General features: G+C 48.7%; 2 protein-coding genes across 3 annotated transcripts; both read right to left on the reverse strand.

Moving 5' to 3' along the window:
* Positions 1–12871: 12871 nt before the first annotated feature.
* On the reverse strand, positions 12872–47598 carry LOC119860470 (alpha-2-macroglobulin-like protein 1). The gene is made up of 35 exons (XM_038414239.2): positions 47316–47598; positions 46158–46320; positions 45025–45077; positions 44227–44247; positions 43317–43476; positions 42128–42212; positions 40988–41102; positions 39896–40010; positions 39287–39396; positions 38567–38734; positions 37859–38089; positions 37147–37210; positions 36564–36709; positions 35162–35311; positions 34242–34358; positions 33351–33486; positions 29087–29210; positions 26156–26381; positions 25884–26010; positions 25458–25579; positions 24806–24860; positions 23695–23778; positions 22385–22561; positions 22073–22154; positions 21471–21627; positions 21183–21257; positions 20464–20626; positions 18740–18954; positions 18211–18426; positions 16873–16997; positions 16228–16318; positions 15710–15778; positions 15230–15332; positions 15098–15139; positions 12872–13417 (listed from the first exon to the last, which is right to left on the reverse strand). The coding sequence occupies exons 1-34, from the start codon at positions 47490–47492 to the stop codon at positions 15099–15101; spliced, it is 4263 nt and encodes a 1420-aa protein (XP_038270167.2). The 5' UTR covers positions 47493–47598; the 3' UTR covers positions 12872–13417; position 15098.
* A 12832-nt stretch (positions 47599–60430) lies between these two features.
* Positions 60431–101963, reverse strand: A2ML1 (alpha-2-macroglobulin like 1). Of its 2 annotated transcripts, XM_043513919.1 has the most exons (32): positions 101795–101963; positions 97798–97960; positions 96215–96267; positions 92548–92568; positions 91503–91662; positions 91137–91221; positions 90473–90596; positions 89982–90096; positions 89289–89398; positions 88805–88972; positions 81125–81355; positions 80213–80276; positions 79887–80032; positions 79466–79615; positions 79088–79273; positions 77444–77528; positions 77096–77240; positions 76441–76669; positions 75804–75930; positions 75232–75353; positions 74095–74146; positions 73470–73553; positions 72765–72941; positions 72446–72527; positions 71819–71975; positions 69969–70043; positions 69578–69740; positions 68187–68401; positions 67647–67862; positions 67022–67149; positions 66786–66876; positions 66314–66438 (listed from the first exon to the last, which is right to left on the reverse strand). In XM_043513919.1, exons 1-32 carry the CDS (start codon positions 101891–101893, stop codon positions 66418–66420), a joined length of 4044 nt encoding a protein of 1347 aa, XP_043369854.1. In that variant the 5' UTR covers positions 101894–101963; the 3' UTR covers positions 66314–66417. The 2 variants fall into 2 exon arrangements, with proteins under 2 accessions (XP_038270152.2, XP_043369854.1); XM_038414224.2 differs by lacking the exons at positions 91137–91221; positions 91503–91662; positions 92548–92568; ... (1 more) ...; positions 97798–97960; positions 101795–101963 and adding exons at positions 60431–61008; positions 61882–61923; positions 63138–63240 and having other exon boundaries at positions 66300–66368; positions 90473–90680.
* Positions 101964–140317: the final 38354 nt, after the last annotated feature.

Here is a 140317-nt window from a genome sequence, read left to right on the forward strand (position 1 = left end):
TCCCACCCATGTGCTCCCATCACATGCATGAGCCCCCCAAATATTCCCCATTGCCAATCACAGGGGCTGACCACACAGCTGATGCTTCGTGGCCAGAGCCCCCAGCAGAGGGTGGAGCAGCTCAGGCATGGATTGAGGAAGGACCGGCAAGCTCAGGCCTCCCATCCACCTGCTCCCCACTTTTGCTTCTTCCAGCAAGCAATACGTACAGCAGCTGCCTCAGGCCTGTGGGGACAAATGTGGGGCAGCCCTGACCAAGCCTGGAGAGCTGGCAGGTGAGATATGCTCACAGCTCTCACCTTTCTGCCCCGGCGTGTAAATGGGTTTGTCCGTCTGGACGAAGGTGCTGCTGTCACCCTTGCGGATCAGGACCTTCTTCTCCTCCTTCACACTGAAGTAGCGGCCGTTGGAGATGGTCAGCTGGACGGTGCAAACCTCCTCCCGGCCCCCAGCGGGAGACGGGACCTGCACATGGAGAGAGGGAGCCATCGTTTGCTCGCTGGGGGATGGGAAAGGAGTGCAGCGCATTCTCCCCTGCCCCAATGGCATCAAAGCAGACACTCTTCTCCCCTGCTCCCTGGCATATTGCGTCCAACTAATTCCCTCCCTGCTGGGAAGGACACCTGCCACCGATGCAGTCTGTTCTCTCAGCGGCCAGGCAGCTCCGTCTGCTGGAACAATGAATGATTTCTTTGTTCTGCTCTTGGGTTTGGGCTGTGGAGCCCTGGCAGGTATGTGAACGGCAGAGATGTTAGCAATAGGGGGGAAGGTGTTTGCCCTAGTGCAGGAGCAGCCTGTATGGTGGCCTGTGCACTGCCTGGTTTCACCAGTGTAATGAGTTGGGCGGGGCTCACTCCAATCCTTAGCAGGGCATCACAAATCAGCACTAAGTGGTGCCCCTCACTGGCCATCTCTGCGTGGAGGTCAGTGACTGAATGGCTCATAGGGCTGAAATCCCCCCTCACTCGTAGAGAAGGTTTAGGACAGAGGCACATGGGTGGTATACATGATATGTAGGAAGCACCATGCTGTGTCTACTCAGTGATAACCAGAGGACACCACTCCCCAGGGCTGCCGATTCAGCACCTTTTAAGGCCAATAAATTCCCATCAAGGGAGAAATCAGGGACAGACAAGAACATAAGGCAAGACATTTGGAGAGGGAAATGAAAAAACACAGTGGGGAAAAGTCAAGATGACCAGAGCTTCCCTACTAGGCAGGTTTCAGAGTAGCAGCCATGTTTGTCTGTATTCGCAAAAAGAAAACGAGTACTTGTGGCACCTTAGAGACTAACAAGTTTATTTGAGCATAAGCTTTCGTGAGCTACAGCTCACTTCATCGGATGCATTCAGTGGCATGCCAGGGGAATGCTGCTGTTTCCAGGTCATGTATCTGGTACTTAGGGCAGCATGTCAGACACATTTTACCTCACCAGACAGGAGCTTTACGATGAAGCCACGCAGATAAATGCAGAAAAAGAGAAGAGACTATGCAGGCTGCCATTTACCTGTTTTTTTTCTGCCTCACTTTCCCTCCTCCTCCATTCTTACCCTCCCGCATCAGTCTCATTTTTCTCATTCTCTATATCTTTTCCTTTCTCTCTCTCTGGTGAGCGAACCTATGATGTGACACAGCAGCCTGGGAGCCGTCAGCAATGGGAGCCTGGTTCGTCCCCGGGAGAGCTGCTCACCCAAAACTTGGAGCATTCCAAGATCCTGTTGTTCCGGATGACCCTTTGGAAGAGGACAAGACTCCTGGATGCATGCACAAGAATCAAGGCCACTCGAATGGGCTTCTCCACCCCTCTCAGGTCCAAGCACACCCTCTGGACAGATGGGAAGGTCAGTTCGGCTGGGATGACAATCAGGTATCTCCTGCAGGGGGCACAAAGAACAGAAGAACAATGCAGTTTATATTAGGAGGCTCACCCTCATGGGAACAAATGGGACTAAGGCTATAGGATCCATGTGACAACTTTTATAGGGATGGGGGAATAGGGGTGACAATATCTATCAGATTGGCTGGGAGAGAGTATAACAATGTCTATAGGACCAGGGAGTGGATTTGACAAATTCTGTAAGACTGTGAGGGGAACATGTGATAAATTCAATAATTTCAATGGGGAGCAAAAGCTGCCAGTGGAAAGGCAACAGGATCTTGCTCTAATCTCTGCATCCATAGGTACCGTTTTTATGAATTTCCGGGGGGTACTCAACCCCTATTCTGCCCCAGGCCCTGCTCCCATTCGACCCCTCCCCCTAAGCTCCCAACCCTGCCCCGTCTCTTCCCACCCGCCCCTGCCCTGATCCACCCACAAGTGTGCCCCACCCTCACTCCTCCCCCTCCCCCCAGTACTTCCTGAATGAGGATGAACAGCTGATCCATAGCAGGCAGGAGCGCTGGGAGGGAGTGGGAGGTGCTGATCACCAGCTCTCTCCAGATTCCCAGGCTATGTGTTAACCACAAACCCACAGGCTGAAGTCCTGTGTTTATCCCTCAGGAAAGGCAACTCCACCACCCTGGGACTTGATTCTGCCCTGGGGGCAGAGGGGAGTCTCCAGGCCCCATGCAGTCATGGCCTCTCTGCTGAGACTGCCACCCAGGGCACCAATCAGTTCCAGCAGTATTGCAGGATTTGCAATGCAGATATCTCCCCTGCTCAGAGCAAGACTGAGAGCCACCAGTGCATGTCACACAGGGGCTACTGCAGTATCCCTTTGGGGCACAGTACAGTAGCACAGGTGAGGGCCCTGCATAGCTCTCCTGGCACAGAGAAAAATAACCTCCACCTGGGACAAGCGAACCATCGCCAGTGGGGTCCCTCTCCCTGGTGGACTGCTAGAAATCAGAGCTGGGGACAGCCCTGCTGGGCCTGACTGCAATGTTCAGGTCTGCATCTATTCCACACCAGCCAAAGTTCAGGGGACACTTAGACCTGGGGCCTTGGCTCTGCCCTTATAGAGATAAGGACCAGTTGTGTACTTCCAATCCAAACCAGTCCCAGAGCTCTGGGTCTTTCCAATCTCAGGTCTGATTAGGACCCATCTCTAACATCTGGACCATTCCCCCAGGAGCCAGCTCGGGATTGTTCGGTCTATTCTCCAAGGCTTTGTCTAGTCCTAGTTCCCAATGTCCCAAGTTGCAATGAAGCTTCCATCCCTTCCCTGGAGAGATTCTTTCACAGTCTCACAGGCCCTGCTGCTGGGCAGTATCTTCTGGTCTGCCAAACCAAATCCTCCATCCCGCTTCCTTTGTTCAATGTCATCCTCTTTACTCCTTGATCCTCCCACCTCAAGCTGCCAACCCCTCACTCCTTGGTGTTGCAACTTACCATATACCCAGATGATCATCACATTTCTCGGATATATTTTAGTGGGACTTTCTCAGGTTGATAGGATTTAGTCCTATAAGATGGGGCTTGTAGGATTTTGCAAACCACCTCCAAGTCTGTCCCTTCAGAGAACTGACAGATATGGTTGCTGCCTCCCTCCTGTGACATCCTGGTCCCATTGAACCCCTCAATGTTACCTCTACTGATCAAGTATTTCAACATCTCTTACGGTTGTGCCACTGTCACCATGGTGTAGAACACGCAGCTAAGGATGATGGGAGCCCACATCTTCATGGGAGACCCGTGCGGAGCACAGGGAGGTGGAGTGTCTCAGGATGGAGGCCAGGAGAGAAGGGAGGCTGGTGATGAAGTTTGTTCTCTCACTCAGAGAACTCCAGCTCTCCCGTGTTCTGCTGTTTCTCCCTGGGGACGGGCAAGTGGAACAAGAGTCCAAGGGATCACCTGTCTCTCACTTGCTCCAGTATTTATAATCCCCCAGATCCAGGGGTGTATCATACAGGATGCTCCCCAACCAATCCAAGCCTTCCTGGACTCTGTCCATTAGTCACTGGCCCCATCTGCTTCCCATGCCCCCCCATCAATTAGTGTCAGTCAGACAAATTGGCTTTTCACCCCATTGAGCAGCTGCAGACTTCACGTTTGCTAAGCTGACCCCACTCGCTGTTCCGCTTGCAACTTCTGTCCCATTGTTTTGCCTTGAGATGGATCATCATGAGTCCCCTCTTGCATGCACACTTGGCTGGATTTCATAGTGAATGCTTCTGACCATATCACCCTCAAATCCTGTGATCCCATCAGCTCTCACGTGCCTGCTCAGGATTTGTATGGGTGACCAGGTGTTGCAGAAAATGGGCAGCCAAGTCCCTAGGTGCTCCCTGAGTCCTGGAACAGGAAGTTACCCGTTTTCCCAATTTTGCACCATTCTGGGGGATGAGACTGGAACACAGAGCAGAGCCCTCCCTTGAAGATCACCCTATCTTCTAAGGGCACAGTGTAGAGTCCGTGAGCTCACCTTTCACTTCGTCTACTCAGCGCTTCTAACACTTCTGCACACATCAGACTTGATTATGGAGCAAAGCTCCATCTCTCTCCCAAGAAACAGGCATTCAATGGATAAAGTAACTCCTAGCAGAGTTGAGTACAGAATCCTGGGCTCTAATACAACAAAGCTCAGCCATGCTGCCTTTTCCAAAGAAACGGCCAAATCCATCACTTGTGCTTTTCTAGCCTGTCTAGCATCGCTACTCAACACTCCCCTCTGAAAGCTAGGAACAGAACCCAAGAACCCTGATCCCCAACATTCCCCTGCTGTATAACAAGGCATCTAACCCGCTGGCAAAATGGGTCACACTCTTCTCTAGTGGCTGGTTGCCACAGAGGCATCTATTTGGGAACTGAAGCCCAAGTCCTCAAAGGTATTTAGATGCCTAACTTCCATTCCACAGATGCCTAAATACCCATGGGGCCTGAGTGTTTTAGGACATAATTAATGGCCTTTCAGCTATAAGTCACCAGTTTGAATCCAGCCCAACAACTGATGGGTGTTCCCATGGATGCTTAATGGCCACTTTATGAGATGAGTTTGGTGGGTCTCAGTTCCAGTTCCCACACTGGACACTCAGCACCACACGGCACTGATTGTCTGACTCAGCAGAGAGATTGACCTACCTGTTACCCGTTGGGCAGACTCCTGCTGTCAGATCCGAGGAGAGCTGGCAGGGTGGTGTGCGTGGGAAGCTTGCCTTGTAGACAAACAGAGGGCTTTCTTTGCCAAGGCTGCCCATTTGCTGCCTCCATCAGTATTTAATCTACATCATTTTTAAATGGAGATTATTACATGCAATTTATGTCCCTGTATGCAAATTAGCTTATTACATAATTTTTCACTCAATAACAGCATCCTGAATTTTTTCCCCAAAAGGTGACAACACTGTTTGGTATCCTTCAGCATGAAAATTTGGTGACAGAGCTGGACCAGGACCAAATTCCCAGCCCAACCACTCCCAAATTTTAGGATGCCAGAAATTCCAACCCCAGCTGTAGGATTTGGGGCCGTCTCTGCTTTATGTGTCTGACTTGCCTTGTGAACAGCTTCCAAAATACTCTTGTTATATAAATTCCTAAGCATCAGGCAAAACTCTTACAGTGTGCAGGGATTAGAATACCTAATGGTCACAAAATCTTCATCCATAAACTTCTTCACTGGGCAGCTGTTAAGTCTAATCTTGTATATTAGCCTAACAGCAATTTAATTTTGAAATGTATCACAAAACTATCCCAAGCCACCAATTGAGCTCTTGAGTGTAACAGCCACTGGGAACATTTTTTTTCCTTTTGAATATAGGATAGGGGAGACTGCCACATGACAAAGGAAATTGGCACATTTTTGCCCTGCTGCCTAATTCGGGTAAAAGCAAGATAGACAGGAGTCCTGTCTAGCTGCATATCACTTTGCCCAGCTGAAACTCTGGCTTTGATAACTGAGGAAAAAGGAGTGAAGATGCAACTGGATAAACAAAGAGCAGAAACAGGAGCAGGAACAGAATTTTTCTCCCTGGCGCTGACCCAAACTTAAGGTACTATACATGGTCCTCACCCAGCACTGGCAGTTTCTGCCGAATTTCCCCAGCTGGCATTTAGGGGTGGTTTTTTTGCAACAGATCCACACCAACAGTTTCCATGGGAAAAGCCTGGATCACTCACAAAGATACTAGCTACAATGATACTAGATGCCCTAGAAATATTGTGGAGAGAGAGAGAGAGATGTTCTCAAGAGCTGACCAGATAATGTGCATTCTGAGATCACTACCCATCATGATGACCAATATTGTCTCATTGTTTTCTTGTGCTCCCCCGTTGGCCTGTCAGCCTGTACCCATCTGTTGGCAGCACAGAGCATATATTTGAGCAGCTCTGCTTTCATCTATTTGAGGCCAGGGAGAATATATAAATTAAAATACTGCATTGTCACAGACAGAAGCAATGTTAGCTGGGTGGTTTTGCAGGAAAAGCTGTGAAATATTTTTTAAGTGTAAGCAAAAAGCAGAAGAAGAGAATCCCAGAGTGCTGGACTTGCCTCTGCATTGCTCAGAGACTGGCTCTGGGGCTGAGTCAAAAGGGGAGAACACACCTGAGTAAACAAAGAAGCAGGAACAGGATCAGAAAGAGAGCTCCCTCTGGACCTGAGCCAATCTTCTGCCTTTCCCTTCCTGGGCTTTATGGGGCACTTACCCCAGGACTGGCTGCCCCCAGCTGTTGTTTATTTGCATGAGGGTGGAATCCTAGGCTTAGTGGCTTGTGTCTGAAAGAATAGGAAGATTTTCAATAGCTGCTCCAACAGTGTATCCTGCCAGTGGATCTCTCCACTACATTACAAACAGCAAAGCTAAAACTTACCTCTGTCTACAGGATTTTGCAATCCCTCTTCATTTGCTTCATGATGGGGAAAGTTGGAACTGGAATTTGACTCTGAAACTTTCCACCCAAAACTGGATTTTAACACAGAACTGAAATCCTAACCCAAAACTCCAGCCCAGGACCTTTAGCTCAAAACTAGACCTTGGAGCCCCAGATTTTTAATCCAAGGCTGGACCCCAGAACTTTCAACACAAAATTCAAATCCCAACTCTGAGCCTTTGAACCAACCCTCCAATCCAAAGCCTGATCCCAGACTTCACACCCTTTCAACCAGCACTCATGTTTGGGGGCAGGTGGTTGGGGAAAGGGAAACAGAGAAGCTCTGAGGTACAGGGACTGTGTCTTCACAGCCAGCACAGTGGGCCCCCAATCCTGACTGGGTCTGTGGATGTTACTGCAATACACATAATTGGCTGAGAGAAGTGAAGCTCAACACTCAACTCAGTGGCATTTCTCAGTCTGTCTGTAACCTGATTTCCACTAAAATCACCCTTTAGCCACTCTGGATACAGAGGTCAGCAGTGACTGCAGGGTTAGGATTCTGGAAGAGGGTTAGGCTAGAATTAGTAGGCTGCTGCATGGCTTGTTAGTTCTGTCATTAAAAAACAAAGTGTCCCTTACACCCCACTGCCGTGTGTGCAAGTGCCCCAGCCAGCCCGTGTCACCGTTCCTGACAGATCAGTCATCCCTTATTCCACCCCTCCAATCTGCCCCACCCACCCAAATAACAAAATTTAAAAAGGAAGTGAAAAGAGACAGTTACTGCCCTGGACTGTAGCTGTTGTTCTTTGAGATGTGGGTACAGACATATGTATCACTCAGGTGTGTGCATGCCCAGGGCACCAAAGCCAGAAACTGTCGGTGGGCAGTACTTTGCTTGTGCCCTGTGGCCCTTAGCCCCTCTCCGGGCTATTGAAAGGCAGCGCCGCTGTGACTGAACATGAAGAGTAGAGACTCTGATGCAGAGGGTGGGTCGTGGAATACACGTCTGCACCCACATCTTAAAGGACAACAGTTACAATACAGGGAAGTGTGACCCTAAGAGCAACCCAGTGCCAGATGGCAAGGGACTCCCTGGGTAAGTACCAGTGAGTTTCAGCTGGCCTGACAAGCCCAGTGTACCCCCACTCACTCTTGTCATAATCAGTGTCTAAAATGAGTTACGTAAGGTGCCATATGTGAACTGGTGACACACTGGTGATTATCATTGTGAAATGTCTGTATTAACACTATAGGACACATTATGGATACTCAGTTTTACGCTTTAAAGTCAGCGAACAAACAAAAGGAGGGAAATCTGTTTTCTCCCAGACTAGAGGGAAGGCAGTTATCTACCTGCCTCCCATGTAAATTAAGCATGGTGGAATCAAAACAACAGAAGCCTCGTTTACATAGAAATCAGCAGTGGGATGGAAAGGCCACAGGAGGGGAAGAACATCATGATGTCACCCTGCCTCTTGCAAGAGCTACAGTGAACTTTGAGAGATAAAAGCAGAGACAGAAAGCCATCTTGGCATCTTTCACCTAAGATGACAAAGGAATTGAGCACCCAAGGGGGTGGTCAGCCATTCTGCTGGGAGGAAGTGTGGTAAGAATCTAATCTTGAAGCAAAACTGTAATTTTGTTAAGTCTTAGTCACAAACCACAGGGGTCCACTCATCACTAGGGCACCACCTCCTGGCTGTACAGGGGATTAGCTCTGCCCAGTTCTGACCCCACCCCTTCCATTGTTTGCTCTTTTGGGATTTAGTGTTGCTAACTGTCTAAGCACACAAATCCAAACACCATTGCCCTGCCCCTTCCCCAAGGCCTCACCCCTTCTCTGCTCCCCGCCCTGCTCACTCAATTCCCCCCTCCCTCCATCACTCGCTCTCCCCCACCCTCACTCACTTTCATCAGGCTGGGGCAGGGGGTTGGGGTGTGGGGGGAGACAGATGCGGGCTCTGGCCAGGTGGCACTTATCTCGGGTGGCTCCCGGCCAGCAGCGCAGTGGTGCTAAGGCAGGCTCGCTGACTGCCCTGGTCCTGCGTCTCTCCTGCAAGTGGCCGGCCTGTCCCTGTAGCCTCTGGGGAGGGGGCCCAGGGGTCTCTGCACGCTGCCCACACCCGAGAGCTGACTCTGCAGCTCCAACTGGCCGGAAATTGTGGCCAATGGGAGCTACAGGGGCAGAGCCTGCCTTCGACCTGCTGCATCGCTGACTGGGAGCCTCCTGAGGTACACGATGCAAGGGGGCTCCGTACACTGCCCCCTCCATGCACCGCTCCCAGAAGTGGCTAGCACGGCCCTGTGGCCCTGGGGGGGGGGGCAGGCAGCTCTGCGTGCTGCCCCTGTCTGCGGGAACTGACCCCTGCATCTCCCATTGGCTGCAGTTCCTGGCCAATAGGAGTTGCAGAGTCAGCACTCGGGGGGGGGGGGGGGGCAGGGAGCCTGCCTTAGGCCTGCTGCGCCCCCGGACTTTTAGAGCCTGAAATCTCCCAGGTTGGCTTCAGTAGCCTCCGTCAGATAGAGCCCGATTCCAGGAGACTCCCAGCGACCCTACTGGGATGCCGTGTGCTCCCTCTTCATGACTTGGCCTTTTGGTCAGGTCACTGTAGCAAGATGGAGTGGTCTCCCTCTGATGCTGACATGGAGAATCCACCCCCTAACCCCTGGTGGGCAGTGCCAAGCTGGGCCTGCCCCTCACCCCAGAAGCAGAGGGGCAGAACAGGAAATATAAGAGGCAGGGCCTCCAGCTCAGTTGAGAGGGAATCAGGGAAGAAGTTGGATGCTGCTGGCCCCTGAACAAGTGACAGAGCTGTATCAAGCCCTACCGCTGGAGGAATACTCCGAGATGCTGCTGGAACTGCCGGCTGCCGAGTACCCTGAGGGCCCGTGAGTGACAAACCCCTATGAACAGGTAGGGATAGAAAGTAGCCCAAGGAAACCAGACATTAGTCTGGTTGCGGTTGCTGAAGCTACGGTCAGCGTGTTTCAGCAGGATCCATGATGACTCAATGGTAGGATTCCCTGCCACTGGGACCCAGTGGAGTAATGTGGGCCAGGTCCCCCTACCCCCTGTTGCCAATCCCACCCCTGGGGTGGCAGCCTCCCCACCTTACACTGGACGGCCTGCATTTTCCTGCTTCTGCTCTGCTCCACCCAGAGGGCTTGAACCTGACTGTTTGTTGTCTGCCCAGCCAGGGACCTGGGCCACAGACTGCTTTTGCTCTGCCCCACCCTGAGGACTGAGCCTGACCATGCTAATTCCTTGTTGATCGGCTCTCAGCTGCTAGGTGGCACAGCAAGATGGAGTGGCTCCTTTCTGATGCTGACAGGAAGGAAAGACTCCAAGCCACTATTGTCACTATATGTGTTTCCCCTTCTAGGCATATCCAGGTCTTTCCGGATTGACTGTCCAGTTGCCTTTCCAGGCCATTCTCTAATTCACGACAATGCCACTTTTCTCAGTGATGGCTAGGGGAACCTAGGCCCGCCCACTACTCCGACTTCCAGCACAGGGACCCTCTGTTCAGCAACCACAATCTGCTTACTCCTAGACCCCATTGCTCTTTCCCTATGCTCCAGCCTACTTTTCTCCTGTACTCCCTCCCCGGGTTACCAGTCAGATACCATCTGCACCCTGTGGCTATTTCACCCTTTTTTCCAGGTTCTTGCCAGAGTCTTTATTGCAAACACCTCCTGTCTCCCAGGCAGTGATTGCAGATTACTTCCTCTGCAGCCCTTTTCTGCTGCCAACTTCCTGGCTTTATACCAACCCTGCCTGTTCCTTCTCAGGTGAGCTCCATTTTCAATCAACCATTCAATTCCTAGCTCTCCAGTAGGTGCAGCTATCCAGTTAATTAAGCTAATTTAACCTGCTTTGCCTTGTGTGGGGCGAACACCCCACCACACACTAGAAACGTTTTTCACTTTTATTTGCTTGTAACCGTTTCTGTCTTTATCCCTTATATATGAACTCTCTTAAAACCTCCCAATGTATATCTTGTATGGTCCAGCCCCTCCTGGACAACACAAGCTCACATAAAGTCCGGCATTTTATTCATAGAAAATGATATGCACAAATCCTGTTATCCCAAATGCAGTATCCCAAACACTTCAATCCAAACACACATTGGTTAAGATAAAAAAATAAAACAAGTTTATTAACTAACTAAAGATAGATTTGAAGTGAATACAAGTAATGAGGCATAAATGTCAGAACTGGTTACAAAGAAATAGGTAAAATAGGGAAGAATAGCAGCCTTCCCTCTCCACTATTCAGATAATCAGTCGGGACTTCCCTGCTCCCTTCTCACTGTCCAGTGATTTCTCCTTGTCAGGCCTTGCCCACAGTCCAGGCCCTTCCTCTGTGGATTTCTCTGTCTCAGATTATACTAACTGGCTTCCTTTCTGCAGAGAACCTCTCCTTCACTCTCCCACGGCTCGATTGCCAATGTTCCATTTTAAGCAGGCCCTCCACTGGAGCATGCTCTGCAGCTGCTGTGGGATGCAGCGTTCTTGGCCCAAGTTTGCTCCATCCCCTGACCCCTTTAGTCTTAATGCTGTTAACCCCAGCACCCAATATTTATCAGTTACATTTTTACTGTTACTGCTGGACTTCTGAAATGACTTTTTATTGCTCAATATAACCAAACATCCTAGGTGAAGATTTGCAGTTTTGTTTTGTAAGCCATTTATGAATCTTAACATTTAATAAAATGTCAGGCTATCTGGTATGTTGCTAGAGATAAGGGTTTAATTACATTTAAGCAATCTTTATGATTTATTAATTATTTTCTCATAAAACTGGGGCTAGAATAAATTATATCATTTAAATAGTGGTACAAACAGCAGCAATAGGAGGAATCTTTCAGTTACAATCTCATTTTTTTTAAAGCAGTGCACTGAGTAATAAGCAGTGAAAGAGTGACTTTTTTACCATTTTGTTTCAGGGTCCATCTTAGACATAAGGGGTTATGAATGTCCCTCATCAGAAATGTCTACAACTTCAGAGCCCCCTGCTGGTACCAACAGCAGTGCTGCAACTTAATATATGTCAAACAGTAAATTAGCTGTATATATTTTGACTTCTATAAGGCATTTGACTTGGTATTGCATGATATTTTGATTAAAATACTAGAACAATATAAAATTAACATGGCAAACGTTAAATGGATTAAAAACTGGCTAACGGATAGTCTCAAAATGTGATTGTAAACAGGAAATAATCATCAAGCAGGTGTGTTTCTAGTGGGGTCCTGCATGGACTGGTTCTTGGCCCTATGCTATTTAGCCTTTTTATCAATGATCTGGAAAAAAACATAAAATCATCACTGATAAAGTTGGCAGATGACATAAATTGGGGGAGTGGTAAATAATGAAGAGGCGAGGTCACTGGCTCAGAGCTATCTGGATTGCTTGGTAAACTGAATGCAAACAAATAATATGCGTTTTAGCACAGCTAAATGTAAATGTGTACATATAGGAAGAAAGAATGTAGGCCCTACTTAGAGGATGGGGGACTCTATACTGGGAAACAGCGACTGAAAAAGATCTGGGGGTTGTGATGGATAATCAACTGAACATGCACTCCAAGTGTGGTGGCAAAAAAAGCTGACGTGATCCTGGAATGCATAAACAGGGAAATCTCGAGTAGGAGTAAAAAGGTTATTTTACCTCCATATTTGGGGCTGGTGAGATCGCTGCTGGAATACTGTGTCCAGTTCTGGTGCCCAAATTCAAGATGGTTGCTGATAAATTGAAGGGGGTTCAGAGAAGAGCTACAAGAATGACTAAAGGATCAGAAAATAGACTCAAAAACTTCAATCTATTAAAACTTAAAGAGAAAATTAAGGGATAACTCAATTACAGCCTATAAATATCGACACGGTGAACAAATATTTAATAATGGACTCTTCAGCCTCGCACAGAAAGGTATAACATGCTCCAATGGCTATAAATTGAAGCTCGACAAATTCAGACTGGAAATAAGGCGTACATTTTTAACAGTGGGATTAATGAACCATTGGAACAATTTACCGAGGATTGTGGTGGGTTCTCCATCACTGACAATTGTTAAATCAAGATTGAATGTTTTTTTTCTAAAAGATCTGCTCTAGGAATTATTTCTGGGAAGTTCTATGGCTTGAGTTATGCCCTAGGTCAGACTAGATGATCACAATGGTTCCCTTCTGGCCTATGAATCTATGAAATTATCATTGGGAGAACAGAAGTGAATGTCAGGGACACACCAGTAGCGTCAGCCTCACAAATTACCCACAAATTTCCTCTGGGATGACTGTTGTTATGGAGCCCAATCAAATACCGCAGTGTCTGGGGTATATGATTTCCATTTTATTTTTATTCTTTTCAGACTCAAGAAAATTCCCAGATTCAAATGATCAAAAATAATCGGACAGATAAAAAATTCACCAGGAAATGGCTACTGGGGCGAGGAACATTAGCCTGAGCCTAGTCCTGCAATCCAATATGAAGCCCATTGAGATCCCCCACCCACCCAGTGCCAATGTCCCAGCCCCTTGCAGGTAGGGCTGTCAGGGCATCCCTTGTCCCCTCAACCCAGCAAGGACAGCTCAGGAATCCTGCTGAACGGGGGCAGGGCCTGCTACTGGGAGCACGACTTCCATCTGACATCTTCCTCCCTGTGTGCTGGAACAGAGAGGGGGAGATCACCCAGGAGACAATTAGGAAGGGAAGTGGATCATACATAAAATGAGAATAAAGGAGACTGAGATGGTGAGACTGAAGAGATGATACTGAGCATAGAGAGAGAGACAGAGAGCAAGGAATTATAATACCACCCAAATCACCATCCACTCTCTTCCATCTCCATGTAGGAACCCTCTATGAGCTGGTACGAAAAAGGGGCGTGGGATTTGGAGTGTGTCTGGAAGGTGAATTCAGCTGTTCAGACTCGCGGGTGGGAAGTGAATTCCAGAGCTGTGGGCTCACAATGAGAATACCCCTCTCATTTAATTGGAAGGAGTTCCAGCTCTAATGACTGTGCTCTCTCAGCTGCAGCAGAATGGCCCAGAAAGAGAAATGGGGCTCTCTGGGAGCCAGGTACTAAACCATTTAGCGCTTTCTTCACCATGATCCAGCACAGGGGCGGGCAAACTTTTTGGCCTGAGGGCCACATCGGGTTTTGCAAATTGTATGGAGGGCCAGTTAGGGGAGGCTGTGCCAGGCTGTGCCCCCCCCCTTTGCCCCCCCTTGCTTCTTGCCCACCTGATGGCCCCCCCCGGACTCCTGCCCCATCCAACCCCCCTGTTCCCTGACAGCCCCTCCCAGGTCCCCTGCCCCCATCCACCCCCACCCCCGCTCCCTGTCCCCTGATTGCCCCTGGAATCCCTTCCCCTGACTGCCCTCCACCACCTCATCCAACCCTCCCCCTCCTCCCTGACTGCCCCCCCGGGACCTCTGCCCCCATTCAGCCCCCCCTGTTCCCCACCCTGACCCCATCCACCCCCCCGCAACTCCCCTGCCCTCTATTCACCCCCCCCCCGCTCCCTGCCCCCTTACCGCGTAGCACAGAGCACTGGTGGCTGGCAGCGCTACAGCTGCGCCACCCAGAGCGTTGCCCGGCCGCACAGAGCATTGCGCTGGTGTAGTGTAGTAAATTGCTCTCCGTAACTGCGACCAGTAGCACATTCCTACGTGGAGCAGTTTAATACACTATACCAGCAGCATGGCGCGCTGAGGCTGCAGGGGAGGGGGAACACCGGGGGAGGGGGATCACCGGGGGAGGGGCTGGGGGTAAGCCTCCCGGGCCAGGAGCTCAGGGGCCAGGCAGAAGGGTCCCGCGGGCTGGATGTGGTCCGCAGGCCGTAGTTTGCCCACCTCTGATCTCGCACCATGAACTCCACATGGGCACACTACTTGGAGCCAGGGTGATCATGGAGTATTGATGTCAGACATGACACACCACCCAATGCATGGGCAGCCATGCTCTGCACTAGCTGAAGCTCCCAGATGTCCCCCATGCACAGCCCCATGAGGAGCACATTACAAAGGTCTAACGTTTGGTAGCAAGGTCCCACTGCTGTCATTGGTGTGGTGCCTGCCCCAGGAACATGCCCTGTCACTTGGGGAGTACACTAAAGACTACATTGCAAAGCTCATTATGACGGGAGAGGGAGCCCCTGAGAGCTGGGAAGGCAGACATTCCCAGCGCAGACACACTGGGGGCTGTTCCTGGCAGGGAGGGGCCATCGTGCCAACCTGGGGGTGTGGGGGGGACATTGTGTGAGGGGCACAGAGGCTAGTGCCAGATGCATGGAGGGGGAAGGGAGGGGAGCAGAGAGTCACATCCATGGACTTCACACCTACCTCAGCTGCAGATGGCACTGTAATTAGCCAGGGCCTGCTCCTCTGCACAGGGAGACAAGGAATCCAAGTTATACCTGCACAGAGACACCCCCTCCTCGCCAGCCCAGATGGCCCAGCAGCTTAGCAACCCACCTGGCTGGTAGTAGTCATAGACTCTGATGTGTCCTGGCTTCAGGTTGATCACCTCGATCTCCTGTTCCAGTTGCAGGGCATATGTTTGAGTCGTATTGCTCAGCTGGGGGTGGGGGGTTGGAGGGAGAGGAGAGGCTTCACTGGTGAGCTGTTTATTTTATTACTTCCCTAAATTTGGCTCCAGAGACTGACTGCGCTAATTCTGCTGGAGTCTGGGCAGGAATTTAATGAGAATCAGGAACTCAGGTGCTGTGATAGGGCTACCCATGAAAAGCCTTGTCTAATGCCCATCAGTCCTGCCCTGCAGTCCCCTGCCATTCCAGTCCTGGGCTCCCCACACCGCTCTGCCAATACCCCCCAGCCCTGCCCTGCAGCCCCTCTGCTATTCCATTCCGGGCTCCCCACACCGCTCTGCCAATGCCCCCCAGCCCTGCCCTGCAGCTCCCCTGCTATTCCTGTCCTGATCTCAATCAGACCTACCTGGTCCAAGTAGATGGAGACACCGCTCTGGCTCACCTCCGTTTTCCTCACCAGGGGTCTGCTCTGCAACTGGAACAGGAGAGAAGAGGAAAGGTAATGGCTGAGTGTGGTCTCTGAGGGGGCGAGGGTGAGAATTCCTATTGAAATGTTCCCCCCACTAGGCCATGAGCAGCCTCCCTGTTGGCAACCCCTATAGCCAGAAAGCAGGTGGATTCTTATTACCCCTCCCCTAGCCAGGCCCTCATCAGAGCTCTCACCCCTCATTAGGGCTGATCTCTCCACATGGTCGCTCAGCTCCTGTGAGATGAGGGACAGGAATCTGCTTGGGTCATTGGGACTGGGCTCCTTCTCAAGGCATGTGTCTGGGGTTCTACACCCAGCTTTGGGGTTTAAATGTCCGAGGGAGTCAGGAGGTGACATCATCCTGCCTCCTCCCCCTGGTTAAGGATTGATCCCACCCACACTGACCAGATGGGACCCTTTCGCCATGCCCCCATTCTGCTCCCCAGGTGCCTTACTGATGTGCGGGAGCCCGAAGTAAGGCTGAATCCGGACAATAGGGAAACCTCCACGATCACCATGTTGGAAGTGACTCTACTCCCGATGTACCTGGGGCAGGGGGAGAGAGGAAGGATGCAGATGGTCAAAGACCCCGTGAGCAGGGGCTAAATGAGGCTATAAATCTTCCTCCACTGCCTCCATACCCCATCTTTCCTCCTCATGCAGGCACCAGGCCCTGGATGGTCCCTTGGCATACACTGCTTGCTGTAGGAGGATGTTTAAGATGATTTCCCTGCTTTGAACTGACACAGTCCCTTCCCCCCCCATTTCTCCCCCAGCAAGTCCCCTCTCTGTATCTCCCCACAGCTTTCTCTCTCTAGGAGGATGTTAAAGGGGCACCTTTCCCTCCTCCTCCCACCACCAACAAGCAAGTCAACTCCAACCACACTTCATGGTTACAGTCCCTCCGAGAAACACCTGGTCCCTTCCTCCCCCTTCCCTCACAGCTGCCAAATTCACCATCCACCCTTCCTCTTCAAAACACGCAGTCCCTCCCTCCCAGCCACCAAACCCAACCAGCTCTCTGACACTCCCTCATCTGCTCCAGGCAGGGGCTGCGTCGCAGGGCAGCGGTGCATACACAGGGGAAATCTCACGGTCACCTGACATGGATGCGGACGGTGACGACGCGCATGTCACCCTTGGCGCAGTTGATCAGCTGCGTGGTGATCCGCAGAGAGAAGGTCACAGAGACCTGTGGGGGAGGCTCGTTGTACCTCAGCACAGTCTGCAGAGGAGAGAGACAGGCTGCTACAGAGAATTTTAGTTGGATCATCATTTGGAGATAAAGATTTAGTAGTTTCCTAGATTTTAGGGCCAGAAAGGGCCATTATGACCATCTCATCTTACATCCCGCACGACACAGACCATAGAACCTCACCCAGTAATTGCTACAGCAAGCCCATAACTGCTGTTTGAACTACAGCATGTCTTTGAGAAAGATAGCCAGTCTGGATTGAAAGACTGCCAGTGATGGAGAATCCATCCCATCCCTTCATAAATTGTTCCAATGTTTAATCACCCTCACTGGTAAAAATTTGCACCTGGTTTCTAAAGTGAATTTGATTAGCTTCAGCTTCTAGCCATTGCATCTTGTTATACCTTTGTCTGCTAGATAGAAGAGCCCTCTACTATCAGAAGTCTGCTGCCCACATGGGTACTTGTGGACTGTGATCAAGTCACCTCTTAGTCTTTTCTTGGATAAATTAAATAGATTGAGCTTCTTTAGTCTTTCATGGCAAAGGAAGGCTTTCTAGGCCACAGGTCATTCTTGTAGCTCTTTTTTTGAACCTGCTCCAATTTGTCAACATCCTGTATAAAACTGACAAGATTTGGACCATTTTTACTAATACCCAGTAGTTGCCCATCTACTCACCAGTAAGTCCTCATGGATCAGAGTGCACCCAACTCATCATTTGGGTTCCCTAATCACATTTCATGCTCTTCCACTGGCTCTAGTTACTGCTCAGATCCTTAAACTCCAGACACAGCAACTACATAAACCACACATGGGGAGCTGGGCTAGAATCCCGATGTTTCAGTCCCAGGAACACAGGCCTCTAGCACAAGAGCTATAGGAGATCTCACCTTGTATAGCTGGGACTTGGGTTCTTCTCCTTTAGGGGCAAACATCACACCTACACACAATCTCCAGCTCCCCTAGCACCCTGGGAGCAGTGTGAGACCAGCCATCCTCATGTTTACCCACATTTTGTCACAGGATCACCCATGGGTGCAGGGGTACAGCAGTGGGGAAGGGGATGGTAAGGAAAGCTGTTGTTAGTCAGCCCTCCATGTGCCTGAACATCCCCTGGGACCTGGCTGCTCAGTAAGCAAGGGTAATGGCTCTCTTTGACCATAACAATGTGTTTTGCGGATCAGGCCCTGCAAGAGGGGCACCCATGGGGGCTACGTCCCTCCCCATGGAAGGGGCATCTCACCTGGGCATAGACGCAGCCATTGCCCTGGGCCTGCATTGAGAACTGCCCAGGGATTTCTGTTAGCACCGCTTGCTGCAGCAGCAGTCGGTTCTTGTGGGTGACCTGGAACTTCCTCTCAAAGCTCCCCTTGGACTTCACTATCACCTCCAAGTTTCCCTTCTCGCTGTATGTCAGGGCCGCGTATTTGGCCAAAGCTTGCAGGGCAACCACCGTGTCCTGGGGAGAGAGAGAGAGTCACCTCGCTGTTTGTATGTGAGACAGAAAGGGGTGCTCTTTGGAGCCAGAAGTGTGAAACACAGAACAGTGGGATCTCAGCAGTTGAGGGCACTGAAATCAGGATTCACCCCTTCAGTGTACCCCTGCACTCCAGGGCATTAGCTCCAGGATTCATCCTCCCAGTCTCTGCACCCAGAGGTATTCACACCCCAGAGCACTGATATCTGTCATATTCCCACAGCCGCAACGCAGAGACTCCATCTCCAGTGGGATCACAGCCAATCACTTCCCTCAGCCGTCAGGCCTGTGTTACCTGCGTGGAGGCGAAGCCACCATAGGCGTTCTGCTGCTTGGTGAGCCAGGCCACAATGCCAGAGGCTGTGCCAACGTCAGCCCCAGTGATGTTCAGCTTGGAGAGCAGGGCCAGAAGCACGTAGGACGTCAGCTCCACGTCCACCGACCGGGGCTGGGACCACACACCAGCACTGGGTGGCTGGGAGGGGGCCTGGCTCCAGTGAATCTGTCCTCCTGGGAAAGGGGGAATAAAACAGGAGGCTGTTGAGGGAGAAATCCTCAGGCCTTGGACGGGGTAAGAGTTGCTGTGGGGTAAATGTGACCCAATCAGCCAAACCCTTCACTCTAGTTCCCATAGAGGGGGAGGGTCCCACTGCCTGGGGTGGCACAGAACACTGGGAAAATACCTCTCAACTACCTGGATTACTATGTGAAAAACCCATCACTGCATATTACACCAGAAGGACCCAAGTTCTTGCACATCAAATACCTGCAGTTACACACACTGCTAGGTAAATACACCAAAACTACCTACACAAGAGGCTACCCAGATTGCTGGGGAAATGGCCACTACCCAGAGTGCAAGGTGGACAGCCACTCAGGCCGCCAGATAAATGCCCCCCATGCAGCCACACAGACAAGTAACTAATATGATTCTTGTAGCTTGTTCCCTACCCAATTCCTCTGCCTGGCATATCACAGCCCTGCACACACTAGACCAGATTTTCAAAGAACTCAACTTCCATTTAGGCACCTAAATAAGGATTTACTCCCAAAAGAGCTCAGCACTTCACTGTGATGAATTGGGAACATGTCTGTACAACTTACGAATTCTGCTTGATATTGTGAAGTTATATTATGAAATACTGCTGCATCATGAATACCTATACGTATGTGGATCTACCACTGCTGACAGGACCTGTTCAGGTATGCAGCAGACAGGGATAGTGGGGAATACTTAGACTGCACATAGGTTAAGCGTAAAAGCAGCTGCAACCTTAGAAAATCAGTTTTAGCTTTCCCTTCGAATGCAGGTAGGAAGGCAGGAGCAGTAGAAAGTTACCCAAAAGACAGAACAAAGGGTGGGATTTACATAGTGAGACACACAGGAACAGAGGGAGCCAGACTGGAAGTGTGTGGCAAGAGCGGGCAAGGTCACACAGAAGCTGACTCCATGAGGGAGAGAGGTCACCCACCATGTAACAGCCTGCCTGAGTCAGGTGACACCCTGCCTTCCTCCCTGGCCACTGATAGTCCCTAAGGACTGCGAAGGGAAGGGTGAGACATTACAGAAAGTGACGGCCATTACAGTTTCAGATGTTTATTGTTTTTTATGATCTGTACTTTACTGTTCAGGCTCTGTAAGCTTAAAATGCCCTGGGGACCGAGGAACCCGGAGGCTTGGATTCCCCTCACAGCAGTTCGGTAGGTGGCTCAGAAGGGCACATCCAGCCAGATCCATGATGCTCCCATTGTGATACTTGCGGCCAGATTTTCAAAGAGCTCAGCTCCCAACAGACTAGGTGCTTTTGAAAATTTGGTCAAGTGCTTTGTTGCATAAATGGGAGCTGGGCTCTTTCAAAAGATCTGGACTATAATATCCAGTCACAGCCCAGGTTGGGGGGCCCAGACACAGGCCAGGGGTGGGAGGAGTTGGGGTGCAAGACACATGCTCTGATCTGTCGCTTTCTCCCTGACATGCCCCATCTCTGTGTGTCAGTCAATGCTGTGCAGTCCTGGTACCTGTTCTGATGGCTTTTTGGTCTAGTTTAGTGAGCAGCTCCTGTGTGCGCTGGTTGTCCTGGGCCAGAGCGAAGGCGTAGGCCAGCAGTGCCTGCGTGTAAGTGCTAGTAACGTTGGGGAGGGCACTTGTGAGGCAGCTCAAGGCCTTGTTCACCACGGTGCTCTGTGGGGGGGAGAAAGTACACACTGGCAATGACTGCACAGTCATACAATCATGCACACATTTGGGAGTACATACACACGGGCAGGCTGACACACAGAGGTACAAGTGCACACTGGTTGATATGCAAAGGCATATGCTGGCACTTGGGACAATCCTCACACTGCTTTGCCTGGGTACACATCGGTACCCCTCCACAAACAGCCACCACATTCCAGGTCAATGCCTTCTACCTCCGCTGGGACTGCACTGGGATTTTAGTGCGATTAAAAGCAACAGGACTCCATCCACATGAGCTCCCTCCCAGTGATGTGCTCCCCATGGGGCACTGCGAGCTTTCCCCAGAAGTGCCCTTCCTATGGAGTGGTTGGACTTCTCTCCCTACCCCAGCAGTGCCCTCCTCTTGACTGCAGGTGCTAGCTTCTCCCCTGAGGAGTGCCTTGCCCATGCCCCCCCCAGCAAGGCAGGCGAGTGAAGTGCCGGCACTGAGCTCTCAGCTCTTCAGGACTCAGGGTGTCCAGAGAGCAGGAGTGGCACATGGAAGGGCCCTAATACTCACATTCAGTGCCTCCCCTATCTCCAGATGTGCTGCAGTGATATAGGCAGCCAGGGGCACCTCTCCATCCACGCCGCCCTGCAAGAAGCACAAACATCCAGAGATAGGAGAGGGGCTCAAGCAGGATGGGGACCCCCTCCATCCCTATAAAGGCCCCTGAATCCCCTCCCTCCCTGAACTGAAAACCCCCCCAAGGCAGAGAGGGATGAAGTGTCAAGGAAGCCGAGCTGAGTCAAGCCCCATGACTGCTGGTGGAGTTCTGCACGGGGCTGGCAGGCACCACACCATTACCTTCATGGCTGTGTGGAAGAGCTTCCCCACGCTCCTGAAGCAGCCACTGGGCAACTGGTAAATCTGCAGCCAGCTCAGTGCATCCCGGATGTTCCTGTCATCTAAGAAGATGTATGGCCTGGCCTGGCCAAAGCACTTGGCCACAAACGCTGTCAGCCTAGGGGTGGGGAGAGAGAGCGTGGAAGAGGGGGACGAGGAGAGGGAGAGGACAGAGAGAGTGAATGAGAAATGTGGATAAAAGAGAGGGAGAGAGGAAGGAAGAAAGAAAGCACAAGGCAAAGGAGTGAGTGAGGAAGAGGGAGCAGCAGGAGGAGGTGGTCAGTCCTTGGTCAGAGCTCCCCACCCGCATTGTTGTGCCATGTGCTCAGTCCCATTTCTCTGCCCAGTTACTGTCCTCTATCTCAGAGGCGGCTGCATTCCCATGGCTTGTCTGAGGTACTATGGGCCTATCATGAAGTAGGGGGGCATGTACAATTCACGGCATGACACTTATAATCTTCCCCATGCAGCGCTGGGAAGAGTCCTGAGGCTCCCAATTCCCCCAGTTCATAGGCTCCTAGCTCCCAGACTTCAGGGAATGAGAGAGCTACCCCAGAACTTACCAGGTGTTACCTTCCTGGTCTATGGTACCAAATGCGCTGTAGGAGCCATCATGGTGTTTATAGAGCAGCTGCCTCTGGTACCCTGGAGAGCAGTGCAGAAAATTATACTCTTACCCACCAGTGCCAGGGAGAGGACATTTACAGAGTGGTCACTGAGTGGGGGTAATGAAGTGTTTACAAGATCATTGTTACAGGTATTTAAATGGATGCCAGACAGAGGAATGGATTTGAACAGGGTGGGTGCAGGAGAGGGGCTATTGGCGTGGCCAGTGCCAGATTGGACACTAGTGGAGCTGGGCTCAGGATACTTGCCGCTACGCAGGAATCCCGTCGCCCTCTCCCTGATCTCCGGGGTCAGCTGCCCCGTCTTTTCCAGATACTGCAGCACGTAGATGATGGGGGCGAACAGCACCATGTTCTGCTCCCCGCAGCCGCTGGGCATCTGCACCAGCCGGTCCAGGTTCTGCAGCGCCGTCCCCATGATGTCACCTGTCGGATGGGACAAAGCAGAGAGAAACCCAGATGGTGCTACAGGAATAAATCCTGATTGGCTGAGAGGCAGAGAGGTTAGTTCTCCTGTTGGAATGTTCCATTATAGCATGGTAGGGTGACCGGACAGCAAGTGTGAAAATTCAGGACGGGGGGGGGGGGAATAGGAGCCTAAATAAGAAAAAGACCAAAAAATTGGGACTGTCCCTATAAAATCGGGACATCTGGTCACCCTACTCTGTAGCATGGTGATGGTACCCTGTCCCCTGGTGGAATTGCAGCCTGAAGTATGGGGATGGAGATATTGTTCTCACCCTGGTGGAACCTTCCGTTAAGGGGTATTTTCCTTTCCTTGGGAGGACTCCATTGCTGCATGGGGTATTTCCACCCAATAGAATATTCTATTCCAGTGAAGGTTTATTTTTACCCTGGGAAAGGGAATGTTCCATGGCACTGGGGGTTATTTTCTCCTCCCACTGCAAATATTCTCAGTGGGCGGGTTGTTTTACATCCCTGAAGGAACATTCCGTGGTGTGCATGCATGTGGGGGGTTATTTTACCCTTAAAGCAATTTAGGGCAGGGCGGTATTTTCCCTCTCAGATAGAACATTCTTTTATAAGGAGGGTGTTTTCCCACCTCCCTGTTGGACTGTTCCATTATAACAAGAGGTGGGTTCTCTTACTGGTGGAATGGTCATTTAGATGGGGGGAGAGCAAGGTTCCTTCCCAGTATTCAGCGCCTGGGCTAGGATCAGAACTCGGAAGCTCAGTGTCTATAATTTGGACTTTTCCGGAACCTCTCAGGGCTGACACACCAGGGAGAGGAGATGTGGGGGGATCCAGGCCTTTCCTCCTGCAATCCCCTGCGGGCAGCAGCTGCTGTTTTTGGTCACTGCCAGAGGCTCCCACAAGCAGAACAGCCTCTCTTCTGCTGGGTATTTTGGTGCAGCCAGTCCCAGCTGGAACCAGGAAACGCAGCCATGGAAATGGGAGGAAAATGGCCTGGACTTTGTCAAACATCAGTGGAAGTTTTGGTGGTTCACGGTTTGGGCTTCCCCAGGGCCATACTCAAGAGATGTAGGGTCTGGATCAGAGTCACTTCAGAGCCCCCTGCCCACGGCTGAATTCCTTACCCATGACAGAGATGGTGGCTCTCGCTGAACCTTCGACCACATCCGGGGGCAGCTCCAGGGACACAGAATCCTGCGCTGGAGTTACTGAGACCCAGGTGTCAAACAGGAAGAGAATCAGAAAAAATGGCCTCCAGAAAACTCTCCCACTAGAGCCAGCTGTGCTCCCGCATCTCATGTACTCCTCCACGGAACTTCCAGCCAACCCCACAGACCCCCTCTCTGCTCTCCTCCCTGCCCCCTCCACTCCCCTAGCCCTCATTCTCTCTTCCTCTACTTTATTTCCCCCACTGTGGGTGCAAGAGCCTTCTCCCCTGCCGCCCACACTGTCGAGAGCAACCTCCCTGATTCTTCCTGCTTCAGTTACTCCATCACAGTTCAAACCTCAGAGGTAAAGGCATGTTTAGTCTATTTACCCAGATCTCTATATCTCTCTAATTCTGCTAATGGCATTGTCATAAACCATGGAAAACATGGAGATGGGAACCGAGCTCTGAAATCCCCTCCTGTCCATCCTCTAGGGGCCAATGCAGGACTGTTCCCTATAGACTGGATCAGTCCAGAGCTGTATCTATGCTATATCTAGTTGCCTAAGGGAAGGAGCTTTCACCCTTGTACGTTAGCAGAAAGGACATTTATATTATAGGCTCAGTCCTGCTGTCCTTATTCAGAGGAGCTCCCACTGCCTTTCAAATTGGAATCAATTTATATAGCTTGGCCAAGATGACAAAGCAGCAGACATGATTTCTGTCTATGAAAACCCAGGAATTGGTTAGCAAGGGGCCTCAGAAGGGGCAAGTCAGGTGAAAGGGGGAAATTTGAGTCTGGATATGAGGAAGCATTTCCTTGCAGTGAGACAGTGGAAACGTGCCCCCCAAAGGAAAGGGTGACAGCCCTATTACTTCAATCATTTAAAGCTACGACTGGACAAAACTCTGAAGAACAAGGAACAATCCTGCACTGGGCCCTGCACAGACAAGATGTGATCTTACCTACCTCCTTCAGATAAAACACAAAAGCTGCTCCTGAGCCAACTTTCCCAGGGCAACAGAGGCCCCCCCTACCCACCTGCACCTGCTTATGCTCCTTTTTCCCATCTGAGCAGCCCACCTACCTCCTTTAGGGCAAAGCAAGGAGCTGTGAGTCTTCTCCACAAGAACTCCCTCTGGCTGTTGGGGAGGAGACAGCAGCATTGGGGACCAGAGAGAAGGTGGAGGGAGGAGAGACATAGGGTTGCAAATAGGTTATGAACCACATGTGTTTTCATGGCAGGCTTGTGTGAGAAGCCCTCCTTTTCAGACATATGTCTGGTTTCTTGCTCCATGCAACTCAAGGACCTCAGAGCTCCTGACAAGGCTGATTCCCAGGTTAGGGGCCTCTGCAGTAGGGCCTACGTGAGGGGCTGCATTCCGTTATCCCAGCATCTCAGATAGGGCATAGAGGAGGCAGGATCAATGGACACAAGGCAAGCCCTGATGCCAGGGCATGAGGGGGATGAGGTTGCCTGCAGAAGTGGGCACAAAGGGATCGAGGTTGGCATAAAGTAGAGGTAACCTCCTTCAGAAGCATGTCCTTCGATTCTTATTGGAGGGACCCAGCTACACCCTGGCTCAGGCCTGCAAATGCCAGTTAGTTCCCCTAAATAAGAGGGGGCAATTTCAGACCCCAAACTTCACCCCACTGAATATGGGGGCTGAGCAAAACGTGATTTCAGATGTCCTCCCCTTTAGCTATGAGAAAAGAGTTAAGTCCAGTTCCAAACTGACCTGGACTAGAAGGGGTTTGATCAGTGTATCTGTCCGTCCTCTCTCTGGTACAACTGGTACCTCCCCTCCACAGAGATCTTTGGTGGCCATGGCCTCTGTGCTAAGGGTGATGTTCACCGACCCTGAAAACAATAGATGATATATTGTCCAGCAACCATCTCCTGTGGAAAACACCCTCCGTTACTTCTATAGATGTCACCTACCAGAGACAATGAATGGAACCAGTGGCCTAGAGACGAATGGCTCTTTGTCCCATTCCTGATCTTGCCAGTGCCCCTGACCTGAGGCTAGGTGGCAACTGATGCCCTAAAGCTAAAAGGCTACATACTCCATTCTTCTATCCAGTGCAATCTGCACTGAAGTCCAGTAATTGGCACAATTGCCCCCTCCCTGGCTGTTTCTCCCTTATCCCGCCATGCTCCTCACCTAGTTGTTTAGCTGTGACTCTCCAATGAAATGTCTTGGCTTCATTGGCACACAGGCAGCTGGTGTAGACGCAACCCTCACACGGCTCCAACTGGAAGTTTGGGGACTCAGCCAGGGCCACTTTGATCTAAGGGACAGCAGTGGGTGCAAACAGTCCAGGAGATGATGAGCAACATGCTATCCCCACCTGCTCCCAGGCTGAGTCAAGGACCAAGGTGACCTCTCACCCACTCTGACCTCTCACTCCTTACCGAGCCACCAGCAGGACTCACCTTGATGCACTGTAGCAGGTAGTTGTAGACAGTAGCTTTCAGGGTGAAAGTCTCTCCCCGGATCACAGAGTATGGCAGTGTGGGCTCTACAAAGAAAGGCTTGAAAGCCAGGAGGCTCGTGGTTGGGGCGAGTCCAAAGCCCACCTCTGATGTGCAGAATGCCCCTGCTTTCCACTCAGTGATGGTGTCAGGCACCGTGACTGGGACATCCCTGTTTCCAGTGGGACTGAGAGAAAAACCATACAGAGATAAAATCCTTTACTAGAAGGCACCACTTAAATGTCTCAAGAAGGCATAGAGCCCTTATTCCCAAAGCACCCAATCCAATGACTGCAATCAGAACAACCTGAACTATGGACCTTTGAAATCTGGATCCAAACCCACATCCCAGTTTTGTGGCTTGGGCCCATCTCTGTTCTTCACTCATACCATAGACAGAATTTTCAAAGACTCACTGTTCAATTGTGTTAGACACATCAGTAAACAATCCAATCCTGCAAAATACTAAATACCCTCAACTTCCATTGAAGTCAACTTGGAGTCAATTGTAGATGACCTTTGAATCTCTAAATTCCCCACCCAGCCTTGTAGAGCTCTGAGGTGGAACTTTCACTGTTAAAATTTCTGACGGGAATAATTCTGGCCCCTGATTATTATGAGTCAGGCTGGCTTTAGTTAGGGCGAGTGTACCCTGCCTCAGATGCTCACAGCAACAGAACAAGATTCTGCCACTAGCCAGAGAGATTTCATTAATAATGATGCCTGGCACTTTTCACAGACAGCATTCACCACCTGTGGATCTAAAAGCCTTTTTACAAACATAGGTGAATATTATTACTCCTACTTCACAGGTGAGGAAACCGAGGAACAGAGAGGTGAAGTGACTTGCCCAAGGGCAGGGAGAATTAGTGGAAGAGCCAAGCAATAGAATCAAGGTCTTGTGACTCCCACTCCTGTGTGCTAGGAAGACAGTCAAAATGTGAGGGCACGTTAGGGGCCTGTAGAGTCTATGTAGGGTTGCCAGGTGTCCGGTTTTTGACCTGAATGCACTGTTGAAAAGAGACCCTGTCAGCTCCTGTCAGCACTGCAGCGGGGCTAAGGCAGGCTCCCTGCCTGCCATGGCTCTGCGCGGCTCCCAGAAGCAGCCAGCAAGTCCAGCTCCTAGGCGGCTTGCTGCCCAGTCACTCATCCTCCAGCCGAACCGCCGCCTATGGCTTCTAGCCCCAGCCAGGCCACTACTTCTGGCTGCGAAGCATGAAGGGCGGGTGCCGCAGCCAAGAGAAACTCAGCGGGAGGCAGCCAGTGCTGCACAGCAACCCTTGCGGCCGGTCCACCCTGGCAGTGAGAATCCTGCGGAGACCCAGGACTGCAGGCTGCAGCGACACCGCTCATGAGCAGCACCAGGCATGGGGTGGGAATGCAAAGCATTTGTGCCCTCCCAGCTGGATATTTACCAGCCTGAGCCTTCCTGCGCTGGAGGATGGTGTTGGACTCCCCTCAGGCGAGGCACAGGGATCCCTGCTCTGACTGATCCTCTCCGTGCAGCCAGCTGGAGCACACTACAGCACCGGAGCAGTGCTCCAGCATTTGTGTCAGCAGACTGCAAGTCAGGACACAGAGTCGGTGCTAGCCCATTGGGGGCCCACCGGAGCCACCTGAGGTAAGCACCATCCAGCCAGAGCCCACACCCCTTACCCCAGCCCTGAGCCCGTCCCGCCCCCGCACTCCAAACCCCTCGACTCCAACCCATAGCCCCCTTCTTCACTCCAAACCCCTCGACTCCAACCCAGAGCCCCCTTCTTCACCCCAATCCCCTCATCCCCGACCCCACCCCAGAGCCCGCACCCCCAGTCAAAGACCTCACCCCCTCCCGCACCCCAACCCCCTGCCCCAGCCCAGTGAAAATGAGTGAGGGTGGGGGAGAGCGAGCCATGGAGGAAGGGGGAATTGAGTGAGCAGGGGTGGGACCTCAGAGAAGGGACGGGCAGTGGATGGGGTCCTGGAGAAGGAGCAGGGCTAAGGTGTTCGGTTTTGTGCTATTAGAAAGTTGGCAGCCCTAAATCTATGCCAAGTTTACAACACATAGTAGTAGTGATTCTGCACTGAATGAGTGTAGCTAAGTTAGTGGATGACATCACAGTGACTATTAAGACAATAACCCTATGCTTCATCACAGAAGAGAAAATCACCTGCCAATAGATAACTAGATTTACGTCTCCAGCAGTAGGAAATGAGAAGCAAGAGAAAGACCAAGGACAGGGTAGACCCATTGAGTTGACCCTAGAGAATCAATTTTTGACAGAGATGTGTATAATGAGAATGTTATGTGGACTAAGTACGTAACAGGGATGTCTTCTATGAGGACAATGGGTGGATAGGATGGATTTAGAGGCAGCTGCCCCAGAGCAGGCAGGGTGAGCAGAACCTGGGCCCTAATTCTCAGTGATCTGAACAGAACCCAGACTGAGACACAAAGGAAAACAACAAAAGAATTGTAGGAATTAGACAGAATAGCTCTGTTAGCTCATCCTGTCCATCTGTGGGGGCTAATGCAGGACAGTTCCTAACGGGCTAAAACAGGCTGCTCTCAGCAGTGGAATAGTATAATATCGTACTCTTACACCAAACAAACATCATAATGCTACAACAGGTTTGTTTCTCTGCATTCATACATCACCAGCCTCCAGTGAATGGATTCAGGTTCTTATGATCATGGACATGTAACAAAAGAAAACTGACTGAAATTTCAGCCACCAAACCCTATTTCTGTCAGTCTGGTAGTTAAAGGACCTACAGTATATTCATCTGAATATTTTCTTAGGTGTGTGACTCAGCAATTTCCCCCACTTTTGTAAAACACTAAAATCCGACTGGATCTTTCGTCATCCAGGATCATGCTAAGATGATCAAATTTGGCACTGCTCTACTTACCCAACCGAAAACAAATCCCACATCCAGGTTTCTGGGAAATACTTGCGAACTTTTTCCTCAATTGGAGGTGCACGTAGAGAAATGGTGGTCCGAGGTGCTGTTGTTGTGAGACTCCCGAGGAATGCTAGAGGTTACAAAAGAGAGGTTACTTACTCTGTGTAGTAACTAGTTCTTTGATAGGTGCATCCTTAGGACTCAACTTTGGGTTGTGCGTACACCTCATGTTCCTTCGACTGGAGATTTTCGTTAGCAGTGTTTGTTCACTACCTCATGCCCCACACCAAGGCTATATAGAGCTGCGCAGGTGAACCATCCTCAGTTCTACCAAAAAGTCTCAAAGAGGAAACTCCAAAGCAGAGGGGCAGGAGGGCAGGTATTGGAGCACCCACAGGGACACATGTTTCAAAGAACTACATTTATTGCACAGGGTGAGTCATCTCTCCTCTTTCTTTGAGTAGTGCCTCAATCGGTGCTCCCCTTCAGGTGACTCCTGAGTCGTATCCCCACAGGGAGAAGGAAGCCACGGAATGGAGCCCAGAACTGAAGAGAGAACCGCTTTTCCATTTGCTGCATCGAATCTAGAGACAAGTAATTTTAACTTGTTCTTTCCCTATTTTAGCCTCAGATCCTACCACATTTTCACTGGTGATCACTGCATCCGATGAAGTGAGCTGTAGCTCACGAAAGCTTATGCTCTAATAAATTTGTTAGTCTCTAAGGTGCCACAAGTACTCCTTTTCTTTTTGTGTTAGATGTCCAATTTCTACTCACCTTTTTGGTGAAAACTGAAACAAAAAAGGCATTTAGCACTTCCACCATTTCCACATTTTCTGTTATTGTTTTTCCCCCTTCGTTGAGTAACGGGTCTACCCTGTCCTTGGTCTTTTTCTTGCTTCTAATGTATTTGTAGAGTGTTTCCTTGTTACCCTTTATGTCTCTAGCTAATTTAATCTCATTTTATGCTTTGGCTTTTATTTTGTCCCTACATGCTTGTGTTGTTTTTTATATTCATCCTTCATAATTTGATGTAGTTTCCACTTTTCGTAGGACTCTTTTTTGAGCTTCAGATCATTGAAGATCTCCTGGTTAAGCCAGGGTGGTCTCTTGCCGTACTTTCTATCTATCCTACACAGTGGGATAGTTTACTCTTGTGCTCTTAATAATGTCTCTTTGAAAAACTGCCAACTCTCTCAAACTGTTTTCCCCTTAGACTTGCTTCCCATGGGTCTTACCTACCAACTCCCTGAGTTTCCTAAGTCTGCCCTCTCAAAATATGTTATCTATTCTGCTGTTTTCCCTCCTAGCATTCCTTAGAATCATGAATTCTACCATTTCTTGATCACTTTTACCTAAGCTGCCTTCCACTTTCAAATTCTCAACCAGTTCCTCCCTACTTCTCAGAATCAAATCTAGAACAGCCTCTGCCCTAGTTGCTTTCTCCACCTCTGAAATAAAAAATTGTCTCTAATACATTCCAAGAACTCGTTGGATAATCTGTGCCCTGCTATATTATTTTCCCAACAGATATCTTGATAGTTGAAGTCCCCCATCACCACCAAGTCCTGTGCTTTGGATGATTTTGTTAGTTGTTTAAAAAAAGCTTCATCCACATCTTCTTCCTGGTTAGAGGTCTACAGTTGACTCCTATTATGACATCACCCTTCTTTTTTACTCTTTTATCCTTACCCAGAGACTTTCAACAAGTTTGTCTCTTATTGGAGACAAGCCACTCCTATGGTGGCTTGAAACTGTTCCCTTTGGTCTGAGGAAAAGTGCTGAAGTAAAGATATAAATTTTGTACAGTTCATGTAATTATATTTCACCATGAGTGCCTGGTAATTCACAATACGGAATTTTAGGGTTGCAGATAAATAGGAATTTCTCCCTAAAAGGTCCAAAGCACTTCTGATCTTTGTCAAACGCGACTGACTTATTATGATGTTTATCCCGCTCATTCACTGCGTCCACCACCAGAGAATTAGGAGAGCAGTGGGAGAACAGGAATTCAGAGCCCTTATTGAGCACAAAATATTTTTTATCATCCCTTTGAATGTTGATGGTATGGTCACTTGAGTATGCCAAATCATTTTTGTAGGATTGAGAAGGGTTTCATTGACAGGGCTGTCAACTCTGGTTGGAGTTGCTGAACAAATAATGTTGAGCAACTTGTGCTGCAATTCTTTGACCTCCTTGAGAGGTATCTGTAGGGAACCTGACACCCTTTTTATGAAGTTCTGGAATTGCCAAAAATCATCAGCCTTGACGGAGGAGGAGACATTACCACCTCATCAAGTGAAGAAGATGAGATGGTAGTTTGGGGGGTAGCCTCTTTGTCTGCCCTAGCCTCCTGTTCCTCAAATGTCTCCTTCTGTTGAGATATGTTCTGGGGAGGGGAAGATGGTATCTCCCTATCCTCTGGTGGGTGGGGCTCAGGGCCCTAGAGAATTGTTGGCAGTAAGCACCCCAGGAATCCCAATATGCCCACAGAGGCCTATACAGGAGAGGGGGTGGAATCCAAGGTTGTTCCCAACAGCCACGATGTCTTCCCCAAAATTCATCTCTCTGTGTCTCTTCAGGTATCAGAGAAGGGGTTCTTGTGTGGATAAGTAGGAGAGCCCTGGACTGATATCGAAGATACTGAAGGGAGGTCCCCATCATCCTCTTCTTTATCCAGTGGAGGAGTTCCCATTGTAAAGGGTGGTGAGTCAGATAGTACTGAGGATGTATGTGGGTCCAGAAACCACACGAGTCTCAGTACCGAGAGGCGCTCCGTGCCCGTAAGCTCTGTAGACTCCAGTTCCATCTGCCAAAAATAAGTCCTTTGAGTACCTAAATTCTTGTGGTACTGAATGGTGTGGCAGTACCAATGCAGTGCTCTGACTGTCTCTAGCTATAGACAGTACCAAGGATTTTGTGCACTCCAAGGTGGGCACCAACAAAGACAGAGGCTGAGCTTTGTGAGGTACCGATGAACCTGTCAGGGTAAAGCTATGTCTGATGGTACCATTCTTCTTTGTATGGAACATCTGTCTTCTCCGGATGGTACCAAAGCTCTCTTGGAGCCATGTTTGCTCTCAGATAAGCTATAGGGTTTCCTGGCCCTGCCAGTACAGGAGGAATTCTTCACTTCTACAGTACTGGGATGCGACATCAAACTTCTGATGTGGTCGAGCTACTGGGAGAGTGAGGTCTTTTGGAAGCAGACTCCTTAAGAAGGGAGTCAGAGCTCGTTTTTCTGGGACTTCTAGAGGTCTCTAGAGATATTCCCTTCCTGGGAGAGTGTTGAGCCAATGCTGAAGACGTGCTAGATCTGCCTGGAGAATGTTGTACAGTGGGGTTCTCCTGACTGGGCTCTGAAGTGGGGCAGAGGGAACGCTTCATCACAAGAACCTGCAACTTGATTTCCTGGTTTTTTCTTGCCCTGGATTTGAGAGCTAAACAGATGTTATAGTTCTGTGGTGCGTGCAACTCTTCAAGGCAGCAGATGCACTTCGAGTGGCCATCACAAACTGGGATGGTCTCCCAGCAAGTGAGGCAGCATTTAAACCCCCATAAACCAGGCATGCCCTACTGAGGAAGGCAAGCCTCCCGTAAGAGAGGGGAGAGGAGAAACAATCCTCAAAATAACAAACTAAGCTAAACTTGCTAACTAATAAACTAGACTGAACTAAAAACTAGGTACGACATCTAGCCAAGTCATGCTCCAGGCGGACACACTAAAGCTCCATCTCAGGCTGAGGCGGTTGAGAAGGCACTGAGGGCAGTTTGCCAGCTCAGCACTATATAGCTTCAGGGCAGGGCATGAGGTAATAATGAAACGTGCCTGCACGGGTCAAACAGACCCCGTTATCAAAATCTCTGATCGAAGGCGTGTGGGGCACACACATACCTGAAGTGGAGCAGCCATAGGGACACTATTTAAAGAAGACTCAATTACTATAGGAACCTCAGAATCATATTCAGAGTAGATGAGTCTTCCATTTGGCTCAGAGACACAAAGTGTGGATGTGAGCTAATCAGATGACAGACATGTCTTAACCAACGGTCAGTTCACTGACATTTCAGGGGGATCAACCCCTCAGTCACAGACAGCCCAGAAAGCAAGTTCAGGGCAAAGCAACATTTTGTCTCTCTGTTTTCCCTCTATCACTTGCAATCACAGCATGGACTGCTTACCTTGAACTCTGTGCTTGTTTCAGCTACAAGACTGAGCCCTCTAGTGAAAAGTAAGAGGAGGCAGAAAGAATAGCTAACAAGCGCTCACTTGTGAGAAATGTAGGTCTGATTAGCATGGAGACGGTGCTCTCGAACTCAGCCATCGTTGTTGTCATAGCCACAGTAGTTGTGCACCGTCTCGGCTTCTTGATATAGGTGTTGGACATGATTTTCAAGCCCATTTCCTGAAGAAAGAAAGAAAGAAAGAAAGAAAGAAAGAAAGAAAGAAAGAAAGAAAGAAAGAAAGAAAGAAAGCATGTGCTGAGAATTTAGATATCAGAAACCCATCCTTCCCTTTCCCTCTATCAGCTGCCCTTTGTCCCTCAAGCTGCTCATCTCCCTTATAAAGCATGGACCCAGTTTTCCCTCTGCTATATGATATGAATCTCTCACTTTGATTCAAGTGGGAATTACTCATATCCACAGAAGTGAGACAATGGAGCCCCTTGAGTTGATTTATCAGGCCTGACTCACTCAGTGCAAGTTTATTTTTCTTCAAAGTCTATAGGGCCTATGTGGAAACAGCAGTGTTCCTATTGGACATCTTTCCCATATACATCTCTTATAAGTGGGTTCCTCAATGCACAACAAGACAGTTTCCTATTGACCACTAATGTCAGATGCCCTCAGCAAACTGCCCAGTGAGGCATCAGTGCTGAATTGGCCATCTAATTGTAGGCATTCTAAATCACTAACCCATAGAGAATGAAGACCTTAAGTAAAACTCTTTCCTACTGACCGATTATGTTTGAAGCCCTGAACCATCCCACCAATAGGATATCAATGTACAATAACTAAATTTCCTATTGGTCACTAATATCAGGTGACTCATCCAGCTAATCAATGGAATATCAGTGATTACTAGAGCTGTTTCCTAATAACCTATAATGTCAGAGACCCTTCTCCATCTAGCCAATGAGGAAGAATCAAAGATCATTACTCTGAACACCATAAACACGTCAGGCTGGTGAGGTTCTCGAGACCAGCATAAGAAGTCATCTTCAGACACTTGGTAAGGGTATCCACCACGAAAAATATGGGGGAACAGCCCATAGATCTAGGAAAATCAAGAAAGAGAAAAAAATACCAGTCAGTGGAAAGATGAACAAACATACATCTTTCCTAACACATCAGAGATCTGTCTGAATGGTTGTTTCATGCTATCAAGTATGGAAAGCTTAGACCCAACCTATGAGATAGACTCTCCAAACAGGTTTCAGAGTAGCAGCCGTGTTAGTCTGTATTCGCAAAAAGAAAACGAGTACTTGTGGCACCTTAGAGACTAACAAATTTATTAGAGCATAAGCTTTCGTGAGCTACAGCTCACTTCATCGGATGCAACTCTCCAAACAGGCTCTCAGTCACGCTTCTCCATTTCTCCTATTTTCTTCTTGGAGAGGCAACATGGTCTGGTGTACTGAGCATGAGGCTGGGAGACAGGAACTAATCCTGGATTTACCAATGTGCATTGTGTGCAGACCAATGAATTATGAAGTTTGTTTACCAAAGAATGCTGCTACATGGCTGGTGATCATGTAATCATCAAAAGCATTGGTGTCTTATTAAGATCAATAACTGAATATCCAGACAGACCACCTTAAGGACCTAGCAAAAAATGGATCCCGGTGGCATTCCATCTGTCCCTTTGGGATTGATGATGACTCTGTGACCTTGGGAAAGTCACTTCCCCTGCCTGTGCTGCACATTCCCCATCTGTACAGCAGGGATAATGCTACTATCTCCCTTCATGGAGCACTCTGAGTGCCTTGGAAGGACAGCACTGTATAGATGCAATGTAGTCTTCTTATTCTCTCTCACTCGCTCTTCCTTTCACACAGACAGACTGACAGAGTAATTTACCATGGAGTTGCTCAGTTCTTTCTCTGGCCTCATCAGTAGGACACTCTGATCCACGGCTCGGACAGCGCACAGGGATCTGGGAGCTGCCTGCAGCCGGAGGCTGACTTTAGATCCAGGGAGGGCCTCATCCTCTGAGAACCCTATCTTCACCTTGAAGGGCACAAGGGGAAAGAACATGAGAGGGGAGGGGAGAAAGGCAGAGAGAGAATCCCCTCTGCTGATCAGCCTGCGAAGTCACTAGAGCACAGAGGAGCCCCAAATAATCCAGGTGAAGGTAGTCCCCTAGAATTCACCTTAGGAAAGCCAGTTGCTTCAGGAGAGAATGAAGCAGCTATGGGAGCAAATGACCCATGAGATGGGACTCTGAAGGGAAGGACAACTGAGGAGTAAGGACAATTGGGGAATAGGGGAAACATGCAACTAATTATACTAGAGACACCTAAAGAGCAGAACACAGCAGCACAGCCTTCTGAGAGAACATCAATCCAGTGCTCTTCTCAACACACAATCTCATCTCTAAATACCAGGTCAGATTCAAAGGACTCAGTCCTCCTCTTCAAACCCTCCATGAGACTATCCCAGGTTTCCTAAAGCAGTACTACTGTACCCCTTTCAGGAGTCTGATTTGTCTTGCGTACCCCTAAGTTTCACCTTATTTAAAAACTACTTGCTTACAAAATCAGACATAAAAATACAGAAGTGTCACAGCACACTAATACTGAAAAAATGCTTACTTTCTAATTTTTATCATATAATTATAAATTAAATCAATTGGAATATAAATATTGTACTTACATTTCAGTGTATAGTACATAGAGCAGTATAAACTAGTCATTGTCTGTATGAAATTTTAATTTATACCGACTTCGCTAGTGCTTTTCATGTAGCCTGTTGTAAAACTAGGCAAATATCTAGATGAGTTGATGTAACCCCTGGAAGACCTCTGCATGCCCCCGGTGGGTGCATGTAGCCCTGGTTGAGAATCACTGTCCTAAAGCACTTGCTCACCTTGCCTGATCATAGTTCCCCATAACAGCTAGGCTCCTGTGGAATAATGGAGCTGTCAGTCCTCAGAAGTGAGACTTGTGTGTGCAGGACACAGGGCTCTCTCAGCTTGTGGTTGAGGAACTTGATTCCAGAAGTCACTAGAATGGTCATAGATCTCAGACCTTTCCGAGCAGAGGGTAAAACCCTCTTCTTCAGCTACCCTTCCCCTAAGTGCCTCACCCAAAACCATACATTGAAATACAGGTCCCTATATTCCCAGTGAATCATTACCCCAGCCACTCAGTTACACCCAGCCACCTACATTTATCTACTCCTCACACCTTCATAACCTTGTTGCATTCTTTCCCCAGACGCACACACCCATGAATCCAGAGCTCTCAGCCATGAGTCATACCTCATTTTTGAAGCACATGGAGACCCTGAAGGGGGCACTATCAGCTATGATTCCTCCAGTGGGGAAGATGACATAAACTACAATGGTAGGAGCTGGGGCGTAGTCGGAGGTGAAGACCAGAGGGATGAAGAACGTGCCCGTCATCACTGGATGGGGGAGGAGGGGTTGGAGAGAAAGAGAGAGGAAAAGAAGGGTATGTTTCCACTACCAAATGTACCAAGATCTTCCCCTTTTGCCATCACTCTTCCTCTGCCATTTTGCTCCCTTTCTCCCTGCCTTTGTCACATGGAATCGGGTCACTCAGAACCAAGGAGATTTCCAGAGAAGCCCATGAAACAATAAGTGTCCTCATGGACTCCTCAAGCTCTGACCTGCCATTATAGATCAGCCAGAGGATCTCCCTGTCTCTAACCATCACCTGAGGGGACTGAGAGCTTCAGCTCGTTGGATGTTAGCAGATGTCAGCCTTGCAAGGAGTGAGATTCCCAAAGTTACCCTACATGGCTTACATCATGGAGCAGAGCTTGTGGGGACACAGCACAGCACAGAATGATCACTGTGTAGAAGAGGAGCCTGCACTTACTATTTGATGACCCAACCAAGAAAGTCTTCTGACCTGAAAGGACAATCCCCACTTTCCCAATGACCTAAGGGAGAAGAGAGAAAGAGGCATAAGAGAAGGGCTAGGAAATGCCAGAAATACGGTCAATAGCTTGACATCATTATGCAGACCAGACTCTCCATGGATGGCAACTTAGGGAGAATGAGACATAGAGCCTTTCGCCCTCCATGGGACCAGCTACAATTGAGCCACTGGGCATAGAGGGCTTAGGGGGATAAAAAGACTGGGATATGAAAACTTTTACCTGTCAGGCACCAGTTCTGATCTAGTCCAGGGTCAGTAGTGAGTGAAAGTCCTGCCTATTTGACAGCTGATCAATGGACTTCATTATTGAAATTATTTAAATGGCCCTGTTCCTAATGGCACATTGAATAGAGGGAAACAATAAATAAATGGCCATTACACTGGACATCTTAGTTTAGAGACCAAGGACTGTTGGGCCATGGATGTTGAACTTTCCTCTCCACTCCGTAAAGGTGGTTTCTCAAATGCAGAGCTGAGGAACACTAGCAGGGAGGCAGAGAGTGTGTGTGTGTGTGTGTGTGTGTGTGTGTGTGTGTGTGCGCACACATATTCTCTGTTCTGTGCAACCAAGGCTTGAGTCTCTTGAGGTTTCTGATCCAGCATTTTTAATCCATTACCATCACCCCCTTACATTTCCCTAGCGACTCACATAATAGGAAAAATCCACACTCTTGGGACCGTAACTCAGGTCTTTCTGGTAAATTCTGAAGTCCACCTGCACCCTCTCATTTTTGCCACAGGGCAATGTTCCTGGCACACGTACAATCCTGAGGAAGCTCTTGGTGGTGGTGTACAATGGCTGTATGAAGTGGTAGGCATTCTGGTAATACACATTGACTGTCCCTGGCACATATACTGGGTCCTGAAGCAGGAATCTCCCCTGTCAAAAAATAAATAGTGAACTCTCTGGGTGAGTACATCAGATGAGAGAGATTCTGGGACTAGGGGGGTCAAGATCCTAGACATGACTTAGAGATCCTAGGCCAAATTCATCCCCGGTGTAAATCCACTGGATTGAAAGGAGCTACATTACATACTAACTTGCTTGTACATACCTAGGCCGGTATGAGAAGCTCATGATTGGAACGGCAGCGGGTCATTGAGGAATGCCAGCAGTTATGTGAGGAGCCCAGGGCTAGCATAACTTGGATCCACAGTTTAGGAATAACGTACATCAAAGGAGCTGTTTGGTGGGAAACCAAGAACTGGAATATCCAGAGGTGATGTAAGTCTGAAATACGGTTCTTCATGGGGGGGGGGGTGGAGGGGAGATGCCTGCAGAGCAATAACCTGGTTCTGGAAAGTGGTATTAGTCCCTGACTTTCACAAATCATGAGATGGAGTCTTCCTCACTTACCTCCAAAGAGACTGAGTCACCATTCCAAGCATTCGTATTCAGCTCAAAGGAAGCTCTTCCAGAGTCATCTGTGATGTACGTCTTGTTAAACCGCAGCCTGGTGTAGCTTAGTATAAGGTAAACTGGTGTGTTATTCACTGCTTTGCCTTGGTGATCGACGACTTTAATCTGAGAATCACATGGGGAAGAGAGGAACACAAAGCAGTTTCATCAATGTATGGAATCTCCATCTCCATCTCACCCAATTCGCCGTCAGTATCTCCACAGGCAGAGAGAACACCCCAGTCGCCATCAGCGTTACCAGCACTGCTCTTAAGAATCATCGTCTCCTTTATTGCCATATGAAGAGGCAGCATGCAGACTCATCAGAGGGTTACTTGGGAGCCTGGCCGACAGAATTCTATACTTTCAAATGTTTGGGGTGTCCTTGAGGTCTAACTCTGAATCCCCTGGATTTTTAGTCCTTGGGGCTTTTTTTTTTTTTTTTTTTTTAGCAATTGACATTCTTGTATGGGGTTTGTATTTTTTACCCTGAGTCACTCATTTGTACTTCAGTTTTAACCGCACCTGAACCAAGTGTTTTGGCTGGGAATTATTCAGTCTCTATGGCATCCCAGAGCTTGTGGTGGGGACAAAGCAGGTCAAGGAGACACAGCTGAGGATACAATTGGGAGCACATTATTTCTGCTGTACTCTCTGGAGGGTTTAGCTAAGAGTTACCTTCCCTGTGTAGATCTCGCCAGTGTAGTAATAAGGATTAACCTCCTCAAATGTGGCCGTCCCAGCTGTCCTGGAGATGAAGAAGCTGCGGGAGGCATTGACTTGCACCTCTGAGTGAAAGGAACAGGAGAAGAGATGGGAAGGAGAGAGGCAGGGAACAAAGAACCATCCCATTGGGCAATTCAACTAGAGAGCAGGCCATTTGGTAAGACAAACATGTATTAGGCTGCACACACTTGATACCCCCCAGGAGATGGTGCTCACAGAACCCTGGCTATCTGATCTCCCCACCTAATTACAGCTATCTATAGGAGAACTGTCAGTGACCCACCATGAGATCAGATCACACCATCCCTATGGACCCACAGAGCAACATGCTTTATGTTATACCCATAACGGGTTAGCTCTGGTGCCTAACCAGTGAGCACTGGACCACAGAACCTCCTATGGGCTCAAAGAAGGGCCAGTCCCAGAACCTCCTGTGAGCCTGTATCTCAATGCTCCCAATGGACTAAGAACAGGGCTGACAATCTCTGATGTCCCAGATAATACTAGTGCATGTTTATTCAAGTGCCTTTCCTATACCCTCAGAGAGACTTCTGAGGTTACCTGTGCCATCCTCTACCAATGTGACCACTGCATCTATGTTGCTGCGGTAACCAGAGGAGATCTGGTTGAAGACAGACAGATACACAGATGTGGAGAAGCAACCCATCTTATCAGTCTGAAAACAAGAGAGAGCAAGGTGATTGGTGCTGGGACAGCACAGCACTGCAGGAGGGACAGATGTCCCGGAATGAGCTACCTCTCTGTCAGAACAGAACCCCTGCTCCTAGGGAGCTCAACCTGCTCTGTACTGCAAGGCACTTGAAAGAAGTGTCCATGATGCAGCTGGAAAGTGCTTTCGAGCACGGGGAGACAGAGGTGCTAGCTCCATTCGAGCTAGTGCACTAACCATAGCTGCATGGTTGCAGCCAAACTGCTACTATTAGGGACCTAGATCAGCAGAACTAGCATGTGTCAGTCTAGCCACACTGCGAAGCACCCCGCACCCCCATTCCCACCCAAAGGCTGTGTAGATACTCTTCAAGAGTTAATGAGGTAAGTCTCACTAAACACCACTGTATGCACATAGTGCTGAGCCTTTTGCTTCTGTCTGCACCACCAAACAACACGACATGGTGTCATCAGTGGGTGGATCTCAGCACCAAAGAGAGCAAGACAATGAGGGGGACAGAGAGAGAGAGAGAGGTGGTTGGCTGGTGGTTTTGGGGAGGAAAGGTGTCAATGCTGAGGTTGTCATTTTTGTGGTGGAAAGGCCTCTCTGAAGAGGAGTCTACTCTGTTGCCCCTGTTAAAAGGCTTCTCGGGCTTTCCGACTTTAATATGTGTTACGTTAAATCTGAAATGGTTCAGTGGGAAAAAATCATATAGAACAGGTAAAGTTAAAAAAGAGACCAGGCAAGGGATGAACTACCAAATAAAGGACAACTGCCAAGATTATTAACAAGAACAATACAGACAATGGCAGCTGGTTATGGGGCCAGAGAACAAAAACAGGTTTTAGACATGGGGTGAAATCAATTAAAATAACATGTCTTGCATTGCGTCTCTTTCCCCTTGGCCCACCTCGGCTGGCATCGCAGCTCCTGCTTCACAGGAGTGTCACCCTGTGGGGCTCAGCTCTTGTTAAGTGGCTCACCTGGTTGTTGTAGTGTTGACAGAGAGGAGGTCGCCGAGTACTGTAGAAATACCACCAACTCTTCTGGCACAGGCTGACCTGGATCTTCCCCTGCACGCCTTTCCCATAGGTGTATCTATGTGAGAAAGTGCAGGAGGTGGGGGACCACATGGAAAGGGGTATACACACACACACACACACACACACACACACACACAAAGAAAACAGAGGAATATGGGTTGGTGTGCTTTAGTGCATCTCCGGATCTGATTTATTTCATGGATATTCACTGTGTATGAAGCGTACCAAGTAGATGCAGCTGTACAAGCAATGAGAACCATGATCTTGTCCAATCTCAGCCACTAAGCAGGGCTGGCCTGCTCAGTTCTTGGATGGAAGACCTCCAAGCCAAACCTAGGGGCTGCTGGTTTTGTTAAGTCTTCTCAGACTCTTCCGTCTGAGTCAGTGCCCCAGCATCTCTCTCTCTCTCTATCTGTGTAAGCTCTTACCCTGTTCCCACCGCTGTGGTATCTGAGCACGCTGTACTTGGGGACCCTGTGCTGCAAGGGGCGAAGGGGTATAAAGTGCTGTTCAGCGGAGACGCTCTACCCTTTGAGTCTGTACTAACTCCAGTGCCCTGAGCGATAGTAGAGGCATGATACTCCAGGGTCTGATGAGGCTAACTCAGTGAGGGGCTGCTCTTCTTCGTCAATCTATAATCCCCATGTCCTGGCCAAATTCCACCTGGAGCCATCCCATTCTGCCTCCCTGGAATTTCCCCTCCAGTATCATCTGGTGAAATTTTTCTTCCTTTCCCCTCTCATTGTCTTGTTCTGTGGAGTGACTAGCACAGAATATCTGCTGTGCTCCACCCCAGAAATGACTATATTTCAATGGTTGGGTGATCTCTGCATATGCACTCTGTCAAGAGCTCTGAGATCCTTTAGGATGAAAGGAGCTAGAGCAATGGGAGACAATTAATAATTAGGGTGATTTTTCTAGGTATTTAAAGAAGTCAAAGGGCTGCCAGGAATGAACTTGGCCTAATATAATGGAGACACAGTCACTCAGTTACAGGTTCCCCTAATAGATGGGGGGGGGGCTGCTCATCCCAAGCTGGAGTTTACTAGCAGCTCCCTCCCCCCAGATCAGCCACCTCACCTGCCACACACGCGGAGCAGGAAGGTTTTATCCAAAGCATAAATCTGAGTTGGCTCCTCAAAAACCACTTCAAATTTTGGCAGCACTGGAAGGAAAGAACCAGAGAGAATGGAGGGAAGTTACACGGTGGTGAGGAGCCGGCCATGAAGAGAATGAACATGGGCTGAACTGTGGTAGCGTTGGGGGTCCCATTTTTTTCTTTTATGACATGTAGGTATAGTTCCACTCCTGCCTAATTCTCCCTCTTGGTGTTGGATCTGTGGCTCTGTAGGGGCCCAAACAACAGTGAATTTGTCTGTTAATGTCCTTCACCTTATGGCAGCTGTTTGTAATGAGTGGAGAGGGAAAAAGAAAAGGAGTACTTGTGGCACCTTAGAGACTAACAAATTTATTTGTTAGTCTCTAAGGTGCCACAAGTATTCCTTTTCTTTTTGCGAATACAGACTAACATGGCTGTTAATCTGAAACCTGGAGAGGGAAAGAGGCTGCCATAGCTATCAGTGTGCTCCTGTTGCTCCTCTGTAGAGAAATCAGACAGAAAACACTGAGCTATGAACCCTTTCTCCAGCAGTTTTCGGAAGGGGAGTATACAAATTCAGCTTTGTCCTTAGAAATAACCAGTGCACTCACATGATTTAGGAGCATATGTTCTATTGAAAGTCACCATTCTCTTGTGTCACTTGGGATCTTTTGAAAATCGTCCCCTAACATCGTTGGTACAAAGAAAAGGAGTACTTGTGGCACTTTAGAGACTAACAAATTTATTAGAGCATAAGCTTTCATGAGCTACAGCTCACTTCATCGGAAACCTATTGTTGGTACAGTCAGCTTTGGGGATCAGCCAGCTGTGACAGAAAGCTCAGTGCTGCTATTGTCCTGTCATAGCCTCTGCAGTCTGTACCTAACCAGACTGGTGTGTACACACAGCTCTCTTTGTCCACACTAAACGGGGGGGAGGGTGTCAGAGAATCATCTCCTTCCTTAGCAATATCCAGGGACATCTTCTCAGATCAGACCAGATTTGATTCCCTTCCTTGTCAGAGGTGACTACCTTCCCTCCTAGGAAGCACTCCACATCCATCCACAGGAGATTTCTCATACCAAAATGCCGTGCCTTTCCCCAGGTGGGATCTGTCTCCCACAGATAAAATTCCCCCTGCCCTATAGCTGTCTTTCTCCCCAGGCGTACCGTACTCCTCAACGGAGAAGCTGCTGTGTGCTTTCTTGTTGGCCACGCTGATGATGTACATCCCCAGTGGGGGCTCAGCAGCTAACTGGAAATACAGATCTGCAATGCCTTCCTGTGGAGCCACATCCAGCCATTGGCCAATCCGGTTATTGTTAGGGTCCTGCACCCACAGCAGAGAGGCATAATTAACTGCTCCAGCATCTAAATGATCCAGAATCCACAACATCCAACTATTTCAAGGGTTCTAGATGATATTACCTAACAGGTTCTAAACTGGCCTTAGCTCTAGAACCCAAGCTCTAAAGCTTCTAAAATCATTTGTCTCTTGGGCTTCATATGGCCCAGATATTCTAGAAATCCTGAAGGCTACATAGTTGTAGCTTCTAAGACCAGTGATGCTCTGATCTAGAGAAAAGATCTCTTAAAATTCTAAACTGTAATTATTAAGGTCCAAAGTGAATTCTCATTCACAGTGGTGTAAATCTCAAGTAACTCAGATTTGCACTGATGTAACAGAGCAGAACTTGGTTCAAAGTCTCTAGAATACAGAGGAAAGCCCTGAAGACATCTAATTTCTAGAACCATTAACTTCTAAAATTCAAAACAAAGACCTGTGGCATCTACACAGTCAAAAGAAAAGGAGTACTTGTGACACCTTAGAGACTAACAAATTTATTAGAGCATAAGCTTTCGTGAGCTACAGCTCACTTCATCCGATGAAGTGAGCTGTAGCTCACGAAAGCTTATGCTCTAATAAATTTGTTAGTCTCTAAGGTGCCACAAGTACTCCTTTTCTTTTTGCGAATACAGACTAACACGGCTGCTACTCTGAAACCTACACAGTCAAGAATGTAAACAAATTATTGCAACCTGCACCAAAAATACCATTTTTTGTCTGTGTGACACTCACCTGAAGAAACACCAATGGGTACTGCGGAAAAAAGAGGCAGCAACATTATAAGAGAGAAACACACTCTCATCAGTGTAAACAATGCATTAGAAACACAAAGCTTCTCAAGGAGAGCAGTTTGATCAATGACCTGGGAGCTCAGATCCCTGACAAACAATACTAATTGCATAAGGGTCACCAGAGAAATGGTGGCACAGCCCATTACACTGAGGCCTGGCAAGAGGAAGAGTGTAAAAGCCAGGTTGGTAATCACCCCACGTTTGCAAATAGACTATTCTCCAATAATCCCCACCTAAGGGAAACCCCTTCCTGTCTGACACTAGCTCAGACTCCACTATGGAATGGCCATCCCTTAGAAGAGTCCCAGGTAAGTTCTTGCCTGAGTGAGCCCTCATTACAAACAATCCAATCCCCACTGTACATCCAAGAGGAGGAAGTGGTGCACTCCTAACAAACCTGCACCATCCCTAGAGTGGAGGCTGCACATGAACAGCAGAAGGAGCTGATAGACTCTCAATAAGGAATCGGCATTTACAAAATTTCTGTTTTGGGTGCCCATTTTGCTGACACGAGCAGGGCTCCATGCTCAGCAATTGGACACCATTCCCATCTGCCTTTAATACTGAGTTACCAGTTATTATTCTGGGTGTTCCTCTTCTTCAGACACTTGACAAACAAAGCCCATGTATGTATTTGGGAGCTAAAGAAGCAACAGAACTTGGACAAGGATGGGGGGAGACTAAGACAAAAGGGATCTGAAACAGGAGATTCCTTCACATCCTCTCATACATGTCTCACCGTGTCATTGAGTGGAATGAAATCCTCATTCAGGGTCACGATTCTAAATTTCACTGAGGGGGAAAAGAAAATGGAGACAATTTAGAAAATGGAGACCTATCAGCTATTTAACTCAGTCCTGTCCTGCAGCCCCCCCTGTTATTCCTGTCCTGGGCTCCCCACGCAGCTCTGCCATGCTCATCAATCCTGCCCTGCAGCCCCCGTGCTGTTCCAGTTCTTATTCACCTATGTCCCTACCTTATACACACACAGGGTATACATTTGTGAGTAGTATTGATTATGTCACCAGCACACACACAAACATTCACAAGTACATTCCCAGCATGTTCACCTGCAGATACTTGATGTGTGGCCTCCTGGAGTTTCACACTCATCACAATGCTACACACTGTGGCCATTCAGAACTTCACAGCAGCAGCAGGGATATAACTCAGATCCTCTTGCTCCAAGAGCCCTGGAACAGTCTACTTGAGCTAAAGGAGAATCTCCATTGACTGCTACCAGTATAGGGCCTATAACATACTGCTGAGCAGTTTGCACTCCATCCAATAGAGGGCAATGAGGCTCACACATAAACTAGGCTGTACATAGGGCAGCTATGATAGGGGAATCCATGGGTCGGGTAAAGTTGCTGTGACTGGTGGTGTAGTGGCACATTGGAAATAGGCTGAGGCTGGAAAAAGGCCTAGAGCACATTGTGCTCTGGTGTTCTTAGACTAGTGGAATGGCCCTTTGTGAGGGAATGCACCACTGTATTCACACCCTATGCACCATTGTAATAACCTTTGTACAAGATATGCCTTGGGAGGCATCATCTGAAAACTAACAACTTGTTTGTTGAGAGCTACAGAAGCAAAGCAGGATACAGGACACAGCCCCTCTCTGCTCTGGTTTGCACTCTGGGCTTACTGGGGTGTTCAAGCCAGCATGAGTTAAAACAACCTAGAGGCAATTTGAACTTATGCCAGAGGCTGAAATGGCCACCAGGTTAGAGGAAAGGGTGGAACAGTGTTGGAAAACCACCCAAACCCTGCTTCCCAAGAGGATCTGCCCCAGGCTGTGTACAGGGGAAGGTTTATGTGAGTGGACACCCACACATATGGGCACTACCTGCTCCTACCAGGAGCTCTCACCTGTCTGTCCTGGTTTGTAAATGGGCTTGTCTGTCTGAATGAAGGTGCCGCTGTTGACTCTGCGGATCAGAACCTTCTTCTCCTCATGAATATCGATCCTGCGGCCAGTGATGAACAGTTTGATGCTGGCAACCTCCTCGGTGCTGTTAGCTGGAAGCACAACCTGGATATGGAGAGAGAGAGAGAGAGAGAGAGAGAGAGAGAGAGTGAGCAGCCCCAGGTTAACTCTCTGGGGTCCTGGCCAGGAGCAGGGGAGGGGAAAGCAGAAAAGCGGAACCCCCCCCCCCCTCACCCAGTGGCATGTACTGAAAAGTCTCAGCTCCTCAGATCCAGATTCAGCTAGGAACCACCAGGCATGGGCTTCATCCATTTCTTTTCTGGCCAGGAGACTGCAATAGCAGAGAAAAGGAGGCAAGTGATGCCTCTGAGCCCTGGCACGTAGGGGTGAAGGTGGGCAAAGGCCACGAGAAGACAGAAAGGTGGGAGAAGTTAGCAAGGAAGCATAGGGGAGAGAGAGAGGGCTGCAGTGTAATCAGCAGCCACTTCCATGAAGCTAGGTCTTCAGTGTGGTACCAGCAGGCAGCCCAGGCCGGGTCAGTCAGCGGGAGAACCAGAGAGCCAGAGGGTCTGCCTGTGTCCAGCAGCCTCAATAAAGAAACCACAGCTAAATCCTAGCTCTTTTGTACTGGAAGGGTCACTACCTGGGCAAATCCCCCTCACTCTAGATCTCAGTGGGAATCAGCTGTGGCAATGCAGCTTATAAACAACCCACACACACACACATTCTCCTCTGGCTGCTGTCAGTGGCCTGTGTGTGAACTGGACAGCTGGGTCTCAGTCCCCACATCCCACAAAGCACCATCACCCTTGGCACGAACTGGCCTCCTCCTTGTTTCTCTCAGGAAAGAGGCCTGGACGGAATGGGAGCATGGAGACAGACCTCTCCTGCTTCTGCTGCAGTGGGTCCTTCCAGGGCAAGTTGGAGGAACTGTAGTGGCCATGGTGAGTGTAGGAAACGTACCCACCTTGTACCTGATCTGGGGATAACTATAGGGTACAGCCATGAGGGGCTGCCAAACCAACACCTTTCCCTGTGCTAAGGTCTTTGAAGAGAGGGAAATGGAGGAGGAGTAAGAGCATTAGCAGAGGGAGTCTCACCTGGAAATTGCCACACTCAAAGGTCTTTTCCTTCATGATCTCTTTTCGCAACAAGACATCCTGTCCCCCAGAGCGCTCCAGCAGCAGGGTCACATAGAGCTTCCCCACGTTACACTTGATATGCACACAGGCAGCCTGGGATGACGGGTAGTGGAGGTCTGCAGGGATCACCACCATGTAATGTCTGCAGCAGGGAGAAAAGAGCACAGCTGTGAATTAGAGTGAGGCCTCAGCAAGAGTGATGGGCACCCCTAGACACAAACGCTGCCCAGCAGCCGCAGGCAGCATAGTCCCTTTCAAGGCTGTGCTTTGACATAGTGTAAATGTCAAAGGCAATGGGGATCCCCCAGTGGGGATTAGTTGACCCCTCACTCATAGGAAATGTCTCCTGCTGATTCAGGTTGGAGATATCTCCATGTTCGGATTTTTATTTCTACTCCTCTCTTCCTTTTCTTGGGCTTCCCTAAACTCCTCCTCTCCCTCCTTGGTGTTTACACCCTCCAGATACCTATAGCCTCTGATGGCTGCAGTCTAGAGGGCCCAGTGATGTGCCCTAGTGTGGCAAGGGCAGGATGTCAGACTCCATGGGTCAGTGGTCTGCTCTCGGAGTGCAGGAGGCCGGATGTGTGACCTGAAGGACGAATGATCCGATCTGGTCTGGAAAGTGGGATCCCAGACTCAATGGCCCATTGGTCTGACCTGCTGGTGGCAGGAGGCGGGGGAGCAGACTAGATGGGAAAATGGTCCATTTGTTTAAGTCGTTCCCCTGATGACTGGGATTGAAATGGAGTTTTGGCATCACTCACAGTATGGGTGAAGTGGCCGTGAAGTGCAGCAAACAGCTCAGGGCGATGGCTGTCCACATCCTCCCAGGAGATACTCAGTGTGTGGGGAGCAGGGGCTGAAATATTCCTCTTCCTCCAAGGTCTCTGAAGCTGCTGCTGGGTAATTTCCTTTGGGGGCTGTCTGAGCAAAGTGATGGGAGGGGGCTTTGTCTTCCCCCCCTTCTCTCCCTCGGTCTCCTTCCCACGATTATACTCCTCAGCAGCAAGGGGGGTGTATCGTACAGAATGTCCCTTAGCCAATGACAGCCTCCTGTATTCTGTCCACCAATCAGTACATGGTGTCCCCCTCCAAAGTCCCCATACAGACATTCGACCAGACTGGCTTTTCCTGGATAAACAGCTTGAATGTTGGTGCTCAGTGACCCGGGCCTGGTTCTGATCACCTGTCACTTGTATCCCTTTGTTCTGGCTGGAAATGAATTGCCCATTGTATTGCCTCCTGGGACGGCTCCTCCTTGGAGCAAAGAAGGCAATTATGCCATGCAATTCAGGCAGGGGGATCTGGATATGAGATATGGAGCCCTTCCCCTGTTGGACACCTAGCCCTTCCCCTAGGCATTCTTGAGGTCCCTTTGGACTCAGAACTGTAGCAGTTGGAAGTTGTTCCCAGCGGACAGCTTGTTAGTGGGCTCTGTGAAATGATACAGCAAGTCTCAGTCCATATCCTAGTGTCCCAAAGGAGAGCCAGCATCACAATCAGCTCTGCCTTGCTCCCTTGTTGACAGGCTAAGTAGAGAAGCCAGTGGTTGAGTGGGTCAAAAAGAACAAACAACCTTCTTAGCTGTAGGTCCCCCCGTCAACAAAAAAGCATTGTAGCAAACCAGTGCTTGGGTTGCCTTAAGCCTGCAGTGCCTGTGCAGCACCTGGAGTCCGCGCACAACAGCAGAGCCGGACATTTTGCCAGCATCGGTTGTGCCAATTGTTTGCAATGCCTGGGATGAAGGTCTGAGCTCAGGTCCAGCTGAACTGGTGTCATCTGAAATAGTTAGTACCCAGCTTTGGTGGGAATTCGTAAGGGTTACAGCTGTCCAGGGGCGGCTGATCCTCCAGACTCCGTCACACAATGTAGTGCTTTGCAGTGGAAGAGTCCCTCAAAAAGTTGCTTCTAACAGCACTGGGCACAATGGATTAGGTGCTCCAGGAGTCTGAGAACATCCTGGAGCAGCCAAAGCTGCCAGCACTACAGTGCATGGATGAACACAACCAGTTCTGTAAAAAACTCCAGTGCTGTGCACAGTGCACTGAAACGTACAAGAATAAGCGAGACCACCAAACAGCGCATGCCAGCAATGTCCTGGCATCCCCACCATGTTTCCCTTGCCCAGATGCATCCAAGGTAGGTGATCCCTGCAGATCAGAGCGAGACACATTGCTTGGCAGTGTGGGTGCTGGGTGGAGAAGTTTGTCTGTGCTGAACTTGTTCTGGGAATACACTGAGTGCTTTGGTCTCTAGTGGCTGTTGATCCACCAGCTGCTAAAATTCACTCATGAAAGTGAGAGAGAAAAAATTATGAAGAAAAGATGTTCGTGAAGCTAGAATCAAGCCTGGCTCTCTGTGGACTGCCCAGCAGAGACTCTGCCTCTGGGTCTACAGTGAAGTGGAGGGAACACAACTGGACAAACAAAGCAGCAGGGACAGAGAGCTGCCTTGGGAACAGAGGCAATCCACTGTTCCCTGCATGTGTTTTAGGTGGCACTGAAACCGGCACTGGCAGCTCTCATGGGTCGCTCCCAGCCTTTACATATTTGTTGGTGATAGACCAGTGCCAGGGCTTCCCACTGCAAAACTACCGATGAAAAGGGATATTTACCAGCTGGACACCATGGTTCCCTCTGATCTTACTGCATCCACAACTGCCCACTTGTCCCTGAGCCACTTGCTCTTGCTCTGATGCCTACAGCTGTCTTACTGGGCTGTGGAGCTGGTGGGCCAGTTCCTGTTCATTAATACTACCACACATTTGGAGCTAGGTCTTTAAAACTCCCAAGGTCAGGGATGGCCAGTCCCTTGTTTTGGTTCAGACAGGAGCCAACTGTAGTTTGAGAGTCAGGTCTGAACTCCTGAACTTCCAGGTGTTTGGAATCGACCCAATGGTCGGTGGGCCGGTGGGGGGATCTCTTGGGTTTGCAGAGTCAGAGGCTTGGAAAGCTCAGGCAAGAACCAGGCTTTTCCTTCCCAGTTGGGCTGTGGAGGCTGAATTCCCCTGTAGTCCCTAGTGCTGGGCTGCTCAGGGGTAGGGCTGAGACACATTGGCAAGGGGTAGCACATGGGGTGGAGAGGAGTTTGCACTGATGCTGCCTTTGTTCTGGGTGAAGATTTCACTGTACAGTCTGAGCTTTGGGTCTGCTGTCTGAGTCTGGGGGGTGAAGGCTGAGGCTCATTCTCATTCAGTCCAAACCATTTCTCTCTGCATCCACAGACACTACATCATGAAGACAAAGTTACTTTCTCTTGCGGAGGACACATTCTCCAGATTCCATCTCTTCATAGAAAAGGGACCCCTTACATTCTGAGGGCCAGGCACTGTTAGACCCACTTTAAACCTGCCCCTTTGCCTGAGATCCCATGATTCTCCCATGAAAACTGCCAGTGTGGATCTGTCATGAGCTAATAAATGACAGCTCATGGGCAGCACCAGGGGCCAGCACAGTGTGAGTACCATGAATAGAGTGAGGCTGGACATGCACCTGCGAGAGTTCTCTGACCTGCCCATTCCTGCTCCTGCTGCTTTGTTTGCCCAGCTGTGTTCTCTCCTGAGTCTCTACCCAGTGTTCTGAACCAGTGACCAAGCACAGCTCTCAGTTACAGCAGTGTAAATCTGGAGGTGCTCCAGCGAAGTCAGTGACTGACTGAATTATAGCAGCGTCACTGAGAGCTTCAGTGTAGCCACTACCTATGCCAATGGGAGGGGTTTCTCCCGTAAGCATAGGTAATCCAGCTACCTGAGAGTTGGTAGCTAGGTCAAGAAAGAAATTCTCCTGTCAACCTAGCGGTTGACACTACACTGTGGGTTAGGTTGGCTCAACTACAAGGCTGGGCTGGGCTGACCTAACTTTTTACTGTAGACCTGGCCTAAGATCTCAATATGGCTGGAGCCTCAGAATTGGATAGAAACGAGCAAGGATGCATGTGGCTCATGTCTATGTCATTTCTTTCTACGAATGTGTTTCACAGATTTCTTCCATGTGAAAGTTGCTGGATACACAGCCCTGGGGAGAAGGCTGCAAATCCCCATCAAGAATGTGAGCAAAATAAATACACACAAACTCTTAAATGAACATTTTAATTTAAAAATGAAAAGGCAGAAGAAGAGGAGATTCAAAGTTGAGGTCATATGTAAATATGAAGGGCATCATTTTATGGTCCAAGTTCAAGACTGGAAGTCCGGGAATGTTGGCAAATCAGTTCACATCTCTATGCTTTAGTTTCTCTGTGGTTAAAATGGGGATAGCAACACTGAACTACCCCATCAAGGGCATTGTGTTTGTAAAGATGGAATATGTCAGGGAAAGGCAAATTATTACTATTTTTTAAGAACCAAACAAATATCAGAGAGTCTGAAAGTGCAGAGTAAAAGTCACTAAACGACCAGAGCAATTTTAATTCTCTCTCATACCCTCAACACATCCTTATGATGGCCACCACAAATCCATCCTATTAACCTCCAACACCTGTTGTTCCTTCCTAAATCTCTTCCCACTTCACCACCCTCTTCTGCCTCTGTGAAAGACCTTGCCAACTTCATCAAAGAGGAAATCAACATGATCTTCCCTTCCTCCCTGAACTCCTTTGTTTTGCTCAATATTAAGTGGAAACAACACAAATCATTTTAAAGAAACAGATTCATGATATTCTGGGGTGTATTATTGATTTTCTAATATGGTATTTTTCTCTAGCAGTGGAGTATTCATGTACTTTAAACTAATGTTGGGATCCATACACAGTTTATACTATCTGCAGCATCCATAAACTTTCATAGTCCACAATCTGGTAATTATAACTATGCAAATGTCTCCATTTCTCCACAGCCCCCAGAGACAGCACTGGTACAATCTCATTCATATTATTAACCCTCACATATGTGCCTCACCCAGGCATTCTCCTCTAGCATGAAGAAAGGCATTCACTATACATGACCAATTCAATCTTTGACCTCTCAGCTAAAACTGCCAGCGAGGGCAGGGGGGAGGTGCAAACTAACCACAGCCTTGTTAATTTACAAACACAGTAGGTGTTTCACTGGTCCCCAGTTGGCTCAGAGTTTGTGTAGCCCCAAGTAACTTAAAATCACCTCTGCCCCCTCTCCTTTGGTCTGTGCCTTTTGTGCTGCATGTCTAAGAGGTGCAACGTAGAATATGTCTGTTTATCGACTCTGACTCACTCTCCTCCCTAAATGGCTCCTGGGTGATCTGCCCCTCTCCTTTGTTCCAGCCACAGGGAGGAGGATGTCAGATGGAAGTCGTGCTCCCAGCAGCAGGCCCTGCCCCCGTTCAGCAGGATTCCTGAGTTGTCCTTGCTGGGCTGAGGGACAAGGGATGCCCCAACATCCCCACCTGTGAGGGTTTGGGTTATCAGCACTGGGTGGGTGGGTGATGTCCACAGGGTGCATGTTGGATTGCAGGGCTAGGTGCAGGCTGAGCTAAAGCTCCTTGCCCCAGTAGCCATTTCCTGGTGAATTTTTGGGGTGTCTGATTATTTTTGATCATTTTAATCTGGGAATTTTCCTGAGTGTGAAAAGAATGAAAATAAAGGAGAAAATCATGGACCTGGGTGCTGTGGTATTTGACTGGGCTCCAGAACAACTGTCACCCCAGAGGAGATTTGGGGGAAACTTTCCCATGGGGGACAATGTGGCTGATGCTACTGGTGTGACGCCAACATTCACCTCCCCTTCACTTGGAACCTCCAGCCCCAGAAATTGAGTGGTTCTGTAAGAGAGTAATAATGTGTCCTTCTCTGGCCCCTTCCATCCATGGGTCTCAAAACACTTTGCAAACGTGAATAACTTATACCCACCCCAGCCCCCTGGTGGTTATTATCTCTGCTTCTAACATGGGGAAACTATAGCACAGAGAAAAGGGATTTGCTCAAAGTCCCTTTTCACTCAAAGTTGGGGGCAGAGCCGGGATTAGATGGTGGTCTCTTGCCTCTCAGTCATGTGCTTTAATCACAAATGTTGAAATGCGCCCTGCACTTTGACTCTCCTGGTTTGCTGACTTTTTAATTTTTGTAACTAGAATGTTCATTCAAGAGTTTGTTCGTACATATGTTGTTCTCATTACTGATATGTCTTTGCTCCAGTTTAACAAAGATTGTTTTTATCAGGGATGCACAGAGCCCTTCACTCCCCATGACTGTTGATCCAGGAACATTCACAAGGAAGGAATTCACTAAAAACATTCCTAGAAAGAAAGACATGACACTGACAGGGGCCCTGCTAGGCTCCTGCCCTGACAGTCTGGCTACACTGAGACCACAGTGTCACTTACATAACTCAGTCAGTCCCTGATTTCAGGGGAGTTCCTCCTGCTTTACGCTGCTGTAACGGAGCACACACCATCTCTGAAAGCCAAGTAAAGGGTGGAGAAAACAAATGCTAGGAAAACAAAGCAACAGGAGCAGGAACAGGCAGGTCAGAGAGTTCTCTCAGCTGTAGGCCCAGCCTCCCTCTGTTCACGGCTGGCACTCCTCAGCTGTTGTTTATTGGCTCATGGCAGACCTGTGCTGGTGGTTTTCATGGGAGAATCACAGATCTCAGGCAAAGGGGAAGGTTTAAAGTGGGGCTAATGGTATCCATCCCTCAGAGCATAAGATCTCTTTTATGGAAAGACAGCAGCTGGAAAATGTGTCTCACTTCCTCCGCCACCTCAAGTGAAAGTAACTTTGTCTTCATGATAGAGTCTCCAGGAATCGAGTGAGAGAGAGTTTGGACTGAATGAGAACACATCTCAGTTCTCACTCCCTAAACTCAGACAATGGCCCCATAGCTCAGACTGAACAATGAAACCTTAACCTGAAACATAGGCAACATCAGTGTAAACTCCCCACATACATGCTATCCCTTGCCAAAGAGTCTTCTCCATGACCTGGAGCTAGAGAGGAGTTCAGTCTATGTCTACACTGCAGTTAGACACTGTGGCTGGCCCATACCAGCTGACTTGGGTTCTTGGGCCAATGATCTGTTTATCATGACCCTCCCACACCGCAGGATCCTAAAGCCTAGGCTCCAGCCCGAGTCCAAACCCGAATGTCTATACCTCAAATAAACAGCCCCTCAGCCTGAGTCCTGTGAGCCAGAGTCAGCTGACCCGGGCCAGTTGTGGGTTTTTAATTGCAGTGTAGACATACCTTCTGTAGCCCATTAATCCTTGGTTCACTGAGCCCACGCACAGAGGCTGAAACCTGAAACCAACTCAGAAACCTTCGTCAAAATTGAACTCCTCCCCTGCAATCTTGGCCCAACAGTTCAATCCAACCCCCTAAACTTTAAACCTCAGACTAGAACAATTGCATGTAGCTTATAAGGCCAGTCTGCTTGCTTGCTTTAGTAATTGGTTGATTATTTGATTACTATTCCATTACTGTTCCATTTATCTCAATAAAAGGCTTAAAGCTGCCTTTTGTTCTCAGTGTGAGGTTCCTCGTCATACATCTGTAAGGAGGGTCTGAATGTATTCTTCCTTGACAGCTAACTGGGTGGGGGAGAGACTTTAGGTGTGTTCACGTACATACAGTTTGCTCCTGCTCTGCTTAGATATCCAGCAAATAGAGCTATGTTGCTCAAAGTGATCAACTTTGGCTGGTGCTGGGTTACAAATCACTTTAGTACTGAATGCAGGGGTAGTGAAATGTTGTTATCAGTGTTGTTGTCTTTACTGTATGAGTAAAGGGGAGCAGAACTGTGCTTAACCTGTCCCAAATGTGGGGGGACGGGTCACCCTCAGCTGAAAGGACCTTGTTAAGCCAAGGGCTCCAATGCCAAAACCCTGTGGACGTAAGAGGAGTGGGGACAGGTGCCCAGCCAGGAGATGTGGAGCCTCCCCAAGGGTCCTCCGCAGACTGGTTTAATAAGTTCCTCCTCACTGTTCAAAGAAAGAGCTAAATAGGCTTCATTCTTTGTTATTTTAAAAGCTCAATCAGAGCTGAACTCCTTTGTGGTGGGGCAGTGTTTCTGCCCAGTCTGCAAAGAGCTGAAAATCACTAACAGACTGATGTCCAGAGGTCATAGCAAAGAGGCAGCAGAAGGTGACTGACAGTCAGCTGTTGAACAAGCGGCTTGTGAGGCAGGGAGGAACCAAGGCTGGCGGGGTGGCTAGGTAGCGAGAGGCAGAGGCTGGTAGGATGGTGAGGAGCAGTGGCTGACGGGGTGGCCAGCCAAAGAAAGTGCTCTGATGGCAGAGCAAGCAAGATGCCTTCTTCCCCGGGTGGGAGGTGAACTCACACAGATGCGTTTCTGAACCCTAGGTCCTCACTGACCAAGGACAATCACTGTGAGTGTGGTGAGATGAGTCAGCAGATAGGGGCACAGAAAAGGAACCTTTGGTTGTAGAACTCAAGAACATGAGTAGGAAGTCACTGCCCCATGCACGCTGGGGTGGGTGTCCTGCTCACAGTTTTATGATTATGAATCCTGCTTGTGGCATTTTCCCTAGTTAACATCAGGTGATTTCCCTCCTTTCATTACAAGTTTCTTTTCTATGCTCAGACTCTGTGTTTGTGAGTGGGGAAGTATTGCCTCTCAGAGGCGCCCAGGGGTGGTGTGTAATTTTCCCAGGTTACTGGGTGGGGGCTCAAGCTAGTTCTGTGTTATGTCGATGGAAAGAAATCCCTAGATATTGAACCTGGCCCTAGTTGCTGCCGGCTCCACCTGGCAGAAGGGTTACACACATCCCGAGGGTCCCTGTGAATTCTGTGTAGCCTGATTGTGGGACAAAAACCTTATCTTCTGATCAGATTAATTGGTGAGCCTATAACCCATATTATCTAAACAATATTATTAATCTCCCATAAAATCAGGGAACACTCTGAACCCTTCAACTGGAACTGCCCAAATCCCAGACAGGAAGCCCCAAATCTTCTGCCTAACTCAGCTGAAGTTTGGAAACCTTCACCCAAAAACTCAAAGCAAACTTGAAAACCAGCCACCCAATCCCTGGAATTTTTGTCCCAAGCTTGAATGTGAATACCTAAACTTTAAACCCAAACCTTTGCTACCAACCACACTTTGTCATACTGGTGTGATTCCAAACCCTGTCCAACACATTATGTTCCCATTTACACAGCTGCCTCTGCACTTGCCAGGACTGGAAATCCAAAAATATCAGAAGGAAAGAGCTTATTCCTCAAGGGCCTCCCCCCTGCAGAGCATATCTTGTGAGGAAAGATCCTTGTTCCTGGTTGAGATTTCAAGACCTTGAACTTGCTGATCTGAGAGATTCTGATCAACACCTCAACAGCTGCAGGCTTCTCTGAACCAAGCCTCCCATCTGTGAGCCACAAGATTCAGAGCTGGATATTAAACAGCTGAAGGCTCTGCAGAAGTTCAGATCTAGATCCAGCCTGTGAAGCTGGTATAACAAGCTAACTCAAAAACACCGGATCTGGACACCCCTGAACTTGGGGATGCTGAAGACCTACATCCAAATCTGAATATTGTGCCTTGGGACCAACCCTAGTACTAATGAAGAGGAACTGGAACCAGGTCCAGAAATCCAGGGGAGAAGCAAAGCTTCTGCCCACATGCAAAGCACATGGCACAAGGATAGTGGGGGCTCAGCTGTCAGTGGATGCATCAGTGAATTGATCAAATGCACTAGGCTGTGTGAGAGCTGTGGTTCTGGGAAAGCCATGTGTGCAGATCAATCAAATAAGTTACAGCTAGGAGTGGCTTCTACTCAGGTGGCACCATTTACCAGGGAAAGCATATGTGGGGAACAGACTGAGCCTGGCTCTGCTCCCAAGCCTGTTCCTTTGTGTGTCCAGATGCATTCTCCCCATGCCACTGTTGATCCAGAGGCCATGATTCTGATGGACGTAGGTCTTAGGAGAACCAGCTGAACTGGAGCAGATGCAACCATTGTGGCTTCCCATCAGCACTGGGGAAGAGACCATTCTAGAGGGTGCCAGTTCAACCAGATCTGAGCTGAAGACCTGACCCCAGGTACTAAAACCAATTGGTAGAACCAACACTTGTAAAATGCCTGGGATGGCTGATGTGTGTGGACACAAGGCGATGTACAGGCTTTACAAAGTCAAGACATTCCTAGCAACAGCTTGTTGCAATGCTTTTTCATCTGATATAGACAGTGCCTAGAGATGAGAGAGGAGTCCAGTTCTTGGAGCCCATTCCACCACTGCTTTCTTTCTGAAGGACTGCCAACAAAGGGGCCTACTTAAACCACTAGGAATTTGACCAAAACCTACACATTCACAAAGGCAAGAGAATTGTGGTAAGAAAAGGGAAACATTTAGTTACTGCTGTGAGGAGTTTGACTAGACCCTGGGTCCTATAGGTGACCCCTAACCCATTCCCCAAGATCCAGGAACCATCAAGTCCCTACACTAAATTGAATGACATATCTGCCATCTTTATCCCAAGCACTCACAGAAGGGGACCCAAGGGGCAATTCATCAGCAGCCAGAACAAAGGGACACAAGTCACCATTGGTGGGGACCAGGCCTGGGTCACTGAGCAGCAAAGGGCTAGAAGTTGTTTAAGGAAAGCCAGCTTTGCCATAGTAGCAGGATGCTGGTGCAGAAGCACCTAATTAGCCCCTGCCCGGTCAGCTCCAATCAAGGGAAATAGATTGGGACTGGTGGAAAAGGCCCGATGCCGGCCTGAGGATCGGCAACACCTGCTGGCCTGACAAGCCAAGGGCAATAAAGGCTGAGAGGGAGCCAGAAAGAGGGAGGGCAGCAAGGGAGAAGTCAGTCAGGGAGGGAGCTGAAGGTTGACTCTGCCTGTAAGGGAGGTAACCAAACCTGTAAAGCTTGTATATAGATGGACACTGGTGGTGGGACAATCTTAAATAAATAAAGACTGGGGTTTTGCACAACCCTGAGGCCTCTCTGAGCCTGCTTGTGGAAGACAAATGGGATGGAACCATGTTACACCATTTATAGGACTGTAGCAAGTCAATTGGTGGATGGAATCCAGGACAGCTGTCTTTAGCTAATTCTGCATGATACGCCCTCCTCCCCCCCCCCCCCCCCACAGTAAACATGAGGAGATGGATGAGGAGAAAGACCAAGGGGATTCTCTCCCAGAAAAGGCAGCACATGGGAGTTAGAGGTGTCAAAGGAACTAGAGTGATCACCCCTTCTTTCTCACCCTCCCTTCCTCAGACCGTCCACAAGTAACCTGCTCCCTCTGCTGAGCTGTAGGGGTAGACACCTGGCCCCACTAGAGCAAACAGGCTCAGGAGAGGGGAATCAAGATTCCCCAGCAGTTGAAGGGGGAGTAATTGTCATTCAGGGCAGCCGCCAGGCCAGGGCAGGAGCTGAAAAGCAGCACGCTTGACAAGGGCTCTCGCATGTGTTGTTTTTAAAGAAACCCATTTCTCTGAGTTCAATGTTTATCCATTTAAGAGTTTCTTTTTCATTTTGGCTCCTCACTGTATTGAGCACCGAGGGTGTGCTCCCCAGTTGAGGCACTCGCTAGTCCAGATAGCATTTGAACCCGGTGGGATTGTGCACATGAGCATGCAGCTCCATTACACAATAGCTCATCTGTGAGGACCTGGTACCCCATCTGCTCAATGTTGGGGAGACTCCAATCAAATTGAAATCAACACCCCCAGTTCCCCATCTAGGCATGTTGTGCCCACCTGGAGCTCTGACACCACTTATGAGATTGAATTAATGTCTCACTCAGGGATATTTATTGGTAGCCCATCTAGCTGTGTCGGTGGGTAACATACCCAGCAACGTGTGCAACTCTGGGTATTTACACAGTAAGCTGTGGCATTACCTAGAACAGGTGAAGCTATGAGAGTTTTACTGAGTAACATGGGTGGTTCTGGCCATTTCCCTAACGGTTTGATATTTACCGTTCAACCCTACTCCCCACCCTACGCCCTCAACGAGCCGAGTTGTGGGCCTGCTCGTCAGGAAGCGGAAGGCAAGTCGATCAGGCTCCTGTGGTACATCATCTGCAGTTGGCACCCTCCTGTCTAGCTCTTTTCCATTTGCCTACAGGAATCACAGTGCAGCAGGCAGTCCTCTTCCTCCTCCTCCCTTTTTCCCTCTAGTCAAAAGACCCAGGAGAAGATGAAGAACAAGAAGAAAGGGGGAGACCTAGATAGGAGCCTTTAGGGAGAGGAGAAACAGGGAGGAAAACAACATGGGCACAGGGAGAACTACTTCTTCCCCTTCCTACCTCCTCCTGGGCCCCAGCAACCCAGAGACAGCAGCCCATTATCTGCAATTGCAGGCCTCGGCTTCCATCCTGGGGACAGTTCCCATCACTATGTGGCCATTTGATGGGTATTTGTGCCCCTGCCCTTTCGCTAAGGGGCCTCTCCCACCGCACAGGCAGGACTTAGCCCCTTGTCGAGTCTCCCAACCCTGCCTCGGCAGCAGTAATGTCCAGCCTTCAGGACGTGTCCAACTCCCAGCTGGAGCTGGTTCAGTTGTCCAGTTCTAGGCCTGCGTGGCAACCAACCTACTCTCCCTTCTGAAGACAGCAGGGCCCGTCATTACTCCAACCTTGGGACTGGTGCTTCATTTGCTCCCCCTGGGGATGGGTGCTGGACAGAAGTGAACAATAGCAGCTAGGAAGAGTCTGCCTCTTGGTATCACTGATCCAACTGAGAACACCAGAAGTCACACCTTGTTCTCGGCATAGAATTCCCAGCAGACTCCAGAGAAGCACCATCACCACCTGCAGGGATTCCACAGCTGCAGCCCAACCAGCCTAGCTGTGTCATGCGGGGGACACCGCTCCGCATCCCTGAACAGGACTGTGGAATCACCTTAGAAGAGGTTGCCCTGGGCAATCCACCATAGACTTTACATGGAGGGCAGTGCAGACTGGACCAGGATTTGGTCAGTCCTGTATGCATACCCACACTGCAGACATGATCCACAATGCTCACAGCCATATACTTCATTGAGTCTCAGTGCCTTGATTTTAGGAGGCAACAAAGTTGCTGCCAGTTCTGGGGAGACTGCAGACAAGGGCGTAACAAGTGAGCACAGACATATCCCATCCCTTGATGCCCTCACAGGAAAAACAGGATTAGGGTCAGCACCAGACATACATGCCAAAAGACATCCAAAACTGCAATTTATTAACAACTCTCAATATGTAAATCGATTATATGAACATAGCCCCATGATATGAGATTGACCCCTCCTAGCAAACTAACCCTACATCCATCACGCTGTAATTCTCAGTAGGTATTTCCTAGCCCTCCCACTAGCTTCATCAACCCAGTACCCAAACATTAACTGCCCTGCATTCTCCCTTTGGGTGCATCCCCCAGATTCCTCTTTTTGTAGCCTCCCACCACCCTCTCTCTAGGAGAATGTTAAAGGGGGTTACCTAGCTCTCAACTGGCCCAGGCCCCCTTTGTATTCCCTTGAGATTGCCTTCTGTGTGGCACTCAGCCCTTCTCCTTTTCTTTCTACACAGAGAGGAATGAAGGTTTCTTCTATTCACCCTATAACCTCTTCCTTCCCCACCCCCTTACTGGATCGATGAGAGGTTTAATTGATGCATTGTGGAGCTGCATGTGAGCAGTGTAGATAGAGATTCTCTTCCCTCTTGGCTCATAAGTTAAGTGCAATGGAAGAACCAGGAATTCCTGTGAATTACACCAGGGACAAGGTGTGTCTATCTCATCCCCTGAAAAAGAGGGGGGAAAAGTAAGTTTACACACATTTCCCTAGTGCCTTTCATTCTGAAGGGTCTTAAACACCTTACGCTCAGGGGCTGAATGCAGCCACTTCTGGGGTGGAACGTGGCAGCTGTTTAGTAAAACTGCACAACAGTTTAGGAGATGAAAGAAGTTGCCTGTTCTTGTACTTAGTACCATGGGATCTTTTATTGACCATTCAGTCAGTTTTTCATTTCATCTCACAGACAGCACTTCCATCAGCACAGCTGTCCTTGGCATCATGCTGGGGCACTAGGGTAGGTACAGACTCGGGAGGAGAGCACCCTCTACTACATCCCACACACCATTCCCTGTAGCACAGCGCCCTTGGCATCATATTGGGGCATTGGGCTAGGCTCTAACTCAGAGGGGAGAGTAGCAGCCGTGTTAGTCTGTATTCGCAAAAAGAAAAGGAGTACTTGTGGCACCTTAGAGACTAACAAATTTATTAGAGCATAAGCTTTCGTGAGCTACAGTAAATGCATCCGATGAAGTGAGCTGTAGCTCACGAAAGCTTATGCTCTAATAAATTTGTTAGTCTCTAAGGTGCCACAAGTACTCCTTTTCTTCTTTCAGAGGGGAGAGTGCACCTTCTGAGCCACCCACAGCACCCCCTGCAACACTGTGCCCCCATCACACACTGGAGCCCTCGGGTCAGTAGTGACTCAGATGGGAGAGGACCCCCCTACCGAAACATCCATACCACTGCCTGCAGCACAGAGCCCCCCGGGATTGGGATCCGCACTGACTCAGAGGCAAATACTTCATTTCTTCACCTCATGCCTGTGCTTGTATTAGTTGCACAATAATGGTGCATACTACTCCATGAAAGCCATGCTCACCTCACTGGCATGGATCTGCGTATTCCACCGTCGCCTGCTCATCTGTAACCAAAGAAAACAGACAATTACTTTCAGCACCAGACAAAAGCTGGGGGACAAGAAGAGAAGCCCGATCCCCAGATGAATTACAACCCTCCCCCAGGTCACCGAAGGTACAACCATGCTCTGGTTGGCTGAACTTTCCAACATCTTCAGACTACCATTGGTTGAGCAATGTAACGAACAGGGGGAGGAGACTTAATAATAGTTTAAAATTAATATGACCAAATAAATGTTAGTGTGGTGGGGAGATTTTATTGGTATGCATTTGGGATGGATGCATCATGCAGGTTGTCTCAAAAGACTGTCGATTAAATCTTTATTCCTAACATCACCATGAGGTATTGTCTACATGCCAGATGTCAGAAAAATCTACTTTTGAAATGGTCCGAGAATTTCTGAAAGTATGACTGGCTGTAAATCGAAGAGTCTTAGATACCTTGAGTCACAATGGGGTGGGGGAGAGAAATTGACTAAAAACCAAACATGACCTAAAAGAGCTTTTCTGTAGGAGATCTCAGGACCTCCTAGAGCCAAGGGTGTACTAGGTTCCACTGAGAAGCTGTGAATCTTTGTGAGGCTCCCATTTTTAGTGCTGCTCAACTGTGACATCCTGGACTTTAAAGCGATGAAATTTTTATAGCCCAAAACCTGCCCCTGGGCAAGGACTGAATTTGACTCTCCAAGTTTTCTGCAATTTACTTGTATTTTGGAGGGGGAATTAATTCCACATGTTGCAGGGGGAGGAGGAGGAAGCAGCGTTTTGATGGCAAGTTTATTTTATTTTAAAGGGGGCTCTACAGTGCATATGGAACAAATAAACAACAATCCCTAGAGGTGCATGAAATATTCACAGCAGAGGTGAAACTACATCATATGTGAGACTTTTTGCATTTTGTCACTAATTCAAAACTGGACCCATTCTGCTGAGAAATACATTGCGATTTTCTGAATATTTTTGCCCTGAAACGGGTCTTTTTCACAATGGGAAAGAGCTCCTTTCAAGCAAAAGGGAATTTACATTTTCTGTTTTTGGTTTGTTTTTGTTTTTTTCTTCATTTTGGGGGAAAATAGTTGTTTTATTGAATTTCACACACACACAAAATCTGAAAGTCAAAAGGGTGTGAAATCACCTGAAATGAAATGGCTAAAATCTGCAAGCAACGTTTCATCAACAAAAATGCCAGTAATTTGACACAAATCATATCCTAACCCACCTGGCTGGTAGTAATCATAGACTTTGACTGCAGCTGGCTTCAGATCCCTCACTGGAATGTGTTGGCTCATGGTGAAGGAGTATGTCTGAGTTTCCTTACTCAGCTGGGAGAGAGAAAGAAAATAAGAGACAGAGGGACAAACAAGGTCTGGTTTGAGCATGCACTAAGGAAGCTCCCCCACACCCCAACTCTGCCAATGTCACTCAGTCCTGCACTGCAGCCTCCCCCCACCCCCCGCTATTCCAGTCCAGGGCTCCCCACACAGCTCTGCCAATGCCCCTTTGTCCTGCCCCAGAGCCCCGCCCCTGCTGTTCAAATCCTGGACTCCACACACAGTTTTTGCAGATGAACTTCCTATTGATGCACCTGGAGGGCCCCCTGCTGTTACATTACCAACAAGACATGAGCAGAGATGTGTGTGCTGAATATCAGGGATGTTCTGGTTTTTTAACTATAGATGGAACTGCCTATTGAGGCAGTGGTAAGATTTTAACTCAGGATTTCAAGAATGTTTATCTAGCTATCTATGAATGTTTGTTAGATACCGTGGTATTTATCTGAGCCCTAACTATGGACTGTAGAAAGCGGGATCTGTCCCGAAGTGACAGGCACATTCTCGGCCCTGCTCTTTTATCTAAACATTGCTACTATGTTGGAGCCCATTGCTCCTGTTTATTAGCTCTGGTTCTTTCAGGGATGTTTTCCAGGAAAAGTGAGTCTTCTAGCATGATCTGAAAGCAGAGCTTTTCTGATCCCTGTGGGAGGGTGTTCCAAAGCCTGGAGGTTATTCTTGAAAAGGCTCTTTCTGATTCTCGATTATACACATTGATTCAGTTAGTGGTCATGTCGAGGAGGAGCGTAGCTGCCATGGTCATTCCCTGAAGAATGGAAGGATCTTGATGTAACAAAGCTCTTAAGGGGACAAGACCAGGTCAAGTCAGCATTAGAAGCTTCAGAATAGCAGCCGTGTTAGTCTGTATTTGCAAAAAGAAAAGGAGGAGTACTTGTGGCACCTTAGAGACTAACAAATTTATTGAGCATAAGCTTTTGTGAGCTACAGCTCACTTCATCCGATGCATTCAGTGGAAAATACAGTGGGGAGATTTATATACACAGAGAACATGAAACAATGGGTGTAATCACACACACTGTAAGCAGAGTGACCACTTAAGATGAGCTATTACCAGCAGGTAGGGAGGGTGGGGGGGAAGGAAGAAAATCTTTAGTGGTGATAATCAAGGTGGGCCATTTCAGGCAGTTGACAAGAACGTCTGAGGAACAGTGTGGGGGTGGGGAATAACATGGGGAAATAGTTTTACTTTGTGTAATGACCCATCCACTCCCAGTCTCTATTCAAGCCTAAGTTAATTGTATCCAGTTTGCAAATTAATTCCAATTCAGCAGTCTCTCATTGGAGTCTGTTTTTGAAGGGTTTTTTTGTTTGTTTGTTTTTGGTTTTTTTGGGGGTTTTTTTGAGAATAGCCACTCAGGTCTGTAATCGAGTGACCAGAGAGATTGAAGTGTTCTCCGACTGGTTTTTGAATGTTATAATTCTTGACGTCTGATTTGTGTCCATTATTCTTTTACGTAGAGACTGTCCGGTTTGACCAATGTACATGGCAGAGGGGCATTGCTGGCACATGATGGCATATATCACATTAGAAGCTTGAAATGGATCCTGTAGCAAACAGACTGCCAGCATAACAGACTCTTCAGTTCATCCTGCTCAGAGATGGGCTTGCTGTGTTACGCACCAGCTCTGGCTTCCTTGAGAAATGTTTGTCTAGATTCACACACGAGTGACATTTTGAAGATGGGCTGGATTATTGCATGCTTCTGAGTGATAGATAAAGTGCCTTCTCTGAAGGAGGCTCAGCAATGGGCCAAGCTTTCCCCACCAGCTTTGACCAGATGAGAGACAAAGGAGGAGATCACAGGTAATAGCACAGTTCTCTCTCAGGTGCCTCTTAAAGTCCTAGACAGAGACACTAACTCAGTTCTGGCACAGTGAGAAGGACGCTGTACTTGCTGCTCCAGCATGTATAATGCTTGGCCCCTGCAGGCTGTCATGGCCTCAACTCCATCTTCTCAGCAAAGTAGGAAGAGGATTCTTCAGAGCTAGAGGCACAATCCCCATGCTAGCACCCTGAGGTGTGTGGTTTGAAGCAGTGGTGAAGAGAAGCCAGCCTGTGTTTATGAAGCAGCTCTAAATCAGCACACTTATCTCAGATGGGATCTGATGAAGGTGATGGTCCCAGAGAACAATTTTGTTTACTGCAGTCACCACTGTGGCATCAATACAAGTGTTTTCATTAGACTGCAATTGGTAATTCGGTATGATTTGGAGCAGGTTCCCTCCCTCCCCACACTGGCACTCCAGCCACCAGCCCTTGGTGTCAATTCATCTAAGAACCATGATGGCTAATGTGGGCAGCGTGGTAGTGGCAGGGAACATTTGGATGCCAGTGGGTCAATTGTCACAGCTGGTATGTAGTCATAGTGTTCTGTCAGATCACTGACCATTGGTGCTGGCACGGGGGGAGTGGGGGACGAATGCTGTTCCTTGCACGGGGGGTGTTGGAAATATACAGTGTGTGACCAACTCAATATGTGGAATTGGGGAGTGCTTGGAGAATGAGGTTCTGAACAAAATTATTGAGGAGAAGGGATGAAATCCCAGAGTTTAGGAGACTCCAGCAGCTGGCATGACACTCAGTCTCTCTCATACAGTAGGTAGCTGTCAGGGGGTCTGTAGACTGTACTGGAGTTGTCCCAGATTAGCATGCTAAGGGAACGCACACAAAAACTTTTGTTTTAGGGGTGAACCTTGCTTGAGTCAGAGGCTTGATGCAGATAGTACAGTCATTCCTCCAGCTCCTCGTTTGCCAGTCCTGGGAATATAATGAGCTGGGTAGCCAGTTGGGTGAGCTGAGAGAGTAAAGGGTTGGCAGTGTCTCAGAGATGCACAGGAGGATGGGACTCTTGTCTGAGATCAGGTCACATCCTCCAATTTAAACTCCCATATAAACTGCCTGGGACCCTCAGAACTAACTCAGGTCCACTGGGACCCAACACTCTCACCTGCGGGTATGAGACCTACAATGTAGGTGTTAATTAGTTTGTGTAGACGTAACAAAGCTACTACCTTGTTCCAGCACTGACCTGATCCAGATAGATGGTGAGATCCTCAGCCCCAGTCTCCACTCTCTTCACAAACGGCTGCTGCTGGAGCTGGGGACGGGGAACTGCAGCATTAGAGTCTCATCCAAAAACAACCAGCTCATTCTCCCAAGAGTCTCACCTATGGAAGACACGTTCTATGGATTGGGGTGTGTGAAAAGTGTCCCCTACCTCTTGACCAGAATCTCCTCCAATAGCCCAGCTCATTCCCAGGGAGTCTCACCCACACAGCAGTGAATGGGAAACAACCCATAGGGTCGAGGGGGGGAGTGTTTAAAGTTTTATGGGGTCGGAGCAGCAAAAAGTACCCCCAGGAACCGACTTTCACCCCAGTAACAGAGCCAATGGTAAGTGCCTGCATTGAGACCATTGTCTGCGCTCCCTGGTTGTTGGTTGAGCTGGCTTTCATGCAACACATGTATCTGGTCACCAAGGACAACAGGCCAATGGTTATGGGAAGCAACTTACAAAGTAGTTGGTGCCCCGGACAGGCTCGAATCCAGACAGGCTCTTCACCTTGATAATGACCATGTTGGAGGTGCCACGGCTCCCCACATAACTGGAGGTGAAAGGCAGGAGGTCATGTAGGTTACATCCACCTTAACTCTGCCCTTTCCCCCCATCTTGCTGCCTCTTTTCCTTCTGCCCTCCTCCATGTCACCCTGCCCCCTCCATTCCCTTCCTCTCTAGCTCCTCACTCTCACCTGACGCTGATGCTGAGGGACAGGAAGCGAGGGAGTGTTTGCTTCTCACACTTGTTCTCTCCTACTCTCACGCTCAGAGTGAAGGTCTCTGCATTCTTTGAGGGAGGCACATTATACCTCAGAACCGTCTGATGGGAGAGACACAGAAAAGTACTCAACAAAGAGTCATGCAAGCCTGCAAGAGAGACTATATCCTTGCCACTGCCTCTAAGAGGATCCTGAGCTAGCCAGTGCTGGCCCACACTCCCCTGACCTGGTGCCCTAGAGGTGAAAGGATCCATACCCCATTCTGACAGGTTTCAGAGTAGCAGCCGTGTTAGTCTGTATTCGCAAAAAGAAAAGTAGTACTTGTGGCACCTTAGAGACTAAAAATTTATTAGAGCATAAGCTTTATGAAGTGAGCTGTAGCTCACGAAAGCTTATGCTCTAATAAATTTGTTAGTCTCTAAGGTGCCACAAGTACTCCTTTTCTTTATACCCCATTCTGCAATCCCTCCAGCCCTCTGACCTTAGGCTCCATTAGAAGTGAAAGGCTGCATATCCCATTCCCTCATGACCCTGAGCCAGGCAGTGCCCCCTTCTATGACATCCTCCTGGCCTTTCTCACAAGACAGCCACCACTCACCTGCACATACACACAGCCTGTGCCAGCGGCTTGTATGGTGTAGTTTTCAGGAATGTCAGGGAGAGGCCGCTGCTGCAGCACCAGTCGGTTGGTGGCCTCCACAAGGAAGGACTGCTGAAAGTTCTTTCCTGATTTCACTGTCACAGAGACGTTTCCGGATTTGATGAATGTCACTGCTCCATATCTAGCAAGAGCTTGGAGAGCAACCACAGTGTCCTGGGAAAGGAGAAGCAGTCACATCACTGAGTGCCCATCCACTCCTCAAGGCGCTGGCACATGGATTCCCCACCCCCCACCCCCCATCAGAGCTCAAGAACCACGGGATCCTTTCCCCGGGACATTAATAGTGGGGGGATTCAAGCTCCCAGCCCCACAGTGCAGTGGGATCTGTTCCTCAGGGCACCAGAAGCTGGATTCTCATAGACAGCCTCTGAGCATACTAAGAAGCTAGCACAGAGATTCAGCCCCCATGGACATCCCAGCCTGTTGCTCTCCCTGACTAGACATGGTGTCTGGCTCTGAGAGAAGCTGGTTTGTTACCTGGGTAGAGGCAAAGCCCCCATAGGCATTCTGCTGCCTGGCCAGCCATGCCACAATGCCAGTGGCAGAAGCAATCTCTTCCTTGGACACTTTTTCGGTAGCGAGCAGAGCCAGTAACACATAGGCGGTTAACTCCACATCCACAGACTTGGGCTGGGACCAGCTGTACTCAATGGGAGGCTGGGCTGGTTTCCTGCTCCAGTGTATCTGCCCTCCTGGAGGAGGAGAAACAAGAACCTGAGGCTCAGAACAGGACTTGCTTGGGTCCAGGACTGCAATCCAGGTTGAATTTCATGGTTACATCCCACCTCATGTGGGACATTGAAAAAAGCCCATACCCTAAATCTGGGTGGGGAAATCCTCACGGGAATGCTATTGTGTCAGTGTACTGAGTGATTAAGTAGTATTCATGATAGAGATGCCACATCACTGCCATGATCAAAAGAGGGGAATCACCCATGCCTTCCAGCAGCCAGTGTGATGCAAACAGGTCCCATCATGATGCAACATCAGTAAAGCCAGATGATGGATGGGAACGAGCAGAATTTAACACAATAAGACTAAACTAGGATAAATCAACAAGGGGGAATCATCCCAAATACAGATATTCTCTGGGGACAGAACCAGTCTGGCAGGGACAATAGACAGCAAATTAGATACGAATTTGCAGTGACAGGCTTAACAAAAACAAAAAGGCCAATACAGTTTTGGGTAGCACATTCACATTCCGGAGCAGAAAAATAATAGTTCCCCTACACAGGGGGACTGAATCTAGACTATTACTGCTTTGGGCACCACATTATAGGAGAAATATATTGACAAACAAGTAACAGATTATCAGAGGGCTGGAGGGAGGGATTGATGAGGAAAGAGCTAAGACCTACATTTTCAGGAGCAGCCACTGATTTTGGCTGTCTCAACATTTTGATGCCTGACTTGAGACACCTGAAACTTAGAGGCTACTTTTGAAAATGTAATGAAATGAAATGTAAAGTTTTCAGGCTGTATCACTTAGCTAAAAAATGATGAAGGGGAAACAGGGACTTGATAATAGTTGCAGTGCACTTAGGAGGACAGGAATTACTTAGAGTGGTGCAAGGGGACATGACTGAGGAGGATGGAATGAAAATAAGAAAGAAAAACTGTATTGTAAGGGAGAAAGAAAAAGGTGCATCAGTCGCTCAAGGGAAGGGGCAGAAGCCCCAGTGACTGGACAAAATGCAGCACCATGTTCTAGCAAGGACCAATCTTGCCTGAGCTAATAGGGCTTTTCCACCAATAATTTTCTTGGTTCTGTGGAAAGCATCCTGGCCCTAAGCGTTGGTGGAATTTTTGTTATAGTCACGGGAGTCCTAGTGCTTAGAATCAGGCAGCTTCTTGTCCCATGGTACCTGACTTGATGGCCTGCTGGTCCAGCTTGGTGAGCAGTAATTGCCTTGTCACGGTGTCTCCAGCCAGCGAGTAGACATACGCCAGCAGTGCCTGGGTGTAGAGATCAGTGGCTTTGGAGGAAGCATTTCTGAAGCACTGCAAACCGTTCTTCACCATTGGGTCCTGGAACAGGAAGAAACATGGAGTTCACCTAACATAGGAAATGGAGCAGAGAAAAATGGAGACAACTCCATAGTGACCAAATCCTGACATGGTCATAAAGATTGGGTTCGTTTTGGCCATAACTATCCACTGTGCATGACAGAGAAACAGCTGGTCCCATGGAAGCATTAGAACTAAGACAAGAGGAGAGGAGTGAGCGAGGCTGTGTGTAGGCAGCACTATACTCACATCGAGTGGCTTTCCTGCCTCCAGCAGTGCACCAGTGATGTAAGCAGCCAGAGAGATGTCGTCATTTATCCCACCCTGCAGATCAGTAAGAGAGAGGTTGGTGGGGAAATGAACCTCCCAAATGGTAGCTGCTATGTGGCACCTTGTGATAGAAGGTACCCATGACCACATTCCACACACTATTGTAATAATCTTTGTATGATGTATGCCTTGTGAGGTACCATTTGAAAACTCATAATTTGCAGCTCATTATTGCCCTGGTAAAATACATATGGCAACATTGTATGTGAAGTTAGACGATTTCCCTGTATGACATTAATAACCCATGTGCTAAACCACAGCCCTACCAAAAGGAATGTGTGATCTGCTTAATTTGCATTTTAACAGAGTCATCAAGCAGGAAGGGGAGAAAGGAAGCTCAACAGGTGACAAAAAAGCAGCATGGAATATCTTTCCGCATAGACTTTTTATCTCCTGGTACCCAGCTGGAAATGTTTTTTAAAAGGCGGGCTGAAACTACAAAAAGGAGGGGCAAACACCCCAAGACACATCCCCTCTTTCTGTCCATTGCATTTATGGCACCTGAAGCCACAAAGCAAGCATTTGTTGGTTTCTGGGAGAAGGGATTCTGACCTCAGAAGTTTGGTCAGTGACACTGGTGAGAAAACTTTGCTTTGAATTTAACGTAATTTGTTACGTTAGGCACCAGTTGTGTTTCATCTTTATTTTCTTGTAACCATTTCTGACTTATGCCTCATTACTTGTAACTTCCTTAAAATCTGTCTCTACGTAATTAATAAACTTGATTATTGTTTTGTCTAATCCAGTGTGTTTAAATTGAAGTGTTTGGGAAATGCCATTTGGGGTGGCAAATTGTGTGCTATTATTTCTATTAAAGAAATAAACAGACTTTATATAAACTTGTATTGTCCAGAAGAGGGCTGGGCAGTACAGGACATAGACTTCGGGGGGGGGGGAGAGGCTCTAGGACTGCGGGTGAGCTGGGGTCACCCTGCAATATAACCTAGTGTAGTAAGAGCCAAGGTGTGGCTGGCTGATGCACGCACGCACACACACACACACACACACACACACACACGCACGCACGTGAGATGCTGGAGGCTGTTGGTGAGCAGTCCAGGCTGGAGGCTACAGCAGCAAGCTTAGGTGCTGGAACTAGGGGTGCAGAAGCACTCCCTGGCATGAAGTGGTTTCCATAAGATACTGGGTTTAGAGTTTGGTTCAATGGCTCTCCGCTCCCCCACTATACAAATTGTTCCAGCCCCCTTGGCAGCAAGGTATTGTAAAGGGCACCCCAAGTTAAAGGGCTGGCGGTCACACAGTTACTTATTAGTCTGGATTGTACCCTTGGTATGTCACACAGCTAACGTGGGGTTACCAGAGGGTAAGGTGGGACAAAACATTGTCCTCCATCTGTGAAAGTGAGCCTCAAACATGGGAGAGATCATTAAAGTGCTGGGGAAAGGGGAGTTTATTGGAGAGTCCTAGATGGAATAGCCCATTCTCCTCCGTGGTGGGGGAGGAGGTGCTGGGAAAGTGGACTAGGAGAAGGTGGGAACAGTTGTGGGAAGGGGCTTCTGGTTATTTAGGATCACACCCTTAGCACTAAAAGGGGGATTATCTGGACACAACAGCCATATCCTTCCCACCTAACTCTGAAGAGGTGAAAACGAGAGGAGTCACGCCAGTAGGCCCTACATTAGAGTCAAGGGTAGGACCATTGGCCTTCCATCAGGGTTCAGGTAGTGTCACCGGGCCACTCCCTTAGAGTTGACGACAGTCCCCTAGCAGGGATTACTGAATGAGGGCCAGGCCTTGCTGGCTGTTACCTTCATTGCCGTGTGGAAGAGTTTCCCCACATTGGCATAGCAGCCATTGGCCTGCTGGTTCCCTGCTATCCACTGCAGAGCATCCTCAATGTTCTTGTCATCTAGGAAGATGCGCTGCTTGGCTTGAATGAAGCATTTGGTCACGAATGCAGTCAGCCTGGGGGAGAGGAGGAGTAAAAGTCAGTGAGAGGAGGGAGAGTCAGTGCCGGGGCGGGTGGGTGTGCGTAGTGGGATACTGACAGAGTGAGGGCTGCAGAGGGGGTGCTGGGTGTCGACAAACGTAGTACCAGCATTGTGGGAGCCAATTCATTACTGTACTATTGAGAAAGGCTAAGTATTCACCATGTCAGGTTTCAGAGTAGCAGCCGTGTTAGTCTGTATTCGCAAAAAGAAAAGGAGTACTTGTGGCACCTTAGAGACTAACAAATTTATTAGAGCATAAGCTTTCGTGAGCTACAGCTCACTTCATCGGATGCATTTGGTGGAAAAAACAGAGGAGAGATTAAATCTCTCCTCTGTTTTTTTCCACCAAATGCATCCGATGAAGTGAGCTGTAGCTCACGAAAGCTTATGCTCTAATAAATTTGTTAGTCTCTAAGGTGCCACAAGTACTCCTTTTCTATTCACCATGTGTTGCCTTCTCCATCGCTCTCTCCAAAGGCACTGTAGGAACCATCTCTGTGTTTGTATTGAAGTTGCCTCTGGTACCCTGAGCAGGAGAGAAAGATGACTGGAGACATCTCTGAGTCAAAAAATCACACAGGCCTGCCCTGCCACAGAAACTGACTAGCCATGGAACTGGCTCACTCAGAACCAGGGGAAAGCCATGGAGTTCACAGTACCTCCCCTGCCCCAATCCATAAGCCCACGTCTGGGGACATCTACTGAGCATGGAGGCTGAGATGGACACCATGCATTAGGGAGAAGAGAAAGAAAACTAACTGACCTGTTTGCAGGAAACCTACAGCTCTTGTCTTCAACTCCTCACTCAGCTGCCCCGTCTTCTCCAGATACTGCAGCACGTAGATGATGGGGGCGAACAGCACCATGTTCTGCTCCCCGCAGCCGCTGGGCATCTGCACCAGCTGGTCCAGGTTCTGCAGCGCTGTCCCCATGATGTCACCTGGATAAACAAACGTATGTGGACAATGGTGATCCCCCTTAACTGTGCATCTATGTCTGATTAAATATAGTTTTTCCCCCCTCATATCAGGCTGCTCCACACATCATACTATTACTCAACCCATAACACTGCCTGCCTGACACCTCTCCAACCCCACACTTGCAGTCACCCAACGGTTCACACCTCTCCTGCGCCACCCTGTCTGCATCCTCCTACTCCATGCTTCCTTCTGCATCTGTCTGCACCCACTCACCCGTACGTCCCTTCCCACGGCTTACACCCATCCCACCATCAGCCTGTCCACTTATGAATCCTTCCATCCAAAGCCACAAATTGTACATACCTATCTGTATACAAGCCCTCATTCCTCCACACACTCCTGCTACATCATTTGCCCTTCATCAGCACTCTATCCCCCTTTTCCCCCACACATGCCACCAACCCTTGCAGCCACCAAAACACGTCCAGTCTGCTTACATGCCCCCCATCCTGCTCTACACTAAATCACTCACCAGACTGAGTCCTTACCCAGCACAGACACTTGGGCCCTGGCTGAATCCAGCACCATGTTCTCAGGGAGCTGCAGGGAGACTGAGTCTGAGGCAGAATTCCCTGACAATTATAACAGAGAAAGGAGTGAGCCAACACAGGAGAGGGTGTAAGAGAGACCCCCACAGCTAGAAACACAATAAGCCACTCTCAGCAGTGATGGATCTCCAAGACACTGAGAGCTCCTGGCATATGGACCAACAACTCCAGCAGCAGCAGGGAGAGAGGAAGGAGGGCATGTCCTGATGGGCACGTACTGCCTTTCAAGAATTAGGACAAGACAATAATCCAGTTCTCATTTTTTTACCTCTTCTCAGGGTCTTTGCACCCAGAATCCACTGCAGGAGGCAGCAAATGCAGGGGGTAGACACACATTCAGGAAGTACAGGTCCTCATGAATATATTCCAATGGGAAAAATCCCACCTTTCTATTCCCTGCTGGAATCACAGGCCTCAGTGAGCCAAAGACCTACCCTCTTGGTAAGTGCTGTCCAGCCAGTGCTCTCCCTCCCCATACGTCTATGCATAGGTGACACTCTCTCTCCCCAAACCCAAGAGAACGTGGCCACTGTGATCCCTTCTCATGGTCCAATGCAATCCATACCTTCTGGGCAGAGCAGGGAACTGTGAGACTTCTCCATCAGGACGCCCTCTGGCTGTCAGTAGAAACACAGAGAAACTGATTAAAGACAACACATGTCCAGTCTTCAGATTCATGTGACCTCATGACTTTGGGCTGCATGCTCTGGGCATCAAGTCACAGAGCAAGAAGTGATACAAGGGTGAAGACAGAGGGGCGGAAGCCACTCCTGGACTCCTTAAGTCAACTCTGGGCACTTTGGGACCACAGTGGTCACATCTTGGAGCATGGAAGGAACCGCCCCCTGGTATATGGCTCTGCCTTCGAATAATGGGTTCAGTCCTTGTCCCAGACACCTCAGAGCCAGAAAGAGGCCAATCAACTGGAGGAAATTCAGAAGAGGGCTACAAATGATTAAGGGGCTCTAGATTGACTGATTTAAGAGGAAAGATTAAATGAACTGGATCTATATAACTCAGCCAAATGACAAGTGGCTATACATCCTCAGCTGCCGATGGTTGTGAGAGATATAAACTCCAACACAGAAGAGGAACTGGGGATGAGAGGACAAATAAGAATATAGAACAACATTGAGCACAAGCTGCACGTTTCTGGTTGGATGCTGAGGAAACATTTCCTAACAGGGAGAGATCTGTGGAAGGGTCTCCCCAAGGGATGGGGTGGAACATCCATTGCTCAGGACATGTAAAACTAGACTGGGCAAAACCCTGAAGAACAGACTGTAGGAAACCATCCTGCACTGGGCCCAGGGGAACGGAAATGGTGACCTAGTAGAGCTTTCTCTAACTCTGAGGCTGTGTCTATACTAGATGTACTACAGCGGAGAGCTCTCCCGTTGGCTTAATTACTCCACCTTCTATGAGAGGCAGTAGCTGTGTTGGAGAGAGACGTTCTCCTGCCAACATAGCGCAGTCTATGCCAGCACTTAGGTTGGTAGAACCTATGTCATTTGGGGGTGTGGATTATTCACACCATGAGTGACATAAATTACACCTAAAGTTCTAGAATTCAGACCTCGTCTACACTAGAAGTCTATGAAATTCAGGACAGCAGATGGATGGTACTGCTAGCAAAAGCATTGGTGATAACAGTGTGGTATCTTCTTGTTCCCCCCACTGTTCTCTGGATCGGCAGGCTTACCCGGACGAGGAGAGGCTTGATCAAGGTGTCACTGCGGCCCTTATTCGGCACCGTCACTTTCCTACCAGCACAGAGCTCTCTGCTGGGCAGTGCCACTGTGGTGACAGTGAAGTTCACCTCACCTGGCAAAGAAAAAAAAAAGAAAAAGAGAATAAGCTCTTCAGAGCTTCCATTTTAAACCTGCCCATCTAGGCAAACTGGTTCAGTGCACAGAAAACTGACGACATCTGTAGTTCTGAGCAAGCCAATACAATGATGTAAGAGGAACGCGTTCTCACAACTAAGGGTTCAAAGTGATCTGTATTTCCCAACTCCAGGCACAGTTTTGCACAAACAGTCCTGTGCACTATGAGAACCGGGGTATTGGACCATCATATTCTGAAATATCAGGGATAGCAATGGAGTTCTACAGATGGGTCAGTGGTTTCATCCAGCATGGCAGGAGGTTACTGGATTAGTTAGATGTCTGGTCTAGGTACAACAGCAAGGTGGGAATCTGATTATTTGGAGCAATGGTCTGAACTGGTACAGCAATTCCTGTGTTCTCTCCCCTTCGTCTCTGCTCTCCTTACCCAGTTTGGTGGCTGTTACATTCCAGTAATAGGTCCTGGCTTCATCAGCACACAGACAGCTGGTGTATTCACAGCCCTTACACAACTTCACCTGGTACTCCTCTGACTTGGCCAGCGTAATCTGGATCTGCACAAGAGATTGGGAAAGGGTGAGCAGTCAGGGACATGAGTGGAAAATTAGACAGAGAAGCAGCACAGGGGCAAGGGAGAAAATGGGGGACAGTCTTGAGCTTACTAAAATTCCCTATAAAAGAAATTGAGTAACAGGTGAAAAGTACTGGATCAGCAGAGCAAGCTTCACACACACACACACACACACACACACACACACACACACACACACACACACACACACACACACACACACACACACACACACACACACACACACACACACACACACCAAGCAATCCAATCCCATGGATGTATCTAAGCACCATCCTGGCTTCCTGGTAACGGAAGTAAAACCTGCTCTGGATCTCATGGGATTAGCTCCCATTTCCTGGGGAATATGTAAGGGCAAAATCCACGTGGCTCTCTTGATACAGGATCCATTATGGGCAGGGGGAAGGATTTAGAGGCACGCAGATAAAGCCTGACCCGGATGAGGCTAACTGGAGTGTGAGTGTTTCCTCACCCTTATGCACTGTTTCAGGTAGTTGAAGACAGTGGCAGTCAGTGTAAACGATTCCCCGCGGATCACAGAGTAGGGTAAGGTCAAGTCCACGAAGAAAGGTTTGAAGGCCGTCAGCCCCACCGTAGGCGAGATCCCAAAGCCGCTGCTCTCTGAGGTACAGAACATGCTGGCTTTCCATTCCGTGATGGTGTCAGGGAGAGTGACTGGGACCTGCTTGTTACCTGAACTTCTGCAGAGAAATCAGACAATATGGGGGAAGGGAGATCCCCAAAGGACAGGAAAAATTCTGACAATAATTAATGATACTATGATTATCTCCAGTATCTCCCATCCCAGGATCTTATAGAGCTTTCTAGGCATTAATCCACCCAAAATCCCCTGGGAGGCAGTGTAGGTTGTTATCCCCACATTACAAATGCAGAAACTGATGCACAGGAAGGGGAAGCGACTCACCCAAGGTCACCAGGAAAAGAACCCACAGATCCCTTCTTCTAACATCTAGATCCCACAGCCCTTCCTAAAACCCAGCAGATTTGTTCTCTAGAATATGAAACATAGCCCAGTCTCAAAGGCCTGTGAGGTTTGGTTCAGAGAAGCACCTCCAAACAAAGGCTTGCATTTCTCCCCATCATCCCTGGAATTAAACATCACTTACTCAATGGGATACAGCTCCCAGATCCAGGTCTCAGGGAAAAACTCACGGACTTGGGACTCACTGGATTTCTCCACTGATGGAGGCTGAAACTCCGCTGTAGGGACACGTCCTGAATCTTCCATAATAGGGGGTGGCCTGGGTGCCCCTGGAAGTCAGACAATACTTGCTCTTTGGCTGCTTACTCACAGAAAGGGCTGGCACTGGGACAATAGAGTCCAGGAGGGGCAGTGGAGGAACTCAGGTGGAGATTAACCCTTTATTCCCAGACAGTAATTACATGGATTAAGAAAGCAGAAAGGAAATTTAATAGACCAGGACAATCAAATAAAAAGATAAGGAACTCCTTACCCGTTATATTATGTTCCGTGTCATAGGGATGACAATCCAGTGGTCTCTTTATTTTGCCATTTGATAAAATTTTCAGTCCCATCTCCTGTGTTAAATCAGAGATGAAAGAAACCAAATATGAAAAAGGAAGGATTTAATGTTTGCTTAGTGTCTCTGCCTGTGTGTCAGTATAACTAGTCAACTGCATCACATTGTCCCCCCTGCTTGTCTCTGATCCACATCTCTCCCTCTTCCCTTGTCTCTCTCTGCACTGCTCTACAATAAGCTAGGACACCTTGGAAGGCATAGGCACCAACTCCATGGGTGCTCCGGGGATCGAGCACCCACGGGGAAAACATTAGTGGGTGCTCTGCACCCACAGGCAGCCAAATTCCCCTCAGCCCCCACCCCACTTCCTCCTCCCCCTGCCACGAGCGCACCGTGTCCCCACTCCTCTGCCTACCTCACAGCATTTCCCACCCAGTCACTGCCAAACAGCTGTTTGGCAGCGTTAGCACGCTCCAGGGAGGGAGGGAGGAGTGGGAACATGGCACACTCAGGGGAGAAGGTGGGGAAGAGGCGGGTGGGTGGGGATTTGGGGAAGGAGTTGGAAGAGGGCAGGGAGAGGGCAGAGAATTTGGGGAAGGGGTTGGAATGGGGGCGGGGGGCGTCAAACATCCACAGGAAAGGGGGGAAGTCAGCGCCTATGTTGGCAGGCGCACTGATTTTGTGAGCTCCTTGGTCATCTCGCTCGTCCCTGGCTGGGTCAGCAGCAGCAGCAGAATTGCCGTTAACCAGTTTGGCTGACCAAGACACAGTAGTGCCTTACCCTAGCACAGCCATGGTTGTATTGTGGAACTCATGAGGCAACAATTCTATTCCACCCAGCTACAAATCTGGTGATTTTCAAGAGTTCAGCTTCAACAGCTCTTGTTTAATCTAGCTCTGAGTTCAGGGAGAGTGAAAAACTTCACAACCAGCAAAATATATACATCTCCTCATCTCTTTTTGCAACTGGATGACTCAAAACTCACTGCATACTGATCCCACCTGCTTTTACTCAAAGACGTTTAGATTCAAACACAACCCTAAGTGTCACCCCACTAACTTCAGAGTAGCAGCCATGTTAGTCTGTATTCGCAAAAAGAAAAGGAGTACTTGTGGCACCTTAGAGACTAACAAATTTATTTGAGCATAAGCTTTCGTGAGCTACAGCTCACTTCATCGGATGCATCAAATGCATCCGATGAAGTGAGCTGTAGCTCACAAAAGCTTATGCTCAAATAAATTTGTTAGTCTCTAAGGTGCCACAAGTACTCCTTTTCTTTCCACTAACTTCAACAGCAATATGCCAGGGATTAATTTGACCCATACACCTAGGACAAAATGTGGCCTGTAGATCTTTATTACTGCTGATGATGCATGAGAAGGAAAGAACCAACCTGACTTTGCTTCTATTTCTACATAGAGTAAAACTGTTTTGGAGTCACAAAGATGGAACGACAGGGTGAAGTTTTAATAGAGACAACATACAGAGCAGACCTGCGCTTCCAGGTGTATTGCTGTATCTAATATAGTTCTCTTGAGCCCAGTCTCTCAGAATAGAGGCTATGCATCTTCTCCTCACAGTAAGGAGAGGCTGGTGATGAGTATAAAGGCACCCACTTTTAGGAAGCTAAAGAAGTCAGCCCCTTGGTCAAACCAAGGTCTCGGTATGATGGAACGTCTTCTGCGGTCCACTGGCATAGGGTTGAGGACAGGCACTGGAAATGGCCTTGTTATATAGCAGTCATCGTATTCATCAACTTGATAGGGGTAACCTCCATTTGAGAAATCGAACATCCCATACACCTGCAGAACCACACAGGGGCCCAAGGAAACAAACAAAGGGCTGATAGCAAAGACAAAGACACAGACACCTGCCATTCATCCCTCATCCCAGCTCCTACCGCCAACCCCCTCCCATACACAGATCCCCCCCCTTTCACCCCAGAGCCCCAGCTTCCACCATTTCGCCCCATCCCGTCCCAGTGAGCCACTTACACTGCTGTTGGAGAGCTCCCTCTCTGGCCTCAGGAGTAGGACGCTCTGGTCCACAGCTCGGATGGCACACAGCGAGTTGGGAGCCGCCCTCAGCTGGAGATTCACAGTTGCCCCTGGCAGGTCCTGCTGCTGCAAGAACTCCAGGTTGACCTGGACAGATGGATCCCAAGATGGGGAGAGCCCGTAACATGGGAGCGAAGAGGCAGGAAAGAGGAAGGGCAAGAAAAGGGATGAATTAGAGAAAAATGATTTCTCAGTTCAAGGGGAAAGATAAGGGTTTAGTCGTGACTCCCCTCAGCACCTAAGCTGCATTTTCTATTGGCGCACATGCCATGCACTGAAATGGCTTAATCTCTGTGCTACCCACCACCCCTCTTCCTGCATCTGTGCCAACCCCAGCCTCCTCAAGCCGGAGCCTCACCTCATTCTTGAAGCACATGGAGACTGTGAACTGGACTTTGTCAGCAACAACTCCCCCATCAGGGAACATGGCATAAACCACCAAAGAGGGGTTGGGAGCAAAGTAGGAGGTGAAGGTGAGAGGGATGGAGAAAGAGCCCATCAGCCCTGGGAGGAGAGAGAAGGAGGAGAGATTCTGTCAGTAGATCCAATATGGTCTCCTCCTGCCCATCTCAGCCCCTCCCACCCCACTCCATGCTGCCTCCCTCAGGGCTCTGATTTGTCACTAGAGACCAGCATTGGAGGGGTTTTACTCCCCCATTTTAGGAGAGGAGGCGGTGGACTTACCACCATTCTTCTTGATGTCGACACGTTTCTGACCATCCCTGATGAGCTTCTGCTTCCCCACCACCTAGGGAAGGAGAAAGAGAGAGATCTTAGAAGGTGTTCAGGTCAGGTATCTTCTCCCATCTCCTCTCATGTCCCGCCCAAACATCACAGATCAAAGGTTACCAGCCATGGGATGGGTGAAGTCACATGGGGGACACTAGCCCTGGGAGAGGGAGGGTTTCAGACAGAAAGGAGGCAGGTTGTGGGAGGGTTTTGGCAGCAGGGAAGGGGCTTGCATGTCCAGGGGACTGCACATTTTGTAGGGAGAGGGAGATTGGGGATGGTTTCTAGCAGTGGGGAGGTGAGCTGCACTGGGCGTGCTGGTTCAGGAACTAACAGGAGGGAAAGGCAGATCATGGGGAAGTGTCCTAGGAGATTGGGAGAGGGGGTTCATATGGGAGGGCATGTCCAGACACAGGGAAGGGAATCCAGCACTGCAAGAGGCATATCAAGTAGCAACGGTATATCTGGAAAGACTGGGAGGGCTTCTAGAAGGAAGGAAGATGGGTCCATCAGGAGCAGATGTTTGTGAGGGTCAGGGCAAGATTTGGTGGGGAGCAGGCAAAGAGGAGTGAACCTGAGTAGAGAATTGCAAAGAAGGTAAGAGGGGGGTTCGCTGTCCTGTCGCAGGGAAGGGGGAGGGCTCAGCAACTTGGAGGGGCTGGGCTGTCTGGAGGAGCTGTTAGAGGGGAGGGCAGAACAGGAGAAGAGGAGTTGAAGGAAAAGCATTTGCCTCTTCGTGCTTCACGGGTTAAGTCACAGCTGATGAGAGCTACAGCCATGCATATCTTCCCCCTGCTCCCCAAGACCCTTCCTTGCCATTTCCCACAAGATTCTGTCCCCCATCCCCTGGCCTGCCTGGGCACTCACATAGAAGGAGAAGAGGATTTCTCTGGCTTTGCCTCGCAGATCTATTCGGTCAATGCTGTAATCCACCCGGACCACCTGCTTCTGGCCGCAGGGCAGCACCCCTGGCAGCCGCTGGATTTTGAGGTAGCTCTTGGTGGTGCTGTAGAATGGCTTCAGGTGGAGGAAAGCATTCAGGTAATACTGACTGATCCTTGTAGAGTCAGACACCAGATCCGGAAGCCTGAACCTTCCCTGGAAGAGAAATAAAGGAAATAATTATGACTGCATTTCTCCAGAGCGCTGTAAAGGTTCTGGCCAGAACATGTATATATACACTGCCCTCTGCTGGATGGAATCAGTACAGCTCAATCAGAAGCCGTAATACTTGTACATCTAAACAGGATTTTCCTCCGGTTTAAGCACTAGAGGCCAGTGCTTTAGAGCAGAAGGGCCCCCGTTCTGTTCTGGGGCATTCGTTGATCTGTTACAATCCCCCAGTGCTTTACAGCAAGTGGACGGGATTCCGAAAGACATGATTGTATTAGAATGAAAAGGGACCATAAGCATCTAAAATGGCATGTATTATCATTACACATTATAATATAGCAGGGGTAGCCAACCTGTGGCTCCGGAGCCACATGCGACTCTTCAGAGGTTAATATGCAGCTCCTTACTAGGCACTGATTCCAGGGCTACAGCTACAGATGCTAACTTTCCAATGTGCTGGGGGTGCTCACTGCTCAACCCCCTGCTCTGCCCCCACGGCCCCTGCCCCTTCCCCTGAGCCTGCCATGCCCTCGCTCCTTTCTCCTCCCCCCCATAGCCTCCTGCGCGGGTGAAACAACTGATTGTGGTGGGCGGGGGGAGCGGGCATTAGGTGCTGATTGGTGGGGGCTGCCAGCAGGCGGGAGGCACTGGGGAGCAGATGCGGGGCTGCTGATATATTATGGTGGTTCTGGCTCTTAGGTTCAGATTGGCCACCGCTGTAATATATAATTGTTATCTATGTAAGGGGATTGTTGCCCCCTTGCTAACATTCAGCGTGGGTATTTTAGTTGTTAGCTCCCAGTATTAAAAAGGGGGAAGGGTCAATGGGGAATCAGGACCCTGAGACTGACAGTTCCCAGGAACAATGGGGAGAGGCCAATGCTCCAGGTCAGCCTGAATGACAGGGTGGGCAGGCTGATCAGGGAGTCAGTAGGCCAGGGAGGTCCCGTCCTCCGTGTGAGCTGGATTTGCCTGGGTCAGACGGATTGGGGCTGAGCTAAGGAGAAAGCAGGGGACCAAGCTAAGCTGGGGAGCAGAGCTGTTCCAGATCCAGAGGGACCAGAAAAGCAGCCCAGAGAGAGCAGACCCTGTCCTGGGAGCAGAGCTGCAGCCCCAAAGGCAGAGGCATAGCCCAGAGAGAGCAGACTTGCCCTGGGAGCAGAGCTGCAGCAACCAGAGTCAGAGGGGCCAGAAAAGCAGCCCAGGAAGCAGGTCAGTGCTGGGAGCAGAGTCACAGAAGCAGCCTGCAGAACAGACCTGTCCTGGGAGGAGAGCTGCAGCAATCAGAGCCAGAGGGGCCAGAGAAGCAGCCCAGGGAGCTGGGGCTGGAGCTGGAGCTAAGGCTGGAGCAGTCCAGCGCCCTGTGTCATGAGCAGCTGGGGAGAGCGAGGGGGACCCTGGGCAGTGGGCCCAGCACAGGGAGACGCCTCAGCCAGGAGGCTCTACAGGCCAAACTCGAAGGGGGATTGGTAACCCTGACAGGGCGGGGGCAAAGCTGGGAAGAAGGGCCCTGCCATCTAGAGCCTGAGAGCGTGTGACCACCACCAAAGTGAGTGTCCAACCCTATGCGTCCCTGCAGCACAGCCATGGCCTGAGAAGGAGGCCTGGGACTTACAAGGAACAGACTGTGAACTGCCCGGACATCCCCGAGATGCTGTTTGTGATGTTCCCTGCCACAGAGAGGGGTGATGTGTTTCCTTTAACCTTTCCCATTTTCCCTTATTCTTTTTAAAATCAATTGTTGATTAAATAACTTGCATTTGCTTTAACTTGTATGTAATGGTCAGTGGGTCAGAGAAGTGCCCAGTGCAGAGAAAGTACCCCGGAGTGGGGACACCTTAGCCCCTATCCTAGGTGACCACAGCAGGGTTGGGGGTTGAGCCCCCCAGGAATCCTGGGCCCAGCCTTCTCGGGGTTACGAGGACTCTGCCGGACAGGAGAGTGGAAGGGGAGTCCTCAAGGGCAGAGAGGCCACTGGGTAAAGGAAGTGGGAGTGAGGACTCAGATCCGTTCGCTAGCCCAGTTCACTGGGGTAGTGCAGAAGCCGGGAAAGTTCCCCACAATAGTGGGACTATTCCCCCGCTTACATCTATAACAAATGTATGTAATTTATAGATACAAAATGGCTTATAGCCTGAAGCCAATCATTAACTGCCTGAAATTATGAAGAAACCTCCCCAATCGACAGTTAGTGCATAGCTGTCTGCTACTGGATTTCTTGCTTCCACTCAAGTATGTGGTATTAGTCACTGTCACAAACAGGATACTGGACTAGATGGTGAATCACAGCACTGATCTGGTTTGGAAAGTCCCCTGTCCTGCATGTATCCACTTAGGCACTTAACAGATGCGTGAAATATGCCAATAAGAAAATTTAGCAGGGAATCATAATCATAGAATCATAGAATATCAGGGTTGGAAGGGACCCCAGAAGGTCATCTAGTCCAACCCCCTGCTCAAAGCAGGACCAAGTCCCAGTTAAATCATCCCAGCCAGGGCTTTGTCAAGCCTGACCTTAAAAACCTCTAAGGAAGGAGATTCTACCACCTCCCTAGGTAACGCATTCCAGTGTTTCACCACCCTCTTAGTGAAAAAGTTTTTCCTAATATCCAATCTAAACCTCCCCCATTGCAACTTGAGACCATTACTCCTCGTTCTGTCATCTGCTACCATTGAGAACAGTCTAGAGCCATCCTCTTTGAAACCCCCTTTCAGGTAGTTGAAAGCAGCTATCAAATCCCCCCTCATTCTTCTCTTCTGCAGACTAAACAATCCCAGCTCCCTCAGCCTCTCCTCATAAGTCATGTGCTCTAGACCCCTAATCATTTTCGTTGCCCTTCGTTGCACTCTTTCCAATTTATCCACATCCTTCCTGTAGTGTGGGGCCCAAAACTGGACACAGTACTCCAGATGAGGCCTCACCAGTGTCGAATAGAGGGGAACGATCACGTCCCTCGATCTGCTCGCTATGCCCCTACTTATACATCCCAAAATGCCATTGGCCTTCTTGGCAACAAGGGCACACTGCTGACTCATATCCAGCTTCTCGTCCACTGTCACCCCTAGGTCCTTTTCCGCAGAACTGCTGCCGAGCCATTCGGTCCCTAGTCTGTAGCGGTGCATTGGATTCTTCCATCCTAAGTGCAGGACCCTGCATTTATCCTTATTGAACCTCATTAGATTTCTTTTGGCCCAATCCTCCAATTTGTCTAGGTCCTTCTGTATCCTATCCCTCCCCTCCAGCGTATCTACCACTCCTCCCAGTTTAGTATCATCCGCAAATTTGCTGAGAGTGCAATCCACACCATCCTCCAGATCATTTATGAAGATATTGAACAAAACGGGCCCCAGGACCGACCCCTGGGGCACTCCACTTGACACCGGCTGCCAACTAGACATGGAGCCATTGATCACTACCCGTTGAGCCCGACAATCTAGCCAGCTTTCTACCCACCTTATAGTGCATTCATCCAGCCCATACTTCCTTAACTTGCTGACAAGAATGCTGTGGGAGACCGTGTCAAAAGCTTTGCTAAAGTCAAGAAACAATACATCCACTGCTTTCCCTTCATCCACAGAACCAGTAATCTCATCATAAAAGGCGATTAGATTAGTCAGGCATGACCTTCCCTTGGTGAATCCATGCTGACTGTTCCTGATCACTTTCCTCTCCTCTAAGTGCTTCAGGATTGATTCTTTGAGGACCTGCTCCATGATTTTTCCAGGGACTGAGGTGAGGCTGACCGGCCTGTAGTTCCCAGGATCCTCCTTCTTCCCTTTTTTAAAGATGGGCACTACATTAGCCTTTTTCCAGTCATCCGGGACTTCCCCCGTTCGCCACGAGATTTCAAAGATAATGGCCAAGGGCTCTGCAATCACAGCCGCCAATTCCTTCAGCACTCTCGGATGCAATTCGTCCGGCCCCATGGACTTGTGCACGTCCAGCTTTTCTAAATAGTCCCTAACCACCTCTATCTCTACAGAGGGCTGGCCATCTCTTCCCCGTTTTGTGTTGCCCAGCACAGCAGTCTGGGAGCTGACCTTGTTAGTGAAAACAGAGGCAAAAAAAGCATTGAGTACATTAGCTTTTTCCACATCCTCTGTCACTAGCTTGCCTCCCTCATTCAGTAAGGGGCCCACACTTTCCTTGGCTTTCTTCTTGTTGCCAACATACCTGAAGAAACCCTTCTTGTTACTCTTGACATCTCTTGCTAGCTGCAGCTCCAGGTGCGATTTGGCCCTCCTGATATCTTTCCTACATGCCCGAGCAATATTTTTATACTCTTCCCTGGTCATATGTCCAACCTTCCACTTCTTGTAAGCTTCTTTTTTATGTTTAAGATCCGCTAGGATTTCACCATTAAGCCAAGCTGGTCGCCTGCCATATTTACTATTCTTTCGACTCATCGGGATGGTTTGTCCCTGTAACCTCAACAGGGATTCCTTGAAATACAGCCAGCTCTCCTGGACTCCCTTCCCTTTCATGTTAGTCCCCCAGGGGATCCTGGCCATCTGTTCCCTGAGGGAGTCAAAGTCTGCTTTCCTGAAGTCCAGGGTCCGTATCCTGCTGCTTACCTTTCTTCCCTGCGTCAGGATCCTGAACTCAACCAACTCATGGTCACTGCCTCCCAGATTCCCATCCACTTTTGCTTCCCCCACTAATTCTACCCGGTTTGTGAGCAGCAGGTCAAGAAAAGCGCTCCCCCTAGTTGGCTCCCCTAGCACTTGCACCAGGAAATTGTCCCCTACGCTTTCCAAAAACTTCCTGGATTGTCTATGCACCGCTGTATTGCTCTCCCAGCAGATATCAGGAAAATTAAAGTCACCCATGAGAATCAGGGCATGCGATCTAGTAGCTTCCGTGAGTTGCCGGAAGAAAGCCTCATCCACCTCATCCCCCTGGTCCGGTGGTCTATAGCAGACTCCCACCATGACATCACTCTTGTTGCACACACTTCTAAACTTAATCCAGAGACACTCAGGTTTTTCCACAGTTTCGTACCGGAGCTCTGAGCAGTCATACTGCTCCCTTACATACAGTGCTACTCCCCCACCTTTTCTGCCCTGCCTGTCCTTCCTGAACAGTTTATAACCATCCATGACTGTACTCCAGTCATGTGAGTTATCCCACCAAGTCTCTGTTATTCCAATCACGTCATAATTCCTTGACATCACCAGGACCTCCAGTTCTCCCTGCTTGTTTCCAAGGCTTTGTGCATTTGTATATAAGCACTTGAGATAACCTGTTGATCGCCCCTCATTCCCAGTATGAGGCAGGAGCCCTCCCCTCACAGACCTTCCTGCCTGTGCTTCCTCCCGGTATCCCGCTTTCCCACTTACCTCAGGGCTTTGGTCTCCTTCCCCCGGTGAACCTAGTTTAAAGCCCTCCTCACTAGGTTAGCCAGCCTGCTGGCAAAGATGTTCTTCCCTCTCTTCGTAAGATGGAGCCCGTCTCTGCCCAGCACTCCTCCTTCATGGAACACCATCCCATGGTCAAAGAATCCAAAGCCTTCTCTCCGACACCACCTGCGTAGCCATTCGTTGACCTCCACGATTCGACGGTCCCTACCCAGGCCTTTTCCTTCCACGGGGAGGATGGACGAGAACACCACTTGCGCCTCCAACTCCTTTATCCTTCTTCCCAGAGCCACGTAGTCCGCAGTGATCCGCTCAAGGTCATTCTTGGCAGTATCATTGGTGCCCACGTGGAGAAGCAGGAAGGGGTAGCGATCCGAGGGCTTGATGAGTCTCGGCAGTCTCTCCGTCACATCACGAATCTTAGCCCCTGGCAAGCAGCAGACTTCTCGGTTTTCCCGGTCAGGGCGGCAGATAGATGACTCAGTCCCCCGGAGGAGAGAGTCCCCGACCACCACCACCCGCCTTCTCCTCTTGGGAGTGGTGGTCGTGGAACCCCCAACCTCAGGACATCGCATCTCATGCCTCCCAACCAGCGGAGTCTCCTTCCGCTTTCTCCCCCCAGACATATCATCTGGTCCACTCTCCGCATTGGTACCTGTGGAGAGAACATGAAAGCGGTTAGTTACCTGTGTCTGTGTTACTGGAACCCGGACATTCCGCTTACCTCTTCTGGAGGTCACATGTTGCCAAGCTTCTTCACTGGCCTCTTGGCTCCTCTGTGCAACCTGCTCTATATCTTTAGAGCTTTGTGCCCCTAGAAGGCTATCCTGAGTTTGGTCCAGAAAATCCTCAGTCTCTCGTATACAACGCAGGGTCGTTACCTGTTGCTCCAGACCTTCAATCTTCTCTTCCAATATGGAGACCAGCTTGCACTTTGTACAGACAAAGTCGCTTCTGTCCTGTGGAAGAAAGACAAACATGGCACATCCAGTGCAGGTCACAACAGCTGAATCCCCCCCTTCCATATCACCTACCTACTACGGAGCTTCCTCAGAGACGTTGGCAAGATGTAAGCCTCACTGGGCTCACTCCAGGCGAACTCCCAGGCAAACTCCTGCTGTGAGCTGCTCTGCTGTCCCCGCTGCTCCGCTGCCGCTCAGCTGGTTCGCGAGGCTCTGGCTATTTTTAAACAGCCAGGCTTCCCTGACGCAAACACACAGACACCCTAATGCCCGCCCCCTGCAGGCTAGCAGCCAATCAGACACTCACTCAGGCTCCCTCCCAGCAAACACACGCTCGGATACTTCCTCAGCAAGCAAACACACACACTCGGATACTTACCAGTCCCAGGCAAACTCCTGCTGTGAGCTGCTCTGCTGTCCCCGCTGCTCCGCTGGTTCGCTGCCGCTCAGCTGGTTCGCGAGGCTCTGGCTATTTTTAAACAGCAGACTAGCTTATTGGATATCTAAAAACATGGATGTCTATCAACAGACAACTGGCTTCAACAGGAGCCACTAATCCTCACTGCTGGCATTTGTTTATCTGTAGATGGGGGTAGAGACTTAACACGGCCAGTTTTCAGTGGACAGAGGTAGCTCTTATCTGATGAAAATTCAGCAGCATCTTTGATTATGCTTAGAGCAGGTCCTTGGGCTGGATGTTAGATGACCAGACAGGAACCTTTGAAAAACTGGGCTTTTCATATCCTAGAGTCACTCACCCACTATTGAAATGTAGCTGCCTGTGGGAAGGAGGGAGCCATTCTGCACCAGCAGCACTATACAACATGGCCACAGGAGGGGAAGGGAATAAAGTCTCCTCTGCTTGAAACAGCAGATTTTAGGCTGGCAGAATGTACAGAGTTAAGGGACTCTTACCTACCTCAGAGAAACTCTGTATTATATGGCAACAGCTCTAGTGATGAGAATTACTCTCAGATCAAGGGCCTGAGAGATACAGAGAAGAGAATCTCTAGGAACTACACAAAGGGGAATTGTGTGGAGCCTTGCCGGTGCCTGACGTCTTTGTCAGCTCCTGGATGCAGCACTGGAATGCACTGTACTTAATTTGACTCACCTCCAGAAAGACCTCACTTCTATTCCATGTAGCTGTGTCCAAAGTGAAAGTAGCCACCCCGGCGCTATTGGTGGTGAGATTTTGGTGGGACTGGGTGTTCCCAGCATTAATAACCAAGAAAATGGGCTGCTTCTTCAATATGGAGCCTTCTCGGTCCAGGGCCTTGATCTGTAGGCAGAGAATCATGCACACATTCAACCAGCAAAATCTGCACTTGAGGAGAGACTGACCGGAATGGGGAATCTCTCTGAGAGACACTTAGTGGGGCTGAGAAAGCTCAGAGCAGGCTGGCCCCTTCTAAAGAGAGGGGCAGGGCTGAGGAATAGACAGAGGAAACCTCTAGGGAAAATTAAAAATGGGAATTTCTATGAGACGATGCCACAAGCGCCTGTGTTTTTGTCACCTGCTAGAGGCATTATGTAAAGCACCGTACTTTGGCTGCCCTGGAAGATCATTCAGAAGCTCCACCCCATATAGATTTTACCTTCCCGCTGTAGGGGTACCCCGGGTGGTAGTAATTGTCTGAATCCTCAAAGCTCATTGACCCAGCTTCCTCAGACATAAACGCAACATGGGTAGCGTTTGCCTCCACGCCTATGGGAGAAAGACAAGATATACAGTGAGACAATGAACACACGCAGTGGTTTGCCATACTCTTCCACACCAGGTTACAACAGAAACGTTTTGGGACCACCCCTCCCATCTAGCCATAAAGCAAGGGAGGAAGACCATGACCCCCCCCCGACCTGTTTGCGATCCCCATGCTGACAACCTGTGAATGAGCACCATGGCTAAAGATTCCACTCTGATTGGTAGAACAGTCTCCTGCCTGCTGGTGACCAACCCATTTGTTACAAAAGACAGTTTCAGGGTCCATCAGTGGCCAGTGGAATAGGCCACAATCCGAACAGTGTATACGTAGTGGGAAATGGCCCAAGCTATAGTGGACAATGGGGCAGACCAAGCATGTGCCCGCCCACACACACATACACACACACACACACACACACCACAAAAACACTAAGTGTTGGGGGTCATTCAGTCCATTTCAGAGATCACTCTGGGTCAACGTTTCCTTCTTTCTCCCCCACAAGAACTTTATTATAAGGAAGAGAGAAGCAATAAACACCCTCGCTCTCACGCGCACACACACTACTTTGCAGATGCTAGGGTTTACCTGTTCCAGCTTCCACCAAAGTGGCTACCACATTTATACTGTGGCTGAACCCAGGGCTGACAAGGCTGAAGAATGCCAAGTCCACGGAGGCTGAGAAACAACCGGTCTTATCAGTCTGGAAAAGAGGCAATGGGAATTGCTGACACTTGCTGACCACATACTCAAGGAACAAGAGGAAAGAAACAGCCACCCTGTGATCTCGTCAGAGGTCAGAAGCGAAGCAGTGGCAGGCTCTGTCAGAGTACAGAGGGGAGACATGCAAACATCACAGGGAGTAGAGGAGCGTATGAGTCATCAGGATGCACTACTCCTCCCCGAGTCAGCAGGACTAAGCCAAATGCTCCAGTGTGGTGCGAGGGGTACTGTGCAGAAGTGCCCACTGCTGCTGGTTAGAATTTCTCCCTCTCTACCTCGTTCTTTTGCCCTGCCGTTCCTCTTTCCCTAGATGCTCCTACGTCTCCATTAGACCCATTTCTCAGTTCCCTCCTCACCTGGCCTGTGACATTCTGGCAGATGTCTGTGGGCTCTGACCCTGTCCTGTCCATGTACCAGGTATATGTTGTCCGACACAAAGAGACTTGGACTGTACCCGGGACAGGCTTTCCGTAGGTGTACCTGGCAGAGAAGGGAAACGGGGGAAAAAAAACATCTGCCACTGATGTTCTTAGTCCACTTCTGCCTTCTTCCTTTGCACCACAGTGTATGTGCCTGCTATTCCAGTCCTGGGCTCCCCACACAGCTCTGCCAATGCCCCTCAGTCCTGCCCTGCAGCCCCCCTGCTATTCCAGTCCTTGGTTCCCCACACAGCTCTGCTGATATACTCCTATTTCTCTCACACACACACACACACACACACACACACACACACCCGCCCCTTCCTACTCCATCCCTGCACTTTAACTGGGCAGGACACTCCATGATTAATTTAAAAAAAAAAAAAAGTGTTCTGGGGAAGCTGCAGAATGGACAGACTTCCACATGGAAGAAGAGTTGAGAGCCACTGTAAATGCTTTCACCTTTTCCCTGAAAATCCTTACTATGACTCAGACCCCCTGAGAAATCCAGAGCTAATCCCTTACATCCACTGAGCAAGATGAGCCGATACATTTGCCCGTTAACTGTGCCCTCACATCGCAAGAGCCCTGTGAAACGTACTTGCCACAAACTTTCAGTGGAAAAGATGTATCCGATGCGAAGATCCGAGTGGGCTCAGTCACAACCACTTTGAATTTGGGCAGCACTGGGGAGGGAGAAATAGGATGCAAGAAGTTAAGAAAGGAACATGGTTGGCTCCCTGTCACCCAGCTCAGGGAGCAGTGTGTGTCTGCGTGTTGTGGGGATGCAGCACTCCTAGAGACAGAATTCCCATGGAGAGAAAGGCAGGGGGTGTCCTCTCTAAGGCGAGCGTTCACTTGCAGAGTCTGAATCAGGGTTGGATAGCGAGAGGGCTCCCCCAGGGACTGTCAGAGAGTGGCGTGCTACCGCTGCCTCCTGGACTGCATGCTGCACTCCCCTCCATACCATACTCCTCCACGCTGAAGGTGCTGTAGGCCTTCCCACTGTCCACAGTGATGGTGTACGTTCCCAGGGGCGGTTCGGCTGCCAGCTGGAAGGACAACTGCACGATGCCTCGCACTGGTTTCACATTAAGCCACTGGCCAATCCGGTTATTCTCAGGATCCTGATGCCATGGACAGAAACAGGATTAAAATGGAGCCCGTCTTCCCTGTTTTACTCCCCATGCAGCCCAACCCTTGGGTAGCCAGGGGCTGGGAGTGCTACAGAGGATGGGCCCAGCACCCCCTTTAGCTTGGTGCTGCTCTGCACGACCATGCAGGAGACCAGGGTTCCAGGCCCGGTCTCTTGCTCTGCAGGGGCCAGTACAGGCTGTGAGTGCCGCAGAAGCTGAACTCTGTGCCCTAGGGGTAGTGCCCTGCACTGCTGGGTGGGAGACCTGGCTCCCATTCCCTGACTTGGTCTCACTCTCCTGGATCTGGCAGGGGCTAGACTTGCTGCTGACAGTGGGATTTGGGTGCCCTAGAGTTCGCACTGTTCTTTACTGTTGGTGACCCGAGGCTCTCCATGGGGTGGTAGGCACTGAGGAAGCTGTGGAGGCTGGGCTAGGCAACCCCAGCAGATTAGCGCTCTGCACTGCAGGGTGGGAGAGTGAGGCTGGATTGGGAATTCCCACTGGGCAGCAGGAGCTGCTGGAGAAGCCAAGATCCCCCAGGATCAGTTTCCCTAGAGATTAGCAATCTTTGCTGCTGTGCGGGAGACCCCGTTTCTAGTCTCTGTCGGCACTGGTGGGAAGATTGGAATAGTGAGGGAGTCCAGCCTGGCACCCCCTGCAGGTTACTACTGTGTATTGCTGCGCAGAAAACCATAGTTCCAATGGTTGCTTCTCACAGCCGAGAGCTGCAGAAACAGGGCCAGCTGACCTCCAGGGGTGGGTGCTTAGCACTGCCATGCAGTAGACCTGAGTGAGTCACAGTCTTGCTCGTGAGTGAGTATGAAGGGAAAGGAATGGAAAACAGAGGCATCTCAGTATGCATATGGGGCCACTGACCTTCAGCTCCACCAGCAGGTACTGAAAGAGAAAACCAGACAGAATTCCCATTAGCGATCTCTGTACTACTGCAGGGAACAGAACCTGCTGCATGGGCTGGGACCTCCTCCACCCTGAGATCTGAGGCCAGATCCAGCCCTACTCTTAACTCCATCAGATTGTGCTCAGGGCCTGGACATTCACAGCAGGAGCATCCAAGTTCTAGCCCTGCTATTGCCCTGAACTTCTGAGTGACCACAGTGTGCAACAGTGTTACAGTAACAATAGGACCCTCCAAACATAGGCACTAACTATGTGGGTGCTATGTGTGGAAAAAAAACAACAGTGGGTGCTCAGCACCCACCGGCAGCCCCCCGATCAGCTCCTCCCTGCCCAGTGCCTCCTGCCTGCCAGTGGCCCTGCCAATCAGCGCCTCCCCCTTCCCCTCCCACCCAGCACCTCCCTCACACCAGTGATCAGCTGTTCAGCTGCATGCAGGAGGCGCTGGGGCAGGGGAGGGGAAAAGAGCAAGGGTGGGACACGCTCAGGGGAGGGGTGGAACAGGGCTGGAAGACACAGGGCTGGGGTGGGAAGAAGCCTGGGGCAGTGTGGGGTGCTGGCACATTAGAAAGTGCATGCCTGTGCCTCCCAGCAACGTGAGCTCAGATCAACCCTTCTCGTTCCTTACAAGGCTTGAAAGTATGCAGCTAATGATCCCCACCCACTTTTCAAAACTTCCAAAGTTGCCTCAAAACCTCCCACAGCAGAGGCTGCAGGTGGAAGAGTCCCCTTTGGCTGCAATAGAGGAGCCTCATGTGCCTTCCTCAGCTTGGTTGGCTGCTTTTCCCTGTTTTAGCTTAATGCTAATAGCTCTTTAACAATTTCCTAGGCAGCTTCAGGGAAAGTGGTTGTGTCACAGCTCAGAGCAACTTCCCCTGTTACCCCTCTGTGGTCCAGCAAGGGCACCCACTCTAGGCTTCTGGCTCCCTGGCTGTCACCTCTCTTGGGTGGAGACACTTCTTTCTCTCTTGCTCCTGACTAGGTTTTTTTCCAGGATGAACAGTTCCCTTCCTACACTGTGATATCTCCAGCAAAGTTAGACTGCCTAACCAGGCCTGTTTTACCTTCTCTTTAGAGCAGAGGTGGGCAAACTATGGCTTGTAGGACTGTCCTGCCCGGCCCCTGAGGGTAGTCCCCAGCCCTCCCCTGCTGTTTCCCCTCCCCCGCAGCCGCAGCATGCTGTGTCATCAGTGCTCTGACCCGCTGCTCCTGCTGGGCAGTGTGGCGACGTGGCTGGCTCAGAGGCATAGTAAGGGGGCAGGGAGTGGGAGGTCCCAGGGGGCAGTCAGGTGACAGGGAGCAAGGGGACGTTGGATGGGGCAGGGGTTCTATGGGGGGAGGTCAGAAAACAGCGGGGCTGGATAGGCATGGGGGTCCTGGAGGGCCTGTTAGGGGGCGGGGGTGTGGATAGGTGTTGGAGAAGTCAGGGGACAGGGAGAAGGGGTGGTTGGATAGGGGGTGGGGTCCCGGAGGGCAGTTAGGGGTGGGACTCCGGGAGGGGGCGGTCAGGGGACAAGGAGCAGGCGAGGTTGGATGGGTCGGGAGTTCTGAAGCAGTCAGGGGCGGGAAGTGGGAGGGGGCAGATGGGGGTGGGGGCCAGGCTGTTTGGGGAGACAGCCTTCCGTGCCTGGCCCTCCAGATAGTTTTGCAACCCCAATGTGGCCCTCTGGCCAAAGAGTTTGCCCACCCCTGCTTTAGGGTGTAATTACCACAGTTAATCTACTACACAGTTTCTTCTAAGCAAGCACATTTTATACTGAACGCATTACAGAGAAAACATATTGAAAACCACGGAAAACCCTACCTGCATGTTAATAAACTAACCAGAGTTCACCCCCAACTCCAACAAGGGCTCTGGCAGGAGACCAATAGCTTTTCCTGGAGCTTCAAGTTCCTAACACCCTTTGATAAGCACAAGAACCCAGTCTTATGGGGGGCGGAAGGGGACGAGAGCTAAGGAAGCATCGCTCTGACGCCCCTACTCTACTTGTGCTACAGTGATGACATCTTCCACATCTGGACCCATGAGAAGGAGGCCTTTGAGGAATTCCATCAGGATTTCAACAATTTCCACCCCAACACCAATCTCAGCATGGATCATTCCACACAAGAGGTCCACTTCCTAGACACTACAGTGCAAATAAGCGACGGTCACATAACCACCACCCTATACCGGAAACTGATTGCTATACTTACCTACATGCCTCTAGCTTTTATCCAGACCACACCACACGATTCATTGTCTACAGTCAAGCTCTAAGATACAACCACATTTTCTCCAATCCCTCAGACAGAGACAAACACCTACAGGATCTCTATCAAGCATCTTAAAACTACAATACCCACCTGGTGAAGTGAAGAAACAGATTGACAGAGCCAGAAGAATACCCAGAAGTCACCTACTACAGGACAGGCCCAACAAAGAAAATAACAGAACGCCACTAGCTGTCACCTACAGCCCCCAACTAAAACCCCTCCAACGCATCATCAAGGATCTACAGCCTATCATGAAGGATGATCCCTCACTCTCACAGGCCTTGGGAGACAGGCCAGTCCTCGCTTACAGACAGCCCCCCAACCTGAAGCAAGTACTCACCAGCAACTACACACCACACAACAGAAACACTAACCCAGGAACCAAACCCTGCAACAAACCCCATTGCCAACTCTGTCCACATATCTATTCAAGGGACAGCATCATAGGACCTAACCACATCAGCCACACCATCAGGGGCTCATTCACCTGCACATCTACCAATGTGATATATGAGATCATGTGCCAGCAATGCTCCTCTGCCACGTACATTGGCCAAACCAGACAGTCTCTACACAAAAGAATAAATGGACACAAATCTGACATCAAGAATTATAACATTTAAAACCAGTAGGAGAAAACTTCAATCTCCCTGGACACTCAATAACAGACTTGAAAGTGGCAGTTCTTCAACAAAAAAACTTCAAAAACAGACTCCAACTAGTAACTGCAGAACTGGAATTAATTTGCAAACTGGACACCATCAAATGAGGCCTGAATAAAGACTGGAAGTGGATGGGTCACTACAAAAAGTAATTTCCCCCTGCTGATACTCACACCTTCTTGTTAACAGTTTGAAATGGGCCACCTTGATTACATTGGCCTCATTAGCATTACAAAAGTGATTTCTACCCCTTCTTGTCAACTGTTGAGAATAGCCCACTTCCACCTTGATTGAATTGGCTCACTAGCACTGACTCCCCACTTGGTAAGGCAACTCCCATCTTTTCATATGCTGTGTATTTATACCTCTCTACTGTATGTTCCACTCCATGCATCTGATGAAGTGGGTTTTAAGCCATGAAAGCTTATGCCCAAATAAATGTTTTAGTCTCTAAGGTACCACAAGGACTCCTCGTTGTTTTTACTGATACAGACTAACACAGCTACCACTCTGAAACAGGAAGGGAGTTTGCAGAAGGGAGCTGGGATTTCCCCTTTGGTTAAATTCAAACTCTTGCAGCTGCTGAAAGATCCCAGATTGGTACTCCGGAGGCATAAAGCTCTCTGCCCCCAGGGCAGAAGCAAAGAAAGGCTCTCCCCACACATTACTTTCTATCTCCCTCCCTCCTTTTCCCCCGCCACATTTCTCACCTTGTCATTCAGTGGGATGAAATTGCTGTTCAGAGTGACAATTCGAAACTTCACTGCAATGGGAAAAAACAAATAAAATGCCTTTAGACTAATCTTCATGTGACAATCTAAGCCTATTTCCCCAATCCCGGCTGTATACACAGATTCAAGGCATCATTTCAACATGTTCCCTGAAGCCACATAGTTTGAGGCATTAAGTATTTGAGGGCTTGACAGGTTTTGAAGACAGGGATTGGGGGAGGGAGGTGGAAGGGGGGAGAAGCAGGAAATATGTAGCAAGGAGAAAAAGAACTCAGGAGGTTATTTTTGGGAAGTGCGGTGTGGAGGTGGGTCTAGTGCACTGCTTCTCAACCAGGGTCTATGACCAGGTTCCAGGGAGTCAAGGACCAAGCTTCAGCCTCAGGTGTTAGGACTCAGGGTCAAGCTCCAACCTCAAGCGATGGGGCTCAAGGAGGGAGTGCCACCTCCACCCCCCAACTCACCTCAGTGAGCCACTCAGCCTGTCTGCATGGGGGGTGCAACCCAAAATTGCAGCATCACTGCAGAAGAGAGATCTCCCCCTGCCATCAGAAGGGTTTGCCTCAAAGCCATTGATTCCATGAGTAGGCAGCAGCTAGCCAAGGAGGCACACCACTCCTCTGCCCTGCTACATCAGCACTGCAGGGAGCACAGCCTATGAAAAGCAGAAATCGGGGGGTGACCCTCTGTGCTCCCTGCCCACATCACCTCTGGTTGGGGGTCTGCAGGTTTGTCTATTTAAGTTTAGGGGTCCCTGGGTTTAAAAAAAAAAAGTTGAGAACCACTGGTCTGGTGTTTCCACTTCATCTGCTTTACGTGGTTCTGAAGAGATGAAGCTGAAAGGCAACAAGTGTTTTCTGCGTGAAATGGGACAAGTTTATTTTGGCTGTGTGGGTGGAGCCTGTGAAAGCTTTTAAGAAAAATAATCCGTTTGTCAGGGGTTGTGAAATGGGAGAGAAAAAACCCTCTCCTTAAACAGGCCGCATCTCTGCCGATAGCTGCTCAGCTTCTCAGGAAGCTCACTGGAAAGGGAGAATTCTAGACTAGTTGCACACACACCAGCATTGGCTTACTCACTCCAACATCTGTGAACAAAAACCTCTCCAGACATGTGTACGCTTGCAAATTCACATATGCACACTGGTGCAGAAACACACATAGCCCTTCGGCTACCATGCACTCACACACTTGCAGAGCTCTGCACACGCCAACCTCTAGACATGAATAGATCTGCAGACATGTACCCACCTGAGGATAAACATGGTTTATGTACCAGCTTGTAGACAAATACTTCACCATATACATCTGAAGTGTACACATATACATCTGCAAACACACATGCACCAAAAACCACTTGCCCATGCACACGCACCTGCGAATATGAGTGCATACAAACACATGCAAACATAACACAACAGTCTCATCTGCAAGTTATGCTCATTTTCACTAATGCATAGAAAAAACACTCACAACTGCACCTCTCTAGGAATACATGCACACACCCAATGACACATCTGCATGCACATACAGAGAAAGGAAATCCCTCAGGGCAGATCCCTTCTTACCCAATTGTCCAGGCATATAGATGGGCTTGTCAGTCTGCACAAAAGTGCTGTTGCTGGCCCTCTCGATCAGGACTTGCTTCTTCTCAACTATCTTGCTCCTGCTCCCACATCCAGACAGCTGAATGGTAGCAACTTCCTCAGTGCCCCCTGAAGGAGGTGGGACCTGGGGTACACAGGAAACAACATTAGGAGAGTTAGGCACAATCCTTGGAGGAGGAAATTAATGATCACATTGCCCAGTAGTGAGTAATCCACACAGGAGATAAGGAACCTATTTCTGCAGCCAGCTGAGGGACTTCTCCTTTAGCTGAAGAGGTCTGTGTTCTTGGAGCCCCTTCAACTCCAAGAACACACACGAGAGTGAGATTTATATGGTAGTGGTGGCTGCTAGGTGCTGCATATGGATTTGTTACTGTGGAAGTGTCAAGAAGCTGGTGAAAGTGGACTCCAGCTCTCTCCCCCAGGTTATTGCTGGGTGAAGAGTATTTATCAAATCAAAGATGTGCTGAGTTAGGGCTTCCCCAGTGCCATTAGCTGCACAGAATTGGCATTGGTAATCATTCAATGGACAGGACAATTATCAGCCTGTGGCTCCTTCACCAAGCATCAAAATGAACACACACCTAGAGCAGTACCAAATACTAGGGCACGTGCTGGGAGCCACCAGGCATGAGGTAGGAAGAAGAGGAAAACACAGAGAGAATCTATGGGCACTAATAATCAACAAAATACCTACTTCATTACATGCCCCAGGCAGCCAAGCTCCACCCTGCCAATGACACCAACATCATGTGCTGCCTTCCTCCCAGAAACCATTACACTTCAATTACTCTGCATTAACAAGTGGGGGATAAGAGACGGAGAGTAACAGCTCGCTTTTCAGTGATTGACAGAGCACAGTCTTGCACTACTGCAAACCAATACCATTTCTCTCTCTCTCTCTCTCGTTGTATTCATGTGTGTGTGTGTGGTGGCGGGGGTGTTAAAATAGAGCTGGCTCAATGGGTACGTGACCATAAGCCCATTGCCCAGCTTCCTTATTTATCATTTACCACCAGAGTTTGTTTATAATAAAACACTTTGCAGAACATGTGAATTGCAGTGAGAAGTGTCTAAGGGCTGTGACATGTGTGTTGATATTGGCACAACATAGCTTGAGGCAGGAAGAGTTTCTTGTTACTGTGCCACAAAAACCTTTCCCTGGGGGCCTTATTATTACTGGACTTGCTCATTAACCACACCTGTTAGTGCATGTGTGTGCACATCCTGTAAGTGCACTACTCTGTACCACTAGTGAGGATCCTGGTTTCAGGCTTCTAGAACTAGATTTTGGGGCCTGTCGTTGGGCAAAAGGAAAACATATACACATGCATAAGAAAAGAAAATGGTTTCATTTGCCTTTCTTATTGCCCCGCATACATGAAGTGGATGTATATCAAGTGGGGTCCACTGGGATCAGTCCTGGGTCCAATTCTCCTCAATATCTTCATTAATGATTTAGATAATGGCATAGAGGGTACACTTATAGAGTTTGTGGACTATACCAATCTGGGAGGGGTTGCAAGTGCTTTGGAGGATAGGATTAAAATTCAAAATGATCTGGACACACTGGAGAAATGGTCTGAAGTACTCCACTTAAGAAGGAACAATCAGTTGCACATATACAAAATGGGAAATGACTGCTTAGAAAGGAATATTGCAGAAAGGGATCTGGCAGCCACACTGGATCACAAGCTAAATGAGAGTGAAAAAAAAAAAAAGCGCAAACATCATTCGGGGATATATTAGCAGGAGTGTTGTAAGCAAGACACAAGAAGTAATTCTTCTGCTCTACTCTGCTCTGATTAGGCCTCAACTGGAGTGGCACGGGACACAATACATTTCAGGAAAAATGTGGACAAATTGGAGAAAGTCCCGAGAAGAGCAACAAAAATGATTAAAGGTCTAGAAAACATGACCTAAGAGAGAAGATTGAAAATATTGGGTTTGTTCAGTGTGGAGAAAGAAGACTGAGGAGGACATGATAACAGTTTACAAGTACATAAAAGGTTATAACAAGGAGGAGGGAGAAACATTGTCCTCATTAACCTCTGAGGATAAGACAAGAGGCAATGGACTTAAATTGCATCAAGGGCGATTTAGGTTGGACATTAGGAAAAACTTCCTAACTGTCAGGGTGGTTAAGCACTGGAACAAATTGCCAAGGGAGATTGTGGAATCTCCATCATTGGAGATTTTTAAGAGCAGGTTAGACAAACACCTGTCGGGGATGGTCTAGAGAATACTTGATCCTGCCATGAGTGTAGGGGACTGGACTAGATGATCCCTCGAGTTCTCTTCCACTCCTATGATTCTATACTTGTTACATAAATTAAATTACTACCAAGACACGGTGTTTTCAGGACCCCTTATCATACAATTGTGCAGCCTAACAAACAGCTGCATACTTATGGTGGGCTTTTCAAGTTGCCACATAGCAGTGATCCAGAATCTCAGCCTTCCTTAAAAACATTAAGCCTCCAGCCCTCATGGTTGTGAAGAACACCTTCCAAACACGAATAGAGTTGCAAACAACCTTCTCATTTACCCAGCATCCCGCTGCTTTTCCTCCCTGCTTCCCCGTCACTGCAATGGAGTAAGTGAAGAGTGACCAGAATTTATCTGCCGGCTCCTTTTTCTGTGGCTCCTACTCCCTCCCAGCAACTAGACAAAGGCTCAACAGAGATGGCTTGGAGATCTCAGCACAAGTGACATGAATGTACCCCTGTATTCACACCCTACACACTATTGTAATAATCTTTGTACAAAAGTATGCCTTGTAAAGTATTGTTTAAAACCCCAAATTACTGATCAGTATTGTCCTGTTAAAAAGATGCATGGCAACATTATATATTAACGCCATACAGTGGAATCTTATAACTTATTAACACATGTTCCAAACTGTCGTTGGCAAACAGCTCTGTCTCAGACAAAGGAATGTGTGCTCTGCTTAATTTGCATTTAAGCAGTAAACAGAGTCAAGCAGGAAGGGACACAAAGGAAGCTCTAACAGGTGAAAGAAAAAAGCAGGGAACATCCTTCCCCCATAGACTTTTTGTCTCCAGGTAACCAGCTGGAAATGTTTTTCAAGAAAGAAACTGAAATTACAAAAAGGAGGGACAAACACCCCAAGGCACCTCCATCTCTTCCCATTGCTTCATTGCACCTGAAGCAATAAACAACATAGCTGTTGGACTAAGGGGAGTGGTCCTGACCTCACAAGTTTGGTCAGTAAGACTGCTGAAAGCATGTGGTGAAAAAACTTTGCTTTGATTTTAATGTAATTTGTTAAATTAGGCACCTGTTGCATTTTATCTTTCTTGTAACCATTTCTGACTTTTATGCCTTACTACTTGTACTCACTTAAAATCTCTCTCTCTGTAATTAAAAACTTGTTTTATCTATTCCAGAATGTTTAAATTGAAGTGTTTTGGAAACTCCAGTTGGAGTGGCAAGTTGTGTGCATATTATTCCTTTTAAAGAAATAACAGGCCTAAAATAGCTTGTATAGTCCAGGAGAGCGCTGGGCAGTACAGAACATACATTTCTGGGGGGAAACCTAAGACTGGGGGTGTGTTAAGGTCACCCAGCAGGGTCACCTCTTCCTGGGGATCTACAAGGCTGGTGAGAGCCAAAAGTGTAACCCAAGTGTGGCTGGCAGGCTGCATACACACAGACATGCAGGGTGCAGCTTGTATGATGGAAGGCTGTTTCTGAGTGACTCAGGTGGGAGCTACTGCTGCAAAGTATTGCAAAGCACCCAGTGTTGCAGGGCAGGGATACGGAGCTGAACAGAAGTCTGGATTGTGCTCCGATACGTCACAACAGGTATCTGAATACCAAGGCATGTCCTTCTATACCAGTCCCACCAGTGCATTAGCCAAGCCAAGCAGTGAGGAAGCTCCACAAGCACTCCCACATCCAACCCACACAATTTGAAAATCCCACAGACACTTACAGGGAAGCTGAAGCATTTGAGCTGTCTCCTCTCCCAGATGAACCTATCCAGCAGCTTGTAGGTCTTGATCTTTGTCTCCAGGGTGATAGTGAGCAGCATGGAGCTCTTCACATTACTCAAGTCTATGCAGACCTTCTCCGTGGAGGGATAGCTCAGCCGCGCTGGCAGCACAACCACATAATTCCTTGAGCAGGGAGAAAGAATCAGGGGGAAGGATTTAACCACGTGTGTTTCTTTTAAAACGTTCCCAGGGAATCAAGTTCTCTGACTGGACGATAAACTGTACCAACCTAGCTGGCTGCTTGTGAACTTAAAGTTGCTTTATGCAGAAGCTTCCTTCCCTGGCAGGGGAGACAGACTGGGTTTCTCTCCCCACCATGCTCCCTTGGTTTCACACCTTCCTGAGGATGTACAGGAGGTGGTCAGGTGCACCACAGCAACACCTTCTGGCAGCCTCCACAGGGAGACACACCCATCCCTCATTGTGGGAGGCTTGGAAATCTCTACTATCTCTAAAGGGGGGGGGGGGGAAATGAGGCTGCCTTTATCAGTCTTGGCTTTCCAATCAAAGCAGCCCTTTACCAGGTTCTGTTTCCCTCTGTGACATCACAATAGTCTCCCTGACTACTGGTGGTAATGTTGCACTGCATGACAACATGTCTTATAGGGCTGCTGTATCTTGGTCAGCTATCTCTGAGCAACCATCTTCCATTATCACAGTCCTTCTCAGTGAAGAAACACAAGGACTGGACAGAGGGAGGGATATGGGAAACCAAATATGAGGAAAACAATCTGCAGCTGGGACTCACTCCCACACCCTGCAATTCTTAAGAAATTACCGGTCCTTTGTGACTCCCTAACTATCTCCCTAGCAACAGTCAGTGGTAGCACAGAGGATATCATCATCTCTTGAAGAGACAGATAGGAAGCGAGAGGGGATGGTGTCAATATGAAAATTTCACCTCCACTTTGGAGGTGTAAAGAACAAGGGAAGGGAGAGAAATACCAGGAATCAAGGAGAAAGAGACCCCGGACCTGGTCTTACAACTCAACTGATTTCATCAGGGAGTCTCCACCCAGCACTGACATCAGACTTCTGGCAGCTTTCTCTGTCCCCCACATGCTCAACCATAAAAAAAGCTCCAGCTTCTGCTCTCTCCTGCCTTGTCCGATCTTACTCCACTTAGGGGTCTTGGAAAACCTGCCTTGATTTCCCCACTCCCAACGGATTCCCTCACAGCATTCACAGCTGCTCATGCACACCCCCAGCCACTGGTCCCTTCCTCCAACAAGCTGTCCCTCCTCCACCTACCTAGTCCCCCATATCTAACCACGTGCCTGCTTCCCTGACTGTCAATTAATATTCCCTTTCCCATCTGCCAACCATCATCACCACACCCACCCCGAACCATCACCCTCAAATATTTGTCCCAACCTCCTTGCTCCCACTTCTCATCTCCTCCCCAACAATCTGCCCCCTCAATCCACCCTGGGCACTTGTAATGCCTCTAGCCATCAAAGTGCTCTCTACTCCCCCCCAGCAGCAACTTGCTTCTCCCTCCCAACCCCTTGTCCTCTTCCTCTTTCTCTCCACAGAGAAGAGCTGGAGCCAGTCCCTAACCCCACAGTGACTTACGGGACAGGGTCATCCGTGACAGCAGATTGGAGGAGTGGAGCCAGGATGCTGAAGAGAAGGAGCCACATCTCTGTGGGGACCTGCCACAAGCGCAGCCCCAAAGTGAGCTACCTGGAAGCCTCTGAGCTAGGATTCAAGTTGGGGAGCAGAGAGAACGAGAGAGAGGAGCAGAAACTAAGCTGCTTTCTCTCTGGCTCTCAGTTTCTGTGGTGCCGGTTTTATATCCTCATTCTGCCAGGGGGGTGACTCTAAAGATTACTCCTTGCCCAGTCACCTGTGGGAGACAATCCACCAATCAAGGGCTGTAGGAGGGAGGGTGCGGAGTTCAGATTTAACCCGTGAAGGGAACTTACTCTGGAATGGAGATGAACGAGTTCTGGAAAGCTGGAAAAGCCACTTAAACTCAGGCCCTTTCTCTCTGAATTTGCCAGGACCAAAGAGTATATACATTATGTGTGTAAGTACAGTATGTGTAGTGTGTGTGAGAGAGTGAAAGAGTTTACATGTACATAGAGCAACACTGGCTACAGAGAACTAACTAGCATTCCTAATCAACATACAGAAAAGAATACGCAACTTTGTCAATGCAGCAAATACTCCCTGCACTAGGGGATTAAAATTAAATGCAAATGAAAACATGAGCCACCCAATAGAACATCACTCCCAGGTTATAGTTTCCTAACCAGTGATGCAAACAACCTCACCTCAAACCAAACAATGCTGAAGGTACTTAACCAACACCTAAAGCACCAATATATGAATCACCTGAAAGAACAAATTAAGAACAGTTAAAAAGCCAGATTGCTACAGAGCCCTGCAGAGAATTATCATACCAGGGCAGCATTTACACTAGCAAACTTCATAGCCAGAATTCACCTCTGGTGCAGCTCAACCAATAGGAGGAACAACAGCTGCCAAAACCTGTATCACAGGCAGGACTCAGACATTTTTGCCCCGTCATCTAACACTGTTCTGAGCAGACATATAGTCGAGCTCTGTCTAGATGCCATATATCCAAGTTCTGTCTGTATTACAGCTTCCATTCTATCATTGCTATTACTGGTGGAGCTGCACTGGCAGAGAGTTATGGATATGTTTGCTAGTATAGACAAGATTTAGCAGATTGCCTGTAGCTCCTGTATGCCCCATCCAGCTGACCGCTAGGACCCACTGTTTAGGAAGTACACAGCTGGCAGAAACTAGGCAAAGATACTAGAGCTCCTAAGGGACAACAGACTGTATTAAACCACATTTGGAGTTTCTAGGCCAAACCATTTTTGAGATAAGATGGGACAAACTCTGTTGGAAAATAGCTATACAGTGAGATCATCCCTATATTAGCAGTCTAGTATCTCCCAAACACCTTAACTGATTTCCCTCAGACTTTCAAGGGAAAAAGATCAATCCCAGCCTAAGCTAATAATTGTGGCAAGCAGATCACAATTCTGGTGTGGGTGCAGTTACAAGGTTGTAGGGAGAAAGCCTAATGGAAATCTTGCCTCTGCTTTACCTCTGTGGAAGCAACTAGTGTCTCTTCATAATATGTGTACACTGTATGGTAAGTGTGAGAAAGTGCTATGTGCCTGCTCTAACATTAACCTGCATACCTTGAGGAATAAGGAAGGGTAATATAATGGAAGACAGGATAATGTACACAGTATCTAGTTCTTGAGCAGCTGGACAGGTGACAAATCTAGCCAAGGGAAAGTACCAAGTGGAATGGCTCACACCAAATGAGAGAAATTGCAAAAGAATTTGCATAGAGATGACATATGTACAGCTGAGAAATCCTTCCACTGTTCTAAGTGATGTGTTTCTGCAGCTGATCTACAGAATAGAACATACGGACTTCATTGCTTATTTAAGTTGAGGAGATAAAAATCAAATGATATTTTTATTGCTGTATTCAGGTTAAATCTCCTGCATCCAGTGCATTGGCATGAAAGTTGGCTGCAATAGTATGAAAATTGAAAGTTTCAGGTTAACACGCTGTTTGCATCCCTTAGTTTGTATACTTTCAAAGTGTTTTTATATCCAGTCACACAGCTTCTCATGTTCTTTGGCCCAGTGACCAGGAAGCTTCTCTTTCAATACAGTTTGCTCACATCTAATGAACTCAATGAGATATGTGAATGGCTTCCAAAATTAAAATCCTACCCCTAAGCCTTGGGCATCCTCTGTCAGCAAAATCTTCTTTTCCTCCTCTCATCTTGATGTAAAGATTTTAGAGGAAGGGGAGGGGTCCTTGTGCTAAATCAAGATGCGGCAGATTGCCAGTTTTCTCACTGCATGTTCCAGCCAAGAGGAAGTCACAGTCCTCAAAGTAAAGCTGAAAATTCATGTGCCACACCTGCTGCTGAACAACACTCAATTATAACTGGATTCCTGCACTCCAGGGAGGTAAAATATGCAAGGGAGACAAGTGGATTCAGTGCATGTTAGAAAGGGTTCAGTTGTTACTGTTGTAAGGTACAACTTCTTCTGAAAGACACCAATAACTCTCATGAGGTCCTGACACACTAGCCCAGTACTTGCAATGATCTCCCCTCCTTCAGTATCATGGCTTGTACATTCTTCTTCCTTCAGTATTCTTCTCTGTCCTTTCTTGAGCCAGAAATCAAAGGTTAACTCTCTTGACCCTTACAGCTAAAGGGCTCATCAGAAACTTGGCCTGCTTCAGTGCAACAGCCTCCCTTCTGAACCACTGCCCCAAAATTAAGGGTTTCATTTCCCCCACTCTGAACAGCCGGAGCAATCCGTCCTCCCAATCTGGGCCCCAACTCAAATTGCTTGCACTAGTGGTAAAAATCGTCCCTCTCTATGTACATTGTTTGATTTCCCCTCCCAGATTAGTATCTTCTGAAATTCTTAGTACAGTCTGCAAAAATACTGGGAAGGTCTGATTTAAGTGATTTCCTTTATTTCAATTTGTGTGCATGGATTTGGCATTCAGATTCCTAGAAAATGAAAGCTGCTTATGAAGTCACACATCCTTTCTGTCCCAGGAGTCCTATGAAGGATTGTTCCCTGTTCGCCAGGGCTATGTTCAGTCCTAGTTTTATAATTTAAGCAATAGTGTTTCCACTATGTCCCTTGCAAAGACTATTCCACAATGTAATAGAGGGCAGGACTGAGGGGCATTGACAGAACTGTGTGGGGAGCCCAGGGCTGGAATAGCAGGGAGCTGCAGGGCAGGATTGAGGGGCATAGGCAGGGCTACGTGAGGAGAATATATAAAGCAATATTCTTAGCTCTCAGTATCTTACTTTCACAAGAAATGTATGTTTCTCAAGAAGGGGAGATAGAAAAATGATCAAGTATATGAAAACTGCTAGCATCGAGGAGGGAGAGGAAATGTTTAGAGTGGAGGACTAGGTGAAACTGAGGAAAAGGAAGAAATTTCAGGATGGATCTCAGGCTATCCTTGCTAATAGGAAGATTGCTTAGCTGTATTAGGCAGTAGAATCCTCTCCCCAAAGGAGAAACTCCATAGTTTGGGACATTTAAAACAAGGACTAGATGAAGCCCTGGGGAACAAACCTGAACTGGCCAGGAGGGAAAGAAGTGGAGAGAGGAGAAGTGGTGATCTAATTCATTGTTTCCAGCTCTATAATTACTGTGAGTGTCACTTCTACCTCTAGATAGACAAAGTGGGTGAGGTAACATCTTTTATTAGACTAACTTCTGTTGGTGAAAGAGACAAGCTTTCAAGCCACACAGAGCTCCTCTTCAGTGCACAGCCTTGAGGAGGTTATGGAGAAATGGCGGATAATGAGGAGCACTTCGAGGGCCAAATCTAGAAGAGACACAATGGCACCATGGCTGCTTATGGCAGGCCTGACTCACAAAAAACAGTGATAATGGAAGACCTGATAGGTGCAAAACCGCAGCACAAGATTTGCAAACCTATTATTTTGCATTCTGAAAGACAGGATCTAGACTGAGTTCTTGAACTATTTTTGCTTTAACTCCTCACCTCCTCCCAAGGGAGGTTCCCTTATAAAATATTTTCTTCCTAAATGGAAGTCTCTTCTCTACATGAGGGGTATAGAACCCTCCCCAAACCTGACAAAAGCTACACTGGTGCAAGTGGATGCCTTCACCATTATTCTGCCATTAGAATTTCTCTTACCCTGCTACATTTTTCACTCTCCTTTTTCCAGTAGAATTTCTCCCTCTCCCACTCTGAAGTATGAAGCAGTCTTGGCTTTCCAGACAGTTTCCCTTTCTGCTCCTTTTCTCACAGTTGCTCTTAAGCAGAACATGATCCCAATAAAATAACAATTAAAGACAAATTTTAAAACCCACAAAGCATGTTAGCCAACGCATTTAGGTTATATACACATACACACAAACCATATTAATAGGTATTATGCAGATGGTACTAATATAATATGTGTGTGTGAGTGTGCTGGCTAATCATGCTGAATTGCACTATGTTTATTCTTGCTCATTTATGCTAAGGCATATCCCCCATAACACTCAGGGACAAGTATAGGTCAGCAGTTTAGCTTAGGCATGGGAAGAAGTAAGTGTAGACAAACCCTTAGAAAAATACAGAAGCTGTCAAAGGCTAGATGGATGTGTGTTATGAAACAAAGGTACAAGATGGTAAGGAAATAATGTAAGGTATATAAATACTTCATATTAAGGAGCATCTTCCTGCCATTTAACATTTCGAATTTAATATTCAAAACAAAAGATGGGAAAGTACAGGGAGGCACCAAAGACAAAACTGGCACAGGCTGGCTAGTTAAACTTTAAATGACATGAAAATTGTTCTGTTACTTGTAAACTGCCATTAGATAAAAGATGGCTAATATAATATAAATGGCTCAAACTGCCATTTGAGAAGCACATCTTCTGTGTAAGGTGAACTAAAAACGTTGCAAAAATTCATTTCCTGGAAAGGATTGTTGACACATTAACTCCTTCTTTCCTGTACCGTATTGCTTTATCCTTCGACATTACATTTGGCTGAGCTTGGTTATTTGGTCTCTTGAACATTCTTAACAATGAACTGCAACTGTAGTCAATTAGTTGGCTATATCTTTTCATCAATAAGTAGGTTCACAAATAGACAAAAACTCACTTGACAAAGATACAACCAGACTAAAGATACACAAATTAAAGCTGTGCCATTAACCTTGAGGGCTGAGGTGATAGTTATAGGTAGTTTGTTTTCACAGCCCAACTATTTCCTTGCTTGGGTGATGCAATGCTACATAGAATCATAGAATCATAGAATATCAGGGTTGGAAGGGACCCCAGAAGGTCATCTAGTCCAACCCCCTGCTCAAAGCAGGACCAAGTCCCAGTTAAATCATCCCAGCTAGGGCTTTGTCAAGCCTGACCTTAAAAACCTCTAAGGAAGGAGATTCTACCACCTCCCTAGGTAACGCATTCCAGTGTTTCACCACCCTCTTAGTGAAAAAGTTTTTCCTAATATCCAATCTAAACCTCCCCCATTGCAACTTGAGACCATTACTTCTCGTTCTGTCATCTGCTACCATTGAGAACAGTCTAGAGCCATCCTCTTTGAAACCCCCTTTCAGGTAGTTGAAAGCAGCTATCAAATCCCCCCTCATTCTTCTCTTCTGCAGACTAAACAATCCCAGCTCCCTCAGCCTCTCCTCATAAGTCATGTGCTCTAGACCCCTAATAATTTTCGTTGCCCTTCGTTGTACTCTTTCCAATTTATCCACATCCTTCCTGTAGTGTGGGGCCCAAAACTGGACACAGTACTCCAGATGAGGCCTCACCAGTGTCGAATAGAGGGGAACGATCACGTCCCTCGATCTGCTCGCTATGCCCCTACTTATACAACCCAAAATGCCATTGGCGTTCTTGGCAACAAGGGCACACTGCTGACTCATATCCAGCTTCTCGTCCACTGTCACCCCTAGGTCCTTTTCCGCAGAACTGCTGCCGAGCCATTCGGTCCCTAGTCTGTAGCGGTGCATTGGATTCTTCCATCCTAAGTGCAGGACCCTGCATTTATCCTTATTGAACCTCATTAGATTTCTTTTGGCCCAATCCTCCAATTTGTCTAGGTCCTTCTGTATCCTATCCCTCCCCTCCAGCGTATCTACCACTCCTCCCAGTTTAGTATCATCCGCAAATTTGCTGAGAGTGCAATCCACACCATCCTCCAGATCATTTATGAAGATATTGAACAAAACGGGCCCCAGGACCGACCCCTGGGGCACTCCACTTGACACCGGCTGCCAACTAGACATGGAGCCATTGATCACTACCCGTTGAGCCCGACAATCTAGCCAGCTTTCTACCCACCTTATAGTGCATTCATCCAGCCCATACTTCCTTAACTTGCTGACAAGAATGCTGTGGGAGACCGTGTCAAAAGCTTTGCTAAAGTCAAGAAACAATACATCCACTGCTTTCCCTTCATCCACAGAACCAGTAATCTCATCATAAAAGGCGATTAGATTAGTCAGGCATGACCTTCCCTTGGTGAATCCATGCTGACTGTTCCTGATCACTTTCCTCTCCTCTAAGTGCTTCAGGATTGATTCTTTGAGGACCTGCTCCATGATTTTTCCAGGGACTGAGGTGAGGCTGACCGGCCTGTAGTTCCCAGGATCCTCCTTCTTCCCTTTTTTAAAGATGGGCACTACATTAGCCTTTTTCCAGTCATCCGGGACTTCCCCCGTTCGCCATGAGTTTTCAAAGATAATGGCCAAGGGCTCTGCAATCACAGCCGCCAATTCCTTCAGCACTCTCGGATGCAATTCGTCCGGCCCCGTGGACTTGTGCACGTCCAGCTTTTCTAAATAGTCCCTAACCACCTCTATCTCTACAGAGGGCTGGCCATCTCTTCCCCATTTTGTGTTGCCCAGCACAGCAGTCTGGGAGCTGACCTTGTTAGTGAAAACAGAGGCAAAAAAAGCATTGAGTACATTAGCTTTTTCCACATCCTCTGTCACTAGCTTGCCTCCCTCATTCAGTAAGGGGCCCACACTTTCCTTGGCTTTCTTCTTGTTGCCAACATACCTGAAGAAACCCTTCTTGTTACTCTTGACATCTCTTGCTAGCTGCAGCTCCAGGTGCGATTTGGCCCTCCTGATATCTTTCCTACATGCCCGAGCAATATTTTTATACTCTTCCCTGGTCATATGTCCAACCTTCCACTTCTTGTAAGCTTCTTTTTTATGTTTAAGATCCGCTAGGATTTCACCATTAAGCCAAGCTGGTCGCCTGCCATATTTACTATTCTTTCGACTCATCGGGATGGTTTGTCCCTGTAACCTCAACAGGGATTCCTTGAAATACAGCCAGCTCTCCTGGACTCCCTTCCCTTTCATGTTAGTCCCCCAGGGGATCCTGGCCATCTGTTCCCTGAGGGAGTCAAAGTCTGCTTTCCTGAAGTCCAGGGTCCGTATCCTGCTGCTTACCTTTCTTCCCTGCGTCAGGATCCTGTACATCTCTTACCTCTCTCTGGGCTGGACTGCATAATAAGATTATCAGTATCTGGAGGGAGACTCAACCTCTGTGATGAGGGAGCTAGTCAAACTAGAGGAGCCAACTGACTAACAGGTTGGTTTGGTTTTCAGAGATGGCAGCTGGAGCATCATCCTAGTTTAACTGGTTTTACTATCTCCAACAGACAAGAGCTCACACAGCCCGAGATGTTCTGATCCTCCTAGATCTCCCCAGGAAATGCCAGAGGGAAAATGTTTTCCCTTGAGTTACCTAAAGAAATCTGAAAGTTAACCCAAGGATGGCCTAACACAGATGGGACAGAAGGGAGGTTGGTCTATGCTTCCTGTGAAAATAATCCTTCCCCTCAGTACTGCCCTGAAGTGCCGCTGTGGAGTACCCAGTGGAGATAAGCCAGAAAAGAGCTAGACTGGTGGTATCGGTTTAGATTGTTATCTTTGGCAGTCAGATTCCTTCAAGCTAGAAGTCATTAGCCATTTGCTCAAGAAATCACATCAGATGTCGATTATCTCATCATCCTATCACTAACTTCTTCTTATTGAGAAGTTGAGCAAGACACCTTGAGTACTGTCTGAAGCTTCAGTCAGAATTTCATTGTGGGCATCTGTAAACCAGCAGGCAAACACCAACCTGAAAGATAGAATAAAGTTCCCAACAACCATCTAATCCAAAATCCTTTCTCAGGGCTGGCTTTAATTTAAAACAAGAATTCCAAAACCAAAGCAAATAAATTCCAACCAACCACCCAGGGCTTTCCCAACATCTGCCTAGTGGGAGGGGTCAGGATACTCCCTTCCTGGCTAGTATAGCCACACACTTCACTGACCATATGTCTCTCCTATTTGCTATCCTTGCCTAAAAGGCAGGAAGCCTTATAACTGGTTTGTTGAAGGTCACATGACTAGAAGCAAGCATTTGACCTGCAACTACAGCCCCCTATTTTAAATTGCTCAAGAGGCACACTGGGATGTGCTCATGTGCCCCAAGGTCCAGTGTTCTTTTATATGATGGCAGAGAGGTTGCAATGGTCTCTGGCTGCTGAGTTACAGATGAACAAGGAAGAGCTCTCTTTGCCAGTTTAATCTAATGTACCTATCTGGCCACCACTACTGTATTTATCTGAGTGCCTCTCAGTCTTTCATGTATTTATCCTTGCAACACCCTTCAGAGACAGGGCAGTGCTATTACCCTTATTGCACAGATGGGGAATGGAGACATGATCTAGGGGGTTAAAGAAATATAAGTCCTGAAAAAAATAGCCATTTAAAAAAAAAAACAGTTATCTATCCTTTTGTAATTGTTGTACTTTGAGACGTGTTGTTCATGTTGATTCCATTCTAGGTGTGTGTGTGCCTACATGCACAGTCGTCTGAGATTTTTGCCTTAGCGGTATCCATAGGGCCGGCTGTGGCGCTCCCTTAAGTGCCAAGCTCATGCACTGGTATATTAGGTACCGCCAACCTTACGCCCTCTCAATTCCTTCTAGCTGGCAACTCTGACAGAGGGGCAGGAGGGCGGGTAATGAGATGGGCATGAGCAACACATCTCGAAGAACAACAGTTATGAAAGGGAAGTAACTGGTTTTTCTTCTTCGAGTGCTTGCTTATGTCGATTCCGTTCTAAGTGACTCACAAGCTGTATCCTCGGAGGTGAGCTTAGAGCTCACGATCTTGCAGCTTCCAGCACTGCTCAACTGAAGCCAGCATCGTCCCGGGCCTGCTGGGTAACTGCGTAATGGGACGTGAAGGTGTGGACGGACAACCAGGTGGCTGCCCTACAGATGTCCTGGATAGGCACTTGGGTTAGGAAAGCTGCCGTCCCCAGAGGAGGCATCTTTGCCTGATCATAGCAACAGTGAATGCAGGCAGTGATCCAAGAAGAAATTCTTTGAGCCGACACTGGATGATCTTTCATCCTGTCAGCCACCGTGATGAACAACTGTGTCAACTGATGGAATGGCTTGGTCCTTTCAATGTAGAAGGCTAGCGCCCTCCTGACGTCTAGGGAATGCAATCTGTGCTCCTCTTCCGATTTATGTGGCTTTGGAAAAAAGACAGATAAGAAAATGTCCTTGCCTGTATGAAACTACGAGACCACCTTGGCAGGAAAGCCGGGTGTGGCTGCAGCTGGACCTTGTTTTTGTAAAACACGGTATAGGGCAGTTCTGAGGTAAGTGCCCTAATCTCAGAGACCCTGTGAGCAAATGTTATTGCAACCAAGAACATGACCTTCCAGGAAAGGAGGAGGAGAGAGCAGGAAGCCAGAGGCTCGAAGGTGGGTCCCATGAGCTGTGACAGCACAAGATTCAGGTCCCATGCAGGGACGGGGTTGCTGATCTGTGGGTAGAAGCACTAGAGGCCCTTGAGGACCCTGGCAGTCATATCCTGGGAGAAAACCGACCTATCCTCAAGCAGTGGATGGAAGGCAGAGATAGCGGCCAAGAGGACCTTAATAGATGAAAGAGACAGGCCTTTGAGTTTGAGATGCAGAAGGTAGTCCAGGATTAACTGCAGTGAGGCCCGCTCAGGCCCAATGCCTTTATCCAAGGTCCAACAGGCGAACCTCTTCCATTCGGCCAGGTAGGTTGCTCTGGTGGAGGGCTTTCTGCTGCCCAACAGGACCTGTTGGAGACTGGCTGGGCGCTCCAGCTCTTACACATTTAACCATGCAACAGCCAAACATCAGGTGCAGTGCCGCCAGGTTCAGATGCAGAAGACTGCCTTGGTTTTGGGACAGCAGGTCCGGCCAGAGTGATAGCTTTAACAGAGCAGCCACCAAGAGGTCCAGCAATGTGCCGAACCAGTGCTGGTGTGGCCAAGCTGGTGCTATGAGGATCACCTTTGCCCTGTCCTGCTTGGTCTTCATGAGGACTCTGCAAATTAACTGCATTGGAGGGAAGACAAGCACCCGACTATGGGAGCAGAAAACCATCCAACAAGGAGCCTCTGTCGATCCCCTGAATTGAGCAGAAAACGTGGCATTTCCTGTACTCCCTAGATGCAAACACCTTCACCTGGGGAGTCTCCCACCTCTGGAAGATGATGCTGACCACTTCCAGATAGAGGAACCACTTGTGGCGAGATGAAAAGGTCCTGCTGAGGTGACCTGCCAAAGCGTTCCTGGCCCTGGGGAAGTGCGCAGCTACGAGATGGAAGTCGTATTGCATACAGATGTCCCAGAGCTTGAGGGCTTCTTGGCAAAGGGCAGACGATCTGACTCCACCTTGCTTGTTGATATAGAACATAGCTGCTGTATTGTCTGTCAGAACATGGACCACCCTGCTTCTTATGTGAGGTAGGAAGGCTTGTCAGGCTTCTCTGAGCTCCCTGATGTTGATGTGTAGGGAGCGATCATGACTTGACCAATGATCGCATGCTGAGATTGCCCAGGTGGACTCCCCATCCCAGGTCTGAGGCATCGGAGATGAGGGTCTCTGACAGGGATGGAGCCGCAAAGGGAACTCCCTCCAACATCAATGCAGGATTCTGCCACCATGTGAGTTACAACAGTATGTAGTGCGGGACCCTGACTACATGGCCCACACTGTGACTGTTGGGAACATAGGCTAATGCCAGCCACATCTGCAGGGGCCTGAGGAGGAGCTGCGCAAGCCAGATTATGAAGTGCAGGTCACCATGTAGCCCAACTATCGCAGGCACGTGTGAGCAGTGGTGAGAGGGTGGGCTTGCGTGCCCGAGATCAGGTCCACCCTGGCTTGGAACTGGGCCTCGGGGAGGAAGGCTCTGGGCTGACTACAGTCGAGGATACTCCAGTGAACTGTATGCGTTGCACTGAAATTAAGGTTGACTTTTTCTTGTTTATTACAGCCCAAGGTCATGACAGGTGGAGCAAACCAGATTGAGATGTCGCCACACCTGATCCCAGGATTGGCCCTTTATTAGCCAGTTGTCAAGGTACGAGTAAATTTCAACACCCCAGCATCTCACGTAAGAAGCCACTGGTGCTATGGACTTTGTGAACACTCTCAGGGCTGACGAGAGACCAAAGGGCAGTGCCATGAACTGGAAATGATGGTGGCCCAGCAGAAAATGGAGGAAGCTCTTGTACCCTGGGAAAATGGAAATATGCGTCTTCCAAGTCGAGGGTGGCATACCAGTCTCCTGGATCCAGGAAAGGTATGATGGAAGCCAGGGAGACCATGTGAAACTTCAACTTCTTGAGAGACTTTTTGAGGTGATGAAGGTCCAGAATGGGTCTGAGTCCTCCTTTTGCTTTCAGGATTAGGAAGTAGTGGGAGTAGAATCCTTTTCCTTTCATGTCCCAAGGGACCTCTTCCACAACTCCCAGGTGCAGGAGTTTCTGGACCTCTTGAACGAGAAGTTGCTGGTGAGAAGGGTCCCTGAAGAGGGACAGGGAAGGGGGAGGGAGGTAGGGTCAGCTACGAACTGCAGGGTGGATCCCAAAGATATTATATTGAGCACCCAATGGTCCGAGGTCAGATGTGACCAGACCGACCAGAACGAGTGCAGGTGGTTGAGGAAAGAGTGGGAGGGTGGATCCTGGGAAGTGACTGGGGCGCCGCTCTCAGGCGCACCCTCAAAATGCCTGTTTCTGGCCTCCTTGGTTCCTGGAAGGGCCAAGTAGAACAGATAAACAGGAAGACGACAGGTGTCACCGCTTAGACCACTTGGATCTGTCCTTTTCCCTGTAGGTGCTCAGCTGGGGAGTCCCATAGGACCTAGACCATGGAGTTGGAGGATGGAAAGGCTTCCTGTCCTGCTGAGGGGTATGAAGGCCCAAGGAACAGAGGGTGGCATGGGAGTCTTTAAGGCTGTGGAGCCCTGCCACCTCAAACGGGAGGTACTGAATGGTGGCCTACATCTCCTGGGTGTGTCGGGGCAAGGCCAGATGGCTATAGAAAAGTAGTGGGAGATAGATATATTAGCTCCAGGCTAAAGAAATCCCTGGTACCAGGTAAAGTGAAATGGAAGCTGCTCCAGGTCAATTAAGACACCTAGGGCCAATTAAGAACTTTCCAGAAGGCAGGGAGAATGCTATGTTGATTGGGACACCTGAAGCCAATCAGGGGCTGGCTGAAACTAGTTAAAAGCCTCCCAGTCAGTCAGGTGGGTGCACATGTCAGGAGCTGTGGGAAGAAGTTGCGCGGTTGGAGAGGCTGAATAGTACACAGATAGATATGGATCAGGCACACGGAAGGAGGCCCTGCAGAAAGGGTGAAGTGGAGTTTGAGGAAGTGAGGGCTGCAGTGGGGAAGTAGCCCAGGGAATTGTACATGTCATGTTTCTAAAAGGTCAGCTACCATAGCTGATACTATTAGGGTCCCTGGGCTGGAGCCCGGAGTAGAGGGTGGGCCCAGGCTCCCCCCACCACCACCTTTGCCCCCTGTTTAATCACTGAGACTGGGAGACAACAGAGACTGTGCAAGGAAGGATAACTTCTCACCTCCCTCTCTGGCTTATGATGAAAATGGCTCAGTAGACTGTGACCCTTGTCTCTAGAGAAAGAAGGGTTACATGGAGGGTCACAGTGAGCCTCTGAGGCTAACAAAATCCACCAGGAAACATGGGACCCACAGAGGCAAGGACAGAGCTTTGTCACCATTGGTGTCAGGAGTGGGACTTCGTTCACAGCGTGGTGGAAGAAAGAGGTTTAAAAAAAAAGTGCACTGGGGTTTTGGATTTTTTTTTTGGTTTGGTTTTTGTTTGTTTGCTTTATACCACAATGAAGGAGGTGGTAAGAGCTCTGGTACAAGCCACAGCCCAGCAGGAGGCCACCCGGGTTCCCCACCGGGGAAACCAATCAATTATTGATGAGCCAGGCAACCCAAGATCATGCCCTCTTGAGAGAGGTGGTGGACCAGCTGAAGATCCTCACCACCCAGGCCCAGGGATCCAACAGGACGTGAACCCTGAGGGCCACTGGTTGTCTGCCAAAGATGACGTCAGAAGATGATGTAGAGGCATATCTCCTCTCATTCGAAAGGACTGCTCAGCATGAGGCATGGCCCCAGGAGCAGTGGGCCAGCATTCTCGCCCCTTTTTTGTGTGGAGAGGCCCAGAAGGCCTACTTTGACTTGACTGCCACGGATGCCACTGACTATACCCCTCTGAAGGCAGAGATCCTAGCACGATCAGGGGTAATGGCAGCGGTAAGGGCCCAGAGGTTCTATGAGTGGAAATATCAGGAGAACAAACTCCCAAGGTCCCAGCTATTCAACCTCATACACCTCGCATGGAAGTGGTTACAGCCCAAGGAGATTTTGGAGACCCTGGTCATAGACCATTACATGCGGGGACTGCCGCCAGATCTCCGCAAATGGGTAGGCCAGAACAATCCGTCCATGTACGACGAGATGATCACACTGGTAGAAAGACGGATGACAGCCAGGGGACTGACTGACTACCCAAGGAAGGCCCCTTTCGAAGCAAGCACCCGACCCCAACCCTGGAAGGTTGGGCAGCCAAAGCGCCGGGGAGTCCTAGGTGGAAGAAGGGGGGGCCCGAAATCCAGCAGGGACGCTAGAAGGAAGGGATTGGCCTGAGTGGGGGGAACCCCGGGACTAAACCCCCAAACCCCCGGGATAGGGGAGTGATTAAAAGCAATTATAGATGTTATGCATGTGGGGAGAGGGGACACATAGCAGCACAGTGTCCCAGCACTGAGGAGCCTATGCACTGTAACTTGGGGGATTGGGAGGTCCCATGCTCCCTTATCTACCTCGGGGGGGGGGGGGGTCGCATTAGCCCTGCATAATTACACCAGGCCAGTGAGGATAAATGGAGCAGAGACTACAGCACTTGTGGACTCTAGGAGTGCTATCACCCTCATATGGGGTAAGCTGGTAAAAAATAGTCAGCTGCTACAAGCCAAACGCGTAGCAGTGACGTGCGTGCATGGAGCCGTGAGCCATTACCCCACCATCCCAGTGGAGATAGAGGTTCAGGGAAACCCCATTGAGGTGACCGTGGGCGTAGTTCCTGAACTCCCATATCCTGTAGTCATTGGGAGGGACTATCCAGGGTTTGATAAATTACTCCCCCCGGAGAGGCTGGAGGGAGATGGGGACCCTGAGGACAGCGACTCGTCACCTGGGGAATGTCAACCCCCGATGTTCGCTGAGATTTCTCAGGATCTGTTCTCAGCCCCCCGAAAGACCCGGAAGACAAAAAAGGAGAGGAAGGCCGCGAAGGCCTTGGGAACCAGATCCTGACCCAGGGCCAGAAGACCTCCTTAGTAGGCAGATGGATGTGAGCAGCCAATAGGGAAACTTCCACTACAGAAAGTGAACCATAAGCTGCCCCCAGCCATGATGGCGGTGAGCCATTGGAAGAAGCAGAAGCCGGCCCCTGGGAGCTTGGGCAGGTTAGTCCCGGGAGAGAGACTTTTGGGCAGGACCAGGCAGAGGACCCCAGATATGGTAACGCCAGGAAAGAGGTGGCCGAGATCAATGGGATACTGTGGATGGGAAGTAAGGTCCCGGACCTTACTTTATAGTGAAGAAAGATCTCCTCTACCACGTGGTGCAAATGCAGGAGCAAGAGATACAACAACTTCTGGTGCCACGAAAACATCAAAAAGCCATATTGAGTCTTGCCCACAGTCACCTGTTTGGAGGACACCTAGGGGTAGAGAAAACCCAGGCATGGATCCTGCGGAGGTTCTTCTGGCCAGGAGTACATGAAGATGTCCGGTGATACTGCATCTCTTGTCCCGAGTGTCAGTTACATAGCACTCGCCCGCACTTGCGGGCTCCTTTGATACCTCTTCCAATAATAGAGGTTCCTTTCGAACGGATAGCCATGGATCTGGTAGGGCCCCTAGAGAAGACAGCTCAGGGCCACCAACATGTGCTTGTTGTACTGGACTATGCAACCCGGTACCCGGAAGCTGTTCCCCTGCGCAACACAGCTTCCAAGACAATAGCTAAGGAGCCAGTACAGATCTTTGCCCGGGTTGGGCTACCCAAGGAGATATTGACTGATCAAGGGACACCTTTCATGTCCAAGTTGATGAAAGATCTCTGTTCATTGTTCCATGTACAAGCCCTACGGACCTCTGTATACCACCCGCAAACAGATGGCCTTGTGGAAAGGTTCAATAGGACCCTCAAGGCCATGATCAGGAAAGTGGTGAGCCGGGATGGGAAAGATTGGGATACCCTATTGCCTTACCTCATGTTCACCATCTGGGAGGTTCCGCAAGCCTCCACGGGTTTCTCTCCATTCGAACTACTATATGGGCGCCTCCCTCAGGGCATATTGGATATAGCCAAAGAAGCCTGGGAAGAGGAGCCAAATCCCGGAAGGAACATAGTGGAGCATGTACTGCAGATGAGAGATCGGATAGCCCAAGTTTCACCTATTGTATGGGAACATTTGGAGAGAGCACAGGAGACCCAACGAACCCATTATAACCACCAAGCAAAGCTTCGACGGTTCCAACCAGGGGATCGGGTGATGGTACTGGTGCCCATAGCAGAAAGTAAACTGTTGGCCCAGTGCCAGGGACCCTACGAAATAATTGAAGCCATGGGAGAGGTGAACTATAAGGTGCAGCAGCCAGACCACTGGAAATCGGAGCAAATTTAATCTTCTAAAGCACATCAATCTTCTAAAACCTTGGCACGATCAAGAGGCATGCTTAGTCATGCAGGAGACTTCCACAGGAGGATAACTTACACAAACAAGTGAGGATATCATCCGACTTGATGCCGATCCAAAAGATGGAGGCAGCCGACATGATTAATCGCAGCAGAGGTGTTCTCTACAAAACCAGGGTGGACGAATGAGACCTATCACCATATCCACACGATCCCCGGAGCCAAGGTAACACTGAGACCCTACTGAATCCCAGCAGCCAAAAGAGAGGAAATCAAGGCTGAAGTAAAGAAAATGTTAGAATTAGGGGTTATGGAAGAATCTTACAGTCAGTGGTCCTGTCCAATTGTTCTAGTGCCTAAACCTGACGGTACCATGAGATTCTGTAATGACTTTCGCCGACTGAATGAAATATCCCAGATTGATGCATACCCCACACCACGCATCGATGAACTGGTTGACCCTCTGAGTAGTGCCCAATTCTTGACTACACTGGAGCTGACAAAAGGGTACTGGCAGATTCCTCTGACCAAAGAAGCTAAAGAAAAGACAGCATTCTCCACCCCGGATGGGCTATTCCAGTACACCATCCTCCCTTTTGGGCTACATGGGGCCCCAGCCACATTCCAGCGCCTCATGGATAAGCTGCTGTGCCCCCATACTAGTTATGCAGCTGCATACCTAGATGATGTCATCATCCATACGCCAGACTGGGGAACCCACTTGGAGAAAGTTGAGGCAGTACTGCGCACCTTAAGGTGGGCTAGCCTCACTGCTAATCCCGCTAAATGCGCCATAGGGCTAGCAGAGGCTAGGTACCTGGGATATATTGTGGGAAGGGGCATAGCGAAGCCCCAAACGAATAAGCTAGAGGCAATTCAAAACTGGCCCCAGCGGACTCGAAAGAAGCAGCTTGGTGCGTTCCTAGGCGTGGTAGGCTACTACCAACAGTTTATTCGCCACTAGGGCAAGTCCCCTAACAGACCTGGTCAAGGCCCGAGGTCCAGACATGGTAAAGTGGACCAACGCAGCAGAGGGGGCATTTACAGACCTTCGGACGGCCCTCTGTAATGACCTCATACTCATAGCCCCAGACTTTAACAGGGAATTTATTTTACAAACAGACGCTTCCGAGGTGGGGTTGGGAGCCGTTCTGTTGCAAATGGTGGGAGAAGAGGAACACTCAATCCTCTACCTAAGCAGAAAGCTTCTCCCAAGAGAACAGAAATATGCAGTAATCGAGAGAGAATGCCTTGCTGTCGAATGGGCTATGGAGACACTGCGTCATTACCTCTTAGGCCGGCAATTTACTCTCGTGATGGACCATGCACCCCTCGGGTGGATGCAGCAGAATAAGGAAAAGAATGCAAGGGTCACCAGGTGGTTCTTATCCCTCCAACCATTCCAGTTCCACATACGGCACAGGGCTGGATGCCACCATGGCAACGCTGATGGTCTGTCACGAGCATACTGCCTGGCGTCCCAAGTTGCCCAACTCTATGGTGTTGAGTGGGGGCGGGGAGATATGTGATGGGGCAAGGCCAGAAGGCTATGGAAGAGTAGTGGGAAACAGATATATTAGCTCCAGGCTAAAGAAATCCCTTGTACCTGGTAAGTGAAATAGAAGCTGTTCCAGATCAATTAAGACACCTGGGGCCAATTAAGAACTTTCCAGAAGGCAGGGAGAAGGCTATGTTGATTGGGACACCTGAAGCCAATCAGGGGCTGGCTGAAACTAGTTAAAAGCCTCCCAGTCAGTTAGGTGGGTGTGCATGTCAGGAGCTGTGGGAGGAAGTTGCGCGGTTGGAGAGGCTGAATAGTACACACCATATCAGGCACAAGGAAGGAGGCCCTGCGGAAAGGGTGAAGTGGAGTTTGAGGAAGCGAGGGCTGCTGAGGGGGAAGTATCCCAGGGAATTGTACAAGTCATGTTTCTAAAAGGTCAGCTACCATAGCTGATACTATTAAGGTCCCTGGGCTGGAGCCCGGAGTAGAGGGTGGGCCCGGGCTCCCCCCACCACCACCTTTGCCCCCTGTTTAATCACTGAGACTGGGAGACAACAGAGACTGTGCAAAGAAGGATAACTTCTCCTCATCTCCCTTGCTGGCTTATGATGAAAATGGCTCAGTAGACTGTGACCCTTGTCTCTAGAGAGAGAAGGGTTACGTGGAGGGTCACAGTGAGCCTCTGAGGCTAGTGAAATCTGCCAGGAAATGCGGGACCCACGCAGGCAAGGACAGAGCTTTGTCACATGGGATAACCCGGTGGACTCTAACCAGGAGCTACGCCTCATCACCACCACAAAAGCGACCACTCTGGCTGTCGAGTCCGTAGCATCCCAGGCCATCTGGAGGGACCCTCTTGCCACCGCTGCACCTTCTTCTACTAAAGCTGCAAACTCCTGGGCTTGGTCCCATGGGAGCCACCTCGAATTTGCTAAGGGAGTCCCACAGATTGAAATTGTACCTGCCTAACAGGGCCTGGTCGTTAGACATCTGAAATTGCAGACTGGCCTTTGAATAAATTTTCCTGCCAAACAAATCCAGTCTCATGGTGTCTTTGCTTTTCGGCATGCCACTGACTTGGTCCTGCCTGTCCCTTTCATTAACAGTGGACACAACCAGTGATGCCATTGGAGGGTGTGTACACAAATATTTGAACCCTTTTGTAGGGACGAAGTACTTCTTTTCTGCCTTCTTAGAAGTAGGCGGAATGGAAGAGGGGGTCTGCCACACAGACTTGGCAATTTTAAGGACCCCCAGGTGGACAGGCAGTTCAAACCAGGCCGGGATGGTGGAAGATAGAATATTAAAGAGGTAGTCGGACTCCTCCAAGAACTCCTCAATTTTCAAGTTCAAACTGGTAACTACCCTTTTAAGGAGGGTCTGGTGCTCCTTGAAGTCATCGGGGGAACTACCCACTTGGGAGGGGCTTGCCACCGCATCATCCGGAGATGACGACGATGATTGTACCACCAGGGGAGGGGCGGGTTTCCCTTCCCTCTCTAGGGAAGACTCAGTGGGTGTTGTAGCCTGATGAGTTGCCCCTGCATCGGATTCAGTACCGTGTTCTGACTCCAGTGCCGGAGGTGGTTTGTCCGAGGCGGCCAGGGAGGACTGGTGGGAATATGGAACCGGCATTACGGGCACGCCCCATGGATGCCAGTATGGCCATTGAGCAGGCCACTGGCCCTGCTGCCATGTCGCTGCTACAGATGCCGTATTGATCTCGTGGCTCAGTGGCAATTCATCCCTCCTCCGTGAGGGACTGAACTCCTGGTCTGACTTGGACCATTGCCCTTCCAGTGACAAGGGCAGAGCTGTGGAAGCCTGTGTCTGCCAACTGACCCTGGTCAGCAACTGGTGAGACAAGGGTGAGGATCGGTGCTTGCCCGTGAATTGGTACCAGGAAGGTGGAGACTGGTGCCATGATGTGGAGCGATCGTGCCATGGTGGAGACCGACATTTGGGAGACCGTCTAGGTGATGGTGACCTGCACCACAGCAATCTTTGGCGGGAAACTTGCCAGTATCCGGGGTGCTGGGACCCAGTGTCTCGACTCCACTGTCCCATGTTTCATAGGGGGAGAGCGCAGCATTGGGGACCTGGGCCTTCTGACCAGAGGCCGAGGGCATGGTGCCGGAGTCCTAGGCTGTGGAGATGGGGATCCACTGCCCTATGGGGCGGTCCCATGACTGGCTTGCCCTTAGGTGTTGGGGTCTTAGCCAAGTCTGGGGTCTTAGCCAAGTCTGCCAGTGTCACAAATGGATCGATTGGTTAAGATGAAAATTAAATGCAGTCTTCGGGAGGAACTTAGTAAACGGACGTAATGAGATCTTATTGTTAAATAACATGGTAAGGGCGGAGGGGCGGGGGAGAAGGAAATCTGCCATTAAGGCTCCAATCTCCCTGATCCTACCAGTTGATGTGATGGCAACTCAAAAGGCCAACTTCATAGATGAATGAAGTAGGTAGTAGGTTGCCAATGGTTCGAATGGAAGTCTTGTGAGATGGTTGAGAACTAAGCTGAGGTCCCAAGATGAGGCGGCATGTCTGATGTAGGGAAAAGGTTATACAGACCCTTAATAAATCTGGAAGATAACGGGGGAGCAAAAATGGAGAATTCCTTGACCAGAGATGAAAGGCTAATATGGCAACAGTTGTACCTTGATTGAACTGATGGATAACCTGGATGTCTTCAGATCCAGCAGGTAAGCTAGGATGAGGGAGAAGGGAAAGATTCCAGTTGGAGTTAACAACGTCTACACCAGTGGATGGATCTCTTCCATTTCTGCAGCTAAGTAGTGCAGGCTGATGTTTTTCTACTGTTTAATAATACCTGCTGCAGAGCAGGAAACCTCTATTCCTTAGAACCCTCCTGAAGCCACGCCCTGAGGTGTTAGAACCACTAGGCTGGAGTGCAACACATGACCTGCATCTTGAGACAAGACATGAAGAATTGTCGGGAGCTTGATTGACACTTGGACACAAAGTTAAAGCAGGTCAGGATACCAAACTTCTCTTGGCCAAGTAGGTACTAAGAGGATAACTCTGGCCTTGTCCCGTATGATGTTGTTCAGCACCCCTAGAATTAGGGGCACTGGGGGAAAGGCATAGAACAGAGTCTTACTCCATAGTAGAAGGAAGGTGTCCCCCAGGGAGTGGTGAACCAGACCCCCACCTTGGCCAGAAGAAAGGACACTTCCTGTTCTCAGAGGTTGTGAAAAGATCAGGCCAGTCCCCATTTCTGGGCTATGACTTGGAGAATGCGAGTGTCTGGTTCCCATTTGTAGTCATGAGAGATATGTCTTCTGAGGGCATTGACTGTGCAGTTCCAGATGCCTGGAAGGTAAACTACTGAAATTTGTATATGGCTGGTTATGCACCAGTTCCAGAGCTTTATAGCTTCAGTGCACAAGGAGGGGGATCTTGCTCCTCCCTGCTTGTTAATGTAAAATGTGCAGGACATGTTTTCTGTCATGAACCTGATTATTTTGCCCCGATGAGGGGCAGAAAATGGAAGCAAGAGTTCACGACCACACTGAACTCCAATAAGTTAATGTGGAAATTGGTTCCGTAGACTGTCCATGAACCGTGAAGGTGCTGAGATGGACTCCTCATCTTAAGAGGGATGCATCATTTGTTAGAATCACTGATGGGTTTGGGCAACAGAAGGGATGTCTGTACAGATGTGGAGTTGCTCCATCTACCAGTTTAGGGAGTTCCTTATGTGCACAGAGACCCACCTGTCCATGGTGTCCTTGGTTGGAGAATAAGCAGTTCTTAGACAACCCTGGAAGCAATGAAGGCCCAGCCTTGTACGACTGGTCACAGAGGTGCAGGCTGCCATATGGAGTTGAAGATAGTTCCTTACTGTGGTCCATGGGCTTCCCTGAATTGTCCCTACCTGTCTTGACAAGGTCACAAATCTATCTAAAGGGAGGTTTGCTCCGGCTCTCACTGAGTCCAAGTATGTCTCTGTAAACTGTATCCTTTGTACCAGTACTAGCATGGATTTCTTTACATTCAGCTGAAGGCCCAACTCTTGGAACAGATCCAGGGTCTTCTAAGTGGATGATTACACTGTCTCGAAGGAACAGTCTTTGAGTAGCCAGTTGTCGAGGTACGGGAAGACAAGGATTGCTTCTTGTCTAAGGTAAGCCACCACTACCTCTAGAACCTTTGAAAATATCCTTGGGGCCGAGAATAGACAGAAGGGGGCATTCAGTGCTGAAAATTATCTTGGCCTACTGTGAATAGCAGATATTTCCTGTGATAAGTGTAGCACTCTATCAAATTCACATCCATTTGAGTCAATTTCATGGTCATAGGATTTTAAAAATCATAAATTTCATGATTTCAGATATTTAAATCTGAAATTTCATGGTGTTGTAACTGTAGAGGCCCTGGCCCAAAAGGGGATTGTGGGGGGTGGAGGGTGGGATTTTGCAAGGTTATTGTAGGTGAGGTCACAGTATTGCCACCCTTCTTTCTGCACTGCTGCTGGTGGCGGTGCTTGCTTCAGAACTGGGTGGCTGGAGAGTGCTGGCTGCTGGCTGAGAATCCAGCTCTCAAGTCAGCGCTGCCAGTGGCAGCAGAGAAGTAAGGATGGCAATGTATGGTATTGTCATCTGTCCAGCAGCCGCCGCTCTCCGACCATCCAGCTCTGAAGGCAGGTCAGAAGTAAGGGTGGCAATACCATAACCTTCCTACAATAACCTTGCAAAAGACCATATTTCATGGAGGAGACCAGATTTCATGGTCCGTGATGCGTTTTTTACGGCTGTGAATTTGGTAGGGTCCTAGTTATGTGGAAATAGGTGACTTGTTGGCCAAGGGATGAAAAACCATTCCCTTCCTCTCATGAAGGAATTATAGTTGCCAGTCTTCACCCTGAACTTTTGAGGCTTCACAAACTTGTTCAGCTGTCTTAGATCTAAGACCAGCTTCAACCTCCATCCTTCTTTGGTACTGGGGAGTATTTTGAGTAGAACACCCTGCTCCTCGAAGGGGAAGGAACCAGTTCTATTGCTCCTAGCTGGAGGAGAGCCCACCTTTTGTGTCAGTAGAAGCTTATGAGACAGAGAAAGGGGGTTGAAGGGAGGGAGTGACAGGAAATGAATGTTGTAGCCTGATATTATGCCCTCCCAGACCCATTGGTCCATGGTGATTCATCCCCACACCTTGTGGAAATGGACAAGAAGGTCCCCAAGGGAAGGAAGGTAAGCTAACAGGTGCAGCTGTAAATCCAGAGGAACAGGAGGATTCAAACCCTCATCCAACCATCAAAACTACTGTTTAGATGACACCTGAGTGAACGTGGAGGGCAGCTGAGCGGCCCTCTTCGTCTGAAACCTGTCTCTTTCTTGGGGGGTTCTGCCTGTCTATGGTACCCTGAGAACTGAACCAGGTGTAACCTCTGAGCTGTCTGCAACCTCCTAAAATGCTTCTTGCTCATAGATGTGTAATGTTCAAGGAGCATAGGGTAGCCCTGGAGTCCTTCAACATGTGCAGGGAGTCATTCATGTTCTCCAGGAAGAATGTGTTACCCTCAAATGGGGATTCCCTCCACTGTATTCTGAACCTCTTTCGGAAACCCCAAAAGTTGGAGCCAGACACCCTACACATAACTACCAATGTGAAGATGGATCTGGCAGTTGTATCTGTAGTGTCTAAGGTCTCTTGGAGAGCCATTCTGGCCAATAACTTACCCTCCACAACTACGGACTGGAATTGCTCCCTGCAGTCATGTGACAGCTGTTCAATAAAGGCTGTGAGCTTGTTGTAATTAGTAAAGTTGCATTTGGCCATAACTGCCTGATAATTTGTGATCAAGAACTGCAGGATTGCAGATGAGTAAGACTTTCATCCAAAGCAATCCAGTCGCTTTTGATCCTTGTCATAGGGGATAGTTCTTAAAAAGTGCTGCCTACCCTGTTCATTCACAGCATCCACCACTATGGAGTTAGATGGGGGACGTGAAAATAAGAAGTCGGCATATTTAAGGGTCACATAGTACTTCTTGCATAATGACAGGTTTCAGAGTAGCAGCCGTGTTAGTCTGTATCTGCAAAAAGAAAAGGAGTACTTGTGGCACTTTAGAGACTAATTTATTTGAGCATAAGCTTTCGTGAGCTACAGTCCACTTCAAATAAATTTGCTAGTCTCTAAGGTGCCACAAGTACTTCTGTTCTTTTTATGGTACTTCTTATCTGGCCTTCTACATGTTGGTGGAATAGTAGCTGGCATCTTCCATATTATCTTAGCCAGATCCAGGAACATCTCATTAATAGGTAGCACCACTCTGGAGGTCGTTGCCGACTGCAAAATGTCCAGCAGCTTGTGCTGAAGATCTTTAATCTCCTTCAAAGGAATCCGCAGAGTGTCAGTTACCCTTCTCATGAGGTTCTGAAACTGTCTGAAGTCATTGGTCATTGAAGGTGGTGAAGACATAACTGCCTCAACCAGCAATGACAATGAAATGGGAGTCTCAGGGATGACTTCCTCATCTGCCCTTGCTTCCTGCTTTTGAAACATCTCCTCCTGCCATGGATGGGTAGAGGGAGGGTGTGAAACCCTGGTCTTCTTAAGGGACAGTACTGGTGGTCTGTTGAATTGCTGTCAGTAGGCAGCCTATGAGTCCCAATATGGCCATAAGGAAGAGGAGGTAGCATACAAGGTTGGTTCCACCATCCAGAAGGTCCTCCCTGCGTGAAGGCGGATTCCCAAAGAGGCACGTAGAAAAACTCCTCACAGAAACGGAGGACACTGATTGGGAATCTCTTCCTCCACATCCTCCCATGTAGGGGGGGCAGCCAATGAAGACAGAGAAGAGTCCTGTGCCACAGAATGGCCCGCACAGAAACCAAGGTCTCGGTACCGGGAGAGCAGTGGGGATTCTGGTTCATCTGACACCGAGAGATCCCTCGAGTATCAGAACTCCTGTGGTACTGGAAAGGACCACGGTACAGTCTCCATAGCTGAGGTTGCTGGAACCGAGCTGACGGTACCAGCAATGATGGGAGTACTGGAGGCTTTATAGATGTCTGGTGCTGATGCTCGCTCAGTACTGCGGGTACTGCTGCACTGGGACCCCCAGCTGAACTGCTTGCATAGGGTTAAGAAGCATGATGGCATCAATGGCTAAGCAGAGTGCTTCGGTGCCAATGGCAGGATTGAACTTGATGGTATCCTGTACTTACCCTCCTTACTGGGGAAGGGTACAGATACCATATTGGAGCCGTACTTCCTTTCCTTAGAGCTCCAGGGCTGTCAAGGCTGAATCCCCACTCTGGTACTTTGAGTGCAGAAGGTGCGGGCCCACAAGGATTCTAAAAATTAATACTCGCCACTCCAAGGTTACAGCTTTTCTCTGACCTTGGCTTGGTAAACACTACCACCACCCAAATGCAAAAAAAACCCCTTGGACCCAGGAAGGAGCACTTGGGAATTCCTCCTTGTGGGGTACCTTCAAGCCCTTTCACCTCCTGCCTCCGGGGAAGAGCTGAGAAAGAAAACAAAGGAAATTAGCTGTTACCACCAGCTAATCAAACAGCATAGGCATAAAATCTTGGGGCCCAAAAATCCAAATCCTGTTCTTAAAAAAGGTAAATTTTATTTAAAACAAAAGAAAGAAAATACATCTGGAACTTGGGCTATTGCTAGATTTTAAAGAGCAATTCCCAAAATTAAGCACCCAAAGTAGCTTTCTTGGGGGTTCACCTTAAAGGTTACAAGCAAACAAAAGCATCTGGGGTTAGCACAGAGGAGATCTACAAGCCAAAATAAAGAAATAAACTTGACTGCGTTTATCTAAACATTCCCTATCCAAATGATTTCTTCTAGGTATGGAAGATAATTTTTCATACCTGCTTCAAATCTTACATAGCATTTCTGCTTATAGTTTTGCTGCTCCATGTCCCTGAAGCCCAGAGAGACCACCACACATCAGAGGGAAGTTTTTTCCCAATTTTAAAAAGTTCTAGCCCTCCCATTGGCTCTTTTGGTCAGGTGCCCACTGCCTTTTTCTTTTTTGTACCTATCCAGGGAAGCTTTTTAACCCTTTACAAGTAAAACAAGTAGAAAACAGCTACCAAGAGGAATTTTACAGCTAACTGGCTGGCTGGGTGTCCATAAAAGGGAGCAAACCCCCCTTCATTTATCACAGGGGCTTCACAGGCCTGCCAGTACCAGAGGAAGAGTGCTTGGCCTCAACAGTACCCTTGGAGACAGAGGACCTTGACAGGGACCTGGTCTTTTTCAGAGCTGGCTCCTTAGAGATAGAATCTTTTGGGAAGTCTTCCCAGCATGCTCCAAAGACTTCCCTTTCTTACGGGAAGGATGCCCTGACATTGTCTGGGCTCTGGATCTGTCCAGAGACAGATGTACACGGGAGAGGGTGTCTTCTGACCTGCTCAGAGGGTGATTGCAGGGAGCATTCCATAGCCAACCGTCTGAGCTTTATCTCCCTGTTCTTCCTAGCCCTGGACTTATGGACCAAACAGAAGGAACGCTTCTGGGACATGTGGCACTCCCTTAGGCAATGGACACACTTGTACTGTCTGTTGCTTACCAGTATAGCCTCCTGGCAAACCGGGCATACCCTGCCAGGAGAAGACAAGTTTCCCAGGTTAAAAGGAAGGGGAAACAGTCCTCTCACCTATTACTAATCCCTGAACACTAACCTACAACTACACACTAACTTTGAAAAAAAAAAGAAACGGCTGAGTATGCTCTAGGCAGACATGCTAGTGTTCCATCTTGGGCCAAGGCAGTAGAAAAGGAACTGAGGGTGGTTTGCCTGCACACCCCTATCGAGCCTTGGTGTCTGCCACGAGGAGGAATAGAGAGCATACATGGGCCAAACGCTGTTAGCTAGATATCTCTGATCGAGGGTTCAAGAGGCACATGTGCACCTGACGTGGAGCACCCATAGGGACACTACTCAAAGAACAACAAACCATTTGCCAATAAAACTGTAGAGGCAGTTACTTTGCTGCCTCTCCCACTGGCTCCTCCTCCCTGTTTTTCCCACACGCCAGTAGGCTACATGCATGGCTTTTGGTGCATGGCATTGGGAGGAGTTTCTTGGCGGCACTAGGGAGCATGTCCTTTCATGGACTAGCTGAGTGCCACAGAAGCAGGAAAACTATGCCTGAGCCTGCAGCTCTGGACATAGAGGGCTGGACATCCCCATGACTGGATGCCATTACAGACTACCACAGGGGAAGGGAGCGAGTGCAGGTGGCTTCGAGGAGACACCTGCTGCTTTACCAGGATCATGGATGCATATATGCTGTAAGGATGGAACTAGGCCCATGCAGATTTCCCTTATCCCTGCTGTTCCTTTTCTTTGCTTCACATGCTTCCTAACTCGCCTGGGCTTACCTGTCCCAAACAGCCTTTTTATCCCATTGCTCTTTGGACATGCCCCTCTCATAGAGCAGGTCTTGCTCTGCTTCTTTCCATGTTCATCTAATACTTTCCTTCTCTCCACATGCACCTATAGACTACCTGTTGTTCACAGAGTCCTCTTTGCAGTTCCCATCATCTCAGCCAGTCATCTCTGTATCTCCAGCTACTCACCTCTCTGCACATCTAGCACGGCCCTCCTGGCCATCCCATTGCCTTAACTCTGCCCCCCTGTTTAGGTGTTTTTCGATACAGTCTTTAAATACCAGATCACATTCTATTTCTCAAGTAACACCGTATCCCAGACAATTTTTTTTTTTTTTTTTTTTACAATTAGAGATATAAATTTCTGCTTTCTACTCCCACTCATTTCAGCTGCAGGACTGTTTGGAGGAGGAGGGAGTCAAAAGAATTTATTTTTTCATACCCTATGCCAGGGCCATCCTTACCCATATGCAAACTACACAGCTGCATAGGACACCAGGAAATTTGGGGTAAATTTCCTGGTGCCCTAAGCAGCTACGTGCTGCTCCAGCGGCCAGCCTGATCCCCCGGCCGACTGAGCCAGCCCGGAAAGCTGCCCCCGCTCCCACCCCATGCCCACTCCATCCCTTCCCCATAGCCCCCACCCCTGCTCTGCCCCAGCACTGCCCCCACTCCACCCCTTCCCCTGAGCTATGTCCAGGGGGACTGCAACAGGGGTCGGGCTGTGCCCTGCACTCACCGGGAAGCAGGAAGTGGAACAACTGGACCCCAGCCTGCTCCTTGCCGCTGGTGAATGCTGGGGGGCAGTTCCCCCGTGCCTCTCAATTCCCAAGGCTGGGAGCCAGGGGAGCAGAGTGGAGTGGGCTGGGGCCAGGTCACTCCACTTCCCATCGCCCTGTGAGTGTGGAGTTGGGCATGCCCTGCAATTACCAGGCGGCAGGAAGTGGAGCGACCTGGCCCCAGCCTGTTCTGCTCTTCCAGCTCATGCTGAGGGGCTGTTTCCCACGTGCCCCCCCCCAACCTGCTCCTGCCCCCCACAGACCTTGGGCGCAGCCCCCTCCCCCTGTTGAGGCCTGGGGCCACCACCCCCCCATTGTGGGGGGGCTGCATAGGGCACCACAATGTCTAGGGGCAGCCCTGCTTTATGCTCAAGGATTGCAGACCTTTGCTGTCTTTGTTTCAATTTTCCAGGGAACAAAAAAAAAAAAAAAAAAAAAAATCATCCTTGGGCAGCGATCAAGCTTGGGAAATTTCTGCCCACAAGTAGCATTTGTAAAATTCTGAGTGACTGGAAACCAGGGAACATTCCCTTCTGTCTAACGTATTTATATGGTCTGTCCCTGCCTTACTGTAGTATCTGGGCACATAAATCTTTTAATGTATTTATCCTCACAGCAGCCATGAGAGAAAGGAGAACTATGGGAAGAATTGTGGCATGGAGAGACTAAGTGACTCGCCAAAGGTCACACAGGAAGTGTGCAATAATGCAGGGAATTGAACCTGAATATCCAGTGTCCCAGCCTGGCATAGGTGCCGACTCCATGGGTGTTCCGGGGCTGGAACACCCACAGGGAAAAATTAGTGCACGCTCTGCACCCACTGGCAGCCAAGCTGCCCTGCTCCCTGTCCCACCTTCTCCCCTGAGCATGCCACGTCCCCGCTTCTCTGCCTATCTCCCAGCATTTCCCGCCGGGCCACCACCAAACAGCTGGTTGACAGTGTAGCAAGCTCAAGGTTGGGGAGAGGAGTGGGAACGTGACGCACTCAGGGGAGGAGGCGGGGAAGAGGCAGGGGTGGGGCGGGGATATGGGGAAGAAGTTGGAATAGGGGCAGGGAGGGGGCGGTGTTGGGATGGGGACTTTGGGGAAGGGGTTGGAATGGGGGCAAGGCAGGGGTGGGAGGGGGTGGGGCAGGGCAGGGGCCTCATGGAAGGGGTGGAGTCAGGGCGGGGTCAGGGGCAGAGGGGGGTCGAGCACACACTGGTGGGATCAGAAGTCGGCGCCTATGCAGCCTGGCACTGATTATCCTTCCTCTTGCCCTCATATGTACAAGCCGGGATGGGCTACACTAAGTCCTGAATAAGTAATTAGATTGACCTGCAATATTTTACAAGCCTACAGTGCTACAAATAGTTACTTTATTCCAACAGAAAGGGGAGAGTCCCAATTTTTCAGTGGGACACTAAGGTGAGATCTACATTAGAAACTTTTGCCTGTAAAATAATGTTGTGTAGGGGTAAGATTCTTCATGACATTTTATATTAGCAAAAAGTCTTAGTCTAGCCACAGTTGTACAGGCAAAACTGTCCTTTTGCAACATAGCTTATTTAATTCAGGGAACTGGTATAAGCTATATGGGCAAAGACACTCTTTTGGAAATATAAGCTGGGTCTGTATTAGGGTAATTCACCAGTATTGCTATATTTTCTAGTGTAGACATACCCTAAGTACTTGCTTCTAGTGCTGGAGTCATAAGATACTGGACCTTAAAACTACAGAATTATTAGGTGTCAAAAAGCTAACTTAGAGTTTCCTACAATTTTCAGTTATAATTTTCCTCTTCTTATGATTGTTGTACAGTTGGATTTGAAATACATGGCTGAAAAGCACGAAATAATAGCTAAGTATTATTACTACTTGAGGGCAAAAATAAAAAAAACAGTAGGAGAAAAAATATTAAACTCCCCACAAACATTTTGAAAACAGATTTTTATGTAAAAAGAAAAGGAGTACTTGGGGCACCTTAGATACTAACAAATTTATTTGAGCATAAGCTTTCATAAGCTACAGCTCACAAAAGTTTATGCTCAAATAAATTTGTTAGTCTCTAAGGTGTCACAAGTACTCCTTTTCTTTTTGCAGATTCAGACTAACACGGCTGCTACTCTGAAACCAGATTTTATGTAGCATATCCAGAATATAAGGTTTTACAGTAGAATGCACTGGGCGCCTTAACCATAGGCAGTGCTACCTGCCCCTGTAGATAGCCAGTAAGAGAAAATACTTTAATAAAAAAATAATTTTAGCTCCTGGTGCACATATCTAACTTTACTCACATATGTAGTCCCAATAACTGGCTCTGTGGATGAGGGGAAAGCAGTGGATGTGTTATTCCTTGACTTTAGCAAAGTTTTTGATACGGTCTCCCACAGAATTCTTGCCAGCAAGTTAAAGTAGTATGGCCTGGATGAATGGACTATAAGGTGGATAGAAAGCTGGCTAGATCGTTGGGCTCAACGGGTAGTGATCAATGGCTCCATGTCTAGTTGGCAGCTGGTATCAAGTGGAGTGCCCCAAGGGTCGGTCCTGGGGCCAGTTTTGTTCTATATCTTCATTAACGATCTGGAGAATGGAGTGGATTGCACCCTCAGCAAGTTTGCAGATGATACTAAACTGGGAGGAGTGGTAAATATGCTGGAGAGTAGGGATAGGATACAGAGGGACCTGGACAAATTAGAAGATTGGGCGAAAAGAAATCTGATGTGGTTCAACAAGGACAAGTGCAGAGTCCTGCACTTAGGATGGAAGAATCCCATGCATTGCTACAGACTAGGGCCCAAATGGCTAGGCAGCAGTTCTGCAGAAAAGGACCTAGGGGTTACAATGGACGAGAAGCTGGATCTGAGTCAACAGTGTGCCCTTATTGCCAAGAAGGCTAATGGCATTTTGGGCTGTATAAGTAGGGGCATTGCCAGCAGATCGAGGGACGTGATCGTTCCCCTCTATTCGACATTGGTGAGGCCTCATCTGGAGTACTATGTCCAGTTTTGGGCCCCACACTACAAGAAGTATATGGAAAAATTGGAAAAAGTCCAGCAGAGAGCAACAAAAATGATTATGGGGCTGGAACATGACTTATGAGGAGAGTCTGAGGGAACTGGGATTGTTTAGTCTGCAGAAGAGAAGAATGAGAGGGGATTTGATAGCTGCTTTCAACTACCTGAAGGGGGGTTCCAAAGAGGATGGACCTAGACTGTTCTCAGTGGTAGCAGATGACAGAACAAGGAGTAATGGTCTCAAGTTGCAGTGGGGGAGGTTTAGGTTGGATATTAGGAAAAACGTTTTCACTAGGAGGGTGGTGAAACACTGGAATGTGTTACCTAGGGAGGTGGTTGAATCTCCTTCCTTAGCGGTTTTCAAGGTCAGGCTTGACAAAGCCCTGGCTGGGATGATTTAGTTGGCAATTGGTCCTGCTTTGAACAGGGGATGGGACTAGATGACCTCCTGAGGTCCCTTCCAACCCTGATATTCTATGATTCTGTGAAGTTACATGCCTGCATAAGTGTTTGAAGGATCAGGACCCATATTTCCAATATTTTGGTTTTTTGCATACAGCAGTTTTGTAACATTCAAATCAGACAACGTACCAGTAAGGGCATCTTTTAAAATATCCAACACTTATAATTTAGTTCATTCTACATTTTAACCTAGACTTGCAATGACACACATTTTCAAATTATGCTGAACCTGATTTACACCAATGATTCAAAACAAAATAAACAAACATCACTCCACCTTGCCTGATTGTGATTATTGGTCACTACTAAAATATACATGTTAAAAGACACTTCTTCTTGCCACCTGTGTTTGCAGGGACACTGATATCAAAGTCGCTTTGGAACTGATATCATTTTAGATAATTAAAAATAAAGCACTTTACACATCTAGTTTCACTAACCCTCTCTCTCCCCTCCAGCCAACAAAAAAAAAACAACCCCAAAACGGATTCAATGTTACAAACCAACGTCTTTGCCATGTTATTTATATCACTCAGATTATTACAGTGGAAGAATTTTAAAAAACGTATCTTTAATGGCATTCCTCTCAGTTTGGAAAATGAAATTCAATGAAATCAGTTTCAGTTTGGTTTACAGCCAATTTTACTTAGCATTTCTCTGTGCTGCAATGTTTAGCTAGCCCATGCTACTGGTTTTTTTTTGTTTTTTGTTTTTTTTAAATCACTAGGAAACTTTCTAATGGATTTGGGGGGTTTCTTAGTTTTGGACTTCAAGTTTTGATTGATTTAAAGGCCTTTCTAAAAAACAAAACAAAATGTGTGTTCATATGAGATACCAAAGGCGCCCCCCCTCCTTTTTTTTTTTAATTCCATATTTAGGCCTCAAATTACAGTTTTTAAAATGTCTCCTTCACAAGAATAAGGAGGCAACAGCTTCAGAAAATGCCTGAATGAGGAAAAACAGATTTTATTGGATACCAGCAGGAGGAGACAGAGCCTCAGAAAAACAATCATCCTTTTATTGTGTGAAGACATTTGGACAAAATCCCCCATAGTGTAACACTAGAATCAACTGACTTATTCCAGGGATAAATTTAGCCCATTGAGATGTGGCAGTCTGAGTCTTGTTTCTATCCCATACGCTATATTAAACACAATGACAATAGTACAGATGAAGACACAGGTTTTCAGAATGACCTCTGATTTGGGGTACCTCTGTTTTTGAATGACTAACCTGGGGCATCCTTAGGCCTGATTTTCAGAGGTGATAAGCCTCCTCTGTTCCAACAGATATTAATGGATACTCAGCATCTCCAACAAAATCAGGTCATGGGTGTCTCAAGTTGGGGACCCACAATTAGAGACAACAGTAGAAAATGGGTTCACGTGTTTCAGCTCTGCAGACATGGTGCAAATACTAGTTAAAGTGACAGCAAGTGCTTTTAATAGACTTTATCTGGGGGAGTAAATATGGTTCTTTCAAGACGGGAAGATAAATGCATTGAATTACACCTCCATCCTAACCAGCAGTGATCCCTGCCTAAGTGCTGGGGAGGAAAGACTTACACAGCCATAAGGCAGCAGGTAATGGGGATGGGGGGGGGGGGATTCCTTGTCTAGAAGGCAGGGGCTGGTTTTTGAACAGAAGGGAAGTTTGGTGATAAGGGGACCCCACCCTTGGTGACTAGCTGAGGGAGGTGTGGATGGGGAGAGGATTCTAAAAATGAGGATTGAAATAATGGAAGAGTGAGACTTACTGTGGGCAGGAATTTCATCTCTTCCTGCTGATCAAAAGCTTCCCCCACTCCATATTAGCACCCCTTGCTTCCAAAACCCTCCTAACTTCACTGAGTCACTGCTTGTGGAATTGCTCTGGCTCTTAAGGGTTACATCTATTCAATGACACTTACAAAAACCTGTAATTAAAAGACAACTAAACTCCTTCAGGCAACTGAAGCAAAACACACACACAGACGCACGCATGCAAGGGTGAAGAGAAATTACGACCACCCCAATTCCACATGAACAAAACAATGTACCACAGTATGTTGAGTTCAAAGGGGCACAGAAGAGAGGGAGATTAAACATAAGTCACTCAGGCTAAAGGAAAGAGATGGAAATATAATTAAAAGGAGATGGCTGGGATGATGTAATTTTGCAGAGTTTGGCTACTTGTAAAATAGACTCAACTCTCTCTCCAGGCACACTAGAGAATCCAGGGGCCTAATCCTATGAAGTGCTGAGCACTTTCTTTTCCCTTTTAAGACAGCAGGCATTGAGGGCACACAGCATCTTGCAGGATCGACTCCCCCGTCTCGCCCAGGGCAGCATCCAGAAAATCTGTTCCCAACCCAGCTGCAAGCTCCCCTGTCCGAAACTGCTCTCCTGTCCCCACTGGGCAGGAAGAGGCTTCAATCCCACAGGGGGAGAATAGAGCAGCAGTTCTCAACAAGGGCCCAGGACCCCCTGGGGGCCACAAGCAGGTTTCAGGGGTCTGCCAAAATAAACCAGAGAGGGGCCAGTGTTAGATTCATTGGTCCCAGGGCAGAAAGCCGAAGCATGAGCTCCACCACCTGGGGCTGAAGCCAAAGCCTGAGCAATTTAACTTCATGGGGCCCCCTGTGGCATGGGCCCCTGGGCAATTGCCATGCTTGCTACCCTCTAATGCCAGCCCTGGATATGCAGAAAGACAGTTGTTATGGCACAGGTAGGCAGTGGAATTTTTATAGCATGTTGGGGGGCAGGGGGGCATGTCTCAGAAAAAAGTTGAGAACCCCTGGAATAGAAAACATGTACAGAGCTGGTGTGGATGTCTGTGGGGTGAGTTAGGAGAGCAGTAAACAGAAAGTTCCCTCTTAAACAGGAAGGGAATGTAATGTGCCCCAACACACATTGGCATAAAGCAGATGGCTGCATTCCCCAGGGACTCAAGCTATCATCCCCTCAAGCTTCTTATGCTCTTAGACAGACCTGTAAAAAACTTGATCTGTAAAATGAGGATTGTGACCCCTTGGTGCCAACTGGCAAAGGGCACAGGGATTTATGGGGATCACCTAGGTCAGATATACACATAATAGCTCACCAAAGGGTGGCATGTGAGGTCTCTGCTCATCAGGAGGTGACATACCTCTGAAATGTTCCTTTCAGGCAGGAGGTAATAGACAACTATCTCCCTGTCAAGCCATTTGGGTATTGTCTGCCGCACACTGTCTGCCTATTTGCATACAGAGCCACATATGAACTGAGAGATTGCAAAATCTACAAGAAATCTACAAGATGAAACAAACAGCAGGGAGTGTCCTTTCTATGAATAAAGACAAGGGTATCTTGGGGTATAAGGAAATACACGGACTCATTCACCTGGGAGGCAATCTGACAGCATACTTGCCTCATGAAACAAGTATCTCAACCAACTTGTCTGTAAAACACTGCAAGGATTTTGGGTAAGCAATATTCTACGAGATATGAGAGTATCTTGTTAATTAATTCTAGGCTCTACAATGTGCATTAGGATTTTGTTTTACCTGTACCAACCATTTGTTTCCAATACTTCTAGTTGCTACTACTTGAATCTCTTTGTTAAATAAACTCATACTTGATTTCACTGTAAACGTATCCAAGTGCTGCATGTTAAGGAGAGCGGTGATCTGAGGCGTAATTGGTGAGCTGGGGGATACTGTTCCTTTGGAAGCAGCGAATCAGTGAATACGGAGCGTCTAGGAGATCAGGGGCTGGGCACTACAGGGAAACACTCAAAGGGCTTGTGTGTTGGTGTGTGCCCATCGCTAACCTGTAGAGTAACAGTGGGGCCCATGATAACAAGAGTAGAGTGCTCGTGGCTGGTGGAGTTGGGAGCTGACCCATGGCAGGCACAGACAAGGCTTCCTCCCACTATAGGCAGGTGGTAGTAAGGTGCCTCACAACCCTGGGTGCCACCAGGAACCGTTATAGGCGTAATGCTGACCTACCTTCCAAGGTCAGAGAGTGTGAGTGACTTCATTGCTTTAGAGATCCTCATCTCAAAGGTGCTACTGAAGGTCAAATTAACATGGCTTCTTTGAAGAGACTGGCAGGGAATAAATTCAAGTCATTTGGAAGAGTGAGATCAGTAATAGAGAGCCCAGCTCTGCTCAGGGTTGGATTAAGACCACCAGAGACTAATGACTGTCATTCCCCTTGACCAGCTGTGCACCAGGGGCAGGTGTAGTGGCAGGTCTTTTTCTTGCAGCTGTGCCCATTCAGTGCAAACATCAGCAAGGGTAGGGAGTGCAGGAACAGAAAAAGTGATTGATCTCAGTGTGTGTGTGGCAGGCAGGGCTCCTCATAGGACTCAGCCCTAACCTGCGTTTAAAATACAGCTTTGCCTCTCTCCCTTGGTTTCCACTCATAGATAGCAAAGTGCTTCACAAACACTGGGGAGTTAAGGGTCACAGAATCCTAGAAGGGGCACATCCATAGTTTCTCCATCCATAAGACTGAGGCACAGAATGTCATGCGACTTGCCTCAGCTCACACAGTAAGTCAATGGCAGGGCCAGGAAAAGAACACACAGATCCAAGTCTTGTGGCACTCCCATCTAGCCACTAGACCACCATGCCTTTCCTAAACACGCACCCGATTTCTTCTCTAGAATATTGACAAGCAAACCCTCCAAAGGGCTGAGAGATTTGGTTCAAATCTCCCCGTCCTATGCCTTAAACACAGGACCATTGCTTTTCCCCTGCAACAGACCGCCCTGTTAGGGTTGCTGTTATAGCAACTAACATCACTGAAGGGAGAGTGGGGCAGAACTGGCAGCAGGCATCTCTCTTGGTCAAAGCTGTTTCAGAGCATTGCAAGAAAACGAACCCAGCAGAAAAATTAGTTGTAAAAAAACTGAACTGCATCAAAGAGCAACAGCAGTGGAACAAAGTAGGGAATGGTCATAATTGCTTCTCCTGAAGGAAGTTTTGCTTAGCACCTTTCACAGCCCAATTTGATCAACTAGACACCCGCAAGGTGGGTATTATCCCCACATCACAGCAGAGGGAAACAAAGGCAGGGTGTTAAGGAACTTGACCAAGATCTCATAAGGCAGCTGCAGATCATGAAAGACAACACCGCTGTTCTGACTCCATAATCCCTGTTAGGTTTCAGAGTAGCAGCCGTGTTAGTCTGTATTCGCAAAAAGAAAATGAGTACTTGTGGCACCTTAGAGACTAACAAATTTGTTTGAGCATAAGCTGTAGCTCACGAAAGCTCATAATCCCTGTTCTAACTAACAGACAATACTGCCTCATGGTAGCTATCAAAACAAGCCAAAAATAGGGCAGCCAAGGTGACAGAGCAAAAGGAGCTGGAGGAAAAATGATCCAGAGAAACAAAGGGCAGTGGTCAAAGCACAACTGTCTGCTTATCTCATACACAGCTGGGAATGCAGGCCAGCCAAATCAAGAGGTTTTCCAAAGTGTGTGCTAACAAGATCACCCACTTCACTCCATTACACTAAGAAGTTTTGTTTATAACAAGGGCTCCACTGAAGGGGAATGTGCTGTGTAGATTCAGGAGTGCCGCAGAAAAAACAGTTGGCCCACCTTGATCATCACCACAAAAGGTTTTACTCCTTCCCCCCCTCCTTCCTGCTGGTAATAGCTCATCTTAAGTGATCACTCTCCTTACAGTGTGCATGATAAAACCCATTGTTTCATGTTTTGTGTGTGTGTGTAAATCTCCCCA

Source organism: Dermochelys coriacea, chromosome 1, assembly GCF_009764565.3.
Source record: "Dermochelys coriacea isolate rDerCor1 chromosome 1, rDerCor1.pri.v4, whole genome shotgun sequence".
NCBI classification, from domain to species: Eukaryota; Metazoa; Chordata; order Testudines; family Dermochelyidae; genus Dermochelys; species Dermochelys coriacea.

What these genes read in the sequence shown, in the direction of transcription:
- LOC119860470 (XM_038414239.2), bottom strand. Translation starts at nt 47,492, where the DNA reads ATGGTGGTGATCCCTGCAGACCTCCACTACCCGTCATCCCAGGCTGCC. An exon ending in ACCTGCTACAGTGCATCAAG is followed by an intron (nt 26,011 to 26,155) that starts GTGAGTCCTGCT and finishes GCTGTCCCTTAG; the next exon opens with ATCAAAGTGGCCCTGGCTGA. An exon ending in GTGGCTTCGCCTCCACGCAG is followed by an intron (nt 18,427 to 18,739) that starts GTAACACAGGCC and finishes CTCTCTCCCCAG; the next exon opens with GACACGGTGGTTGCCCTGCA.
- A2ML1 (XM_043513919.1), bottom strand. Translation starts at nt 101,893, where the DNA reads ATGCTGCTCACTATCACCCTGGAGACAAAGATCAAGACCTACAAGCTG. An exon ending in GAAGTGAGGTCTTTCTGGAG is followed by an intron (nt 81,356 to 88,804) that starts GTGAGTCAAATT and finishes TTTCTCTTCCAG; the next exon opens with GGAAGGTTCAGGCTTCCGGA. An exon ending in AAATCCTCTTCTCCTTCTAT is followed by an intron (nt 80,277 to 81,124) that starts GTGAGTGCCCAG and finishes CTCCTTCCCTAG; the next exon opens with GTGGTGGGGAAGCAGAAGCT.